The following is a 144,179-nucleotide window of genomic DNA, read 5'->3' as shown; positions in this document are numbered from 1 at the left end:
TTCCTTACTAATTTAGGAGCTGTTGAAAGACAATAGTTACTGAGTTTAGGTTTTATGAACTCAAGGTATATATCTAGGATTTTAAAAAGATGAGGCTGAGGAGCTCTTTCAATCATTAACAATGATGTATCTTAATCTACCAGGAAATTTTCAAAGGACTGCAAGATTTAAAATATTTTAAAATTATATTGAAGTAGCATTTTTCAGTGTCTAAAATTCTAGGTTACTTAATGCCTGAATTCAATACCAGATTATTTTGTTAGAGTGCATCAATTAGCAAATAGACAAGGGAAATAATGTAATTAATGTAGTCAACATGGATTGGCAGCCTAGAAATCCTCTCAAAATCATTTTTGTTTTTAATAGGATTACAATTCTGATTGATAGATTTCTGAAATGAATGCTGCTTAGTACTCGATGGCATTTTGATGAAGAAAAGAGAAAGGTACAAAATTATTATGCTTGAATACTATGTTTCAAATTATAACTGTAAGTGAGAAATCATTACCAGGCAAAGATGCTTGTTTTGGACTCCTGTGGGGATTAATTCCTGCCCCATTCTGTTCATGTTTTTTCATATATTCTGAAAGAAAAAAATAAATTATCATGAATAAAGTTTGCACATAGCTCAAAGACTGGGAAAATGCAAGTAAGGAACAGAAACAATACACACAGATCTCCAAAACTTGGAAACAGGCAACTTTATCATGGAAGAAAGAATAGAAGCCAAAGGTACCAGAGGAGAGATTGTCCCAGGAACACACGCTGATGACAACTCAGGAAGATTCTGGCTGATGATAAGCTGGATACTAACTCCTAGGCTAATTCCTTGGCAAATAGGGCTGACACGGTCTTCGCGTAAGCAGGAGAATAGACCCTGTATCTAGCATTTGCATGTTCATTTCAGGAATATTCAGTTGTTTTTGCAGTTCAGTGAGGCTAATGACAAACTGGGGAAGTTTTAGGAAAAAGAAAAAACAAGAATACTCAAATGCTGAAAGAATTGGAAACTTTACTTTTAACCCAAGGGGAATAATCTGGATTTCCTGTCTCCAGATATTCTGCTCAGTTTTGGGGCCGCTTGCGTGCTGATTATTCCATCTGTTTCAGGGTTTTTTAGTTGAATGTCTAATGCACCACAGCTTAAATTACTGTATTAGAAAATCCCCAAAATGGAGAGATGAAAGGAAAAACAATTTCCTTTAAACTTAGAGAAAATAAAATTATGGCAAGTAGGGAATCCTACCTTGGTCTCAGTCTCTGCTCCTGGCAATCCCTTGTTGTTCAGGAATTCCGCCCCGGCTGGTTACTTTGCTGGCAGAGGAATGTCAGTCAGTGTTGCAGGTACAATGTGCAGAATTAGTATATGCTTTTCTCTCATGTACAGATATCAAGGGAACAAATGTATTGCAGAGGGCAGTATGATATCCTCTTATACAACAGTTGTCAGGCATCTGAAACACAGCCTCAATGTTTTGGCAGTCTTTGAAGAAGAATAATGGCCTTGTAATATGGATACTTCAATAGATATTTGTGGATCTGGCTTTTGTACTTGGCTTTGCCCCAGACTTCTGGTGCTCTTTCTGTACAGGCCACCGTGGGTATGTTTGCAATTTTCAATGTAGTCTCAGCCCCAAAATGGAGTTCTGGAGTGTAAGGCAAGAATAATACAAGGACTCGGTCTCTCTATGCGATATTGTAATGTGAAGCAAGTAGTTGCTACAGGTGATAAGAACTAAGTGAATACTCACTTGAAAATTGCAGATTAAATGCTAAAATGAGATCTGTTTCAAACAACAGTCCAGGAAGCGGCTGGACCTGTGTGGGCTGTAACCTCCTTGCAAACATTCCCCATTTGAGCTTACTGTTCTTCACAGCTCCTCAATAGCTTCTGTCCTGCGTAGCACTGAATATCATTTGAAGTTACCCTAGAAAGTATGTTGCAGGCATACACATCTATTTATGAGCGACCTTTCCATCAGACATGTGTGGATGGAATTTTTTTCAAGAGCTGCAAGTGCACTTTAAAGCGCAATCATGTTCTTCACATCCAGCTGTGCTGTAATTCCATCACAGCTCCTGCAGCTGCTGTGTGGTCTGCAAGTGAAGCTTCACCAAAAGCACTGCTGGGGATGTCAGAAAAGATTCACCTTGTGCTTCAGATTTGGCTCAAAAGAACAACCAGCTTGCAGGTAACTAATAAAAAAGACTCTTTTGTCAGTAAAAAAAGCAGATTTTTTTCAGGCATACAGGAAATTAGTCTGATTGATGAAGAAGGAGGAATCATTTTTAACAGATCATTTTTTCTGACCATTAATAGACATTGACCCCTCCCCAAACACTGACTTTATATATCCTTTGTGGAAGAGAAATGTTCTTCATGATTGTAGGGATTTGTATGTACCAAGCAGCAGTTTTGCCAGAGGACTGGCAATTGTCATATAGCAAGTAGTTCAAACCAGGAATCCTCCTGGGCTGGTGGGTTTGTCTAGTGTGGAGCTCTTCTCTTTTCTTCATCCTTTCATTCTAAGCATACCCATAGGGCTCAAACATGGCTTTGATTCTGGTCTTGTTTGTGTTGGTGTAAAGCAGGAGTAACTCAGCTCCTATCAGTGCAGTTCAGGTAAATGAGATCAGGCTCCAGCCCATGGTATCCAACCACTCTAATTCTGTTAAAGGAGCTACAAATGGATGATCATCTAGCTAAGATTTGCATAGATCTTCTGTTTTGGAGTTTTCCTATGTATCGTTTAATCAGATGTTCTTCCATTTTCTACTCCTAAAAACTATTTCTTACTGAAACTGAAACAGCTTTCGTTTAAGATTCTGAAAAGCTTTTTACAAACTTCAATTAACTAAATTTCATAGTATTCTTGTAACAGTGAGCATCAGTTAATCAGTATGATTGTACAACTGCTGCATCCCATCAAATATAACTCCCAGACGAAAAGAAAAAAAACAAACCAAAAAGCACGTTAAGACAAGATTAAGTATGCAGTATTAATTTAAAATGCCTTCAGAATTCAAAGCAAGATGCCTTATCTGGTTTATGAGAAACTTTTGAGAGAAAATTAAAACAAACAAGCAAATATATTTCCTTGATATGGAACATACAGAAGAAATTTCATAGGAAGCAGACTTTGTGGACAGATTGGAGTGAGATTCAAAACTCAGCCTGTTTAGTTACAGTCCAGTTGTGGAGTTCCTGCATTTTACAGTGCTCCCTGAGGGATTTTCTAAGATATTTAGGAACCCGTCAGGAAATCACGAAGCTTAGCTTCCTAATTAGTGTTATGAAGCTGTGTTTAAAGCATACAATTCGGTTGCAAAGTGTGTAACACTCCTGAATTTCCTGCTTTCTCCTCTCCCACCTTTACTCCTGACAAGCAGCAAGTCTTAGCACGCCCTATACTCTGTGCTCCATTTGTGGGCTGCCGTGAGGGGTTCATTCTTCGTGGAAATACCTGTGTCTTCTTCCATGAGATAATTCCCACTTTTGGGTAGAGACTGCCTTGCTTGCAGAATGGGAATCCCTAGGCATAAGATATAGTGCAGGTAAATCTGTCTAGGGATTCTGGCCCAACGAAGCGGATGAGGTCATGACATGACCACAAGACAATGCCCAAGTGCATTGAAATGAAAATAACTCAATTTTCAGATGAAAAAAATGTAGCTTTCAGTCAAGCAGCTCTTGATGAAATCTATTTTTATTTTTCTGAGGGGAATCAGACACAGTTTAGCAATATATTTTTTTTTTGCTGTTAACTAAGTTTTATATTGCAAAAGTTAAAAGGGAAATATTTTCAGGAATACCTAATTGCTAGTCAATATATACCATTAATATGTTCTCTACTGCAGCAATAAGGAGACCTGGGGACCAAGCTCTTAATAATTGATTCTCGCTAGCCCAGCTGGTGGTCTTTGGACCTTATTAAACGCTCCTCATCTTGTTTTTGCACTCTTACTCCCTTGAGCTATAGCTTTACTGTGTAACTTCCCTCACTACTTGTCAATCCTTAATAAAATTTGTTGAACGATACGGTTCAAGGTTGGTTCATCCCTAAGATTAAGTCTTTTCAGCTTTCAGCACAGTCGGTCGTGTCCCATGTAGCTTGATTTGCTTTGCTTAAGGCTTTCTGAACAATTGGTTTGCACGGTGCTTTTGCTAACCCCGGTTCTAGCCCTGTGATGACCTTTTTCCAGCCCTGATTATTTATGTGTATCCTGCAGTTCACTGGGGAAGTGTGTGTTGGCTTCCAAACAAAGATTGTTGTCTATTATATATAACCTAAAAATACAACTGTGAACGCGTGTAGGAGCTGGGAGCGTGTTTTTTTTTTTTTTTTTTTTTTTTTTTTCCTGGGGTTTATTAACATCCTGTTGCATTTATTTCAAAAACTACAAGATGGATGTTTTTAGAGGTTTATGGTTCACAAGTTGCTGTAATTGTAACAAGTGGCAGACTGATAGATGCAAATTACAATTGATTATATTCATGGGCTGTATAAAGCAGTTTAGATCGTTGCATTTATATATCTCGCCATCTTCACTTGGAAATCTGGAGTTGATATGGGAAATTTCAAAGGTAGGTACCCAAGCTTTGGAACCTACCTACATATGCTGTAGAGCGGTAGGTAAAAATGAGTAAAGGTAAGGGTATTGAAAATGTCCTGCTGCCCAAAAGCAAGTAGAATGAGGTGTCCCAAACCTATTTGTTCATTCAAAAAAACCCAAATAGAAAAACTGTTTGACTGCTAAATATACCTCTCTGCTCCATCTTTTTGCTTTCATTAGTTTAGCCAGATTTCCTAAGAAGATGAGGTTTATGTACTCATCCTCTGTGTGTGTACACCACGTGTACTTATATCTATGTGTGCTCCTACAGTGGTGCCTGAAGGGGTAGCTGATCTCACCTGGGTTTGGCCACAGAGTAAAATTGTCAAAACCAAATAGTTTTCTACAAGTTTTGTGAAACTAAGTGGGTAGGAAGAGGAAAGGGACAGACTGTAGTTATGCCTTGGCACATTGCAAGATAACCTCACTCATGGAACACCAGGAAAATCAAAAAAGAGAAAACTTCTGATTTTCTCCATCATACGGAAAGCTTCAACTGCAACTCATGCATACCCCAACAGAAAATGTCTAGCACAGCTGTGGTGCTCTAATCCACGAGGCTGTATTAATGGGCACTCACAGAACTGCTTGATTTACCTTTTGGCTAATAAAGAGGCAATTCCACAAATTTGGTTTTGAGTAATCAGCCATAGTGTCTTTCTTTTTCTTTAAAAATCATAACAAAATCCTCAAACATAGCAACACTTGATTGTGTGTTAGAGGAGCATACAATACGGGAAAGATGAGAAAATCCTCATGCGTCAACGTCTGTCCCGCTGCAGCTTGCCGAAGGGAAAGTTTTCTTCATTCCTCTGCAAGACAAGATGCACCACTGCTGTTCGGTGCTGCCATGCGTCAGAGGAGGGGCTGCAGGGGGTCAGACTCAAAGAAAGGATTACGTGTTTGGAAATACAAATATATCTCCCTACTTCCTGGATTCTTGCCTGGTCCTGTGAATTCCTGCAGAGTTTGCACTCACCTAACCCCAGAGTGCTGTTATGAAGTTCCCTTTACCATAAGCTATAAATTTTATTCACCACACCCATTCCCATGAGTATCCAAGCACCTGGTCTGACACAACATCCAAAGAGACAACGCAAAACAATGCAGGAGGTGGTAACAGGAATGGTGGGAATGACAGACGACGTGAAATCCGTATAAATGGCGAATGTTCTCCCAGGCTGGCTATGCTGAGGAAGGAGTGGATGAAGTAGTAGCAGGGTGGAAAAGTGAACTGAGATTAGAGTCTTCCAGTTGCACAGGAAGGATGGAGTGAGGTGAGGGGGAGTTCAGAGGGCAGTCAGGCAATGTGAAGGAAAGAACAACTTCCAGCTGTAGAAAATTGCAGGGAGGAGACCAAAAGGAAGCAATTCTCACAGACAGTAAACACTTACGCTATTATGGTAACTCAAATTAATAAATATTTATCTTATAAAGCTGTCCAAAGGACTTGGACCTCACTGGGCTGTGCTCTGTGTAAATGTGAAGATCGTCTCATTGTGGCTTCCCAGAGAGATTCAGTGAGTTTATTGAACAAAGCTTGTGACAACAGGGCAGCATACAAGAACACAGGTCTCCTGGGAAAACTGCTTTGGTGTTCTGGCTTTCCTCCTTTGCACATAATAGACTTCTGGGCTCTACACAAACTCCAGCAATGTTCAGTGCTTTTCAGATACTGCAACAGAGAATGGATATATGGAAGTGCACCAGCCCAGCTAATCCTCCAAAAGAGTTGCTGCATGCTGCTGCACAAGGCAACCAGCAACCAGCTCTTGTGCTTTCATTTGACATGACAGAGGGACCACAGTCCATCTCTATCCTTCTGAGATTGCTGTGCCCATAAGGATGAATTTGGGTCAAAGAGACAAGTTGAAAGAAGCCTCCAGAGGTTATCTAGTCCAATCCAAAGTGAGAATAACTTTACATTTAAATCAGGTTACTCATGGCCTTGTCCAGTCACTTTTTGAAAATATCCCAAGACAAAGATTCCACCACGTCCCTGGACAACCTCTTTCAGTGTTTAATCACTCTCATTCTGAAATTTTTTTCTATTAGAGCTTGTCTTGCTGCAACTTGTTGTGACCGTTGCCTCTTGCTAAGCACCTCAGAAGTGTTTGTCTCCACCCTCATGAGAACTTCTCTTTCTGTAGCTGAAGGCTGCAATTAGGTTCCCCCATACTCTTCTCTTCTCCAGGCTGACCAAACATATTCCACTGGCCTCTCCTTTGATTTCCTCTGCTCCTGCCCCTGGCTAAAGGGACTTTCTCTGGTCACTTTCCAGTTTGCAAATATATCTCAAAACCCCAAACTGGACACAGATGCAACCTCACAAGTGTTGAGCAGGAGCAGCATTCCCCTTGTCTTTCTGGCCATGCTCTTCTGCCCATGCAGCACTGCGTGCCATTTTCCTGCACACCTTGCCCAGGCGCCTCTTGCAGATCTACAAGCCGGGTAGTTTGTCCCCAGCTTGTACTGCTGCAAGGGGCATTTCCATCCCCAGGGCAGGACTTGGCATTTGTCTTTGCTCAAAGTCCTGTGTTTCCTCTCTGCCCATCCCTGTGGCTTGTTGAAGTCCCCCTGCGTGGCGGTGCTTCTTCCCTGGGTAGAGACTCTTCCCCTTAGCTTGGCATTAGCCAGAAGCCTTCTCATTCCTTCATCCCTGCTCACTGATGAAGACGTTAAATAGTGTCAGCCCCCATATTGCCTCCTCAGGAACACCACCCCTAACTAGCCCCGATGTAGTCTTTGAACTGTTGACCACTACCCTCTGAGTCCAGACAAATTTTCATCTACCATGCTATAGGTCACCCACTCGTGCTAGAGTGTGTCATACTAGTCCTGTGGGGAAGCCCTATAACCAGCTAAAAGAAAAGAGAGCTGAAATTGAAAATATTTTAGCCAAAGTTTTCCTCTGTCATTGTGGAAAATTCCTGGAGAGTTGATAATGAATCAGTTTAGTAGTATCTCACCAAAATTGGTCTAATAGCTTAGAATAATAATAATAAAAAGCTTAGAATAAAAAAGTCTCCTCAAAAAAAAGTATCTTAGGAAAAGATGTGTATCCTTAGTGCTTCAGGGAATAGGAACCTTTTGCATGTGTATAATTCTGTCTTTCAGTCTACAGAATGCTTCAAAATAACTAAAGGTCAGTATACATTTAATAAGAAATTTCCTAGACTTTATCATAAGAAGTAACTTCCTTATGTGTGCATTTTTTTTTTAATGGAGGAAAATTAGCAAAGCACAAAGTCAGTTTTCATTGCTTTTGTCCTTCACCCCTGAAATCTCAAACAGCCAAAAACCTGTTGCCTTTCCACAGCCCCTGGGGTGCAGAGGGCATCAAACAGTTCATACTCTGAAAGTCTACCAAATTCACTTCATTTAAAATTCAGCACAGCGTTTTCCCTGTTGGGCAAAAGGAGCAGTTGAGTGCATTGGTCAGTGTGTAATTTAGTTTCTTTCTACCTGCGCAAAATGAATGTTTCATAGCCACAACAGAAGCTGAGGGCTTGGAGGGTCCTTGTGCAAGTGCAGCACAGGAGAGGGAAGTGCATCCTGGTTCTGTCCACTGTGAAATATACCTCAGACTTCCATTTCCAGCATTTGTCTCTCCTGTGCTTGTGAAAATAAATGAGATAAGACTCATACTTGTTTATGGAGATGTAATGCCCTCTGTTTGTGTAGCTGCAGGAATGCTCGGTTCATCAAAAACAAAAGATATACTAGATTCTCTTAAAAAAATTTCCGTTGGCAACAGCTACGTTCTTGGTTGACTCTTTTTTTATATAAATAAGATAAATGCATTAATTTCAGCAGCCACATAACAGAGAAATTTTGAACAGGAAAGTTCTGCAAGGACTCAAGGAAAACCAATTTACATGACCAGCTAAAGGTTTGAGGAGTGGGCTGTTGGAATGCAGTGCAGAAATGGTTACCAGTAACACCCTGGGTTATCGATCGATGTTTCACACCACAGCAGACATGTCTTATGGTCCTGTAAACTCTTTCACACAAACAGCTTTGCTAATCTGAGGATTTCCACTACTTTGCCAGAAAATGTGGGAGAATGGACTACGTTTGCAGGATTTGCAGTTAGCAGCAAGTAAAGCAGACCCATAAATTTTATGTTGAACCAAGTTCCGTTTTCAAATATACTTTGCAGGCTGATGAAGCAAATGACATTCTCATCTCGTTACTGTTCATTAACGCAAGGATGTGAAATCATTCTGCATATCTGGTCTCTCTTCTCTCACCAGACACCCCCCCCGCCCCTTCCTGTGTAAATAGTGCAAGTTCATCCATCACCAAGTAATCAGAAGATTGTCCAGATCTACTGGCTGCAAAATTTGGGAGTTCTTACAATTTTATTTGAAATATGGAAAGATGTATTTGAGAAACTGCTGGAAAGAGAAATAGAAAGAGATGTATTTCACAGAATAATTAGTTCTTGTTTTGCACTAGATTTTCCATTATTTTTTTCTTAATGATGTGGACTGTTTCTCTTTGGTGCTGTTCACATTTGGCCTGCTTTCAGTGAAACTTATAAACAGGGATGATTGCTGTAAATGAAATCTGGAAAACATACACAAATACATACAGGAAGAAAAAATAATCTTGGTACTATTAATCTCATGAAAATGAATTTAACAGAAGTGGGCCTTAAGTCATAGAGATTTCAGATGTGGGGGTTGATTTAATCTAGTTTCCAAGGAGAGTTTTGATAGCTTTAAATAATAAACATTTTGTCTAAGAGAAATCTCAGGAAAGCCCTCTGTCCATTTGAATGTATGTTAACATTCCTGTGCTTGAGACCTCCCTGAACTCTCTTATTCTGTGACTTTTATGCTGTTGACTTTGCCTTTTTTGCTGGTAATGTCAGGCTTACTTGTCCAATCTCAGCTGTGTGACTGAGGCACTCATCATTATCCATTGTTTGAACAAGGTCTTGTTGTGTGCTCTGACTGATTGATTGCTTATTCTCAATAAACAAAGACTTGCACTCAAGGTCTTTGAAGCATTTCTTGCTCAACTAGTCAACTTATACGCACGGAGGGCCAACTGTCCCTCTCCTATATTAGTTTATACAAATAGGTAACAACTTTTCTCAGACAGAATTACTGCCTTAGAAAGGAAGAGAGAGCGTTCAGGAGGAAGTATTATTTTTCTAGTCCTGTTTATCTTTCTGTTTAATCTGGATGCTTCTTTAATGCGGAGTTACAGCTCAATATATTACATTAATGAACTCCATTTATTCTGAAACAGGATAAAGTGAAATCCCAGTGATGCTAGAAGAGGAGGAGCCCTGAAAACCATTGTCTCCCTTTGAAAAGAGAGGGAACCCAGAGTTACGTTGTGAATATCAGTAAGGATGATGCTCAGCTCAGAGCATCATTTGGGATCGGTATCAGGTGTGAATATAAGCCCTTTGCAGGTGATTTTAGTTAATAGTCCTTTGCATATTTTTCCTTCTTCACTGACACAGCTGATTAACATAAGCAGTTTTTAAAATATCTTAATACTACAGTATCAGAATCATAGTTCATTCTGCCCTGCTGTCATTAAAAAAGTCCTATGTCATTAATTTTTTTTCCAGTCAGCCTTACCATTTAGTGTCTTGAATATGTGAAAGATAATAGCTGACTAAAACTTTCAGTGTCTCCTCCATGGAAAGATGTAATCTGGTGGTGCAAACCTGCTATCGTTTTACTGTGAGGGGGAAGAGAAATCCCTTGCAACTTGCTGACATCTTGCAAAGTGGTAATGACTCCACTGTGCTGTACAGACACAAAATAACACAACTGTCCCTGTCTTCTCCTATATGCACCGCTCATGTCTATCTACACCTATGCTAGAAGGAAAGCTCTCTTACAAAGGTGAGGTCAGCAAAATTCCTCCAAATAAAATTCATGATGTCACTATAAAGTTATCTTTATATAGCTAGTATATATGCAGCTGACATGTGTTATGACAATTCTATAGTAAGAGTCAACCATATTAAAAAAGTATGTATCCTGATGCGTGACTAACCTGATGTCCTTGTATCATAAGGTGACCTGTTAGTGGACAAGGCTGTGGATGTTGTTTACCTGGACTTTAGTAAAGCCTTTGACACTGTTTCCCACAGCATTCTCCTGGAGAAAATGGCTGCCCATGGCTTGGATGGGAGTACTCTTCGCTGGGTAAAAAACCGGCTGGAGTGCCAGGCCCAGACAGTGGTGGTGAATGGAGTTAAATCCAGTTGGTGGCCAGTCACAAGTGGTGTTCCCCAGGGCCTGGTACTGGGGCCAGATCTATTTATCAATGATCTGACAAGGGGATGGAGCGCACCCTCAGTCAGTTTGCAGATGACACCAAGTTGGACAGGAGTGTTGATCTGCTTGAGGGTAGGAAGGCTCTACAGAGGGATCTGGACAGGCTGGATGGATGGGACGAGCCCAATGGTATGAGGTTCAACAAAGCCAAGTGCTGGGTCCTGCACTTGGGTCACAACAACCCCGTGCAGCCCTACAGGCCTGGGGAGAAGTGGCTGGAGAGTTGCCTGGCAGAAAAGGACCTGGGGGTGTTGGTCGACAGCTGGCTGAATAGGTGACAGGTGGCCAAGAAGGTCAACAGCATCCTGGCTTGTATCAGAAATAGTGTGGCCAGCAGGACTAGGGAAGTGATCGTCCCCCTGTACTCGGCACTGGTGAGGCCGCACCTCAAATACTGTGTTCAGTTTTGGGCCCCTCGCTACAGGAAAGACACTGAGGTGCTGGAGCGTGTCCAGAGAAGGGCAACGAATCTGGTGAGGGGTCTGGAGAACAAGTCTGATGAGGAGCGGCTGAGGGAGCTGGCGTTGTTCAGCCTGGAGAAAAGGAGGCTGAGGGGAGACCTTATTGCTCTCTACAACTACTTGAAAGGAGGTTGTAGTGAAGTGGGGCTCACTCTTCTCCCAAGTATTAAGTGAAAAGATGAGAGGAAATGGCCTCAAGTTGCACTAGGGGAGGTTTAGATTTGATATTAGGAAAAATTTCTTCACTGGAAGGGTTGTCAAGCGTTGGACCAGGCTTCCCAGTGAAGTGGTTGAGTCACTATCCCTGGACTTATTTGAAAACCCTGTAGATGTATGTGGTGCTGAGGGACATGGTTTAGTGGTAACTTGGCAGTGTTAGATTAATGGTTGGACTAGATGTTCTTAAAGGTCCCAACCTAAACGATTCTATAATTCTATGATCTATTTGAATAAGATTCTCCACCCTGCCCCTCTTACTCTCTTTATTGGGATTGGATTAGGCTGTGAGGGATGAAAAATACTTTATTGACCTTTTTTTTTTTTTTCCTTTCTTGTCTATGGTCATAAGAAAAATTTTATTATTTAAAGAAATGTCAACGTCAGTGCACACCTGTAATATACATGAAAGTTCCGTCATATGCCTGCATTCATTTACAGTATAATGGTAAATAGGTAAAGCTTATTCTTATGCTTACTTTAGTTAAATAGTTAATTCTTGTGAAATACAGCATTATAAACATCACTTAGTAATTTTTTGGGTTCTGCATACCATTAATATTTGGAGGAAAATGTATATCTTGAAAAGTCAATTGAAACAGCAGATTGGAGTCTTCTCCCACTTGCAAAGGTAGATCACATGTAGGTGCAGTGAGATACTAGACTTACATCAATTCAAAATGGGTGTAAACATGAGGGAAGAGTCCAGATCCAGTTTTCCTGTATGAGCAGAGTGACTAATACACAAGAGGCTAATTTAGTAGGGACATTTAGTCACGGCTTCCTGTAACTGTGGCACTTTGTGAAACACGTAATTACACACCAGTAGCTGTAGATAACAGTGTGCTGGAAAACTTAGGACATTGTAATAGGAATGGACCTCCAACTTCGTAATTTTAAGAAGTGAAGAGCATTTGTTATGTAATCTCCTTTCTTTTTAAAGCTTGCCCCCCCAGCCTGTTAAACCTTAGTTTGATCAATAAAAAGGGGTTCTGACTGATCAGCTCTATTCCTACTGTCTGTAAGTCCAGAGATGGCAGCTATTGCTCCATCCCTGTCAGGAGGTTCCTCAGATTTCTACATGGGTCTGTCTGTCTTTCTGCATTATTATGCCCTGTGAATTTCCAGCAGATTTTCACCTCAGTAATTCTAAGCATCTGGTAAACAGGTAATTCCAATTTCTGTGACTGGTACTTTAGGCTCTACCCCCTTCCATGCCACTTGTTTATCAATATTTGAACAATGCACACTGTCTCCCTATGACCCTCATTCCATCTTTTTTGCCCTTGTCAGAGACTGCTCTTTTTGAATAATCATTTTGACTGAATAATCACTTTGTCTCTAGAGACAGACCCTGCTAATCTCATTTCCATTTAGTCTTTGCATCCTATGGGTTCTTATACCACACAGCAGCCTGCCTTCCAGGGCCACATTAACCGACATAACTAACATCTGCTGCATCTGGATTATTTTTTTTCAAAGTGGGGTAAGCACGTGCAATAAAGAGTTTTGAAATTCTTTCTGGGAGTATATGAGCAACCCTACGCATATCCACATATGTTGCAGACTAAGTGCGTGAGAAGACAAGGTAGCAGGAGGTAGTCAGGCTTGTGAGAGTTTTATCTTGCAGTCTTGTGTTAGCTCTCAAGATTTACCCTCAAGGTGGAAGTCCCAGCGTGCCAGGTGAGTGATAGTTTTGGCCATAATCTTTATCCAGCAGTTTTACTCCATCTTCTAGATATCAGCCTTAAGTTACCTCGAATATGACATCTGATATTTTTATCTGTATTCACTATTCCCTGGGATGCCATTGAAGAATCTGGCAAACATATCTGATATACGCGTAGCACTTCTTGTTATACAGTGCAAGATGTAGTGCAAGATTTTTAGACTCTGTGGGCATTTCTGATGCGGCAGGACAATACTGGCACATGAGCTTGAGGACAACTTGTTGTTGGTCAGGGTTAAGTACTCTTCTTACCTCGAAGTTGTTAAATGGGAGCTTAATGACACTAATGAACTCAGGACACACTTATTCAGCAGTAGAATAGGTCCTCTGTCCTCAGGAGAATGCACCAGGGCTAAAAATGTTTCAGGATGCTTTGTTTCTTGTTGTCACCAGAGTCTTCATTGGGATCAGCTTCATCTGGTTGGTCTTTAGATACAAGTTATTGAGAGTGGAAAAACTAAGGTAAGCAGGAACTGGCCACTGACTGGGGAAAAAAATGGGTCAATCTATGTCAGATTTTAGGGAGTATAAATCAAAGTGATTAAGAACCAACTTTCATACCAAATTTTTCCTAGTTTTATGATTTTGTTTACAAGCAGTGAAGTTAATTAAGAGGGGTTTCATTCTGAAGGACTTTTAACTTCAAGGGTTAATGAGTCTGAGCAGGTGCGAGAGATTAGATGTAGCTGAGAACAGCGAGCTGGTGGAAGAAAATACTGATGTTTATTTCGTTCAGTCTTTACTTGAGGGATAAGAAAAGAGAAGAAATCACCTCGCCCAGGAAAAAAGTTTAAAAATACGTTTTTTGCAGTATAATCTATTCTTTTCATAATTAGCAGTTCTTGGGTGATTACCTGAGGAGGCTGGTTGTGGCAGATAATTAACTGAGTACCTGTATATCATATGCCTAACTTGGGCATCCTCTGCTCTTTCTAGTGTCAGAGAAGGTTAAGAGCCAGTCTTTTTGGTCTGTGGTAAATGCTAATTGGCATCTTATTTTACTGGAACGGCATGTCCCCAGTCAAAACTGAAAACTGCATTTTTGTAATCAGCAGTTGTGTCTGTCCTTGGCAAGTCATAGCCTTGTCCAGGCAACTTTCTCTCTGTCCTGTAAGCTTTGGTGGTTTTTTACGCAGTAGATAGATACTAAAACAGACTGTAGTATTTTGTCAGTGGCTAGAAGTGGTGCATTTCCTTAATGCCTGGTAGTAAGAATCGATTCCAACCCAACCCGAAATTGTTTGAGTGTTCAGAACTGGGGAACTAGCATGATCAAGGATAAAAAGGGGTATGAATTCAGGTGAATAATTAATTAGCATGAGAAAAAAAACTTAAAAGAGGGCATCTTTCTAAATTGCAGAGAACAGCAGTTCAAATGAGTTTTCTGCGCTACATCTTTTTAGATTTGCTGCGAAAAGAGAAATGTGATATAAAGATCAATATTTCTCACAAATTGATAAGAATTTTGTTTACGCTGACAAGGTTTTTCAAGTCTCAATTGACTGATCTCTCTTTGACCTCGCAAAGCCCTTGATATGTGCACACACAAATAACTTTGGCAACTGGTGCCAGACTGACCAGGCCCAGCCCAGGTGTAAGTGAGTACATAGTTTTGCAAGTAAGCACGTAGAATTACAATCATATCTCTCAACCTTAATTGCCTCATAGAAAATAAACACTCCCAGTTACGTGATCTCCCCTATTGCCAGGACAATACAAACCACGAAGATCTGTGATAAGACCCTGCTTTTAATGAAAGAAGATTGTATTTCTCCTCAAATCCCTCTAAGTCTTTGACTTGGTTTGAGAGAGAAGGGCAACTAAATTAAATTAGGTTTGAGAAGTATGAAAATTGAAAAGTCTCCTAGGAGCTCTGTTAGGATCAGGGTTTGAAACGCTTTGACAATAAGATGTGAAAGCCTTCCCTCAGACTGTCAGTGTGGGCTGGGGGTGCTCGGTCCTGCTCATTCTCTGAGAGATGCTGAATGCCCGCTAGTGCCCTGCGCTCCAGGGTTGCAGAGTTTCACCTGGGGAAGCTGCATTCACTTGGGCACTGCATCAAGACTCTGCGCTTCTGTCCTTCTAATGGCACATTACTGGTTTTGATGCTGTATAGATTTAAATATTAATTTCTGCAGATTTCAATATTAATTTCTGCGGTACTCCTCTGAACAAGTACTTGTTATTTCCCCAGACAGGTAATGCATGAGAAAGGTTGCATTAATGAAGAGGTACAATGAAGAAAACTGTAATCCATGCCTAAGTGTTGTGAAAGATCCTCTTATTCAGCTACATCAAGGTGCCAACACTTACTGTGGTTTTATATACTTCATACTGGTTGCCATTTGCAAACGTTCAAAACTGGTTAGACTTCTTTTTCATCTCTATGAAAGGCTTATTTTAAATATCTAAAGGCTTAAAAGAAACGTATTGGTTTTGGGATGGCCATTTGCTTTTACGAAGTAGTGAGGGGAATGTCCCCTGCTCCTAGTTGTGAGGTGGCCGTGTCCTGCTGGACCTTCAGCTCTAAGGTCTGGGCAGTGCACATGCCATAGGACCGCACGGAGAGGACCCCGCTCTTCTTGTGTCCATCCACCTGCCGAGTGGCTTCCTGGCTCTTCCTGCCAGGAAAGACGGGATGGGTAGAAAGGCCTGCCAGGGTTTCTGGTACTTTTGCCATGGTCAGTCTGTGAGATAAGAAGACTTTTAGCTTTCCTTTTGCCTGTGAGTGAGCGGCCCCAGAAGGAAGAACAGTGAAGGTTACCTGTCCTCTGCGGGGATAGCTGTCATGGTGGATGGAGGAGGTGAGGGGTGGGGAACTTCCATGCAAAGAGTCTGGCCTCATTTAGCACACAAAAGTGAAGCACGATGAAAGATTAAGAACAAAATAACCTGCTCTTTACCTGCATACCTTCTTATGGTGTGCTATAGTTGTTGAGGGTTTTTATCAGATCCCTGGTAAGCAGGATATAACAGAAATTACCTTTCTAAATCCACATTTATTAATTGGTAATGCCATGGGCTTGTTATGGCCGTGGCCTTTGAAAGAACTTCCACCTGCTAATCATGTGTCTGCGACTCAAGTAAGAGCATTGATGTAGAATTCTTAAGTGATGGTTAAAGTACCGTGCAGAAGGCCTGAGTTTCAGACACTGAAGTAGGTAGCTGCTGTGCTTGCACAAATGAGTATTGAAATGCTGTCCGGCAGGCATTACCTTGCTTTGAGAGTTATTTTCAAAGACTAATTTCTAGTTATAATCATAGATTAATTTGCATCTTCACAACCATTGAATGCACATATCCATGTACAGGAATATTCAATCCTAATTTCCAAAGCTTGACGTGATTTTTAACATAAATTCTGAAGTCAAACATATTTAGAATATGGAAAAAAAAAAAAAAGAAAAAAAACGCCTCGCCTGCTGGAGATGCTACAGCAAGCTCAGCTCCTCCTTATAAATAATATATATATATAACTGTACAATCAGACACCTGTTTCAATATGTGCTTTCTAGTGATTTCTCTGTGCCTTTTGTTTGCTACTTGGAAATTCTGTGAACCTTCTTATGGGGCAGCATTGCTTTCCCTGCGGGTGCCCGAGAGATGTACAATGTTCCTTGCTGCCGCCTTTCAGTGGCTGTCAGCAGGCAGCTGACCAGAGAACCTTTATTTAGCAAATGCGAACAACTGGAGAATTTTTGTTTGCAAGACTAACGGGACCTGCCTCAATTTACTGAGAGCAATAACAATGTTTCTCCCCCACTGAACAGATCTAGCCTGAAGCTCCCTGACATTAATAAATGACTAGATCAACCTCTCTCACCTCACTATCTTTTTCCAGCTATATGTGTGAAGTATAGAAAGTGAGACATGACTAGTATTTGCTGTAATTTGATTTAAAAGTTGGAGAAGAGCAGGGAAAAAGAGAAACTCTTCCGTTAATTCTTGTAAAAGCTAAGAGTTAAAATGTAGTGAAAGACTTACCCATTAGCCAAATATGATTGTATTATGCTGTTTTTTTCCGGAAGGAAAGCATTAGCAATCCAGCTGTTCATTTGTATTCAAGGTGTTTGTAAGATAAAACTGTAATGAAATATATAATGTGAAAACAACATTGAGTAAAACTTTTTTCAGTGTGAGGATGGAAATTGGGAGCAAAACTCACTGGGAAGACCTTGTTTCCAAAATGTGTGGGGTGAATTTTATTTCAGCAAGTTTGCTAATAATTAGCGATGATGTGGGAGCAGAAATAGGATTCTAGCTGGGGCAGTGCTGAGCTTAGCTCAGGCTGCCAGCTGTTTTAGAAAGTCTTTTTCTTGATCATTTTAGGACATTTCTCTTTCTTCCACTTGAGCCACTTGGGGTTAAATACCAGTGCTGTGAAAAGACCAACTCTACTTTTGTACAGTTTATTTATAATGACTTTAGTCTTTTATTATTCATTTGGAAATTTTCAGTTTCTTGCTAGTTCACTGGCTGAAGAATCTTACTTTCCTTCTTTGTGCTTTCTAGATCTTCTGTGGTTAGGTCTTTCTCTCTCCCTCTGCAAGGCTGAGGTGCACCAAACAGCTGTGAGATATTAGATATTTTTTGCTTTTTTGGTTTAGAGGGAGCCTATGAAAACTTCATGTCTATTTTGTTTACATTTTCCTCCTGCAGTCCCTCTGGTATTCAATTGAATAAGAGGAAATGAAGTAAAAAAAAAAAAAGTTTAAATCTGGTTTGACTAAACGTGAAATGACTGACTTTGCATGATGACTTTGATGACTTTGCATGGTCTTCTCTGCAGGATGACCCTTGCCTTGAAACATTTGCAGTATTTATAGCATCTTTTGATGAATGTCAGATGCCTTTGTGGGTCATAAAGAAACTTGACACCAGGTGGGAAACATTTTTCACTATGAGCGTTTGAGGCTAGGAGCTGAACCCAAGGTTACTGGGCTCTGGACTAATACTATAATAACGGGGATGTTGCATCTTTTGTCTTGTATACTTGTTAGTAAAGCCTGTACCTTTGCTCTTTTTAGAATCATAGAATAAATATCCTGAGTTGGAAAGGACCCACGAGGATCATCGAGTCCAACTCCTGACTCCACACAGGACAAACTAATAGTTAAACCACACATCTAAGAGCATTGTCCAAACACTTCTTGAACACCAAGAGGCATGGGGCTATGACCACTTCCCTGGGGAACTTGTTCCAGTGCTTGACCACCCTGTCAGTGAAGACCTCTTTCCTAATATCCCAGATGAATATACTACCCTTGCAGCGAAGTACATATGTGATGTCACCTTCAATCACCTTGAAGTAACTGATGTGGGATGTGGAGACTCCTATTAGCTAGGGCAAGTTACAGGAGGCAGGATGCACAGATTATCTCTCTGTGGCATTAGCTGCTCCTTAGGGGAGCTGGAAACACTGGTCTAGGTTCACAAATCTCTTAGTGGTTTAAACCTAACTTCTTGAGAAATGGCATCTTCATCAGTCATATCAGGACTGCAAAGACTGGGGGATGTAACCAGGTACGTTTGGGATTCTCAGTAGGGAGGATGTTACCCTTCAGCACATCACCCTTGGGAACTTCTTGGTTTTGATACCAACCACCCTTGGGCTGAAAAAAAAAAAAGCTGATGTTTGGACCAAATGGCGGTTACCATCTACCTGGTGGGATGTGGGGAATCCCTGACAGACTGACGTGTATGAGGAAATAAAAGTGCTGTTGCACTGTCATTTCATTTCATTTGTAAGTCTGGGAGTGTCGAAATCCTGAATTCTGCTCTTATTGCCGTTCTTTTTCTAGCTTATATCACAAGAATGAGCAAGGTCGAAGTAGGACAGATGTGAAGAACCTCTACTAAAAATGGATTACTAAAATATTTCAGAACCGTGAATGAATTTACCCTCAGTCTTCTAAGAAAGAGAGAGGTGGTTGTCCTCTGGTAAGTGTAGGGAACTTTAAGGCATTTTCACATTTTCAGAGGTGAGTGTAGGTTGCCTCAGTAATTCAGTATCCAGACATTTTGATAGTTTCATTTTGATATTTCAGTAACCAGACATTTTGATAGTTTACAGTTTAGCATGTCCTTGGTTGGGTAATTACGAAGTGGTGCACAGCATTAGTCACTTTTGAAACATTTGCCCAGCCATGAAACAATCTTGAGACGGATGTGGAATGAGAATACAGATTTCACAGGTCCCAGTCACTGCGTTGACCAAGTTTATTGCTGTTAAATCTTAATTCCTTGTATATATGCATTACAAGAATGGATTACGATCTGAGATTTTAAATTTGTATGTGATATTCATACACAGGTTGTTGAAATTATCTGTTGACTAGACCTGGTGGGGAGGAAGAGGTCCAGCTCTAATGGCTTGTCAAATTTTACTATAAATTAAACTGAAGTTTCTAAACTGCATCTCATTTGGTTGTGTGTTTAAGCTGCATTCGTTGTCAGTGGAAGCAAACTTTTCATTTGTGTGTTGATTTTCATTCTGTGATACTTTTGCTTCAAATAGTGCCTTCTTTATTTCCAAATATAAACCTTCTTTTTCTCTAGTGAGTGAGTATGTCACATCCTGGTTATATACATTCAAAAGCAGGCTTCCTAGCATTTTCACTTCATATGAAGAGGGTTAATTATGAACTAGACTACAGATCTCAAATACATCAGCAAGCTAAGTAGCTGGTGACTGCTGCAATCAGTTAACTGCAAGGAAATGAAACAGGACTTATTTACATTTAGAGTGATGCCTGAGTTCTTAATCACCTCAAAGCATTTAAAAATTAACTTTACTACCAACAGCTCAAGAGGCATAATGAACCCCAGGAGGGAGTTTTCTTCTCTTTCATTTTCATTGAAGCCGTCTATTCATTTACATCAGACTACTCTCACTCCAGTCTGTTTTCCTGCTAAAACCTCAAAAGTTTCCTTATTTCATTTTCTGAAATAACTTGTGGTTCATTTGGTATGCTTCATCATAAATTAGTATTAAAACTGTGCAAGAACTCTTGGCAACTACTGAAGTACATGCAGCCGCAAATTCTTTAAGGACAAATAGAAGCAAACAGCTTAGTATTTCTGTGTTTTGTTGTACATGTATCCATGTATTAAAAAGAAATATCTTTAATTATCATCTTCATGCTTTCCTGAGCTTTTGCACCTGCACAAGCACTTTTTATGATTTTACACACGGACACACTCGTGCTCCAGAAAGGGGGCTACCACTGTAATCAAATAAGCAGCTAACAGCCTGACCAGTAATGACATTTGACAATTGACAATTTAGAAGATGGAAGCAAAGATATTGAAACTAGTACAAATTCTCCAAGCTTTCCACCATAACTTTGTTTTATCTTGACTCTTATTTGCCCTGAATCCCCTAATAGGAGCAATCCTTTCATAATATACTCAGCCAACCCATTATTTCTGTGTACTTTTTTTTCCATTGCTACAAACATGAAGCACTAACACCTCCAAAAGTGGCCTGTTCCCTTGGGAAAGGTCTCAGCTAGGAGGGGGGAAAGAAATATTTTCTTTGGAAGATTCCCTTTAAGGTTTGAACTATTTTCCTGGGCTATTTACAGCTGGACTGAAGGTGATTTTTTGTGAGACAACAGTAATGAAGAGTACAGCAATCCAGCAAAACTTAATAGGGGTAAAGCTTAATAGCAGAAGCTTGTTTTTCCTTTTTATCAGCGATTTAATGGACAAATTAAATGTAAGTGTTTATACATCTATTAAGATAAACTGAAGTGCTCGCAGTGCAGATTATTTTTTTATATATAAGAGACAACATAATAGTACCGTGGCAATTTTATTAAAAAGTAGATACATAGTTACAGTAGATATGTGCATGTTTGTTTAGTAAAGCTACAGGCATAGTTCTTTTAACGCTTTTCCCATTGTCTGCTCCTTCAATGAAATTTTAGCCATAAATCTAACAAACCTCGAAGTGAATTGTCGTGACAGCTTTTTTTACCTGTATTTTGACAAAGTGGTTAGTGTATGCCACTGTAAATCTCAGGTCTCTGATTATTTAGGCCTCTTATGGAATAGTGTCATCAACCCGAAGCAAGGCGTTAGGGCGAGCAGCTGCAGTCTGTGGGGCATTTGAACCACCACGGCTGCCAGAGAGAATAACCCTGCCCTGACTGCCTCCCTCCTCCTCCTCCTCTTCCCACTGACCTGCTGCGGCTGCTTGGTAAATTGGGGCGAAGAGCTGATAGTTTGGGAAAATAAGTGCAGCCTGGGGTAGTGTGGAGCTGGAAACAAGGTCTGAGGATGGGAAAGAGAAGAAAGGGTCTCTTTTTTTTCTGGTGACCATGTCACCTCAGTGCTGTCAGACTGTGTCCTCAGTAGAGAAAAAAAATATACTGGTTGCAGTTAAGGGGAAATTAATGTTTTCATTTAAGAAACCTAGACACCAGCACTACAGTTGTAAGGAATAGTGTCTATATTTATGAAAAAACTGTAGTTCAGTCTTGCAAATCGTTTTGCAGTCGGGAAGGTAACAATTTGGCAAACAAAATCTCTTTATCTTTTTACCAAAGTGATAAGTACTCTGATGGGGAGACAGATGGATTTTAGTGTGTGTCCTGGGGAAAGATGTGACTGCTGATAGCTGTCACCTTGGGGGAGGCTGGTACGGTATCTACCCACCTCGCTGGTGAAGCTTGAGGGATTGTTTCCTTTCTTAGCCTAAAGTTGCATAGCTAATATTACTCTTTATCTCTGCAGGAAATGGAATATGACACATGGCGAGGCTGGGGGCTAGTATTGCTCTAGCTATCCGGTTTGTAAAAGAGCCAGAAAGTTTCTTATAGTGACTTAAAACAAAAGCACGCTATTGTGTGTGTCAGTGCTTTAACATTTCAGATCTCTAAAGTAATTCTCATGTAACTTTCTCATGATGGACCATGTTGCTGGTTGGATTTGATGTTGTCTTTCAGAACTAGTAGCTCATTTCCTCTTTATATGTCAGATTTTCCTGAACTCTAGGGTTTCTGTAAATAACTTATTCACAGAAATAAAGAGCCAGAGTTTGTATTTTTTTAAAAAAATAAATCTGCTTACAGTTTAATAAAGATTCGAACCATTTTCTTTTTTACTTATTTTCCTATCCTATTTCTAAATGCCCCTTTAAATTTCTTTGTATTTTTAATATCTACCTATCCAAAGGTAGAAATGTCTAAAAATATGCTGTTTTCTTACCCGACAGTTTCAATGCATTTTGATGTAGATGGTTTTGCAGCAAGCCTGACAGGGGGAAGGAATGAGCAGGACCGGATCCTGCATTTAATAATATGTGAGCCCACTTTCCCCATAGCAAGTACCACTCACCTCTGCTATTGTTGAATAAAAGCTCTGAGGATTATTTCTCACCTTTTTTATTCTCCAACTGTTTGTTTAAGTATCTTTGTTTCCCCACCAGAAACCATAGTTGGCTCTGGAGTTTACCTCAATTTTCCTCTCTAAAACCATCTATAGTTTCATCTTGCTTTATATTTGCTGTGTGAGAGGAACAGATCGGTCTGTCAGTTCAGTCAAACTCTTTCCAGACATTTGCCCTGTGAAAGACTGTGATGCAAAACAACACATTTTCAAAAGTTTTTTCAGTATCGTTTCAGAGAGGTCAGTTTTTCTGGCTGGTATTACTTGTGCCTGAATCCCTTTTAATTTAGTTTTAAATGACTGCTGATATAAATGCCACCAGGACTCCTGCCAAGCAGTATACTGCCATTTCCCTGTCCTTCATGTCAGCCAAAACCTCGTAATGTATTTTTATTATTTTGACTGGTTGTGACATTGATTTTGAAGGATTTGTAATATACAATAAAACATTATACCCTTTCAAAACATGACAAACTTCTGCAGCAAGGGTTTCTTTATAAACATATCCTTTCCTTGGTATACAGGTATTATTTCACTCTGACTAACGATGGAGATGGTCTGTGTGACCATGTCTGATGTGATATATATAGTGTTAAGTCTTTTGTCTGAATTCCCTGGTAGTTTGTTAGAGACTTTATGCAAGCGCGCGACTCCACGCTTTTTATTTTCTTAGCTCTGTTTTTTTTTTCTTCTTTCTTCATGTTTTTGAAATGTGGGACAGAATTTAAGGTAGATTTCCAGCTGGGAGAATTAATATCTCCATTGCCTAATACAAAAGCAGACAAAATTACTTTGGGAGGATCTAGCAGGAGTTAGGGATGCAAAAATACTGAAAACTTTCATAAGTAGGGAAATTTCACTCATTCATTCACTTCCTATTAGCCCCTGACCTTCCTAAAAAAGATTTTACGTGGAGCACGTTCAGATATCATAGCTTTGTAGGAAATTAATGTCAGATAACAAATTGCTGGGAATGAATTATCCAGTGTGCTAACGAAATTGTTCAGATCCAGGTACTCCTCAGGCACTGTCAACAGCAACTGAGCTGGAACTCTGATTCCTGAGTGTTGCCTGCTACTGCAGATTTAGTGTCCTGCTTTACATTGTTTGTACTGAAGGAGCCAGAAAAAGGCTGCCTGGCAGCTGACTCCTTTGGGAATCCCTGCTAAAATGAAATGTATATTTCATAAGGCCATCCCAGGGAGCAAAATTTTAAGTAAACATACATTTTAAACGAGTAAGCAATTGTCTACTGGGAACCTGTGTATGGAGCTTTATTTTTAGATATATATACTCATCTTTCATTGTGGGGAATTACACACATAATCCACAAATAGAGAACATCTAGTTAATGCTTAACATTCCTCTAAACACAGCCTTGAAAGCTAAATTAGTAAACACTACAGAAAGAATATTCTCTGTTTAAGGCCCAGTTTCACCAAAGTCGAGTCAAAGCTCTGCTGACACCGGAGCGTGTTTTATTGGCATATAAACTCTGCAATGGGTCTGGTTGGGTATTCCTGGAGAGCACATTTTAACTGGAGTTACCTGCAGTGACTTGAAGGTAACAATATATTTGGAATACTTTTGGGTATTGATTGGTATTTGTGTGACACTGCTCCTGTAGTCATAATTAAACTTGCGGAGGTTGGTTTATTAAAGGTTTGTCAAAGAGTGGACACAGTGAATATTTAGTCTCTTGTGACTTTAAACATTGGTGGGGTAGATGTCTATACCTAAGCTGGTTATTCTGGGTTCCTCTTATTATCAGTGGGAGAAGTAGATACTTTTGTAATGTATTCAGATAGTTTGTTTTAGATCTCTCCTTAGGATGAGATGTCTTAGTGCCTGGACTCTGCCATCGACATTGGCTATGCAGAGACCAGGATGGCTGGTTCAGATCGAGATGTCCATCTCCAGCTGAAGAAACCCTACTGATGTTGCTAGCAAAACATTTTTTTTTTCCTTTGGGATAAAATCCTGCAGTTGCATCTTTAATATTAATAATTTGATAGAATTCATTTTGGTTTTATGTGTTTATGTGGGAAGATTGGACTTGAGTGATAAAGGAAGAAAATTTGATGAATTATTCAATGCTTTTCTTTTTATTCACTTCCATAGTTCAACAGAGTTATAAATAAAGGCATTTATGTATGTGTATATAGATATATATATTTGGAAAAAAATCTTTGGGACAAGGTGAACAGAGTGATTTCTTTGTTGCTTTTTTATACTGCAATTCAAGCTTGCTCCTATGATACCTTTTCTGAACTGATTGCATCAGTGTAAAAAAATAGATTGTCGAATATGCCAAAGAACAAAAATAAAATGAAGCAAAAAGAATATCTTCAGATCTGGACCTTTCATCCTTTTAAATCTTCTTGCATTTTCCGAAAGCACTCAGATCTTACCTGCTGCCTACAAAAAACAGCCACATTAAAATTAGCAGCGCTCAAAGGAAAGTTAGAGGATCATCTCAAAGATTTTAAGGTACACAGCACACCCTGCACTCATAGGTACATAAAAAATTATTAGCAAGTCACAGGGTGGGGTACTCTGATTCTGTGTTAATAAGACCTAGCAATTGTACCTCTTCTATGTGTATGAGTGGGCTCTTTTTAACAATAAGAGGCATATATGGTTTCAAATGTATTAATTCCCCTTTGTCCTTGCCTTGCACTGCTCTGTGAGCGGGAAAACAGGTCACCTGAGAATTAGAAGCAGTCAAGGGCGTGCTGTGACAGGGCTGCGTTTAGTCCATCTTTCAGCTGGCGACAGTCACTGCAAAGGGGTTCCTCTGCCCTGCGCCGGGGGCGTGTTGCACGCCCGCACCGCTGCCTTCTCTGCAAGGGAAAAACACACAGAAAAGATAAAGATTTCACAGTGCTTTGACCTTACAAGTTTTTCTTACCCTGTTCCTGGTACTTTTTACGTTGCTTATATCAATACCCAAAAAGACATCAATATCCAGGAAAGTATTAATCCCAAGTTCAACAAATCAGTATAAAACTAGACGATTCAGTATAAAACTAGATGTAATTTTTTTTTTTCTGTCCTGCGGCAGGATAAGTGAGTCAGTCTTTAAAGTCTGTGTAAATGGACAAAATGTCAGCTTACGCAGCCTGGCTAAAACTCAGCCCCTGCTCAGCGTGGGGCTGGAGGACGGGCCGTTCAGCTTTGGGGACACAAACACAGGAGCTGTGAAGGTAGAAGAAAACAGACGGTATAGGACTGACTGAGCACAAGCAAGAGGAAAAACTTGCTTCTTGGATAATTCCTATTTTCCTGACACTTGGTTTTGTTTTGATTTTGTCTTTTTTTTTTTTTCCCTTTGCAATGTGTCAGCTGCAGCTTAATGGGGTACTCAGGTGGACAAGGGATGCAGGTCCTTACAGTTCACTGGACTTAATTCTTAATAGTTTTCAGATTAAAAAAAAAAAAAGAGGTCACTCTTGCTCATAGACTGCTATTACAACTCTTTTTTTTTGTTTGTGGTTGTTGGCATATTTTTTCGAACATTTGTGTAATAGTGTATTAGAAAGGTACGAGGAGTAGCTGTAGGTAAACACTGATACATTAATTCTGACCACTGTGTAGTGTAAAATTCGCATTGCATTTGATGTATACAATACATTTTCTGTATACCAATCTATTTCATTTTTTTTTCCTATACAGGAACTACATAAATTTAGCATTTTTAACAATAAAGAACCCATGTAGGTCATCAGATGTTAGATCTCCTTCCTTCCCTTGCAACGTCTTTTATTTCTGAGCAACATGGCAGTAACATGAGACCATGACAGCCTTCATAAAATGTGTACTTTAGCGAACAAAAAAAGATCATGAAATTTCTGATCAATGCTCCGAGGGATTGTTTTTGCATTGATATTGTATTACAAACGATAGACTACATTGCAACTTAACAAAGGCATGTCTGCTCCCTTCCAGCTGATGGTGTCAGAAATAACTTTCAGTGGTAGCGTTTTGAATTGTTAATTGTACTGTTGTTCTATGCTGAAATCCTTGACTTAAATATTTATGAGGGAATCGGTTCTGCAGTGCACTACATTAGTGCCCTGCAATATGGCCATGTAAGCAAGAGTAACCTTGATTTTTCACGTGCTCCCAGAGACAGTGGCAGTGCTTGGGAGTGGGAAGCCTGAGCCCCCGGATCCTGGGCGTTTGTCTCTTGCTCATTTTCTGTGTCTCATTCTCTCTCAGCAGATCAAACATTCCCTGAAGTGTGGTAGAAGGCAAGAAGAATGACACTTGCTAATTTGAATTTCAGAAAGCGCCTAAACCACATTCTGATCTCCAGGTAAGTGTCTGTGAGCCACTTGGCTTTGACACTTGTTAAAACTTAATCACATATCTTTTTGGTGCCAAGCTACTGTATGCAGACCAAAGAGAGGAGTATGCGAGTGCATGGGCTTGTGTTTGTGGGGGAGGGAATACTTTATTTGTTTGTACAGAAGATGTGAAGTGAAAACAACATCACTCTGGAAAATATGAGATCAGCTTATGAAAAAGGAGGAAAGATTTAGTGACAACTGAAAACCTTAAACTACAGGTGTCCTGATGCAGTTGATCTATGCGAGATCTCAAGAAGGAAACATCTGGGGACGTGTAATTTACTAATTTAGATCAGGCATTATTTTTATGTATTTGTTCTCTTCCTCTTCCCCCAAACTGCTTTTTAAAAATACCCTCAGGCATGTCATAGACAGTATCAAAGTCCTTTATTAAGCAGTAACTGTCAAATGTAAAGGAGAAGGAAAACAAAGAATGTATTCTGTATGTCAATAGTAACTAAACAGCTTCTCTCTGTGAAGATCTGGATATCTCCAAAGAAGTTTGTAATGTGCTATCTATACTGTGAAACTCAATCACATTAAGGGTGTATATATTGACCAGCGACTCAAAATGAAGTCTTTTGCTTTAGATGCCTCATCATAATTACTAGACTGAAGACTGCAAAATATTTCCTGTGCTTTAACCTGCGTTTGCGAACTGGTGAATTTCAGTCCGGACTGGGCTGCTTCTTTTGGAGGTATTTGAGCTGTTGAGTTTTGCCTGTCTGAACGCTTATGGGAGGTTTGTGGTACATGGTCTCGCCCAAATGTTGCGTAGACCAAAAGGGCTGTGCTGAAATAACCACCTATGTTGCTGCTGATGCAAGGTTTTCTCACTGTCTACTTTGGATATCAGACTGAGACACAATCTGGTGCACCAAAATTTAGGAGGCTGCATTCCTCACGGAGGAAAGGGGTGGGCAGCACCTCTGAAGGATGACTTGTACAAACTGTCAGGGGGGATGGTATGAATATGTCTCATTGTGTTTGTTTGCAGCCTAAATATATCTGATAAACAATATTTCTATCTGTTTCATACTATGATTACTAATAGCAAAGTCAGCTGGCATATTTTATAGTTGTGTAAGTGTGGCTTAATGCACAAAATGGAAGGAATTCCCAGGCTCCCTGGCAGGGGTACTTCGTGGGACATGGGGCGCAGTTGCAGTTAGCGCTGTGCATGTGACTGGTGAAGGGGGAAAACAGACCATTAAATGCTGTGCGATGCAGGTCCTGGAGATGCTGCGTGACACCACTGAACAGAGCAGAGGTGTGTGATCCCTTAAACATACTTTCCATCAAATAGCACAGCAGTCCTGCTGCATCCCATGTCCTTCCTGGAACAGGATGATATATGAATACTTAACAGTCTTGAACTATGTCAAATATTGTTAGCAGGTATAGTGACCTTGTCTAGGATCTTCAAAAGTAAACCAAGAAGCGTGGAAAAGAGGAGAGTTTGTTCTCCGTATTCTTGTGGACAGTACAGCAAAACTGTAGCAGAGAAGACTCCGCTACAGAGATACAATAAAAGCCTTTCTAAGGGCCACTGAAAGAGGCTCCGTGGAGGCTGTGAAAATGTCATCCTCAAGAATCTCTAACTTGGTAAAACACGTCTGTTGTGTCTGCCATGCGGGGCTGAGCCGCCATAGAGCCTGTGGTGAGCGCTGGCAGGGAGGTGGTGCTATCAACAGCTGACATGGGAGCTGCCATGGACACCCCAGCCATACTCAGGAGACGGTTTGTTAAAGAGTACAGTTTTGGCCGGGTATTTTCTAAGGCCGGCACCAAGACTCCCCAGTTTCCGTCTTAGTGGTCTCAGCCTGCCCTGACACACAGCGTTGCTTTAGCAGCAGGGAGGAGCGAGGCAGTTTTTGTCAGCAGAGCGATCCAGGAGTTGCGCTTGCTGCCAATTATTCAGACAGCCTTCAGGAAGGGCTTGTTTACCAGAACAGTTTTCTTCAGCGATTTCCCACCTCGGAATGGAGCGTGATCTTTTTCACATGTGTTGTGAACGCTATTTATAGCTGAACAGCAAGAAATACGCTTGCAGCAGAACTGACACGGTCATTTGATGCAATGTATGATATCTCCCCAACCCCAGACATAATAAACACAAACTGTGATATACATTTTATCTATAAACACAATTAATCACAGTGATTAATTCTCCTGATGTCTTAGCCTGTTAAAAAAAGTGAAGAAATATTGCTTAACAGATACAATAATGGGCTGTGGAAGGACATTCCTGAATGACTGTTTTATGTACTGTGGACACATCACTTTGCCTCTTTGTGCTTGGTGAAGTCCCCAGAGATTACTCCATCTTCATGAAAGTACTGAATAAATATAGATTCAGGTCAAGATGTTCTGGAGTTAAGAATGTCATCTGTACTGTGCTATATTAGTGTCTTTTCACAATGGTTCCTAATGTGCATATTTAATATTTTTGAGAAGGCAATTTGCTACTGTTTTTCAATGTATTAATGCATACATAGCATTTTCTGGCATTCCTAAAAAGCCACAGTCTTGTTCTCAGTGCAAAACTGGGCTTTAAGGAACTTAGGGCGGAAAAGTTGCTTCTCACCCTGTGATTGTGAAACGCAAGGTGGCAATGGGTGGTGTGAAGCTACTTGAATGGAGCTTGGAAAAGACGTAATACCTCTCCTTTGATCTTCTGGATCGTGTCCTGTGTCCAAATAAAGGAGAATGTGGTCTGGTTCCTTAGCTCCATGGATCTCCCATCACATCATATTGTGATCCAAAGATCAAAACTGAGGCCAAGAGGGTAGGAAGCCAGGTTAGACCTTTTCCTTCCTCTCTCCCACCTATCTGGGGTTTCCTTCTCCCCCTTGGTACACAATACCTGTATTCCCAATAGGGCAGCAATAACCATTTTAACAAGGGGCTACGCAAGGAAAGAGGGAGAGGGAGGCCCTGCAGCTTGCTTGCAGCACACCATGCAAGTGCTAGCTGCAGCTTTGCCCTAAAGGATCTTATTCTTGCTGACAAGCCCTTATTTATGCAGGATGTTAACACTGGTTTGCAAATGGGGTGATTGAGATAGCTGGCAAGATATCTGAACCTCAAAACCCAGCGCCTCACAGCACTGTTGAAGGCATCATCAAGGCTAAATGCCCTGACTGTCCACCCTCCCACATATTGTGGCACCCTCTGATGGGGTGCTGGAAACCCCCTGTGAGGGGAGGCTGTGCCCCCAGGTGCATCTCAGTGGCATGCCCTGCAGCTACAAGGGCTGCTGCACTGCTGCTCCAGGGGCCCTCTGCTGTACTCAGGCCTGCGGACACTCCGTGGCTGGGCTGGCAGTGGTGGCATCTCCATGGTTTGCCTAGTAGGGGGTCCCATCACCAACAAGCATCTCTGTGCCACTTTGTCCTTCCTCCATGTGAAGGTGAAGCCCTCATACAATATCAGCACTTGGGAACCACTGGGGAGGGCTGACAACCATGGGACCTGCATCTGGCCATGACCTTGGTTTCTTGCCCTCCTCCCCTGCCATTTGCTCTGAAGCCCTGTGTCTTATGTAGGGTTGCATCATAGGCTCATAAAATCTACGTAGTTTGGAAAAATAGGAGGCTAAGTGATAGATGACTTATTGCATGCCACAAAACCTGCGGCCCAAGTTTTCCTTTGTGCATACCCATAGGAGGTACAGCTAGATATGTTGGGAGTGACCCAAACACCTTTGGTGTGGAGGCACACAGGATATTCTGGACACCCTGAGGAGCTTTCTGGCTAAGCAGTGTAGGTACAGGCACCTCCTGAAAAACCACAGTTCCATTTTTATCTCAGTGGCAGAATACAAATTCAAACCAAATCTAACTCTGGATATCCTGAAGTTGCTTCCAGACAGTAGTCTAAACTTTCCTGAGCTGTACACGACACATGAAATCCGAAGCTAACCCTGAGTTTTACAAATTGAGCCAGGATCTAGTTAGAAAAAAAAGAACACCTTATTTATGATAGGAAATGGGTACTTGACTAACAGGGTGTGATATGTATTTGCAAAGGCTTCAGACTGAAAACCAAGCAGGGTGGTTGTGCGCGGGTTACGTTTCAGCAGAAAGGCTCCAGGTTTGCATTTCCGAGGCCAGCAGGTATGTGCTTCTTAAATCCATCTGCCCACCGGAGCAGAACCTGCGCTCACAGCTTGAAGGTCTGCTACGTACACCTTGTGTATTGCAGGATGTATATAGGGTTTGAGTGGGGTGTTATTCATGAATGGATAAAATAGAGACAAATTATAGGAAAAAATGTTGAAAAGAAAGGAAAGCATTCAGGAGGACGAGGAAGACAAGCAGCACAGGGTCAGCCTAATGATGTGACAGACCCAGAGGCAGCTCTGAAGCTCCAAAACAACTATTCCTGGACCTTGTCATCTTAGCTGCTTTGGCATGTGGTCCAGTAACTGGGAACAGGGAATAATGATCAGAACATCAGTAGGCTGTGGTTTTGTAGAGCTCACCACAAGGTTTCTCTTTCCTGTCAGAAAGTATGTGTATTTGTTTTTAAAAATAACTTTAAAACCTCTCCCAAATATTATTTTTGATGACACTGATTTTGGAGAAATCGAATCAATGAAGTAAAGAACCTTTATGAAATATTCTTTTCTCATAGTACTACATTTTATGAGGAGAAAATGAGTCTCTAATAGCTCATTTATATTAGAGAAGGCGTATATGCATAGATTTGTTCTAAGTACAAGAATCCATACTGACAACTGTGATCTTGTGAATTCTTTTTCTAGTATAACTCTACCAATGTGAGTAAAGTTGTGTGAATGACTTGTGAGTTTTATGAGTGCATAGCAACAGGGGCAAGTAAAAAGTTATCTACTTTTAACAGCAGTTACGGTTTGTTATTCCCCATTGTTTTCAAGAATAGGAAAAGTTTTCTACGAAAGAGGAGGACTTTCAGACATAGTTCTGAGTAGAGTGGGTGAGCTCAGCACATTGCCTTCTTCCTGTTCTCGGACTTGGCCTTCCCCAGCTTTGTGTTCAGAACTTCTACTGATGTTGGTGGCACTTCCCCACCCAGACGGAGGGGTCTGTTTAACAGTGCATGTGTGCTATTAAGGCACTATGAAGAGCTGGAGATGAAGGGCATCACAGTCTTAAACATCCCTATGTTATTCCTCTCACAAACATTAAGGTAAGAAGTGACAAAGACTTGGAGGCTACAACAAAGTAGAGAATGTTTGGAGGCTGGGGACCACCTTGCCTCTTAATGGCCCAAGATATAATTTTCATTATTTCAGCCCTCTGAGAAACTTAGAGGAGTATCATCCAGACTGCTTAAAGGATTTGCCTTCATATGGCATGTTTGTCCATAATCATGCTGGTATGATGTGAATATCATCAACGGTACTACATAGATAATGACCTACTGAAAAACTCAGAGTGAGAAAGAAAGTGATAATAATTGATATTTCTGAAACAATGAACATGTCAGAGCTAAAAGCTGCAGGATACAGGAATTGATTTTGTTTTTACTTTTTAAGGTGAAGAAACAAAAAACTGTTGAGCATGCAGTAACCTTAGAAGCCAATGCATTATGGACTACTCACAAAGGCATTCACATTTTGTGGATATAATTCATAATTAAACTCTGATCTTTTTGGACAAATGAAATATTTGGACAGAAAGTAGAGGTCGACTGTGAAAAGTCTGTGAAGGGCATATATATGTCCAGTTTCCATTCTTCTGCTACAGTCACTAACATGCTGCCTAGTTAAAGGGACTTTGAATTCTTGTTTATGGCAATCATTTTACTTTCAGTTTTCTTTCAGATTTCATATTCCAATTCATTATAATGCCCTTAATAGAGATATATATTTAGCACCACAGTCTATATAATAAAACAAGGGTAGAAAGTTGCATACTATTTGATAATACTTTCTGTGCAATATTTATGAGATCATTCAAAAGTGTGCTCCGAAGCAGGATTGATACAGAAAACCAAACCCCACTATTGTTTGGCTTACTCCTCCTTAAAATTTCTAACAAGCATGAAAAATCTCTGTAGGTCTGTTACTCATTGCTTAGTTGGCCTTTCACACTGAAATATTTCTCTCACCTCTAACCTAATTCTCCCGTCTTGCAATCTTTTCTCTTTTTCAGAGGTTACGGAAAAAAATTAATTATCTTCTTTCACAAAGAATCTTTCTAAAAATTTGAAAACTGTTATCAAATCTCTTCCTAATCTTCCCCCTTCTGGATTAAGCAAGCCCAGTTCTTGCAAACTCTTGTGCTAGATCACTTTTTTTTTGGAAGCTAACTCTCTTTTCTGTTCTTGTGACTTTCTCCAGCTGGTCAATGTATTCCTTGACACTTGATAACCTGCAGCGGTCACAGGGATCCAGATGAAGGATTACCAACTCTGAGTGGAGCAGAAGGAATGTTTTGTGTGTTTAACATGAAATGTGCTCATTTCCTTTAACCCAGCATGATTTCTTCTTATGCAATGGTGTGATTTTATTGCTCGCTTGTGATCTATTCTAATTGTTAGGTTCTTTTCTACACTATGCTTGTCTTGCCAGTCATTCTACATCTTATATTTGTGCAGATAATTTTTCTTCTGCGTGTGCCTGTGAATTCATTTAATTGTTTAGCTGAATTCAGATTTCTGCTGTTCACCAAGATCACAGATTAACTTAAAAGGTACATTCTGCACTCTGAAGGGTTTGAAGCCTTTTCAGCATAGTGTCATTTTCAAATGCAAAAAGCATCTTAATCTACCTACCACTTCATTAATGAATATGTCATAAAGACAGATTCTTGCAGAACCTGACCTGATGAATCTTGTGCATTTGAAAATGAATCATTCATAACTATTCTTTGAATGGGATTTCCCAAGTAACTGTCTAACTACCTTAAATCGGCTTGTCTATTGGAATGTCCTGTGAGATGTCAAAAGCCAACATCCGGATGCGTGACAGTATCTATCCTTAAAGCTTGTTATCTGCCATAGAGAGAAATAGGTTTGTCTTGATATGATTTATTTATTAAAAGTTTATCTTGGCTCTTACTTACATCCTGGTTATATTCCGGTTTCTCACAAATAGGACTTTTCATTATTTGTTCTGATATTTTTCTGGTATTTGAACTTAAGCTCTCTTCTCCTGTTTGACGTTTTAAAAGTAAAAAAAAATATTTGCCCTTTCTGGTCTTCTGGAATCTGTATTCCTCAAGTTGCTAAATGTAATTGCTGATGGCTCTGAAAACAGTTTATCTGTGTTCTCAGTGCTGAATTACATCAAGCCTTGCCACTTGAAAACTACTACATTATCTATGTAGATTCTACCATTATTCTTTCCTTTTTCTAGCCTGATTTTCACCCTTCTATTTAGGATTTTAACAGGATTGGCTATGACTTTGAAACTGATCTTTTAAGCAGAGGCTGAAGCAAAAAGATCATTGAACACTCAAGATACAGTGATAATGCTGTAACCATGATAGCCTGAAAGTATAAGCAAGGAAAATTCGTGGGGAAAAGGCAATCTCTTTTATTAGACTAATGGATTTAGTCTGGAAAATAGACAAGCATCTGCCTCAGGAGCTGTGTTTGTGTTCCTGAAGGCATATCTATTTTTTTTACTACTAAATTAGTCAGTCTAATAAAAGATATCACTTCACTCTCCATATCCTGTCTGAGTCAACACTTTAGCCCACTTGCTGGTAATCAATTATATTTTTTTGTTCACTATTACCCTCATCAATTTTTCTGTTTTTAATAATGCAGTTAAGAGTCTTTTCTCATGATGCTTTATTTCCCTTTCAAATTCTGTCACAGTTAGGTTCCTTAGCCCATAGAAGTTTTTCTCCTATGGGTTTGCGCTATCCTTTAGTAATGTGTGCTAATTCACACAGTTACTTTGATTATGCATTTTTTTATGTGTCTTTCCTGGGTGTTGGATCATTGAGGAATGCACGCCAGACCAGTGTCCTAGAACACTTCGTACCTTTCCTTCAGATGGAGGTGGCCAGCATGGTACAGATGCCAGTGGCTACGCCTAGTACAGGAGGAGCTCCTGAACTGAAGCTAAGGGTAAAGACTTCAAGAAGTGCTTGCCGTTAAAAAAATGAAGTAAATGAGACATGAGGACTGATATTCTGGAAGGAGAAATGAGGATGCTGATGGTTTCTGTTTTAATACATCTACCTTTGGTTCCCTGTAGATTAATAAAAAAATAATAGAGAAAAATATTGCTAACTGACATTGCATTTGGGCAACTTATTGATTCAGTAGTTTGTGGGTTTTTGTTTGGTTTTTTTTTCCTTCCATGTTAAATATGAAGAAGAACTAAAAAAAAATAGCCTCAACGTATTGATGGCATCAAATGTAGTACATACACGGACTTTGAGGCATATATCTAGACGAGCCTGCTTGGTTTTTTGTCTATAGAGTTACAAATTTGATGATCATGAAAAAAAAAAGTGTGTTATAGCAATGGATCATTTGATAGCTATGTATCATAAAATTCTCATCTGTATACAAACTAAAATATGTTTGCCTAACTGCTCCATAAGTACAAAATTACTGAGGGTATCATAACCAAATGAAGAGAATAGCATGTAGAATCATAGTGTGCTTCAGTGCTGAAGTGGCAGTTTTTCAGCTGTGTGCGAGATACAGAGCTGTATTTCAAAGATGACATTTTATTACAGACTTGCTTTCCCAAGGGTATCTGGACACTTGAGTACACCAGGCTAGTTTCAAACACCCTTTTCATTTTTATCAGGGCTAATTGTGATGACACTCTAAATAGTCACGTGTACTGCTGGGAGTCTCAACAATTCAAACAGTAGTTTGTGAAAAAGACGACTGCATATCTGTACGTATGAATAAGGGTTTTAAAAATGTATATATAAACATGGAATCTCTAGAAATTCTCCTAAAGGTAGTGAAATATTCCACAAAGAGGAATCAAAGTGCAAAGTGTGTGTTGACAGTTATAATTCTTTATGAATCCTTGGATACTTACTACCAGTGATCTCTGTTTACTGAGTTGGTTCTCTCCTGCTACCCTTCCAAGCTTGGCCATCTCTCCTTACTTCTGTAGGCAAAAGGATAAAAAGAAAGAGGGTTACATTTCCATTGGTTTGTGTATCTGGCTCTGCTCTGCTTATCCCCGTTCTCTTTCCAAATTTCACCTCAAATACTCTTCTTGTCCTGAGTCGGTGATGGTTCCTTGGTGAAGCACTGGGGATCAAGATCACACATTATGCATGTGAGGGATTATATAAAGTGTAATGCATTTAAATGTTTATTGTAACACACTAAACCAACATATTCCTTGAGCTGGGGCTCAGAGTAGAATCACCTGTAACAGCTCAGAAAATGTTAACATGCTCACTGGGCTTTACAAAGTAAAGCCTGATGTGATTGGCTTTAAAGAAGCATCATACTTTGCCCATAACTTAAACTTGTTCATCCTTGACTTCACACTTGATAAACAAGGTATAAAATATATATTAGGAACAAGAACATGTTTCAATCCACTGCAAACATAGATCACTAGAGAGAATAAATCATAACCCAGCCAGCTATGTTTCTCTCCTCCTGCTTCCTCTCCAAGCTCAATTAAAACTCAACATGTTTTTTCTTCTCCCTGGTTCCCTTTTATCTGCTCTCCTTCTCGTGTTTCCACGTCCTTCCCCCTATCCTCTTCTTTATCTGATAAGGCTAGTGCTGTAGGATAATGAGGTAATTCCTGGTAGCGTTGGAAGTCCCAGACACCTGGATGATATATGTTTTTTCTATCCCAGACTGGGTCAGATAAGACCTGATTACCCTTGGGTATTTCAGTGGTATGTGTTCAGGTTAAGTTAGTCCTTCTGGGACCCAATAAAGTTTCTGTGCACTGCAAAATATGCAAATGTCCATCTTTAGATACAACGATTTTGGACTGGAAATTCAGATCTAGATGAATGGCTAGGAAATAGCCTAGATGTGCAATGAACAGAAGTGTTTTAGGTTTGTCTTCCATCCCAACCAACACTTTACAGATGTCTAACCCCCGGGTCTCTTTCCTGGCATGGATCCAGTTCGGATTTGGCATTGACTCACTCTCCATATGCAGCAAATACTCCCAATCTAGTGAATTTTTAAAATGGAACTGCTTTGCATACACTGTGTAAATAAAATATTAACACCCCCCCCCCAGCTCCAAAACTCAACCCTCCCCCAACAAAATTCTGCAAAAAAATACCATTCCCAAGACTAATTGTTTCAGCGAGTCTAATCTAAATTAGGTCTCAAACAAAGTAGTTTCCATATTTTTTTTAATTTTATGTAGCCATTAGAATTGCATGATTATTTCTTAAAACATTGGATTAATTTAGATTCAATAAAGCAATTATATCCAGCAAAGGGATTAACAATTTAAGAGACCTCCAAAAAGGCTAATTACTGGGCCAGTAATTTAGCTGACTGTGTGATGATTCAACTCAGATTCCCATTTCTTAAGCTTTTGTGGACTCACTCTTCTCCCTGGTGCTTTAATAGCAAGCTTGCATGCAAATACTTGCTTCTCTGTGACTGAGGCCTGTGCTGCTTTAGGCCAAAATTGATTGCTGAAGTTACATGACTGAAATGCCTCAGGTAAAAAAAAAAAAAAAATCACTAAAAAAAAAACCATTCAGTAGACAGCTATGTAGACTGTGCTGCCTGACAGTCACTAATGCTCCCAGGATGGAAGTTCTGCAAATAAGGTCAATAGAATTAACACTCAATTACCCCTTAAATATCAAAGAGGGTGCCAGGCATAGTTCTGACAACATTTGGGGATGATCATAATTGCAAGCCACCTGCTACATGAGCAAATGTGGTTGGATGCTTTCTCTTCCTTGGAGTAACTGCTCATCAGCTAAAATTATGAGCTTGCTCAGTCATATTTCAGACTATTTAAGAGCATGGATGGCCATATAATGTGTACAGTCCCTTCTTTTTGGTTCAGATCTTCCTGCTGACATAAACTGTCACTGCTCCACCGGAGTTGGAGGAGTCCTAAGGATTCACACCAGCTGAGGTCACACTGGTTTATGCAGTCAATCAATAAACATGGAGACAATGTAAATCTATTTGTGTGGTGATTAAATAGGTAGTTTAAATTCATTTTGTGCCTATCAAGATAGATACTGCCACTCTCATTTCTGTGAAACACTGTGGTTTAGGTTCTGACACAAAGCCTGTTGAAATCAAGGAGGTTTTCACTTAACCTCAGGGGGTTTTGGCTCAGAAACACAGTCCAACCGTTGTGAAATACACAATTTATTTCTAAACTTTTGTAAAATTGATTCCAGTGGTATTTTCCCTTATTTAGCCCCTAAATGTCTTTGGTATCCCATATTTTCTCTTTGAAGAAAAAAAAAATCAAACAAGAGAAAGCAGAATTGCAAAGTGTCTCTAAAGGAGATGTCACACAGTCAGTCATTCATCCATTTACTAGCTCAGCAGTACAAAAACTGACTCGTATGTTTCCCTTTTTCAATTTTCATTGTCCTCTCCCCACCCTCAGCTCTTGCTATCGGCCCCAGCAAGTAACTGGTATTAAAGACCTCCTCTTGCCTTTAAAAAGGAGAAGAAAAAATTAGCTTTTTTTCCTTTTTTTTTTTTTTTTTGTGATTGTCCCAGTTTAGTCCCTAAGTCTCAATGGGGTTGTGCAATCTGAAATTTGACCTTTTCAATTTGGGTTTGAAGAATGAAATCACAGCAGAAACCCCTTTCTTCACATTTTTGTTCATATGCTTTGTGGCTTGCAAGCGTACAGTATCCGAGAGTTCAATTAGGCAGCCTGTAATTGACAGGTTCCTGAGTTAAATAGCTGGGATGGGATCATATACTTAAAATAGCTTTAAAAGAAAACCTGTAGACAGACAATCAGTCAGACAATCTTTTCAGGCGCTTGGAAAGCCCCTATTTTCCTAAGCACTTGCCCTGTAAATGATCTGGAAGTCTTGCACGTAAAGTAGTTTAATATAAAAGATCGCTTGGAGGCAGTTAACATGCAAACATATTCCTTGATTTAATATCTAGGAGGCATTTTTTGAAGTTTTGGGTTTTTTTTTTTCAGAAGTATTGTTGTTGCTCATTATGAGCGTGACATCACTTCCCCTGACCTAGTGATGTGTGTACTCCCTGGGCTCTGATTTTTACCTTCTTTGAGATCAAAGCCTCATTTCTTCTGAATTCAAGCCCACCTTTCCTTTTGCTCGGTTCATTTCCAATATCTAGAGTAAAAATTTACCAACAAAGCAAAGCAAAAAGAAAGAAAAAAAATATTCCTGTCTTCCCCTGTTGCTAGACTCTGCGATTTGTCAGGTTGGATAAAACTCTCCTATTTTCTTGCTGCTATACTGTGGTAGAAATCTCAGTTCTGAAGCCCATGCATGCCAGGAAAAATAGGAAAGAATGTCTTGCTTTTCTGTTCTTGAAAGAGTATCACTGCATAGTGTACAATTGTCCATTTTTATTCACACATTTACAAAAAATTAGACTTTTAAGTTGAGAATTTCAGGAGTGAAGAATAACTTTTGAGTACTCCAACATTTCAGCTTAAGATGTCTTATAGATTCCCTGTTTTCATAAAGAGCCTGATAGATCAGGGGCTGTAAAAATGGAGCAACTGTTTTTACTTTGTTTTTTTTTCCACCCTTTTAACAAGGCTGGAAAGTATGAGCGCTCTTTTCCCTTTGTATAGCAGCTCACTAGTTGGAGCTTTTGACCAGCGTGCAGAAAACCAGTTCAGTTCCTTAGTTCCATGGATTTAAATCCATGTTTTTCAAATCCATGTTTTTCAAATCCATGTTTTTCAAATCCATCCTTTGAAGAAAGTGCCCTGGTACTGCTCTAGCCTGAAGAGAAGACAATCTCTATTCCTTCTTTTAAGGCTATTCTACCTAAAAAAACCCCTTCAGGACTCACTGAGAGAGAGGAAGGTTGGATGCTTCCCCCACCAGTCAAGGTGTCACGTGGGAGGAGACCCCCCTGTAAATTCACCTTTATGAGCGCTCCTCCGGAGCCGAGAAGGATGACTTTCAACCATCACCAACAAAAAGGGATAAACTGGACCAGAGCTCCCCCAGATCCAGTGAGTACTCTGCATAAAATGCGATGTATTGTATATGATGTCATGGAGTGCTCCTCATTAGAAGGTTTTGGTTTTTAATCCTGATGTGGAGTTCGTAAAACCACAGAGAAGGGTGGGATTTTGCAGTGGCATCTCCTTGCTCTGAGAATTTCCTATCAGCTAGCTCTGTGCAGCTGCTCCCCAGCGTGCTGTTTTTGTGATGACTTCCCACTGTTGGGGAGGAAGCAGAGACAAGAAGATCAGAACGCAGCCCTGTGGTGGTTTTTTTTTGTAAATCAGTGGTGAACCCACATCTTAAAAACTGACAACAATTTTGATGTCTCCTCAGAAAAAGCATATACAACAGCAAGAATATTTAGACAGAAGAGCAAGAAGTATGGTAATAAATGTGAAACACATCTCTATGTGAAGATGTACTAAATAGATTAAGAACTTTTATTTCAGAGAAGAGGCATTCAACTAGAGGCAGTAGGAATATGAGAGGGGGCTGGAAAGTCATGAACAGAGAAGGTTCATGATGATGGGCGATCATCTTCCATCGTTTTTCTCAATACAGGAACAAGTAAAAGTACTGAAATTATCATGTAGAAAGAAGCAGGCAAAACAATACATAGAATTTTTTAGCACAAAGTGCTACAGAGACCAAAAATATAAGTGGATTTTATATTTTTTATATATATATATGGGCACATACACAAACACACACATACCTAGGTAGGTATTAGATATTATTGTCTTGATGCAGTCTTCAGTAGAGGAAGATTCTAATATTTGCCAAATGCTGAGGGGACATATCAAAGGATTACTCTTTCCCTAAGTAGCTCATTTGCCCTTCGCAAGCCTCTGTTCTCCCCTAAGCGCAGTGAAGAAAACTGAGTCTTGTAAGAGCCAGTTCCAGGTGCAGCGCGGTGGGACACCGTGAGAAGCTACTGCAGACTGCACCTACCAGTATTGTGAACACCTATCTTTAGAAAGGGCCCAGAAAATCCACCAATTCAGCAGCCATTAAGGAGAGCTGAGTCTGCAGGGACTGGGGCTGAGCTGGAGAGCCATTCAAGCCGTTAAGTTGCAATAGCTGGAGAGCAATTCTGCTTTTAGCAAAACAACCATAGGACACTAAAATGCTTTTTTAGAGCAAAAGGCTAGGTTTCTAGCCCTCTATGGTAACTCATACAATATACAAACCGGGGAGGATGCTTCATATTACTTTTCTGTGGTAACTTTTTTTCCAACAGCATAATAATTTGCTTTAACACTTTAACTTGATAGGATAAAGAAGTCTTGTTCTTTTTTTTTTTTCAGTCTTACCCAGTAATCAGGCTGGTTTTTGAGTGAGCTGATAGCTGCAGGGAGTTACGTTCCTTGGGAGCTGTGAGCAGATGACCCGCGCAGTGTGAGGTACCCCTGAGCTGCCAGCTCTCAGGCATGTGCTGGCGTGAATGCTTTCCTCTGTGTTGTCAGAGAGGATCTGGGGATAAGTGACAGCCAGTGCAAAGTCTGGACTGCACAACCTCCTTTGGCACTTTGACTGTTTATTACTCTAGAGTATTCCTACATCTTAAAGGATTTTGGAAACTGAGCTCCTTTTGGAGGCACAGAGTTACTCTCCTGCTTGCAAGTCACCATATTCTCTAAACAACTGGTAGATTAATGAGGTAACATTTGTCTCCAACAAGTGTTTGGCTAAAGAGCTGGCTAGGTCTAAGTCTAACTTTCCTGATCAACACAGCAAGCATATCATGCTTGAGACTTTTTCTGACATTAAATTTTTTTTAAGTGATATTTTTGACACAAGAGGAGCAGGAATATAGGGTGAGTATCTATGATATCTCTTTGTATTTATCTCTTTGCAGTTTAATATGATATTATGATATTAACAGCCTCAGGCCTATGACAACTTTCTGTGTGGTACAGAATGAGTTAGGAAAATCCCAGTATGATATTACAAGGAGATCTACAAAGAGTTATAAACTATATCAGGCAAAACTTCCAAGAAACTCAATACAAATGTTTCTGTACTCTTCCTTATTCGATAGTACTAATTTCCAACAGACTTGCAGGAAAATATACATGTAGCTTCTTCTGTAACCTGAGGACTGGCATCATCTTAGTGAGAAATTATTCGGTTTCCTGTAGAGGATTACTTACATGAGGTTACAGAGCCCTTAGTGAGCGGGAAATTCCCAGCTGTCCAACGCAATGACTTGCCGTTTCAGGAAGGGTAAAGACAAAGAGCTGGGTGGGCAATTTTTAGTTGGCTTTAGTTGTATTTTTTGCTTGTTCTGCTTAGAAGAGAAGATGATGCTATTGAAGAAAAACATGAAGCATATAAAGATTATAAGTAGCTTGTTTTCCATAACTGGCAGGGTTTAAACTATGTCCTAAAATATCTCTCTCATTCTCTTAATGTGTTCCCTAGTGCATTCTTCACTTACTGGTGGTATTTTTCATCACATGGTGTTATTTATTCCAGAGGACTGTGCCCTAAACCATTTAGGCAACTAATATAACCTTGCCACAGTCAAGAAGGGGAACTAACCCCCCAATTTTTCAAGTCTTCCAGAAGTAATTGTCTGCTGTGTATTTTCCACTTTTGATCCACTTATGTCTGGCTTGCATTGGAGAAATCAAGTCAATGTAGTGCCCTGAAACAACCCCCCAGTCCCCCAAATTTCAGTCCCTGAAAAGTAATATCTTACTCATCTCAGCCTAAACCAAGCACCTAAAATTCGTTAAATGAATTTCACCCTAAGATGTCTGTTTCCTTCTAGCTGTTTATTAAGAAAACCTTTTGGTATCCAGCCCCTACCACTGCACTGCAGACATCTAACAGTGCAAGCATTGCATCCAGAGTTCATAGACAATGTGAAGTCCCAAGTGGGAATCCTGATGACAGGAAGAGTTTATCTTATTCCATATCAGGGACTCTGTTACAGCCACTTGATTTGTTTGTTCCAGTTTGTTGTGCACATCTTATGTATTATAGTAGCAAAAAGGAAAGCTACATTTTGTTATCCTGCCTGCAGCTGGAGCATTTGATAACAAATTAAAAATTATACTTTCCCCTAACAGAAAGGGATGAAACACAGGTGATAAGCAAGCAGGGAGTTGGGGCAGTAGTGCAGGGGTCTGATTTGCAACAAGGAGCAGGCCCAAAAACAGTGTTTAGAGGTGATGGAGAGAAGAATGATTGCTTGTGGACCAAGGGATGTAGAGTCAATGTAATGCAGGAAGTCACTGAAACTTACTGGCTTGCAAATCAGGACTATCCAAAAAAACCCACCACTCCACAAAAGCATCCCCTTCACACACTCCCGTGAAGGACAGAAATAGTATTCAAGGCTTTTTTTTTACCTATCTCACCCAGCAAATCTGAGTAGTCTCCATTTAAAGAATCTTGTTATATTTTGTTGTTAGAGGGGTAAATCAATCTTAGGGTTAGAGGCTGAAGTCCTGTTTGTTTCTCCTAGCAAGTTCCTTTACAACCCAAAGGCAGAAGACTCCCATAACACATCCCAACACCGATAATAATAGTCTATTTGTCAGCATTACCCAGAAGACTGCCTATGTCACTTTTCTACTGAAAGTTTTGATCCATCACCATTTACCAGGTTTTTGCATGTCTCATGCTCCTACTATGAGGCAAAAATTCTAGTTCTTTATTGCTCTTGTAGATGCTGAAGGTTAAATATATTTCAGCTGTATATTGTGCAGATAGGGCGTGAAGTTTTGTGGCATGTCATATTATGGACAGGTACTACATATAATAGGTGCCGAAATGTCTTTCTGTGTTTGAAAGCTTGAATGAATTCTGTAAAACTTAAGGTCATTTCTGAGCTCCCTAGAAACCTGAGCGGTGCTAAAGCTAAAGTCAGCAATAGAGCAGATGATCTGAAATGGTGGAGACCTCTGGATGTAAAAGATGCTCAGAGCTGGTAGTGAGGGAGGAAGAAGGAAAGCTCTCATGGGGCAGGTCAGAGGACTGGTTCACTGAGAGAGGAGTGAGATCACTGAATGACTTGGTGCAAATCTCACTTTTGTTCAGATACGTGTTTATACTCATCTTCACTTCTGTTATCTTCCTTCAATAAGTGAGTCACGTTTAAAACTCAGAAGCATGACCGACCAGCTGCTGAGAAATATTATCGCTGAAACTCAGCTCAGAGTCTACCTGTCTGTCTTTTGCTCACGTTTGTCTCATTAGAGCCACTTGAGTGCCCACCAGCCTGAACGAAACAGGAATAGGAGAATAGGATGTTTTATGGGGAAAGCTATTGCACAGTAGACCATACAGCTACACTTTCATACTTTCACACAAGTCTATCCCCTGCTCTCATGATTTTACAAAGGTTTCCCCAGGTTCCTCTCACAAATCATGTGAAACAAAGTTTTGAGAGAAGAAAAGGCTGTTTAACTGAAGACTTTCCTTGTGGTGAGGGTTGGCCAGTGTTTTAGTGGAGGCAATTTAATCTCTCCTCGACTGGTTATGGACTGACTGATCAAAGCCCCTCTTTGTGCTCTCCCGTGGCTGCTGACCCCATCAGTGAGGGACTGCCGCTGCTTCAGTGTGGCGGCGTGGAGCTCCCATCTGGATTTAGTGACATTCAACACAAATGAAGAGCTGGTGTGCAGGACTGCTGTGGAAAGAAGTGTGACTTTGTCTTAATTCTTTTTCTGAGAGAGGTATCACTGCCGGGCCCCTTCCATTGTACACGTTAGAGCACAGAGCAGCTGTTCAGGCTATTGATTAAACGAAGAAATGCTGTCAGCCCCTTGAAGTCTGAACCAGTAAAAGGTGTACGTATGGTAGGAGAATACAAGCCCAGCCATGGACATCTCTAGAAGTCAAAGGGAGACTCTTCTAACTGCACAGTCCCTTTGAATTAATTTAACTTTTAGACATCAAAAGGCAAACAAAATATATGAACAGCCAAAATATATGAAAAAAGTAATTGAATTATAAGAATGCATCATGTTACAGTATTTCAATCACATTCCTGCCACATAGGGAGCCAGTCAGAAAATTCCCTGTGTTTTACAACCCATTATATGCACTTTGCATTTCAAACTCTTCTATGACATCCTGAAAAACATTCTAAAAATGAGATAAGGAAGTGAGCTTACGTGGTGGGCTTTGTAGCTCAGCAGGGGGAAAACGTTTGTGTGGGATTGCCCTACCTCAGGTCAAATTTTTAGGAGTGGTGGAAATAGTTCCTGGAGCCGGACGGGCGTGATTTGTCTACACCTCGTATGCGATTTTTTTCTTACCTATCTTTGCAATACCATTCCCTCTCTCTTCCATCCTGCAGTCTCCGTGTACCTCCAGCAGGTTTTTGATCACACAAGTCATCTCCTTGTCCGTTGTCCCTGCTGCTATTTTTTGGCTCCGCTGTAGCTTGCTCTTCTCTTGTTGGGCTCTTTTACTTCCCCTGTCTATCATCTCCCAGGTCTCAACTGCTGGGATGTGCAGAAACCTGGTTTACTACCCTTATACGTGTACTATGAGTGAACTTATATCACAGCTTTTCCTCAGCCATCAGTTGTGTTTTGGGGTCTACTCTATTTTTAAAATCCTCTACAGTCTTTTGCTAGGCCTTATATATCACTACCATTCCGTAATTCCTTCCTGTCAATTTAACATAATCAATTTTTAGTTTGCCATGAGAATCTGTTGCCTTGTAGCTCCTGTTATCTAAAAAGAAAAGCATTTTCAGCTCATTGTCACACCTTTAAACCTGTTCTCTTTTCTAGCTATAATATCTTTGCTATCATCCAATTAAATAACTGCACTATTCAAGTTTGTACATCATTTGGGGTTATATTTTGCACAAAAAAGCACAAATCAGAATTCATTTACAAAGTCCAATATGGTATTCTCATCTTGAGGTTGGACTCTTTCAGACACAGTAACATACACCGAAGTGGCTCATGTTATCTTGTTACTATGGAAACAGTGATGCAGTACTCTTATGGGTGGAGATGTGTGACATTTGAAAGCACAGTATAAAACTGATATACTCCATAGCTCACATTTTTATTCATCCTTAGTGCTACATAATAGCATATCATCATAGTTGTGATAGTTATCTTGCTCGTGTGTGTGGGTAAGTAATATCATGTGGAACAGGCAATAATAAAAGAAAGGAAAGTTTGAGACCGAGTAGGGAATAAGGGATCAGACTTTCTGCCACTGATTTATTGTATGTCTTTGGGAAATACTTTTGAGGAAATCAGTCTATGTCTCAGTTCCCCATCCGTAACATGCCCTCTTTTTCTTTCTCTCTTTGTTTTCTTTACTTAGGTAACAAAGCTTTTAATATGAGAATGCTTCTCTCTGTGGTTTTAGAGTGCATGGCAAAATTTTGGGAAGGGTTTCATTAGGCAACAGCAGTACAAATAAGACATAATATGCCTACTGTAATAAGGCTGTTAAAAAGACTTTTGTGCTGTTAGAAGCAAAGCATATTCCATAAACAGCATTTTTTACATGGTAGATGGCATTCATTCTCAGGGAGCTGGAATGGTCAATGGGATAAATATTTATGCTCTGTGGAAGTAACTAAGAAAAACAGAAGGTGATAATGCAATATGATTTGTAATCACAAAGAATAGCACTTAGTTGTGAAGAACTTGAGGAAAGCTCTGTGTGCCGGAAAACTCATCTGTTTTTTTTTTTATAATTATAAAAGTTGGTCTGACAGAAGAATGTAATTTTTCCACTACACAACTTGCCATGCTTGTATCTGTAGACCATCCTAACTTCACTACCACAACTCCTCTAACTGCTTTTGTTTATTAACATGGGAAAGAAGTTTCTAATTTTGTGTGTTGCAAGTACAGATTTTCTGGACATAATCTTTAGATTGGAGCTGGTTGTTAATTGTTCTTCTTACTAAGTAAGATATTCAGAAGAGTAGTTGTTAATTTAGTAGTCCTCATAGATTTTGTATTTTTAGTTAAGTCCCTAGCTATCAGGTGTAGAAAAGTTTATTGAGAGAAAGATCTATTCCACAAGAAGAGATTTATGGAAGGATTACTCCCTTAATGAATAATTATATTTACTATTTACTCATTTGTATTGTAATGTCTAGGAAGTGTAACTCAGGCCAAGCTCTCATTTTGCTAGACACCAGACAAACATTGACTCTAAGGCAAGGGAGCAGCTTCTGTGTTCCAGTGATTCAAACTTAGGAACAATAATATCAAAGCAGGGTGCAGTGGCACTAAAAAAAAGGCATTTGAACTTCAGCCTCTCACTTTCCTTGCTACTGTTAGTTTACAGTAGTCTATGCCAGATTTGTGTTTTCCGTGCTGATAATGCAAAGCCTTCATCTCCAATTTCTGGCAGCAATTCTTAAACGACACTCTTTGAAATATTTCAGTTGCTTTCTGCTATGGCAACTATGAACGAACTGATGACTGATGGTTAAAAGGATTTCTGGTTCCCTACATAAAGGTGTTTTGTTACCTTGAATTCAGGGGAGACCTTACCATCTAAACTATTTTTTTTTAATTTAGGCTGCTTATTAGTTCTCATGGAGTGCTCCACAAGTAGCAGATCCTTGACCACGCCCAGACTCTTCATTTCTGGAACACAATCTGAACTTCTTTTTTTTTTTTCCCTACAAAATTCCTCTTCTGGTGAAACTTGCCCTTTAAAAATACATAAGATTTTCTGACAGTCTGCGTAAAAAACGTGCAGCTGTGCTGTTTTGTTTTTAGTAGCTGTCCCACCTGTTTAATTATTATCTGTGTTTCTTTCAATGGCAGCCTCCAAAAGGCTTAAAGAAAATCTCTCTCAGCCTTTTTAGTATCAAAAGTTTATAGATTTCTGATTTAATGCGCACAAATAAATCCTAACCAACAAAATGAGAGATACTGAGAAGGTCAGTGTGGTGAGGCTTGGGTGAAGGTATGATACGCAAAGGTGATTTTTATAAAGTTCTCAAGTTTGGGGGACGGGATCGATCTACTACTGAAAGTCTGCCGCTGCCCCGCATCCCTACATATTGCCCTCTGCACTGTGCTTTAGATGTAATAGAACCTAATTTCTAGGCTTCATACAGTAGCTTATCTGTCACAGGAGGAGGAATCACTGCACTGGAGTGTTATACAAGATCTCTCAAATTAATTACCTCATTTAGTGTACAACAATATCTTCTTCTGTTACAATTACCTTTCATCACCTATGATCGGAGAACTTCATTCTCCATGAATTACAGACAGAATTATATCTCCTCTGAGGTCTGTAACAGAAACTGGTTGGTACAGGTGGTTCCAGTGCTCCTACACCGGCACAAACCTTTGCTGCCTTGTTCTGCCCCACATCACTGCAGGGGGTCTTCATCTTCTCTTACTTCAGCCACCTTAACATTAGACATTTAGACTGAGACATCTCAGCTTCATTACACTTGTCTTAGACACACACAGGATGACGTGTGCTGTCTTTTGGACTATCTTGATTTCGGGGACTATGTTTTTAAATGCATGAGATGAATCCCCACAGTATGCTTCATAACAAAAATAGTCATGTTTTACAATTTCTTTGTATGTATATTTAAAGGCATCTGAAATGTGAGGGAAACCAAGTGAAATATATCCTTTGCTCACTCAGCTAGAATTTGTTAAATGATATCCTGTAATCATGCAGCGATGTTGTTCTGATATTGTTATAAATTATTGTTAAATGGCAAATCTCTGAAGGGATGTGTTTTGCTTAATGGCTCATATTATGGTCCTGAAAAAGGCCATGAACTCTAGGCAATTCTGCTGTGCTGAAAGAAAGGAAATACATTGCCTGGGGAGATAATGGAATGTCTTGATTTGGAAAAAGCTGAGGGGCAGAGATTGTCTTTCTATGTGTTTACATCCGATATGTGTTCAACACTTGGCATGCTTGGTGATGCTTTAATAGGAAATCTCACCATGCACTGTTCATTTTCTCACCTTCTTTATTGCTAGGAGGTGAATTTCCAGTAAAAGGTCAGGGGATGCATTTTTGCTCTTGATCTCCCAAGCTCCATGTGGGGACAATACTATCTATTTGGCATTGATTCTGCTTTCAGCTGCAGTAATTGCAATTTAAAGAAAAAGAGAGAAACTTCAGTGACTTCAGTGGATTCAGAGCAACATTGTCATGACTGAGCTCCTGTGGCGATGCCTACTCTGCAAGTAGTCAAGCTCTGGCTCAGTTTCAAAGTGTCCATTCTGCAAGCACTGAGCCGGTGTACTTGGTGGTGGATGGTTTCTTGTGCTTGATCCATCTCCATGGGAAAGAGCTTGGACCAACACAGTACATTGCTGAGGCGTTGCTGACTCTCCCTCTCCAAAGAGCTGTGGAGCTTGAGCGGAGGAGGTCTCTCAGCATAGCATTAAGAGACTGATTGATATAACAGGCTTGGATTGAGCTCTAGGTGTCAGAGGAGACATATGCTGAATGTTTCTGCAGGGACTCAGGAAATGCCGTATTTATGCATTTATAGTGTTTTCCCCATCCTCTTGTTATAGCTTAAAGCCAAAGACATCTGTCCATCCTGTCACCTGAGATGCTGTCTGTCTAATTTTACAGAACTGTCGTCAATGGCAAAATGCAAAATTGTTTTGAGATAAAGTAGAATGTAATCAACTTACCCGCTTGAATAACAGCATAAACATCACAATTGTTCCTTCAGAACATGATAAAAATTTTGATAGGCTTGGAAAAAGGGAGGATGAAAACAGGCTAAGGAGTAATTTATATTTGAATCTAAGTCTGCAAGTAATAACAAAGATCAGGCTGATGCAAGCCTTTGAGAATTGTTTGTTTCACCAAACCTGTGGCAAACAACAACCCCAGGTCCATGCAGCTCTGGTGCAAAATCTATCTTCTCTTTAGATTTCAAGCACAACTGTAGAGACGACTGTTTGGCCCCGGCCAAAAAAGAACCATCAGAGTTTTGGGACTTTACTAACTTCACTAGTAACTGCTCCGGAGGAAGACTGGCCTCTGACAGCGCTGCTGTGCTAATTTGCCTGTGCTGAGCACTCACCTCATTTTTCTTTCAGGTAATAGATGTAATGCCTTTCGAGCTTTTGCAAATCCATAGCACTTCATTACCAGACCAGGGCTTTGGTGATTAATTTGTTGCAGCAATGAGGTGCTGCCTGAAAAAGGGCTTCTGAGGAAAAAAGCAGCCCAAGCGAAAGGCGTTTGGCTGTGGAAGTTTGCTTTTGTCTCTGCAGTATTCTATGCACATAGCTGGTCTGGCAGGAAACTAAGAGAAATCCAGTGATAGACATGAAAGATATCAAGACTAAAAGACTTTAAAATAAATAAGGGACTGCTCTTTATAGCACCTAGAAAACTTTTGGACTTATGTTTTTATGAACATAATCAGATTCTTAGGACTGGAAATTTTAGCGCAGTGAGCTGGGAGAGGTGATGGTCTTACTTTTATTGTCTCTCCAAAAATCATTGCTTTATCTCCCGGTACTGTCTTTGAGATTCTTGTATACAAAATTACGTCAATTCTGAGGCACTTAATTTTGCAGGAACCCTTTGCAAGACACTAAGATCAGTGATATTCAGATCAACATACAGTAGCTATAGCCCAGTAAGGTATAGAGAAAATGAAAAGCTGAGGTAGTTCCTGGGCACTGACTCGTGCAAACCGATTGTATTAAGTTCCTCTGTTGACATAGGAAACAGTGTGGAAAAATAAGAGTTTTGACTACTTAAGCAACTACAAGTATTTCTGCATTTATATCAAAATATAGTCTATTTCTTTAGGATACAGAAAACTTCAGGTGTTTCACAGTGTCAGTCTGGTAGCAGCAACAAATTAAAGCAAAGATGACCTATCTGTCGAATAAAGAGGGAGTTTATGTTATATTTCAATAGACATGTAAAACAAATTGCACTGACCTTATGCAAGAGCAGCCTTTGAAGGGCAGACTTTGTTCTCGTCCCTCTCAGTGCTAACCTCTTGAATCAGTCATTAAATATTCATTTCAACAGTTATTCTGTCTCCAGTTTGGACTGTGTTGCCTTCTTGTGGGTGACAATTTCTAGTGCCAGGAGTAAATTTTTTGTTGTTTTTGTGTATGGCACTTCCACTGAATAGTAATGAATGCAGAACACACTGGCTAAAATTTATTCTGGACCATAGGTTCCTGGACCTTCAATTATTCTGTGCTATAATCACGTCCTGCAGTCTTTTTCACGCTGTGGCTTCATTTGTGTGCCATGTGCCACTAGTGTGGCACAGAAGCTGTGACTCAAAAGACTCCTGTTACTACGAAAGAAAATGATAAGCAGAGAATAAATAGAAACAGAAAAATGTGTTGCAGACCTGATTTAAAATATAGATTTTCAAGTATGGCTGCAAGCCTTGGTTTCCCCTGGATCTGGAAAAGGAATTACCAACACAGGATGAGAAAAATCTGGTGTAAACTAGAAGCAAATGGAAATAAAAAGGAAAACGTCTTATGGAGGTTCTCAGTCAGCCTTTTAAACTCAATATGTCTGCATATATAAGTTAACACTGAAATGCTTTCTGGACCAAACCTCGATGATTGCTTCTTAATTACTGTTGATGGATTATCTAGCAAACTGGACCAAAGCTCTAGTCTGTACATCACCTTGCACTTTTACTGATTATGACCTTTGTCATATAGTCAGCACAATTTTTTTCCCTGTGATGACGGTAAATGGACTTTGGAAAGTCTTTTACATTATAAAAGAAAACCATTCAGTATTCATTATATCACTCCTCAGGAGAAGTAACCTGAGAAACAGGGTCTGCTCTGAGACACTGCCACAGACTGCTCTCCAGAAGGAGATTGGGCAATGGTGGCTTTATGTCTTTATTTTAGGCTTATAGAACAAAAGAAAGAAGAAAATCACGTCGTCATAAGAGAGAGTCCATAAGAGAGACTTCGTGTTATTAAAGCCAGCTCCTATATCTATTGTTAGTTTCTACAAGTGCTTGGCAAATCAGGCCAGTCGTGCTCCCTCTTCATGCGAGAGACCTGCAGAAGATGACCCCAAACCCAAAGCACTGAGGTGGTTGTATATTTCTGAAGAAAAGGAAAGTGTCGTAGCCTCTTTTGGACACTGGTGGAAGTCAAAGAAGGCTTGTGCTTCAGTGTGTGTAAGAGTGAATGTGAAAGCGAAGGTGCAACTGTCCAGATAACTTCTTTTCAACGAAAGGTGGTGGTGAAATGGCACAAATACTTTTAAGCCGCACCTCAAAATCATATACTGAAAGTGTGAACAGCACAAATATGCCTTATCATAGGGACACTTTTGAACTTTATAGTAAATACTGGATGTGACCTAAGTCTTTCACAACGTGGGCTGCATCTCAGTACAGATCATGTCCCCCTCCCATCCATGGACACACAGCCTTCTTCCTTTCCTCCCAGAGATCAAATAGTGTCTGTATGGCAAGCTCAGCAGTTCTTGGCATGGAAAAGCACTATGTAATAAATAAGTAATAAATTAATATTTAATTAAAGGTTCTTTTAATGAAAGTTAGCACCTGAAAGGAGGTGGAGAGACAGACCTATGTGACCAGTCAGCTCTCTGCAGCACAGCAGTGACCACTTTGCAGAGACTTACGTAAAAAGCAGAAGCTTACATTATCAAAAAGAAGACCTATTGCATCTCTTAACTGATCTACATGGTCAATGCAGGGCTAACACTGCTTGGAATGTAATTACGTAGCCTGAAATCCTCGTGTGACAGTGCATACTGCAGTCCTGTGGTCCAGTGGCCAAAGGTGCAACTCTGAAATGACTATTTGACTTCAGTGGTTTTTAGTACAAGTGTGTAGCTTTTGTTAAACACAGGTCAGGAGATCATTATGTGAATGACTGCCTGTTGGGACTTGCCTTTTCTTTCGGCAGAAATTTTTTTGTTACGGTTGGTTTCTGTCTATTTACGTTTCCATCACATAAAGGCAGTTATGCTAAGGCAAGGGCAGCTGCAAACTGTTCAGCTTTTTGTGGCTACCCTCTGGTTTCTTAAAAGTTGTCGGAACAAAAATCAGCTATGTAAAGGTCCTTGCTTATTATTACCTAGTTTTGCTCAGGCTCTTCACTGGATGGAAGCAGTATGTAGATTTTTGGTAGCGGTTCAGGTGGTGTAAGCGGTTCAGTTAATTCAGGGTCATCCTTTCTGCTGGTTTGACTTGCTCTATGCAGAGAATGGGTTTAATGCACTTATAATGGCTATACCTTTGAATGGTTACAGAACGACCACCTTTTCACATTCAACCCAGTTCAGCCCATGTATTAATATTCCTTGCATTTTCTTGTGCACCTCCTCAGAGAGCAGATTAAAATTAAAATTCTGCCAAGGTTAGGAAGCAGAAAGGATTAGTGAGCTAGGTCTTCACCTCTGGAGAGAAAGGTGACATGCAAATGATTGGACTGGACACATCCTTATTCTGGCAACTATTTGTATGGATAAAAAAATCTCCATGCAACTGACAGTTTGTGCTGAAGAGATATCCAGGACCAAAACAGTTAAAAGGCTGAAGGTCAGGATTGAAGTACGGTACATTGAGAGGGTTATACAGACTTTGCCTGTTTATCTCAAGCTATTAGCATTTCATTTTCAAGATCAGCTCTTTACAGACAAAACTTTTAAAATTATCATGCCCAATCCTCCCCCACAAATATCCTGTCAGAAGCTCTGAACCAGACCAAAAAATAAAATTAAAAAAAAGACCAATAAAATAAAAAATCCCTGTCTCATAAATGCTTTGTAATTTAAAGGCCAAATGTAATATCTCATTTTTGAGGAAAAACTTCAATGGGATTTTCTCTTGGATGAGCAGAGAACTGTTTGAGCACTAAAAAATGAGCGCTGCACTACTCGATTTCATGCCTGTGTCAGGTTTAGGAATTGAACATTTGGCCTAAATTGTAAGGATGAAGATAACTATTGTAAGTACAGAAAGGGGACCAGTAAATGTAATTGAAGGAATGTCCTTGCCTGCATAATTCACCTTGCAAATCTTTCACAAAAATGGCAGAAAATAAGCTTTCAGAATTTGCTCTTGCTTTTTGTTGCCATATTGTTAATGTAAGAAAAAACTGGGACATACACACACATTATATACAGAGTCTGTTGAATATGTGGGTGTATAAATATATAGAAATGATACACAAACATACCCCCAGACCAGCATCACACTTAAATACAATATCTCCACTGTTTGATTGTTATTAGCAGGAAAACCCCACCAACCGTGCAGTCATCTGTGCTTCAGAAAAATGTAAATGTCAATTTTTGGTCTTTAAAAATTATTAAGCCTAGTAAAAGATAGCAATTTCCAGTGTTTGCTTGGTTGGTAAGATGCAGGAGAGTGAGCATTACTCCTGAGAGCTGCCATTGGTTAGCTGGAGGGAAAATGGATATCAATTATACATAATCTAAGAAGCCTCTGCATAATAATAAGGCCCAGTAGGGGCTTTGGGGCAGCTTCGTTATTCTCTTGTAAACACAAGAGCCCAGATAGACATGTCAGTCAGGAGTAGCGGCTGCAATTCTTCCTTTTTAACACCTTCACATTCTATTGCTTCAATATGCAAACAAGGCTGTTTAGCTGAGGGTTGAGGCTGTGCTAATGAGCTCCCTGCACTAACCCTGAAGTAAAAAGGTTCTGTTTCACAGCTGCTCAGAGACTAGCTCCTCTGGGCATGCTCAGGTATTGGAAAATAATTCCTTTTAAACACAGAAACGCCAATCAGGATTTCTTGCATACTCCTCTCTTTTCTCAGCGTGCTAATGTAATTACCTCATAACTTGTGAACTTTTTACGGTGGTGGAAAAATGTTTTGTTTTTGAATTATGGATTTTTGTCGCCAACAAGAAGAGACAACTTGGAAAACTCAGCAGATGTAAAAATCATACTCTCCCTTAATTCCTGGAGGACCATAACTCAAGGCTAATTTTCACATTTCCTTCTTAAAGGTGGACGGTCCTTTTATCCCTCCCCTCCCTGCGTTGCTCCACTTCTAGCATCATTTCCATTTCCTTTTAGCTGGTCAGTGTCATAAGTGACAGAGGAGGCTCCTAGCGCGGTGCTGCCAACTTCATTCCTGCTTAGCCCTGAAAAGGCCAACTTCTGTCGGTTTAGGACCTTGACTCTGTCCTAAAGCTAGGTTTCAGGGCATTGCTGAACTTAACCAACTGCATAGTTGCCTTGGTAAAGACACACAGACCCCATGATAATCCTTTGCAGATGAGCCGACATTTACAACTCACGATATGAAACATGACGATGTCTCAAATATCCAATTATTCTTATGAATAAAGTAGTTTTCTGCCTGGAACACTCAGAAATCCCCACTGGGTTAATTTAGTGTCTGATAGAAATCATTTGGGCTTTCTGTTTAAAATAGGGCAGCGTATGATTTCTTGCACAACTCTCTGAGATGCTCCCTGTCTTCATTCATTCATTCTTTCGCTCTTCCCCAGGACTGTGCCTTCTAGCAACATGACACAGGAGAGCAGACCTATAGGCAGAGCCACAGAAATGTCTGTCAAGTGCAAGTTACAACTATCTCAAACCGTAACGCATTCCTCTGAAGAGAGACAGCACATTTTTAACTATTTAGCAGTCAAATATTGTGATCTACTCTTTTTCACTTTGTTATCGGTTGGATTTCTAATGGCTGTCTCCATGCGTGACAATCTGTATTACTGAGTCAGTGGGAAAGTCTTAGCTCTGTAATATTTCAGCACTTAAATTATTTATTATGTTAGCTTTATGGCATATTAAAACCCTGCTTAGACAGGTAGAGCTAACTCCCTTCTGCCTTGCTGAAGCTCATTAAATGGCCATCATAACTGGACAGACTTAATTGTGTTACATCCAAATAATTCTGTCGTTTGGATTCAAATCCAAGGCAAACGGCCTACCCAGAAATCTCACTTATTTGACTGTGACTGGCAAATGATTAAAGTATCCTGCAAGCAGTTTACTTATGGCATGTTGGTGAAAATTTACAAGTAAAATGAAGAAACTGAAATAAGATGTGACTTTGCTTGTTTCAGAGTGTTTTTAAATTATACCATCCCATTTTAGTACTAGTATCCCCAGCCAGCAGAAAACTCATTTATTCATCTTTTTTTAAGGTGTTTTAAAAATAATAGTTGCCAGTGGTTACATTTATCCGTAGTTTGGAATTCAAATTTTCCAGTTCAGAGAATAAGTGACTGAAAAAAATATCTGCTTTCCATTCAGGTCAGCTTTCCACATGTCAGTTTACAATTCTTCAGTTCACTTTGCGTGGTCCACATGATGAGCTTTTAAGCACTGTTGTTATGAAATTATTCTATTGCCTTATAGCCCTTGGTGAGGAAGAACACTGAGGTAATTAAAACATTTTTGGGGGGTTCAGAGGACCCCCTCTTCTTCTGAAAAGTGCCTGTGTCATTTTAGACAAGACACTTGACACTAAGGTTTTAAGAAACACATTTAGGAATTTAGGTACTTTTGCAAAAACTCACTAATGCTTCCACTTTATGCAGCCATTATCCCCTATAGCTGCATGACAGGTGTCTCAAGGGTCTGTGACCCAGAGGAGTGCCCAGCTCCAGCATACATGGAAAATTTTGACACTGAAAACAACATTTTTCTTTCTTTCATTTTGTATTTTGCTTTATCTACTTATACTTCACGCAATTAGGACAAAAATACCTTGTGCTGTGGCTATGTGTTAAAAAACTCCCTCAGGAGTAAAAATTCCATTCTGACTATTAATTTTCTACCAGCCATCTATCAGGTAAGGACTTCTATACACAGTCGATAGCATCCAATAGAGGTGAGATTAATCTCATGTAAGTATGAAAAAAACCTATGAAACCCTTTCACTGCATAGTTATCAATTTGCCATTGACGTTTTAGTTCCTATAAGAGGTAACAACAGGGTTATGACACCAAAGCAGGGAAAAATACCTTAAAAATAATAAGTGAACCATGCTATATGATTGGGGGAATTGTGCAGTGATTTTTTTTGATACTTAAAAAAAAAGATTGAGCCATGCAAAGGTGCATCTGTAATACCAATTTTTTCATCAAGTATCACCAAAATACCGATACTTATTACTTCATTTTATTTAAAAATACCATGCTTTGTGATTCAAGGTAGTAATGTTCAACTGATAGATTTATAGAGTCCCAAAAAGCAGACCATTTTTATCGGCTCACAGAATAATTTCCTAATTCTTTAGGATTTTGCAGGAGGCTTGAAAGTTCTCATAATGCAAACTGCTTGTTTGAAAGACAACATAAAAAAGAAAGGACAATAGGATAGTTTAATCACTCTTGGTGTGCCTTTCCCTTCTTTCTAATCATATATGAAAACATTTCTATATGTTTATTCCTCTGATTTAAAGCATGTAGCTGCTAACATGTCACAGAAAATGATAACTAGCTGGATACTGTTTTTTGGTGTTTCATTTATCGTAGTTTGTATAAAATGATAAAAAATGATCTTACACAAATATTGCTATGGAAAAATATGCTGCTTCCAATGCAACTGGATTATTTGAGGCAAGAAATTCAAGCTAGGTGGACTAGTAGCTTGCTAGGAAATGGCAAGATCTATTGTACAATTCTGGGCTGTGGTAGAGATAATTAACTTGATACAACTTTGATTTAGAGCATACAGATTGTCACAATTCAGGGCTACTAGCCATAAGCTGATTTGGGAGGTGGGTGTATATGAAATGAGGATTTTCTTCTCTTCCTTTGAATATATCTGAAATAGTTGATCCTGTTCAGGTCTGCTTGAAAACCATACAAAGGGACCCTGGCTTTGGAAATAACATGGACGTGTGTTACGTATTTGAAAACAAAATATTCTGATAGTGGACTTATCAAATTTCACTAGGAAGATGAGCAGAACCCCCATCAGTAAGCCAGCAACAGGTGAAACAGAGTAGTGAAAAGGGCTTTGGAGCAAACACAGTGGCTGCCTGTGGTTGGGGTGGGGATGGAGATGGACTTGGCCACGGTACATACCAGTATGCATCATCCATTTCCCTGGTGGGAGGCAGATAGTGCCATGCTTTACCCTCTGCCTAGGTTCTTGATGAGTCTGATACTGGCTTTGCTGTAATATGTACTTTAAGATTACTTATTTATTAATATTGTTTTCCTTCTATGGAAAGGAAAGCAATTTGGTTTCTAGTTAGTTTCATTAAATATTTTCAGTGTATGAATGTTTTCAAATTAAACACTGACTCCATAAAATCATCCCAGGTACTGTCTTAGCTTCAGGTCATTAATTCTATTTTTTAGAGTATTAATACAGATGAAGGAACTTTGTTCTTTATCTCTGTCTACCAACGTGCCTGAAGTGAACTTTTTTCCCTCTACTTCTGCTAAGTTACTAATTAGTTCAATGTACCTCAGAGATGAGAGCCTTTGAGATTGGCAAAACTTGTGTTTTCGACAAAAGTTTATTAAGACACTAGTTGGAGATCTTGATGACAGATTTAAGAAGAAAATTATATTCCTTTTTTTTTTCTCCTTGAGCAATATCAAAGAGTGAAGCAGTTGATTAAAACAGAGTGTAATCAAAATTGTGCGATAGTCTAACTTTAAGACAATAATAGAGACCCCTCCCAAACCAAAGGAAAACATTATTTATCCTCTCACAGGAAAGTGTTATTGACATGTGCCTGTTGGAAGGTCTTAGTTTCAGGCTGGAGATGTTGTAGCTGTTGGTGCCAAACCCATGACAGGTGAAGTTGTGTAGGAAGGACAATCCCCCACCACTTTGGTTTCTTCCCTGACGAGCGAGGAGAAACAGGAAAGCCAGGACTGAGGCAGTTGCCTTGGACTGTTAATAGTGTCCCTGGAGTGATCAAGCTCAGCCTGTCTATCCTGGGGTAGATTTGCTGAGGAATTAAAGCAGTGATTCACAGCACACATCTTAAAAGAAGAAATACTTATTCATACATTTGAAAAAGGGGAAGGTGGGAATATTAGAAACATACTTTCCCTCTTCTCTCATGCTCCCCTTCGACCATGTTGTGGAGATCAAGCTGATATCCAGGGTATTTGAATGTCTAGTGACCTTAAGAGGGCAGTTGTAATGTAAAATGCTAGCTAACATATAGTGGCTACTGCATTCTCAGCCACAGAGAAGGCAGCAGAGAGGCAATTAAGGATGACATATTCATTTTTTAAAAAATCAGGTACTTTATATTTAGTAATATGATAAAGAGTGTGTCACCAAAAAAACCCTACAACCTAAAGAGACAAACTTATCAATCTTATGAGTAGTAACATACACAATATCTTTTTAATCATGTGCTTTCATTTGGGCTGAAAACATTAATGAGATATCTCATAAATTCACAATAGAATTGCAATTTGTACCTAAAACTGGAAATATCAAATAGCTGTTGCAAACACAATAAAAAAGCAAGTTGTTGGCTTTTATTGCGATAAATATTATAATATGTTGGCCTTTTTTTCTGAGTTGTATTTTTCTTCATGGATTTGATGATAATTCCTGACAAAATCAAAGAAGAAAGTTACATAAAATCAGAATGTAAACTACTGGGTATAATGATGACAAAATGCTTATAGGTGTTGATACATGGACCACCAGGAACACAGAAACACATAAGAACAAATATTATTACTGTCCCCATAATAAGGAGCTCTGACCAAGAAATTTAGTAATTTTTTTAGTGTTATTTGATAAATCATCATATATATTGAAGAAGGGCTAAAAGCTAGGGGAGGAAATGCTGTCTGTGCCGAGTATCAGAGATCTGTCAGTGTTTTCAGTCTTTAGCTGAAAAGACTTTTCCTACGCTGTGCTTTTAGATGGTCTGTCTTCTCCTTTAAATCTTCCTCATTTAGCTTAGTTTTGTCAACTATTTCCTTAATAAGCCAGGGGATTTGGGAAGAAGAAGTAGTAAATGCTAAGAAAACTATTTACTTCGTGAGCACAGACCTTATTTCAGATATTGAAACCTTCTCCTCGCATGCAATCACCATTGTTCTGAACACCCTGAGGAATGAAACAATAGTTGTGTTGGGGAGCGTTTTAAGGCCATCGTGAACCAGAATTTTCACACATGGAATGATAACATATATTCCCCAATGGCTCTACTCACTTTAGAAAGTCCTTTAGAAAAAATGTTGCTTTTGGGCAGTAAAACAGGTATATCTTTGGTATTGATATCTTTTGTAAGTAATTTATTTAAATAAATAGGTCTTTTCTTTAGTGCCCTTTTCATACTGGCACTTTTAAAAATGGGGACATGACGAGTTACACAAGCTCTCTCAGTTTTTATTATTCTAAGATTATTTTATTATTGCTAATCTGCCTCCAGCACTGGCCCTAGCCACTAGGAGACCTTATGTTAATATCTTCCAGGGCCTCTAGGGGAGGGTCTTGAGAAATCTCTTCATTTTTTTACAACTCTTACCTCCCCCTCCTTCCTCATTTTGCCTGCTTTCAAGCCACTGACAGGTTGCATCACTAAGTGAGATTGTGCTGTAGTCCTCCTGGGGATTAATACTGGCAAAGAAAAGAAAATAAACACAAGATGGTGGTTTCTCAGGCGATTTCACAATTCATGCTGTGTGATTTTTGATTAACTTTTCAGCGGTTTGACTGTATGCAGAAAGAAAATTATAGACAAGCAGCGAGCAGTGGGAAGAGAGGAAGGCCAAGGCCATGGCCACGGCTTCCTGAGCTCCTTCAAACTGCTGGATCCCCTCCCAGCCATTGGTTCCATTCTACCTCCTAAAATCACAGTGTTTCAGTTCAGAGGCTCCCACCAGAAATCTTCTGCTTCTCTGAGGGCCTCCCTAACACCGTAAAATCAAATTTGCCTACAAGGCTGGAGTGCTTTGCACTAAATCTAGGTCATAGTATCAGTTATTTCCAAAGTTCTCGTCCCAATCAGCAAACTTGTATGGGGTCCCAGAACGGTCCAATACTAGATCTAAAGATCAAAGATATGATGCAAAACAGATATGTCTCCAACTGTCCTCTTGCCCAATGCCATGAGCCATCGAGGACTGCTGATCCTGCAATTAACTGTGTTGTTAAAAACAGAAAAGAAAGTTGGGGGTTAATTTCTTACAAATTTCTTCAAGTAGGTTACTGGCATTAGATCATTCAAGTTAGATAATTTGAACTTTCTAGCCTTCATTTTACATTTCAAAACTATACCCTGTGGAGACCTATTTTTCTACACATGGGGATGTGGATACAGGCTAAGCGGGGAGACTGATTTACTTCCAAGTGCCAGGAGGGAAGGAGTTGGAAAACTAATAGATTGTGGAACTGAATTAAGAGCCGCATCTGCACTCTACACAGTGGGTGACTATAGTGAGGGGGTGGAAGAATGTCCCTTTAACCACCTGACAGATATGGGGCACAAGAGCTCTGTGATAATAGCTTTTTATCTCTGATGTTCCCCAAAATTTGCTAGAATCACCAGGATGATGCTGTCCACCTGCAGGGAGTCAGCCTGCTTGCCTAAAGAAAATATTTAGCATGAGCTTTGCAGGGAATTTTTCCTCTCCTTTGGCTCCATATACCAAGTTCCTGGAAAAAAGGATGAAGTAGGGTGATTTGGAGGTGAAGGGTAGTCAGGTAAGCAGAAGTTATGTAGAAATCAAAATTATCCATGCTGTGAACTGACTTTCTGATGTATCTCTCTCTGTTTGGCATTTTGCTTAATCTCCATGGCTATGCCAATAAGTAAGAGCTGTAGGGTCATGAGCTGAACTGTGCCCTCTGGTCTCAGGGCCACCAAGCTCTCCCTGGGCTGTTTCATTTATTAGTATTAACATCACATTTTTCGTTTAACTCACCTGGGTGGTTGTCTTCCTGTCTCTTGGAGGTGATGTGAGGGTCTTTGATCAGGTGTGGATTTAACGCTCCCTTAGCAGTGGTGTCAGCTCCAGTATAATGCTCTGTGGTTTTAGCTGTGCAGTTTAGAGCCATGTTTGAAAACTTTGACTGACACCTGAAACTGGGGATCCCTTGGGAAGTTTGTGCACGCATGTTAAAACATTTCTGCATGGAAAAGCTTATGAGCTGAAGCCTTTGTCTGCTTAAGGTCTTCAGCACATAATGCCTGCTCCTGTTGGTCAGCCCCTTAATCGTAAATGCCAAGATGACTTCCCCAAGGCCTCCTGATGAAGCAGGATGAGGGATCATTAATTGCTGCAATCCTGGACTTAATTACTAGGTTGTCTAAACTCAGATGCTCTTGAAGAAGCCAGGCACATACTTTATCCAAACTGAAATGCTGCCTTTAAGCAGCAGTGGGCTTGGAGAACATGACTCTGCCTGAGATCATAGGAAAACCAGGCAAGTGAAGAAGAAATGTGAGATCACCCTTCTTGTGGCTGAGCTGATTTGAAAATTAAAATCTATTTATGAATTGTACTGTTTCTTGTTTTGTTAAAGTAAACATAGTTAGAAATTTTGGAAGCACTGCAGAAAGTAATTAGAGTTTTTGTGTATAGAATATCAGTAACTTAATAAGTCATTTTCACAGATTCATGTAACTCTCACACCCGCCACTCACTTCTGCAGCCTTTGAGAAAAAACTCTGTTTCCTGAAAACACGAGAACAGCGCCGGGAGGGTGAAGGTAACTTTGTTTTTACTGATATCTTTGTTAAGGACAGCCTGTGTCTGGCAGGACCCTTTCCTTCCCCCACTCTCTTTGTGTTTCCTATGCAAAGGTCAAGTGCAATTGCAGATCATGGTGAAAGGCTTAGGAGGCTCAAAAGGCTTGGAAGAAGTTATACGAGCGGTGACTGGGCTACTGAATCTGGATGGAAGAGGACTGTGCTGGGCAAAGAGAGGGTCTGTCTGAACAAGGTAATTTTTTTTCCGAATGAATGACTTTGTCCTTGTGGGGTAGAGCTCCGACAATGACTGCAGCAGGAGCTGCTGCAGTTTGCTTAAATGGCAGCTGAAGCGTAACCAGGAGAGAAGTTACACTCCAGTGCGGCAATGAGAACACTTCCCTGGGTCTGTGAGCACTCTGAGAAGTACCCTGGAGGACCCTACAGCACTCTGGTGAGGTGCAGCGCTCTGCTGAGGGCTGTCAGAAAAGTCTGACTTCAAATCCCAGAAAGAGAGGCAAGAACTGTACTTTGGACATTCTAGGATGTGCTCCAGTGGTTCAACAAGTGGATAAGCCAGTGCAGCTGATCTCGCAACAGATTTGTGAACATAGTCCTTCATTTCTTTGGTCTTTCCTGACAAGTGCATTTAGATGTTTCATCTCCTGGGGAACATCTTGTACAAATGGGAAAAGATGTCTTAAGTTTTTGGTTTTGGTATGGAAAATAATTCAAAGTAGCTTCAATTCAGCCATTTTTTTTTCTGTTTTGTTGTTGTTTCCATGTGGATTTGGGTAGAAAGGGGAAAGAATGGGTTCAGCAGTCAAATGTAGGATTTAACGGTGTACAGAGCCTTACTCTCAACTCACATAAGCCCTTTTGAAATACCACGCTTTGTCCTCACTAAAAGGAAAAGCTGTTCCTTCATGTGTTAGTTAACAAAGGTTAAGTAAAGCATATTAAAATCTGAATTATACAGGGCTGTTGCAGCTTGCTTAAGTGTTAGCAGGTCAAAGAGAACACTGCATCCTTGATAATGTTTTAGTTTGACCTGCTAACAAATGTTAATACATCTGTCTTGTTCAATGCATTTTTGTGTGTGAATGTGCATGCATTTAAGGACTAGAAAAGAAATGCTATATGTCAGACGAAAGTCCTTCAGAATTCAGCAAAGTGTCATTTAAATGAACAGCAATCACTCACCGAGTACCAGAGTACACTACACATCCCCCATAGAGGACACAGTCTTATGCAAATAAAGACTTTATGGACAATATTTCTGTAAATATTCTTCCATTTTTTAAGCATTTCTGTACATAACTCCATTCGAAGCAAGACAGACCTATAAATTAACAATTGGCTGGATTCATCAAAGTGTTCATAACAAGCAGTAATCTTTGATTCAGGGGAATGTTAGCAAAAAACGACAGGCCTATCATTTTTTTAAATTCTTCTAGCAAATATTCAAAGTGAATCCTATTGTCTTAAGTACTTTTCATTATTTTTACAGAAGAGGATAGGCAATAAACATTACATTTATTGGCTTCTTGTGAGCACATATTTATCTACTACCCTCTGGTTGTGTGTTGCTATTACACTAACAGCAGTCCCTGACCCAACTGTACCGCACGCTCTGCAACCACGCAGAAGGAAGAAAATCCTTCATCGCACAACTCACAACTTTTATGTACAAGATGGCCATAACTAGTACGTCCATTGCAACCAGAGGAAGCACAAAGAAACAGCCAGGCAATGCAGGGCCGCATGTGTGGCCGTGATCTTGGGGCGCTGGCTGCCTAGCCGCTGTCAGGGACTTGAAATACGAAAATGCTTGTTTGTGAACTTAAGATGTGGGCAACATTTTGCTAGTCCTTGAGAGCTAGCAGGAGCAGGCTCTTGAAGGCAAAGGTGAGGAGTTCATGGCTGATGAGATAAAAAGTGGGAGTGCTGGAGGTACACACAGAAAGGAGCAAGGTGTTAAAAGCAAATAGTCCAGGAAATGGTTGCAAGGCTGGGTGCATATGAAATATCTTAAGCAGTTATAATGAGATGAGATTAATGAGTGTTCTAGCAGTATCCCAATATTGCGACTTTGCTCTGTGATGTCTTTTCCGTGCCAAATTCATCACCTCTCAATGCCCTTTTCTCCAGAGGGGTCTTCTTTACAATGCAGAAGATAACAAAGGTCCTCTGAAAGAGGGAAATACATTGCTCTAGCCACTATAGAAGGCAATCACTGCACACCAGCAGAACATACAGCAAAATGTAGGAGGGAAAAGGAAAATAAAAGGATTATAGCTGTAAACCGAAACAATTATTTTTGAGGCACCCTGCAGTTTTTTGTTTTGCATTTTTATTTTTCCTCTTTGCCGCTCTTATTTTACAGATTACAAAGCTTTTCAACTTGTTATTAGCAGGCAGAATATCTTACTGTGTTGTCTGCAAATTCTTACTTGTATAGGTTTGTAAGTAAAAAAAAAAGTCTGTTTGTTAAAGCATGTGCTATTCTCCACTTAACTAAGGAGATGAAAAGTCACAACTGTGCTATGATGTTTTATTAAAATATAAAAAATAGCAAGCTAACAGCACAAGCCAATTAAATAATACTTCTTGTCTCCAGATTAGCCTACAGATTTATATTTACATTTATATTTTTTTTGGAAAAAAAAAAAATCAGCCGGTACCCAATATAGTCAAGCTTGATATTGTAGAAAGATTATCCATCCACTGTTGCTGGAAGCAGAACAACAACAACAAAATATATTAAAATAAAGCCAAAAAAACAAAATCAAAAACCTCACAAACCAGTCCTACACAGTGGATATTTTAGAAACCTGCAACACATCAGCACAGTATGTACGCAGGATTTCACAGTCCGCAAAACAGCAAATATGTAAGAGTGTCCACTTACTAAGGCTGACATGTGGGGCGTGGAGGCGACAACTTCGGCTATTCTTGTGTCCCTTCGCTTCACTGATGCTGGACCTGTCATGCTCACATGAATCCTTTCTGAATGGGTGAATGGTCTAATAGTTCATTAATGCCCAAGGCCAGTTTAGTTTTTTAAAAATTGTTTTTATCTAAATAGGAATCATGTGCTGTGCAATATGACTTAGTCCTGTGTACGGCATTTACGGTGGGCCTATTTTGAGCAGAAATTAGACCAAATGGCTTTTGGAAGTTTTTTTACAACTTATTTGCGCTGTAATTCTATAGTGCCATGCAAATTTTTTTGAAAACAGCAATAGTCTGCCATTAGCCCTCCAAATGAACCACTATAATGTCATTGCTAGGAAGACGCTGAAATCTTTGGCGTATATTTTCTGAGTTAACCATCATAGGCTATGGCAGGAAAAAACATTCAAGGTATTCCAGAACAGTGGTTTGCTCTTGCAACAGGTTAAAAAACAGGTGAAGCATGCCCTTAATATATGAACGTATGTGTGTACCAATATAATAGTTGTAACTACAACACGTTCATACAATATGTGAACTAGTTATGTAAACGGTTGAATCTTTGTGCACGTGCTTTTTGTATTGTCATAGGTAAACTTGACTCTATGTTCAAGATGCCCTTCAGAACTGCACAGTATTACCTGTGCAGTTAATATAGGTGTTGGTTCTCTCTAGCAGGAAGATATAGGAACAGGTAAATCAGAAGCTGTGAATCCCATTGTCTTAAACCAATGTTTTTTCCCAACCACATTGGGTGTGTTTGATTTCATGGGAGGTTCACACCAGTAGCTGGAAGATTTTCCTGTGAGTTTCAAATTGCTCATCCATGAATGCAGCTCGCCTGAGAAGTGTGAGGAAACTTTGAGGCAGCAGGAGTAAATTGTCTGGTAGGAGCATCCTCCATCATATATCATGGTGCCTGATAGCGGGGACAAGCTGTTTGCGTTGGTCTCATGTGAACAGTTGGGTGCCACTGCATGGCGCTTTTTTTGTGAAGTGCTGTTTGCTTTTGTGCTTGCACACACAACAGGGCCACAATCAAATAATTCACTGTATCATTCAGATGTGATTCCCCCAACACATTGTTGCTTTTGTATATTCCTAGAGTGTCTGAAAATTCTGCCAGCATGTCCCTGAAAAATCGGCCTATATAGCAAATAGTTGGAACACGCCAGGGGCACTTCATATATTAATTTAATAGCCTGTCTGCAAGTATAAATGCAGAATAATGAGCAGTATAAAAGACTGGCTAAGCTATACTCAGTGGTGCACAAAATAAATTCCACTGGCAAGACTGTTAGTTGTCCTACAGTGAAAATAAAGCAAATATTGGACTTGAAATACTCCTGTTTGGGTGGGAATCTGAAAGACAAAGCCAAAAATTACTGAGCACAGGGTGGAAAGGACTAACTGATGCTCGGTGGCATCAGAAATATGCTCAGGAGAGCTAAGCGTATCCATAATTTAATACCGTTGCACATAAGGAGCAAAAAGGATTTGCAAAACGAAGATATGACCTGACTGGAGTAACTAGAGTGAGTAACTAGAGAGAGAGCATTGTCAAAGATAACACAGTTGATAGATCTAAAATACATGGTGAAAGGGTGTTCTGTTCCTAGTGACAGAAAAGGGGTAAAAATATGAAGTCTTTTCTAACTAAGTTGCATTTAATCTTGTAATTCTTTCACCTTGTGATTCTTTTCAGTTCGTATTACTTATCAGTAGGAAATAAAAATCCATGCGCTTAGGTTCTGTTTTCTAAAATCACACTGGTTTAATACAATACTTCTAATATATACTGAATTCTAGCACATGGCATTATAAATCTTTACATTCTTAATTTTATGACATCAATTCTGTATTGTTATATAGTAGCAAAGGAGACCAGAGGATGATATTAAAGCCTGTAGAGAGACACATCCTATGTTCTAATGAACTTCAATGTAGGTTTAGACAGCAGTGCATCAAAATACTTTCATAGCTGTGAACAGGGGTTTTGCGTAGGGAGGTTCTTTATGAAGGTTTTAAAATCATTATCACAAAGGCTTTGTATCCAGAGCAATGGAGATTTTTCTGCTTGTAGGTTGTTTTAATATACATGTATTTGTGGTTATTCTTATTGAAATGTGCCTAGAGGGCACCATGGAAGGATTGGTTCAGTATCTCCCACCTCAGCCCAGATCTAACAACCAGTCCCAAAGTTCTCCTGTAGTTTTATCCTATATTCAGAAATCTTCTTGTCAAGTTTCTGATATGGTGAAGGAGGAGTTTATAAAAATTTTCTTGTATCCTGGATAAATTGCCTGTCTCCAAATAGCTCACTCTTGGAGAATCATGTAATTTGAGAAACTGTCCTGGCATTAAGGTCTGATTTTTATTTTTATTTTTAAAGTTTTTAATTGACCTCCTTTTTAAAGCCTGATATTTAAGGATAAAAAAAGAAAAAATGTGACTAAAGTGGATTTTTTAAACACTTGTTTATATTCCCATTTAGATTTGATTCACAATGCCTTTGCTTGTGTAGTCGAAATCATCTTCTCTGAAGACAAAAAGTTACAGTGAATAATAAAGCATAGATTTGTTGATAGCTTGCATCATCTCATGAATTAATACCTCTGTGTTATGTTTATGGAGTACAGTAAAATGTGTTATCTGGATAGTTAATCAACCTAAGCCATTAGTGGTGAAACACTTTGAAATGTATACCAACTAATTATGTTGAGAACTATGTGTCTTAAGAAATACCGTATGCTGCAGTACATTTATGCATATGGAATAATGCATTTAAAAAAAAATCTCTTGGTGAATCAAGATTTTTTGTTTTGATTTTGATGTCTTTTATGTTATAGTGTATTTTATAAAGTATTAAAAAGAAAGTAAATTTAAAAATCATTTAACATTCTTACAATGTTGGTACAATTTGATATTACTTTGATATTACCATATTTGCTTGGATATTTTGCTGAAACGAAATGCTACCAAAATGAACACATTTCTGAGGGAAGTTTGGCTTTCAACAGTAGTATTTTCTGAGCATGTCAACATTCTCAGGAATCTTTTAAGTGAGTTAACTTGTAAATTGCTTATCTAGGAGCCCTTATATATGAAACTTTTTACAGTCTGAAAGGGAGTTAAATATTCTGCTGGTCATACGTGGTGAAACCAGTAGGAATGAAACGTTTGAAGCAAGGATGTAGTTCAGGGTTTTTAATCAATGTGTCTTCACCAGAAGAGAGTACTTTTGAATTTTTCCAATGTAGTATCATTTTGATTCACAGACTGATTCTCTTTTGGGAGATCTATACCCTGATTCTTAGCAAAAATAAATCAATATTGTCCAACTGACTTCTGTGAAATTGTGTTACTGCAAGCCAACTATGAATCTGGTCCATCTCTTCCATTAAAATTAATGGAAGAAAGATGTGTCCAAATGACCTAGAATACTTTGAATCTATATTTTCTTGAGTTGTGTCAAAACAATGCTTTTAATAGTATGTATCTTTTTATATGTTGTGTGTGTGAGTGACTATTAAATGTGCTGAATAGCCTAAATGTAAACCATGATTGATTATTCCCATATGAGCCCAGTCTACTTCCAGTCCATTGGTTAGGATATAATAAAAGACTGTTTTCATCAAGGACTTGGCATCCTCTTGGAAACTGGATTTGGATATGGCAGCAAGAATTAACATAGTAGAAATAGGAAAGTTAATCAACCTAAGCCAAAAGTCACAGCTCATATGAACCTAGGACTCCACACTCTTAAAGAAATAAAATAAAAATAGAGTATTAACATCTCCTGGTGTTAACTAACAATGTGAAACAAGCAAACAAACTAAAAGGTTCTTAAAATCTTTTCTTCTACTATTTACCATTTTTACATTTCACAAAGTGCAAATAAAATGACCCAATTTTCATTATCTTTATATAGGTAGAACCTGCAAACTATACTTTATTTATGTTAAGCAGTTTTTTTACCCCATGTGTGGCCTATGAGTAAGTCTGACAGATCTTGTCTTGTATCTCTGGGCATTTCTGGGGAATTTTCTGGGTTTTTAAAAATAGTTTTCAGAGAAGTTAGAAGGCAGCACAATATACTTCTACTCACATGCACTTTCAAAAAGTAGGTCTAAAAAATATATTTTCCCTGTTCCAAATTCTATTCAGGCACTAGAGAAAATTAAGAGTGTGGCTTATCTTGATATTAGAATAACATGTGGACTGAAGTGACTCTTTATCATGGGACAATCCAACAGATGTTGAATAAGGTAAGACCATTTTTAGACATTTTGCTGCAGATAATATTGGCTTACATGACAAAAAAATAAGGGAATTGGGATATTGCAAAAGAGTTTGTGGCTTTCACATTTTGGAACTTCTCTTCATAAATGTGGTCTGAACTCTTGCATGTGTCTTTTCTTCCTGTCCTTAGTTGTCAGACTTCTCGCACACCGTGTTGTGGATTATGTCCATACAGATACTCCTGTTGTCTCTCAAGAAAGCATTTTGTGCATTGTTTTGGATGTCTTTTAGACTAAGTTCATTCCCTTTGCTTTTGTACGTTGGTAAGATTTATTGCTCTTCATTCAATGTGAAACTGCTTTCTGGTGGAGGTGGATGGCAACTGTAAAAGGGTTGGGCCCTCTGGAAAGTTATCTGCTAACCTAAATATTGATTTTTTCTTTCAGACTTTATCACCCCCACATTTTGAGATGCCCATAGTTATAAAACTCTCTTAATTTCACTGGGAGCCAGACAAAAGGTCATAGTTTACCCCATGTGGAGCAATTTCTGGACTGATGTTTTTTATGGAATCCCTGTGCAGAGTTCATGAACTGAGATTCAAAAGAAGCATGAGTTTATGTTCGAAATGATGGCCCTCCTGCAAGAACAATTCCATGAAAAATACTGATGAAAGCATACATATTCTCCACCAAAAGCTTCTTGATTTCATATTCATGCTTCAGAGAGTATAACTATCACTATGGAGTACTTGCATGTGCGTGCAAAATGTGAATGTTAGTCTGAGTCTGTCCACCTTGTGGACCTGGGAGTGATCCCTTAGAGCATTCATTGGCTCTGTACATTGTACACTGTGCGTTACATTTTCTGTGGTTGCCTTTAGGTTTGTAGTATTTGCTAATCCTGCAGACTTCAAGAGGGGTGTGTGTTGCTGGGCCTTGAACCCAGGTAGAACCCGCTGACACACACGGCTTTTGTAGGTACCTGCATGGAGCTTACTGAGAGGAGCACGAGCTGCAGAGGGGTTTGGAGGCAGCATGAAAACATCAATCTGTGAGGATATGATAAATTTACAACATACCTGCACTTTAGTCTCTTAATTGAAAAGTCCTGTGTGTTTAGAAGTGGGGTGTTCACAACGGCTAATTTAGCCTTGGGCTTTTCTTGTCCTAAGCTGTCCCTGTGCTTGGTAGCAAGAGAGGCTCCAGCAGAGGCTATTTCAAAGCAGTAGCCAGGAGACATTGCACAAGGAGTTTAGCCCCTGAGGCCAAAGAGGGCCTTTGCAAATACCCTCCCTACAGCTTTCATATTTTTACTCAAACTTGTGGTACATGAAACTGCATTCATCTGCTTTGGGAGCTGACTAGGCACGTTGCACAAGCCAGAAGTGTGTACCCAATTAACATGTTTGTTTCTGAGAGACAGTGTATTATCGTGAAAGACGAAGAGACTGCCATGTATCGCATAATTAAAGAACTGCAAAAATGAGCAAACGAAAAGGCAGTCTAAAAGAATGTCATAATATTTGAATGCTGTTATATTTAAAAATTAAAAATGCAGAAAAATGTTAGGCCTTTTTATTTCTCAGAAAGCATTTTTAATTCAAAAGAAGACAATTTGGGGGACTAAATAAGTCAACTGTCATCTTGGTAGCTATGCATACTCGTTTCTGTTTTGACTGTAGTTTTAGCTGAGGAAATCTGGGAAGTTGAAGCATTTCCTCCTGAATCTGCCAGGAATGGTCTGACGCTTATCATTTCTCCATATCTCCAAGCAATTTGGAGCTTTGTCATTTGCAATCTATATGTAGTATAAGCAATTATATCCCAGTGTTTCAAGGAATTTTCAGGAACGTTACATCCCTGCGCTGTACTGAGGTTTGCGTGTCTGCCAGACACTCAGGCGGTCGCTTCCTTGGGAAAGAAGGAATCATAGTTTCTGGTCCTTGTTCCCAACACTGTGGGTTACTTTGTCTTTTCCTTTGTAGCTAGAAAACGATTTTTTCTTGGACCACTGCAAGTCACAAAGGGGAACCAGTGGACAGTTGTGAACCAGGAGGACTTGCTCCATCCTAGCTGCCACTCTTTGCAGAAGCAGCAGCAGAAGACTTCTGTTCACAGAGGAACCTCTCAGTGAGAGAGGTGAACCCACAGCATAGCACATGCTCCCAGCGAAAAATATAAAATAAGGGGTCAAGTTAAAGTTGCTTTTATATGTCAGATGATTCTAAAACTGTTATTTAATGACTAATAATGTACTTTATGGTCAATTTTTTACAGATAAGCAAGGGCTTCTTAAGTCTGATTCATTTGCTTAATGGTATGCATTTTTTTTCTTGAGTATAGTTTTTAATTTTGAGCACAAATGGATACTGGCCTTAGCTGTAATATATGTGCTGTTTTCCATCCCCGTGTATTGTCATTAGGGAGTTTTCTGGCTATCTGTACTTTCTCACATCTGTGTGCTAAATTAGAAATTCTTATATAAAATGTAGTGTGCAGGAGTATTCTTTGGATTTGTGGTTCTTTCTTGGGACAACTTGCGTCTGCAAAGCAACAGAATCTTCATTCCTGATTTTTTTTCCTTAGTTGCAGAGCATACATGAAATTTCTGGTGAAATCAGTCCTGTTTCATTGATATATCAAGGGACATAATTTTCTACTGGTTATTTTCATGCAAAATAGAGTTTAACCAGTTATTTTTGTGTGTGACAGCCTTGCAAATGTGCTTCACATTTATTTAGCCACATGTTGACAATTCTAAAGATGAGAAAATCTCTCTGAGCACAAACAGAATGTGAAATCTGACATCTCTGAAACTTCATACTTCAGGGCTGAGAAATATCAGTGTTTTTTTTTCCATTTTTTTCACAGCATTTTTAATTCTGTGTTTACAGTAGAATAGAAATGGCTTTTAAAAAGGAAAGCAGAACATCTGTAACTAGATCTATCATATATACTTGATGAAGAGAGATATCATGAGTATTTCGGCTATCTCAGTATATAACATTAATATGATATCAAAATTTTGCCATATTTCAGATGATAGTCTACGGCAAAATTTTAAACACCCATGAAACCACCCCCTGTAGTAAATAAATCCATTTCATAATATTATAATACAACTCAATGAAGCTATAAGTACACATGAAAGCTATTATGCAATCTTTAAATATAGCAAGTATATTCTGCATTTTAGAAAAGTGAGAGTCTACACTAAAAAGTCCACATGTATATTTTACCTCTTAGAAGAGGTGAAAAGAAATGTGTGGAGGTATATGAAATATTTAATCAACAAGAAAACATGAAAACAGTAATAAAAATGCTACGACAAATTTGTGATATAAATCAACACTGCCTACAGCTTTTTAGCACTGCCATTATGTTTCAGTTTAACTTCTGTAAGCAAACACCAAAGAATTTGTAATTTTAGGGGAGCATCTTTTACTAGTTCAGACAATGACTAGTTCAGACAATGACTATTTCAGACAATGTTTAAATAGAGTTGATCAGCTTTTTTCACTAGGAAACTAGGTTAAGGGAAAAGTAAAAGGTATTTTCCAAGTACATAAAAATATATTTTGCATATTATTACTTTGAAGTATATTTTAAATTCAAAAAAATCTAAAACCATTAAGCATTCCCCACTCAACCTTTGCAATAGCAGGGAAAAATGCAGAATGGTAGGAACGAAAATGAAACAGAAGGGGTTCCTTCATGTCTTATTTCCTGAAAAGAAATCAAAGGTCAAGTGCCTGATAAATTTTTTTCAATATTTTTCAGGAAACTTACATGTATTTCTTCCCAATGAATGTGCAATGTAGCAGTCACAGCTAACATAACACAAGCGCTAGGTGACATCCTGACAACAGAGAAGTCAATGGGATAATTGTCCAAATTTCCTTCATGCGTTCAAACTTCAGTTCTAATCCTATTTAAGTCAGCCTTGCCTCTCTAGAATTCCTTTCAAGTTGATGTTTTCCATGACTAGTGAGTCTGTTTTGAATTTTCATAAAGCATTATAGGGGCTACTTCCATTATGACAGTGTGAGAAAGATATGCTACTTTTGATATGATTTAAAAATAAATGTTCAAATGAATAAAAAATGTGACTGATGCTAACTTCAAGCTTGGCTTATTTCATTGTCCTTGCAGAAGGAAATAAAGTACCTCAAGCTGAAATTAAGTTATTCTTTATTAAATATACTAATATGGGAATGAATGAATATTACACGGAGATTTAGGTGATTTGCCAAAGGTCGCGTGGAAATTTATAGGAGAGAGAAGAAATTAACCTAACTCCTGAGCTGTCGAATATTTCATTGGTCTTTGGAGCACTTTGTCTTGACTTCAGGTTTCTCATGCAAAGATTATACACCCAGATTGGATTTAGCTCAGTTTTATCATGATCTTAACTTGTCCAGATAGAATCTCCTACTAGTCTCAGCCACAAATTAAGTAACACAAACATTAATAAATTAAAATGAATGGAAATGCTTCATCTGTTTTATGTCAGTGAGTTCTGGGAATGCAAAATAGCTTCGATGGAGTTATAGAAGAGAAGACCATGGACCATTAACTTTTGGAATTTCCTGATCTGAGTGCTTGATTGAGCAACCTCAATGCTGCATTTAACACTAGACTTTGCATTTGACCATGCATACATTTTATACACTTTCACATATTTTAATATAACCTGCATGGGGTATTTTTGTTTCTGAAATAGTTGGGAGGCATGATTTTGTTCAGCAGGAAAAAGTTCACAGAGTACATACCGAGTGTGTATCTAGTTTGCCAAAGTATATTCAACTCTGAAATTTTCAGCAACACTGCATCTTAAAGGATTTGCTTCTGGGATTCAATATGCATGTAAGGTATGTCTGGTTTTCCATCATATAAAAGAAAAAAAAAGTGTCCTGGTCAACCATGAGTTTTAAACCTTAACTCTGATACTATTGCATGTGTGTGGGTGGCCTCCCAGGTAAGGGCAGAGTTAGGTCGAAGTCAGTGGGGCATGTGTAACCCATCAATGGGCAAGTGTTAAATATCCCACTCTGACTGTACAGGGTGTGTAAGTTGATTATGGTCTCTACCTCATAATCTTGCCAATCCTTCTAACTGTATAGATGCATGCCTGCTGTTCTGGTGGCCTCAGGTTAAATTTAGGCTAAAGAGCCATCATATCTGTGGGTGCACGAGCATGTTCAGCTGCGTTGACCTGAGATCAAGCCTTTGAAATAATTTGTTGGAGATAGCATTAGGTAAAAATAACTCTTAGAAGGTTCACAGCTCACAAAGAGGACACTGGAATAACCCAAACACACCCTCTGAGGGCTGTAAAACCAGCGCCCAAGCAGAAAACATTGTTCTGCTTTCAACACTCTTCTAGAAGTTCCGTCCTCCTATACCAGCACTGATTATTTTTGTGACAACCAGGAGTCAATGTTAGCTTCAGAGCCCTGGCCTTCAGCTTTTCTTTTAGCCACACTTTCTTTATGTTTATTCATCTGATGAAATGCATTAATGTGCTGTTTTTCGGTAACCACTTGGAAAAAAGCAATTGATCTCATTTTTGGTTTTAAAGGCAGCAGGTTTATCATCTTGGCTCTGCTGAGAACAACTACTTCTATGCTATATTTACCTTTCTTGTATTAGGTTTTTGAGTCTGTGTACTGAGGACTGTATAGAAAAACATCTTATTTACTATAACAGATTAAGCCACTGATTTACGAAGTCCAGCCTCAGTAACAGCTATTACAGAGGAAGATGCCCTCTTGCACTCTCTGCTCTCTCTGCATCTGTAAAGTGCTTTACCCGCAGCAAAATGTGATAAGTTGGTGAGCACTTCAGATCACAAGCATGAAATCTGATTGCATATAATTTGTATAATCTAAACAAAAAGCAAAGAAAGAAATCAAACCTTCAAGCATGTCAGACCAGGGAACAAAAATACTCCTCATGGGCATGGAATGAAAGAGCTGTAGAGGAAGAATCTAGCTGCTGGAAATACATGATTTTGCCAACTTCACCCAAAAAATACATCGGCAGCGCCTTTTTGGATCTGCATCCAGTCAGGGTGGAAAAGAAAGAAAAAAGAGCTTTTGAAGAATGCTAAGGGTGCAGCCTATAAATTAGGACATTCCTTAGCAGCTTTAAGTAACCTAGCCTAAGGCGCTGTAGCACTTTGGCCATAGCAGCTACAAGAGCTCTGTTTGGGCTAATTGTTGAATATTTACTTTATTTCTTAGGGATTCTATTTCATGGGCTTTTTTAGCCCGTGCTGAGCTCTGTGCTACTATGCCTGTACTACTTGCACTACATGAACTTGCTAGCTTGAAGATAACTACACGCCCTGAGGTATAGACAACCCTCAGTAGCATGAAGGAAGTTCTTTTGTCATGTCATTCACATAGGACCGGAAAAAGCATCTTCTCCCTTATTTTTGTATCAGGAACGGCATATAACCGGCCCACTCCAGGAGGTGCCCCACTGGCAGTGAGTTAGGAGTTGGGAGACAGAAGGGTTTTTTTTTCTCTTTTTCCCAGACCATTGATCTAGTCTCACTATTGCTAAAGAATAACATAATAACTTGGACTGTATAATGCTAATAAATATCTTTTACTTGAGAAAGGTGGTTTGAGAATTTTTATATCTCACCAGAAGAGAGGAAGAATGGTGATTTGTTCAGGCACTCCTAGTCCAAAAAGAAGACTCTTCTGGGATCCTCAGGTGAATGTCTCTGAGCAACTTGGCTAGCACGCGCTCCAGCAGGCTGGGGAAGTGAGGAGAAAAGAAACCTTTAGGGAAGAATTTAGAACTGTTACTTTGCCACTACCTGTCTCTGATTTCTATAGATGCTGGAATAATTAGATGGTTAGGAGAGGGTGTTTCATTGTAATGTACTCCATGAAACTGCTTTTAATAAGAAAAAAAAGTTCTAGCAGTTTTTCTGCAAAGCAAAATTCTTCAAGGTAGAACCATATTCTACCCTGGGAAAATTACTTAGGGAAGGATGCAGCAAAAATGTGTTTTGCTCACAGCAAAATTTGTAAACCTGGAGTGGATGAGAATAACATATTTCTGTGCTGTTTGAAATTGGCAAAAAGCCAGATTTTTCTCCCTAACTTTATTTTAACATTTTTGCAGTTGTATAGAATACTGTTACATTTATCTTGGGAGAGGTACATCACTGGCATGAAGTTTCATGAAAGTGTGTAATACTACAGAATGAAGCACATCATGGACCTGATTTTTCTTGCACTAATTTATTTCACTGATCTAAGGTAAGTACCACTTATTTACTTCAGGCTCATAGAGTGGAGATTAAAGCAGGAGGCTTTAGCATGGCTGGAATGTGATGTCACAAGAGACTTTTTGACTTCATTAATTACTTTGAAAGTGCTAATAAAAATATTTTAGTGCTATAAGGGTTCCAAACAAAGGCAAAATATGTAGTTACATATAACCTTGCCTGAAGTTCTTTTTCAGGGAAGAAAGCTCTCAAATAAAATTAATTAGGAAACTGCCATATCTTAAAAATCAAAGTTAGATTCCTTCGTTGAAGAATTAAGGAATTAATGCAATTAATTTCTCCTTGCCAACATTAAAGAAGCAATGAAAATGAAGATTGGAAGTGTTCCATGGAAAATAGGGATGGAATGTATGAATATTTAAGTTTGTCTCTTTATTGTTCTGAAAAAAAATTAACGTAAACAATTCTCTAGTATTTATTTTTAAATGGTTAAACTTATAGGAAGTCAACGTATTGAATACACATTGACACATATTGTAGCTTTTCTGCATTTGCTGCCTAATTGTGTTTCAGCAACTTGGATTTCACTGGAGGGGAAGTGGAATTGAGTGGAATCTGTTTTAACCTTGCGGCTCCAAAGTAATTTTGAAGAACTGCAGTTGTGCAGTGCCACCTGTTTGAGCTGCTTGATAATCCAATTACTCTATATTTAATATCAAAGAGATACGAAATGTAAAGCCTGATAAAATTACTCTAAAATGTCGACACTAAGCTAAATCTGTAAGCTTGTGCATCCTGTAATGCGTCTGTTGCTGGGCTGTATGAATTCTAGCTTCTAATTAGGTGCCTCCACACCCCATACACATACCCATGTCTGTGCCAGTGGGAACATGTGGTTCAGTGTGGGACTTGAAGGAGCTGTGAGGTTGCCGAAGGCAGGCCCGTGAAAATGGCACACCGACGTAGCATGTGTATTTCAGCTAGCTTCTACCGAGCGGCCTGGCTAAGGGGCTGACGCGGCGCGGTCAGCGCTGGTGGGGCTGGAAGGGAGCAGGAACCGCAGCTGTGTCACACGGTGACGGAGCCCAGGAGCTCGGGGCAGGGCGGTGGGTGCCAGTGCAGGCTTCGCCGGGGTTAACCACGCAGACGCCCAGCCCTCCTGCAACCTAACCTAAATGCCACAGATCGGCTGTTCACCATTGCAGGGAGAAGCTTGGCACACGAGTGCTGGGTTCGGGCTGTGTTTGGTACATAAAGTCCATGAAATGTTTCTGCTGCTCATGTACAACTCACTGATTTTTGCTACTGAATCTGTCTCTGAAATAGTTCAGCACAGTGACTAGTAACACAAATTAAATGTCTGCAAAACTTCTGTCAAAACTTCCAGCAAGCCAGTATTTTGACAGTTGCAACTTATATAAACATGGCAATCTCAGAGCCGATCATCATTTGGAATAAGAACATTTCTGACTGTTATTCTTACACTCTACACTCAGGTAAATTGATAATGCTGATAAAAGTTTAGAAGCCTCAGCAACTAACCTCAGTAATTTTATTTATTTAATTAATATTTGAGAAAAAATAAATATTTTAGGTTTTGGGTGCAAAAGCTGATCGTTCGTCATCATTTCAGGTTCAGAAAGGCTGCTTTTTTTGCTGTCACACTCTTTCCTCTTTTGGACACAGCTGGGCTGGACTGGAAAGATAACTTATGCCATGTGGCTGTCTCAGAGATCATGGATGTAGAATTAGGTGATCTATATTTTTTTTTTCACAGCCAGCAGGTAAAGATGATAAAGCTAAACGCTGAGAACCATATTCTTAATGGTATAGTCCAAATTTATTTATCAAATTTATTTATCAATTTTGCAGCTCCTAATAGGGAATGGTTTGTACAGATCTTCATTCAGCTTAGATTTTGAGTGTTTGCCTGAAGCCTTTTTTTTTCTGTGATTTTTTTTAATATAGGGCAACCAATTGCCCAACAGTTTCAACCTGGCTTCTGAGCATAAGGAATCATTGACAAATGAACTGTACTTCTGTCGCCTTGCTTGCTGGTGAAATCTTTACCTAGGCAACCAGCAGTTGTAGAAATGATAGCTCCTAGATAATAATAATAATAATAATAATAATAATAATAATAATAATAATAATAATAATAATAATAATAATAATAATAATAATTTGTTACAATGTGTTAATTAGCTACCAGTTTTCTTTCAGAATCCATGGAGACTTTTGTGACCCTACCTCCATGTAAGATTGCAGTTTTAGCCATCCCCATCCCTCTGGTGAATTTAAGGACTTAGAGCAAACCAGATCCTTCTCAAGGAATAAAAAAAAGTCTCTTCTCTTGACCATCCGTGCCTACGCACTGCTATCATCCTCCGTTGTGAAGGGGCAGAGGTTTTTGAAGTTTTATCTAATTTAGAACAAGGACCAGACTGACGTTACAGATTTCGGCTGAATGCCCTAACAACACTGGTGGGGAATAGAAATTCAGAACTACCTATGGGTTTACTATACTAAGTCTGGATCTGATAGGTGCGATCCAAGACTGAGGACCTGGGTTAGAGGCTTTAGCTGAGCAAAACCCAGACCTTAGTTGCAAACTTAGACCTTGGTGTTGTGAGGACTGATGTAGTTTTCGGTATGCCTAGGGATCAAAAGTGATGAAGTACTGGGTTATCCACCTTGCTGACACTTTAATAAATAAGTGCGTGATTCCTATTTTCAACTTGTAGACTTCATAAATTCAATAGTTATTTCAGTACATTTCTCAGGCTCGTACATTTTGTAGTACATGTGAGATGTGGCACATAGGGATGTTTCTCTTCTAAATTTAAAGCTGGTCACAGCTGCCCGTTTCTGCCAAAAAGCTTCATTTGTTTTTCAGTTGTCAAAAATAATGATATGCTCCTTAAATCAAGAGTTTCAGCTGCTTCATATCTCTGCTGACTTTCTGAAACGTCCAGCTTTGCCTAGACAATTTCTGCATACAAACACGGTTTTCAATATGAAGATACATAGTAAGCTGAAAATATTAAATGATAGAGTAAGAATTTTAATGGGACTCACTGACATGCAGTTCTAGATAATAATTTATTTTCCTGTGCTGGTTGTAGGGTCATCCATGTGCATGAATTCAGTTTTGAAAATCTAACACATTAAAGTGAAGATTAAGCACCAGCTCACTAGTTATAGTGCAGTCTGTGTTGCTTGGTCTAGAAATGAAGGAGCCAAAGAAGACTGTAGGCAGAGCCTCTGCTCAGTAGTCTGAATAAAAAAAAAAATCCCCTTTATTTATTACACTCAAGTCTTGTGTCCCCTGCAAGAAATGCCAAAGGGAGTCCTTTCGTTTGCCAGATGCCATATTATGAGTGTCCAGAGGCTGTATCAGTGAAAAAGAGAGAATTTATAGTACTGTACAGACTGATCAGGCAGCAGAATTAAACAGGCCAGCCGTGCTCAAACCAAAGATGCTTTTACCCTCCAGCTGCTTTCGAACACCAAACAGTTGTGTAGGTATTTCTTGAATCAAATGGCTGGAGTCATTTTGCAATGTGAAGAGGGTATAAATAGCAGCTGCTAGTTTATGAAAGTTATTTGTAGCTTAGAGAAGTGACATCCCTGGTTTTTGATCCCCTAATTAGGCAGAATTTGAAAAAGTTGTGTTTAATTTGCAATTGACTTTAAAATCACAGAGTGTGTATTTCAGAATGACATTAAAAAACTTTTAAATACCCTTCAGAGCTTAGTGCTCCCAAATTGGTCCCCAGTGGTAACTTTGGAAGTGAGATAGATCGTAGAAGTCCACAGCACACAACCTAGTCACTGCTTTATTCTGCCTGGGGAAATCTTCAGGTGGAGGCATGTGGGACCTGCTCACTGTGGGACAGAGGGGAGCAGGACGCTGATCACATACAAGGCAGATCTTTTATGCAGGATGACGTGAAGGAAATTTCTGAAAATCGTGTATGTATTAACAGGAGATGTTTCACTGTGGAACAGTGCAAAGAGTAGTAGCAAATTGTCATAACCGCTCACCCACAGCCTCTAAAGGAACTCAGATAAGGAGTGCAAACATGGCAGCAGTATCTAAAATGGATTACAGAGAGTTATGAGTCATTGGGTCTGTTTTCCATACTAGGAAAATGTGTGTAAACAATAATAAAACCAAGAATGAGTACACACACAGATTTAATGGGAAAGAACCACCACAACTCTGGAAAAATAAACTGTCCCCTCAAAAATCCATTTGAGTTGTTTGAGGGAGTAAAGGATCATGTGGATAGGGTTGCCCCAGTTGATACTGTGTGCAAAGACTTCTAAAGAAACCTTGTCAGGAGTCCTTACTAAAGCTTCTTAAAGAAATAAAGCTATCATGGGATGAAAATTATCAAGCACACGAAGAATATGCATAAATGGTCATTTTTTAGAATGGCATGGGATTACTGGTTGAGTCTCACAGAGACTTGTTCGAGAACTCGTGCCACTTTAGGTCTCACTAAATAGTGCAGGAAAGGAATTAAGTGTGACTTGGCAAAGACTGACGATGGTACAAAATTGTTCGGTGTCATGAAAAAACAGAACAGAGTCTAAGGAACTGCAGAATGATCTGATAACGCTGAATGACTGGGCAGGCAAAATTCATGTTGATAGATGCAAAGTAATGCACTTGGGGAATATACCATCTAATTAGATATACAGAGTGGCGGGCTTTAAATTAGGCTCAGGAAGTCCCTAAACTGCTGACTGTCAGAAGCTGGGAGGTTTACAGGGGAATATCGCTGTGTGTATGCCCTATAATTTATATGCTCTCCCTAAACATCTGCTACTGGCCACTGCCAGAGAGGCAGGAAACTGAGCTAGATGGACCTTTAGTCTGATTTAGTGCAGCTGCTCTTATGTTCTGGGGAATACAAGGGAAAGAGAGGCAATGTGATTTTTAAATTTTTTTAACAGTTGAGATTGCAGCTAAAATTGAATGGAATTTCATAAGACAAAGGGGAAAGCACTTTTTTAGCTCAAGGGCTTTTTCTGCTGAATTTCAAAGGTCTGCAGCAGAGACTTCTATTGCAAAGGTATCTCAGGAAAAGGTCATGATCTTTCATAATTGAAGAGCAACATAAACGTTAGGGTTGTTTCTATTATTTAATGCTGTTTATCATGCCTTAGACATTACTTCTCATAATAGTGAAGACTGATTTTTTTTTTTATTATTATTTTTTTTCCTAAGGAAGGCGAACCTGTATTGACTGACCAGATGAAACAATCTGCTGTAAGAGCTGTATTGGTCGACAATGTTATCTTAGTGCACAGAGAAAAGCAGAGAACCACAGCTCTGCTCTGAGGTGAGGGACAATTACTGTTAATGCCTTGGAAGTTGAGGGAAACACAGAGGCAGAAGGTTGTATGATGTGGACAAAATCATTCTCTACTGATCTGCACAGCAGAAAAGACATGCTGTAAGGAGAAGTTTTGTAATATTTTAACATGAATTCAATGTAGACCAGTTTCATCCTCCTAGTTTCCAGATGCTTGATGCCTTTCCGAACACAAGATGCCTAAATTAGAGGTCTTGTTAGGGTAGAACACAGGTACCTCTAGAAGATGAAATCAGCTAACATAAGGTCAAAATTACTTTCTGGCGTTTTCCTTGCTTAGTAAAAGTTGTGGGCAATTGGGCTTTTAATTTAGATATTAAGAGTCTCAGATTAAGTGGTGTGAATCTACGCCTACGTACACTTCAGTCTTCTCCACAATAGGGTACTTCAAGAGATGAAACCTGCTCCTCAGACCCTGAGCACAAGGTGATCAATCCACTTCATTTGCTTCAAGCAAACATCCTATATGCAGATAGGAGAGAACTTTTGTTTTGATGTCAGCAGCTGTTATTTCAGAGTAAGTGTCATGCACCTCTCGTGCTGTTTTGATTTATATCTACGTGAATTAAATGATGGTGCTTTTCATAACCTTCAACAGGTGCATGCATTTTCTGTTATCTTGAAAATGAACACTTTATTGGAGCACACTGACTGGTTGATGAATTAAGTAACGTTGCTAGAGGAAAAAGGTAATCATCATGAAATAATAAACATATTCCTGGTATGTTTGTTCTGCTTCAGCATTTATCCAAATTCACGCCTGGTGAAAAGCCATGTGAAAACCAACTGCTTGGCTACTATGGCGTATAATCTGAAGCTTCACTGCAAATTCTTCTCTTCTGTCATGTCTGCCTGCTGGGGATGGAGTTGGGAAGACGATTCTGTATGGAAGTGTGCTCACCTGCTGTTTCAGACTTTGCCATGCAGACCATGCAGTACTGCCTAGAAACTTTTCTGGGGTCTTTCTCTATATACTGTGGACTTGAACTATCACAAGTCCCTTGATCTTAAGGGCAATGCTAAAAGGCTTCTTTGCATTTCTGGACGCTTGGCTAGGCTGCCCTGTATGACAGGGAATAGGTCAGTGGGGAAAGGCTGGGTAATGTATAGTCTGTCTTTGAGGTTCTCAGACACATGTGTTTACTGAGCTCTGTTTAGTTAGGTAGAATGATAAAACTTTAAGGTTGTAACTGCCTGATAGTCTGTTGTGAAATCCATTGTCTTCCAAATGGTGCTTGCATCTCTGTTTAATGAAGGGAAGTAGACATCTTTCAGATCAATCTAAACTGTAAAAAATGTATATACAAGTGCCTGTAGCTCAGAAAAAGGCTTTTTTCTTCTCTAAATCCTGTAAAATATGCAACTGGAGTGGTTTTGTTCTTTATATTTGCAGTGAGATCCAATAGGCTGAGGCATTAATTCTGGTAGTTGCATAAAGCTTTTTTTTTTTTTTTTCCTAGAAGCTTATTATTTTGCAAGGAAACTCAATTGGCAGACTATGTATAATTGTGGGCATGGCATGTATTTCTTCCTTGGTGGGTCTCACTGATGGCAGTATCAGATAAAAAGATGAGCAGGAACTGTGCCATGGCGATGCAGATCTCTCATTTACCTGGAGAAAGCCTTCTGCTGTCTTGACAGCTGTGTAAGACTGTCAGCCAGGGGCGAAGGATCCTAACTTGCTCTCTAATTTGGTTGAAACTTGAACGCATGGGAGAGTGCAGCTATTACCTCTAGCCAAACAGAAATGAGTCAACACATTGATAGCTTGAATGAATAAGCAACTTTTAAAGAAAGAGTGTTAACATAAGACTCAGATTACCATTCCCACTGCCGTCTTTTACAAACCCAAAACTCCCCTTCTCGCAGGAATGTTGTCTTCTCTGGGTCTACGTGGAACTGCATGTGCTTGTAAGGAAACTCTGTAACCGACATACCTTCTCCTTATATTCTTATTTATATATATTCTGAAATCCTTTCATAGTCTAGGCAGCACGAACAGCAATTACAAGGGGAAGATGAGCACGCTGTCTCTCACCCACAGATGAACACTGGGCTGGGAATGAGACATTGGCTAGCTGTCTGGGCACATGCTCAGCCCTAAATTTCTCTGCTTGACTGCCATTTTAAATGTTCAGCGCCCTGGTTTCTGTGACATTTGTCTCCTGCTTATTGGGAAAGAACCAACAACTTCGTTTGTGCAGCATTAGTAACTTGGGCTGTATTTGAATCAGCTGTCACAAGAAAGTGGTGTTAAGCTGCATAAATGTATGTGTGCGCAGGGGGAAGGGATTCTTTATCAGCTGGAAGAAAATAATAAAAATTTAAAAGAATCTTTGGAGGTAGCTTGACTGCGCTGGTGGCACATGCTTGGCATATGAAATGCTGGACACTTATGCCAGTGCATGTTCCTAATTACAATCTCCTTATCATAAACAATTACCATTAAACGCAGTGCATGGTGGAAGGGGGAGGAAGAAACCCAGGTAGGATTATTTGGAGCTGCATGAGTCTGTGTTTGCCTCAGGCTTAGTTAGCTGTCAAGAAAACCCCTGGAGCACCCAGAATTCACAGGCTTTACAGCTGATCATAATCAATAAAGGCAAAAGCCCAAGCCGGGGAAAGTGGGCAAACACGTGTTGTCCTCTTGACCATTGCAGGAGAAAACCATGTGCTGCTGAGTAATTGTGAAGAGCGATGGGGGTCAGAAACACACACTGGCTTTAGGCATCTGTAAGTGGTGCAAGAAACTGATCAAAGTGAGGTGATCACCGTGTGAGGTGGTTGTCTGCTCTTCCGTGGTCAATGAGGATGCTTTGTTATTTGTGTCCTTTGGGGTCCTGCCTTTCTTTGCGTGGGGGCACAGGATGCTCCCCAGGGGAGGGAAAAAGCACAAAAGGTCAGGCTGCTGCTTGATGAGTATCAGCTAACAGCCTGGATTGGCAGTGCTCTCAGCAGCTCCTGGTGAGAGGGAGTGCTATGGAAAGAGCAGTGGCTCATGTTCATGAGTGCAAAGGTATCATCCGCCATGCTGCAGCACATCCAGCTCTCGTCTTAAGATGGCTTTGGAGCAAACTTACAATGATGCTGTATTTGGTCATTTTATCTGTCAAAGTGAGATAGACTCTGCAGCACTTTTCTATCTGTAGTACCTTGCCCCATGCTTTCGCTTAATGAATCTTGGGGAATAATCACACAACAAAAATTTGATTGCCATTGTTAAATCATAGAATCATAGAATGTGTTGGGTTGGAAGGGACCTTTAAAGGCCATCTAGTCCAACCCCCCTGCAGTAAGCAGGGACATCTTTAACTAGATCAGGTTGCTCAGAGCCTCATCCAGCCTGGCTTTGAATGTCTCCAGGGATGGGGCCTCCACCACCTCTCTGGGCAATCTGTTCCAGTGTCTCACCACCCTCATTGTAAATAACTTCATCCTACTGTCTAATCTAAACCTACCCTGCTCTAGTTTAAAACCGTTGCCCCTCGTCCTATCGCTACATGCCCTCGCAAACAGCCCCTCCCCAGCTTTAAGTCCCCAGCTTTTTAAATATGCCACTACAAGGTCTTTATAAGTACAGTATTAAATACTTTAAGAGAACAGGTTTCTTCACAACATGATCTGGACCCTAGGTTTTAAGGCTCATGATGAAGCTAAAACGTCTTAACAAAACTCCAGTACATCAGGTGAGGATGCTGCAGCCTAAACACTCTGTACAGTCAAAACCTCCAGCATATGCCAGGTGATTTAGTTGAGCATAACTTGCTGGGACCTATGGTAAGCTTCATAATTTCTTCTGTTTTAAGAATACACGTAGGGCCAGTCACCACAGAACAGGTGATACAACTTTATCATGTATCCAAGACTTGCACATTAGAATCACTATATAAATATGTTCCTTGATACTAATGTCCTTTATGGTCTTGCTGTTTGGATACTCTTGTGTCTGCACTTCCACGCTATTGATAGAGGAGAATTACAAGGAGCCACGGTAGTATTGCAAGTTTGGGATAAAAAGCAGAGGATGCAGCCTCGGGCAACTGATGCTTTGTCATGCCAGAGGACGGGTGGCACTGTGAATCTCCAACAGCTACCGGAAGCATTATTTAAAATGGCTCTTTCTGTATGTGTGAAGAGGTGTTAGACCCCTTCAGAAAGGAAGGATTCTGATGTCTTGGCAGGTAATTGTGATAGTTCTGTTTTAATAAATGAGTTGTCTCTATGCCTATGAGAAATTCTGCGCTTTTGTATTCTTACGCAGACAGGTCACTCTCCGGTGCTCTTTATTAGTCTGTTCTCAGTGGATTGACATTTGAGTACTTTTGAACAAGGACAGGATTCTGACCCCAGCTGAACAAATCCTGCAACCCCAAGTGCCTGCATGCTTGGCTGGCTGAGCTTATCTTTGGATCGTGTATTCCTGTTCATCACACTGCAGGGCGTATGTTTGCTTAGCATTTCTCCCTCTCGCCACCCGGACAGGGTGGGCTTGCAGCCAACTCATTATCTACCCTCCTGTCACAGCGTCCGTCCTCAGAAAGATTGGCAGTATTAAACCCTTGTTGCTGTGGCAAGTTTGCTTAAAACCAGTTCCTTAGAAAAGATAAGCAGGCAAAAATACGAATTTAGGTGGGGCTTCATTGTCACAGATTTTTAAACAAGAATGAAAAGGGTGGCAGTGGAAATTGCAAGGAAAGGCCGATAAAATACGGAGAAGGTCCTAGCCAGCTCTCTCATGTAGCACTCAGTGGTTGTGATTTTGACTGATTTAATTGAACAGCAATTTACTGAGTCAGATTTCCTGGTTCCCTGAGAAAAGAACATGCAAAAAATAGGTGTTTCATCATTTGATACTATGTAGATAATGACTATAGGACATGTAGGTGGTTTTGAACATTCACTGTTCCTGGTGAGGGTAATAGGCAGTGTTTTGCCTATCTTAAGCCAGATCTTTGCTCCTGTCTGAAGGCAATAACAGTCGTCTTTTTTTTTTTTTTCTGGGAGAAGTTTGGGAAAGAAGAGATTTCTTGTTGTACCTTCTTTCCTGGAATAGTTATGGCCTGTCACAAACAGTTGGAGTGGTGGTCACCTGCCTTCCATTTGTTCCTGGAGGGATTTCCATTATATGGATCCCACAGAGACATCCATTACCTCCTTAACCTGTGACAAGTGCCTTTAGTGCTACGATAAAAAGTGTTTGCCATGGAGTTCAGATCTGTTGCATGAGCTGTTGATACACCTTCTCATGATAAATATGTATTTTAAATTAAGAAAAACAATGAGAAGAGAGGAAAGTGAAGCCTTGGAGAAAACTTGAGTGAGCATCTGTCATTTTCTTCAGGATTTATAAGAACAAAATGACTGCTCCAAAAGCTTTTTGGTATATACACTGGAAAATCACAGGAACGAAAGTACAAACTGAGTGAGTATGTGGAAAAAGCCCACGTCTCTCACGTGGTAGCCACTTCTGCAGTCTCTCACTCTTCAGTGGCGTTTCCTCCTGGGCTCTACAACCCTCACTGATAAACAGTTACTTGTAACCAAGATGTGCTCTTTAAAAGGGTTTCTTTTTAAAAGTTATCTTATTCGGTTAAAAAAACAAAGTGTTGGGGAAAAAAACCCACAACCCAACAACCCCCAAACCAAATGTTTCTCTCGCACCCGTACCACTGCAACCAGCTTAACTGTAGATGTGGCAACCAGGGGCTTTCTAGGCCCTCCAATACTCACTCCATTTCTTTTTTTAAAAAGGGGACTTTAAACTAATTTTCCTAGTCTAATCTCTAAGCATACAAATGACTAATACTGGAATATACTGTGAGCCTGTTCTGAACTTTCTTCTACTTGTTATCAATATCCTAGTGAGTGTTTTGCTCAGAGGAGTTGATTTAAATGGCAACAAAATTTAAATTTAGCCTAAATGTTTTTTCTTCTTGGTTTCTCCAGGGCTTTTTCTTCTGCATGATCCATCTCACCTAGCTTTATTTTTCCTCAATATTACTGTCTTATATCCCGCGATGGAGTTAATGGTAACACGAGCTGTAAGAAATAATTTCCTAGCCCTTTGTAAGCTCTTGGTAGTTATTAGGGGACCAGACAGCCTTAACCTGAGCCCGTAAGTAATCACTCAGAGTCAGGGAGTCTGGGAGTGCTGTCTTTTCATTCAAAATTGTGTAAAATAAGCCACTGCGTAGTGTTACGGCCTGTGCCAACTGGCTGATGTTTGAGGCTATTACAGGAACCGTTCCCTGCGAAGGGCACTGTTGTTAGATTTGAAATGTGACTTTGTGGCTTTTAAGTTTTTTTTGGCAGAGGCTGTATTTGTTGTCTGCTTGTAACCTGTTGAGATATTAGTGAAGTGAATATGTCACTGAAACTCTGTTTGCTTAAACTTTTAAATATTTCTGCAGAACTGACAAAAATTCTGTCTTCAATCTTATAATTAGAAAATAAATCCATAACTTTTATCTACACTGTAGCTGTCTTGAAGAGGCAGAACTATGTTAATTAAAATACAATTAATTTTCCTTGGATTTCTTTTGAATTTTTTTTAAACTTGTGTCCTAGTAAAAATGAGCTTTGAAAACTGTTGAGTAACTAAAAATGAACTTAAAATTTGACAGTTCCATTATTATCCTCTCTCTTAGATACAAATACGCTGAGGATTTCTTCATTGGAGAGACCAGGAACACCACCAGAAGATTTAAACTTCTTGAAACGTAAACCCCATTGTCTAGTTGGAATTTTTCCCTAATTGAAGGCTTTTCAAAATATACGTTTTACAATAGTTCTGGAGCAGTAAAACCAGCTGGGATTGTTTGGAATGAATAACTACTTCAGAAGTTAGCCAAGTTCAAGGGTATTCTTATCTGCTTTGCTGTTCCAGCCACAATTTCACATAATTCTGTTACTTCATAGACCTGACGTCTCAAAACATATTTCTGACCACTGTCAGGCAGCTTTTCAAGTCTGCACATGAAACCCCCTCAAGTGCAATGCACACTAAAGTAGTTTTCAGCTGATTTAGTTTTAGTGTAAAAGGAATGTAGCCTTTCCACCATAGTGGCATTTACCTTATTACTTTTTTTTTTTTTTTCTGCTGGGATCTAGTCAGGCCTCTTTTCTTAGGCAGAACTCCTATGGGGGGTAGAACAGAACATTTGCTTAAGTCAGGAGTGCTAAATTAGGCAAATATGGGATGGAAGAATTACTGCAGGATACCCAGGAGAGTCATAAATTAGCAATTGCAAAACATGAGAGTTTGCAGTGGAAGGAATCTTTCTTTCTCTTATAAAACTTGGAGCCATAACCTTGGCAAGGAGGTTAGTCTTTCTAGAGACTAGTTTACAGCTTGTAGAGTACTGAGGTAGCTGATGGAAGGAAACTTTACAGACCAGCCCCAGTGTGTTGCACGGCACAGATGGCTTTCTTTCTCCATAAATGAACCTTGTTTTTTTGAAGCTGGCAGAATCTGCGTTAGAAAAATTTCCAAGCTCAGTAGCAGCACTTCTGTGTACAGCTGTGGCTTGCATCTGTCAAAGCTTGTCTCAAAGCGGTGGAGGCAGCTCAAAAGTTCCATCAACAGCACAGGACATAAATACTTGGCTACCAATACAATGTACCTCATAGCTTTTGGCTCACTTCTATGCTGAAGGTAACATACAGGGCACTGAGTATTAAAGGAATCTGTCAACACGCTCAGTGCATTATTATTTATCATTTTATTACTATGGGTACAGGGCACTGAATATTACAGGAATCTGTCAACATGCTCAGTGCATTATTATTTATCATTTTATCACTATGGGTGTCAGTCAGGGAAGTTCGTTTCTGGTTTATCTTCCTACCATATCATATCTATTATTTTTTTGGATTGAAATGTGTGAAGAAAGCAATGACCTGTGATGCCAGTGCTGGAAATTTCAACTTCTTTCTAATGATAAAAGTTCTCCCGTTTCAAGCAGCTAGGTTGTTGTCTTTTTTCTTGCTTTGGATACTCAGCCCATGATTTGAGAAAACCAAACACTTGTACAAAGCTATAATGGATTGTAACCTACAAGTTTGTTCTCTGTGTTATAACTTCCTGAAGTAAGTAATAAATTACTTTGTTAGGCAGTCAAAAATGGTGCAAGAAGGCTATTAATGTTATCGCATTAAAGCTAGCCAAAATGTCTCCACCTGAAGCTGTATATAGAAATGAAAATCAAAGGCTCAGTAAAATATAGCAGACATCACTGAATGATAGATTTACAATGACTGTCTTGGATAGGTTTCTCTGAGATTTAAAGCCAATGAATATATTTTATCTGATTGTAACTTTTCCAGGAAAATAAAAGCTATGCATACAGTGTGTGCTCCTTCAGACTTTACAGTATCAACTGTTTTTGGCATAGTTACTAACACAAATGAATTCTTTTTCTCCCACCTGATGAATACCATAGTAATTTCTGTGACCAGAACACTAGGCGTTTTGATTATCTGCTATCAGCTAACAGTTATTTCCTGCTACTGAGAGATGCTTGCCAAATAAGTTTTTACAAAGTAGATACAGCAGTCCTTGTTTTGGAGTTTTCATGATGCTACTGAAAGCCTCCAGGAACTGAAAAGAAAGAGATTTTCTAAGTCCTTGGTGAGGGATCAGCATAGCTGTAGTAAAAGTTTATGTAAATCCATGGTGGAAGATTTGAATCTATTGACAATAGTGACCACTTGTTTTTATCCTTAATTCTTGTTCTTATCTGAAATTTATAAATCGATGAATTTAAAATATTTTACGTGAATTTCTGGTTGACAAGTCTCTATGTATTAAAACAATTACCACACATGGCGTACGGTACTTTGTGGTAGTCTTACTAGGGAAAAGATAAAATACTTTCATAGTTTTATAATAGACTGAACTCTTCACTTTTGAAAGGGGATATATCCTGTGAAGAATGAAATAAATTTTAAAAATAAATAGTTCAAGGATGGGTTAATCTTACACTGTATCTGTTTTGTGGCTGGCTGTAGAAATTCAGTCCTGCTTTCCCAAATTACCTTTTGAAAATATATGGAGTTTCCAGGTGCCAACGGCTTTGACTGGAGGCCTTTGGTCTGGAAATTCGGAGCAGTGGTGTTTAGAAATGTATCTCAGTGTATCTTTATTGCTAATCCCAGCCCATAAAAGAGTTAACTAAGTTTATATTTCTATAAATCAGAAGACTTTTCTACCACTGTATTCAAAGCCAGCTGTCAGGTGGCTGGGCTGTCTGCTGATGGTACAAGGTAAGGTCCCCAGCATCCCCAGCTGCAGGGGGTTGCACATCAGTGGGTCCTTGGGAGCTCAAGCCCTCACCCGTGCTCGAGGTCAGTTCCTGCTGGAGACTTCTGAGCTTGTTTTTTGGAAACTACTCAGGTCCTTGTGACAATAGATAGGAGGGAGGCACTGGGGGAGGAGGGAAGAAATAAAGAGGAAGAAGGTGGTAGGGAGCCTGTTTCTCTTGTACCTGCTGCTGATCAGGTGGTGAGAAAGTATTCGTTAACTGTAACCCAGCTCTATGGGCAAGCAGTGTGAGTTTTCCACCACAAGGAACAAAACATCAGTCTAATGGTACAGTAAACTAATTTTTGTGTGTGTCATTCTTCTGTGGCCAGGTTTAGGCAGGCATGTTTCTTACACAAGAAAGGTGTAGTAATTCGTGACAAAGAAGAGAGAGGACATTTGAAATTAGTATAGACTTTGTTTACCAATTAGTCAGCTGAGGACAGCTGAAATTCGGGAGTCCTCTTGCTTGCAGACAGTTAAACAAAATATGTTCTGGGTTGAAGTCACTTCCATAGCATTTTCTGCATGCTCTGCAGCCCCAAGTGTTCAGAAGTCAGAGGGCAGGTTCTCAAGAGATCATAGCATGGCTGAAGAATGACTCTTTCAATATAGCACGCTAATTGTTTAGGTATAGCAACTAATTACGTCATTTCAAAGACTACTTTCAACTAAGTAGGTGATTTTCATACGTTTTTCAACCTCTTGGAAACACATTTTCATGTTTTTCCTGCTAATTGTTCTTTGCATGAACACCAGAAACAGACAGGGTAAAGAAATAAAGAGAATGTCTTTTTTAACTGCCTGAATCCAGGAATGAGGGCTCTAAGTAAAAAGCTGATCATAATTAAGCTTGCCGTTAAAATTAATACTCTTGGCTAAACATTATGGGACAGATGAAGGGCAGTAGAAGGGCTTGCTGACAGTGGCAATCAACTTGGATTTATAGAAATCCAAGTGACTAAATATCCACAATATTCATTCTTGCACTGTAAAGTTCGGAATGGAAAGTGACATTGAAGTGCCTGAGTATGCACGCACATACACAGACACGTGTGGACATGCACTTAAACACAGACACACACACCCACCCGTTTGTCAGCAGAAGTGTCTGCAGGAGTTTGTACCGGTCATTCCAGTATCAGCTGGAGTGTTTTCATCGGGGAAGGAAGATGCTTGGGATAAAAGGAGTATTCTTTCAAAAGGAGTATTCTTTCAAAAGGAGCAGTACTTTGATCGGTGGATGAATTCTTTTTGTTTCTATATATTTTTCCCAGCGATGCTATCCTAATAAAAATACAGTGGTTTTTTTTTTTTGAGTATTTTTGAAAAACAGCAAGTGGGGGAAAGGTTTGCTTTTAGTATCTGAATCAGAGTGAGCAGTCTTGAACTACTAACCCCTTAGAATGACACAGACATGAAAGAGATGCGTGTACCCTTTCACTGTGCTGAGATATCAGGATAATTATCCAACATACAGTTCCCTCTCAGTGCTTTTCAGTGCATTTTGAATGAAGAGACTGTGAGGACAGCTGATTTTAATCTGAGAATCCACTTTAAAGGGGCTCAGGAGATGCAGTGCTAATAGAGGAGCTAAGCGATACAGAAGTATTACTTACCCCTCAAATGGGAAGATGAAAATGAGAATCCTTAGATAATACAAGGTAGAAATAGATACCTGCTGATCTTCCCCCAGGCTGAAAAAAAAGACTGAATGAAGAGTATGGAAGGAAGCTGATGCCGTATAGGACTGTCCTTTATCAGCTTTTTTTATTCATTCCACTGGACCTGAACTCCATATTCTAACTCCGAAAACATTGAAGGACTAGAAAATCTGGTATAAGGGGAAATTGGGGCTTCCTGTTGAAACAATTAATTTATTGGGCTGAATTGCAGAGTATGGCGCTCTATAAAGTGTGCAACAGGCTGGTAACGATGCACGCTTAGCCATAACTTGTATGTTTCCCAGTGTCTGTGGTTTCTACATCTGTATGTTTTACTGCACTGTTCTAGCCCTTTCTTTTGGGGTTTATGGCTTCACCTGTCTTAATGGTGCACCCAAGAGATAGGCCAGGTTCACAGTGGGACTCTTGGAAACTGGCATAATATGAAGAGCAACATAATGACAACTTAGCAGAAAGAATGATGCAAACAGAATAGCTTAGCTTTGCTCCTCTCTGCTCTCCTTTGTTGTTGCATTTGTGCAACAGGTTTACGACGTTGCTTTGTGACGTTCTTCATGTCACCTCATATGCATTTGCTGGTTCATACCAAGGGTACTGGAAAGTACCCGACAGAGTTCAGAAGTGCTCAGCGAGCTCTATATAAAATAAGATTTATGGAAGTGATATTGATGTCACATGGGAACTTAAAAAAAACATCTCCTGAAAGAAAGAAAAAAATAATATAAAAACCCCTCTGATGCTTTCTTCAGGAAAATTTGGCCTTAAGGATCCTGCATTCGGGAAATAACAAAATTGAAGCTGCTCTCTTAAAATAAATAATGTGGAATGTTGGATTCGGTCCTGTTTGTTATTTACAGTACTGCATCTCCAAGAACAGCACTGTCTCCAAATTGACTTTTATCAGATTGCCTATTGAGGAGCAGGGTCGTTGGCAACAACAACATTTACGCACACGGTAGAAGAGCACATCTGGATCACTTTGTGTAAAACGTGTCCTTGCTCTGAATCAGATGAGTTGTATGTTAAAAAATGGGGAGGTGTCATCAATTTCATATCTTCCCTGCTTTCCTCAGAAGAAAAGAATATTTGCATACCAGAAGCTATGCAGCAATCCTTTTCTTTTTCATGTTGAATGTGGTTGGGTTTTTTTTTCTCCTTTTCTCCTGTCTTTTAGCTCTTAATCACTGGTTTTACTGGCAGCCAGAAGAATGAATTTGAAGTGGAAGCAGGTTAGGGTGATTGAAAAGCTCTGATAAGTCCTGTGGAATGGTCAGAAATGCACATGAAAATGATGAATATCCACCTCACTCAGACATCTTTCTTTCCTTCATGTTCTTTCTGTGTCACAGCAAAGACACAAAGACACTGGAGACAGAAAATGGGGATCCAGACTTCCTCAGAGAAAGTAGGTGCTGACTTGATTTTTGTCTGAAATGCCTGGGTGCTGCCTAGCAACAAATTAAAAAGTACATATGGAAACAGAAATGCATATACTTGAAAATATAATTTTAAAAGCCTTAAAATCTGTTTCCAATAATGAAATGAATCTACTTTTTTTTCCCATAATTTCAGAGCAAAAGAGCGCATTTTCATGAGTTAATTCTGTCTGCTTGACCTCTCAGTCTTCAAGTTCTTTATTTCTTGAAGAGGAAGCTTTTAAAAGCCTTGTGTGCTAGAGTTAGCGGGGACCAAGATTTGATTAGAAGGATGATTTCAAAGAGAAAGTTGATATGGTCAGGTTGAAAATGATACTTGGGTGGATTTTTTCATAGTGAATTGGCATGAGCTGTGAGTCAAATACAGGGCTGATGGGAAGTTTGCAGGACAGCAAGTGTTCTTGAATCTGTGCTGATTTATACCAGCTCAGCTGTTGACTTTAAAGTACTACTTTCGTCTCAGCGAAATTTTGTACCAGCAACTATTTTGGCAAACTATTTTCCATGGCTCATACTGAACTGGATGGCTACTATGGTCACTTCCAGCTCAGATTTGCAAAGCCACAATCTTCATTTGAACTTTGATTTTAGACAGATGGATATACACGTATTCCTGTGACACTGTAGGCATATAGATGTATGCCCTCACCTTGCCAGTAGGACTTTCTCAGGCTTGAAGACTATTGTGCCCCTCCAACTGCCAGATATGAAAAATCCAGCTGCTGTTGAATGCTTGGAAAACATAAAGCCAGAGGAATGAAACAGCTGTGAGACTGCTTTTGTCTGTGTTGTTACTGGAGGTGAAGGAAAAGACAAGGAGAGATAGGGTTGTGTTTTTATAGAATAGAAAACTAAAGGTAGCTCTGAAAATCTAAAAATAACTGCTCAGTTAGAAGGAAGGGACATAATTTTTGTTTCCAACATGACTTCTAACATTTTTCCAAATTTTTCCATCGACTGTCTCCATCCCTCTCAACTCATGAATGAACAGCACCTGCATGCTGATACTCTGCTGTCCCACATACTGTGTGCTTCTTTAGCTTGGGTGCTCTGCTTTGGGAAATACATAATGCAAACAAGATCTGTACTCTTTTATTCAGACAGGAATACAACTGTTCAAGCTAATATACAAAGATAATAGAATGTGAGCTAGCTTTAGCTACCTAATAATGAAACCTTTAGCTATATAATAATAAAAGAATGAGAGAAGTTTTATGAGAGCAGAGGGAAGCAAACGAATAAAATTTTTTAGCAGAAAACAAATAAGACTCCTTGTGATGAACTAAAAATAGTTTTTCAGGAGGAGCAGTATTGAAGAGAATACTGGGATCAAATCTTCCTTTGTATTTCTCAGCCCATTTTAGTACAGGAACTAAGGAATTACCCTTATTTGCTGCCTCAGTTCCTATGTGGTACCAGTGGATAAGATTCTTTAGGCTCGGCAGGTCAGGAATATGACAGTATCAGGGATCATTAACAGAGTTTTGTTTTCCCTAAATTACATTTCTGGGACTGGAGTCCCCTATGGAGCAGGAATTCTGAGCTTCTGTCTTTATTTCCTGTCCTCCTGTGATGTAGGGAATAAAATGTTTCTTTGAATGTTTGTTCTTTGTTGAGTGCAGCATGGAGACGTTTGAGAATCAACAGTCCCTTGTGTTTACAGAAGCAGCCACTTCCCCACTGCATGCTGTCCAGGAATTACCACGCTAGTCAATTTAGGGTAAATTTGCAAAGTGGTGCACAGGGAGTCACACAGTTAAATCCCATTGATGTTAATGGGAGTCACGCAGCTAAATCCCTGCACATTGCTTTGTAATTTACCTCTTTGTGTTTCTCAAACCTGCTGGCTCATGACTAATTTGTGTCTCTAATAGAAAAGCTCTAACATGTTTTGGTAGCATACGGAATGGGCACGGTCTCTCTATTATTCGCACTATATCTGCCATACAAATACTAAATTCCGAAGTACAGACATTGTCTATAGTGATTGATGTCTTCATATATTTGCCTATATGGTTTTCTTATAAGTTATAGAGTAGTGATAGTCAAAGAAAGCACCAATTGCCACAGTCCTCAGAACCTCAATTTCTTTCAGAAAGGAAATATCACTAAAATTTTTGGAAGCTAAATTAATCTCACTTACAATAAGAAAATAAAAAGGAAGAAAAGATTTGTTTTAGTGACAGCATAATATCTTGAAAATTTGCTTGATCATTTCTGAAATTGTTTTTATCTTTTTAGTGTCCAGAGTGGCTTGGGCTTGACTTTCTAAATTAATTTAATTTTTCTGAAGAGAAGTGCTTTTAGGGTCATTTGTGGGAAGGAACAACTGCAAAGAATTAGCCAGTGTTTCTAAAAATGACGTTAAAAGAATGATGACATGGCAAGATGCAGACTTGAAAGTACTTCACCCCTGTGCATGTGTATATCTTACTTAGTGTTGTGGTGAAGAGTATCATTGGGCATATTTACACCACAACCGAGTATGGTGCAAAGCTGCTCCAGCTATCCATGAGATTGCCAAAATACCTATACCATGGATAGCCATGCATGTATCAAAAATAAAAAAAACCCCACATGTTGATACAATACTGCACCCATGCTAGGTAGCTCCGGCTCTGATGAAGATAATTATCTCGGTTGCAGCACCTTGCTCATGTGGCAACACAGCTTCTGGTTCAAGAGCTGGCTCAGGTAGCGTTCTCCAAAGAGTCTTAACACCACCCTTCATTGTATGGTTTAGGCATGCCCATAGAAATGTTCATAAGATAATGAGTGACTCTGTCTTTTGTGGAAGATTTGGTTGATTCCCAGTAAATGGGGCTTAAAACTGCACCGTGAATGCGGAGAGGAAAAAAAAAAATTGCCTCATTTATACTGCTGATTCATCTACAGAATAATTGTAAAAATATATTATGAAATCATATCATTCAAGACCCTGTCATCAGGCATACATGCAGAGCAGGTAATTGAGCTGGAGTAGGCAACCTGAAATAGAAATTCTGTAACTACTCTGTTGGTCACTGAAAGGTCTGAGACATACGGGTGGGCAATACAGGTCAAGCTGGTAAACCTACCATTACCAACAGGTCTACCAGGAGTTTGTTATCATTTGGTCCAGACACCAAATTATAGAATCACAGAATGGCTTGGGTTTTAAGGGACCTTTAGAAATCATCTAGTCTGACCCCACCACCACGGGCAGCAATATCTTTCACTAGATCAGGTGGCTCAAAGCCCCATCCAATCTAACCTAGAATATTTCCAATGATGAGGCATCCACAACTTGTCTGGGCAACCTGTCCCAGTGTCTCACCATCATAAAAGTGTGTCTCATATCATAAAAAATGTCTTAATTACATCCAATCTAATTCTACCGTCTTTCAGTTTAAAACAGTTTCCCCTTGCCTTGTCACTACAGGCCCTGGTAAAAAGTCTCTCTCCATCTTTCTTTAAGCCCCTTTCATATAGGGACCACAATAAGGTCTCCCCAGAAGTAGTGGAAGTAAGAAGTGCCTGTATCAGAAGGTTTCCATGTGATTACTACCAACAGTAGCAACATTTATAATTTCTCTTTTTTAAATAAATCTCCACCCAGTCCTAACGCAGTGCCCTCTTGTCTACTCCTATCACTCCATTGCTGCTTAATTAACAACAATCCTTCATCTTCAGCTCCACATTGCCTGGGTTTCAATGTGGGTATGATGGGTGAAGGGCAGGATTTTAGGCACAGCCCTACAGAGGCTCTCATCAATATCAGGAAATTGAATATTGTTTGCTGGACCATCCTTGCTTTTACCCGAAGCCCTAGAACATCTGCAGCAGCACACAGAGACTGGAGCAGGACCTTGCAATATTTTTTCTTCCATGTTTTTTAAAAAAATAGTGTGTGATTATTGACATTTTAGAAAGACTCAGCATTGTCATATTCTTACAGGGATGGCAGGTTCGTATACTTGACATTTTGGTCTTTCCTCTTGCAAACTTCCAGACACTGCTTCGAAGTACAGAACGACAAACCTTTATCAATTGTACAAGCATTTTGACCCGGGAAAAAAACCTTATTTTTCTCTTACTCTCATTCAAGGAAATTGATATGTAGCTCTGCCAGAGACTTCTTCCCTTTTCCGTCCCTCTTTCCTTCTTGCTCTCCCTCCATTCCACATGCATCTGAATGGATACTCCCAGCATGGAAAGTACTGGCTTGTGCGCTAAAGTTCAGGAAAGTCATAAACAGCAACAGAGGATTTTTGTAGGAGAAAGTGAGGCGATTTTAGCCAATATTAGGGCCAGCTCTCCTTCAGACACTTTTCTAATCAAATAACCAGCAAAATTAACAGTTAAAAAGAAGATTATTAAAAAAAGTAGGGATAACAGCTGGGGAAAAGTCCTTGGGAGTTTGTACCTGCATGCAACCTAGACAGCACCTGATCTAATATTTTAGAAAGACCTTTTTGGTTAGGGATTGGTTTCCATTTTTTCATGTTTTTGAGGCCAGAATGATGTGGAATGTGGACTTTTGCTAATTGGATGGAGAAATTATCTCTCTACCTCTTTGTTATTTAAAATAGTGTAAGAGTAGTCACTTGCAATTGCTAGAACTAATTGCTTGTACAGTAGGTTACAGTTCACACCACGGTTGTGATGTAGATGAGAAGAGAAGTATCTGTGCAACAGGAACCACTGCTAATAGGGTGGTTCCACCACTAAAGCAACATTTTAGGTGGGGGTTAGAAGTTGTTTATAAGTCAGTCCTATAAAAATACATGTGCATTTTCTTTGGAATACGCAAGTGAGACTCTTATGTAGTCCTAAGGAGTCTACAGCGAATGGCAGATTCATTTATATTTGAAAGTGGGCCTTAGGTCTGTGTATTCTTGGCATTATCTGGCTTCAGAAAGGTTACGGGCATATGTGACTAGCCTTTCTCATAGTGTTTTGATTTTTCCGTTTTGACAATGCAATACACCGAGATATAGAAGAGTCTGAGATATCTGGGTCTCCACAAACGTCTGGACAGAGTAGGCAGACCTATTATGCATCTGGATAGAATAGGCAAAGCTATTATCGTTCACCAAAACCTGGCTTCCATATGTTATATCCTTCCACTTGGGTCTCAGGATTACATCATGGGGTCTGGATTTGTTAATCTCTGCAGGCATCAAGTCTATTCATAACAAGTGGTTTTGATTGACACGTGAGCAGCTGTGGTAAACTGAAAGGAAAAAACTGAAATGCAGACTGCTGACACACTCTGTTTCTAAGCTTGTGATAACAGCAAAATCTGCTTTAAGAAAAATAAACAGTAGGAGCTTTACAAACTTCTAGTTCAGTGTTCTGAACAGAAAGCCAATGTTGCAGCCATGGCCAAAAGAAAGAAAAAAAGAAGGAAGGAAGGAAGGAAGGAAGGAAGGAAGGAAGGAAGGAAGGAAGGAAGGAAGGAAGGAAGGAAGGAAGGAAGGAAGGAAGGAGAGAAAGAGAAATAAAGAAATAAAGAAATAAAGAAATAAAGAAAGAACAAAAGAATGAAAGAACAAAAGAAAAAAGGAAGGGAGGAATGAATGAAGGAAGGAAGAAAGAAAGAGAAAGAAAGAAAACAAAGAAAGAAAAGCAGAAGAGCGGAAGTGGAAGGAAGGGCAGAAGTGAGGAAGGGTGGAAGAGCGGAAGGAAGGAAGGAATGAATGAATGAAGGAAGGAAAGAACCATTCTGGTTGAAAAATAAAAGGACAACAGGCTTTTAATATACAAGTGTGCGGGAAAGAGATGGTGTAAAGCAGCAGGAGGAAACTAAGGGAGGCTTGGTAGCAAGACTCATGTATTTTTGTCTGTATTTTTGTGCTACTTGTATTTTATAATTGCAATTAAAGTTCATCTGTAGTTATGTAACAAATGTGGATATGCTATAAATCCAGAGAGACAATCCTACCCAGAAGGGGTTACGTCCAAAGAATGACAGAGACCCCATCCAGTTGGGGTGTTAGGCAAAATTGCAGAGGAGTGGAGTTACAAGGCAGGTCCCTTCTTTCCCTCCTCTGTGTTTTGGCTGTTCTTTAACAGTTATATCTGTAGTTCCCAGGGGTTCCCCATATAACCATTTCTGTGCCCATGCAATAAGATATTAAGATCCAAAAGCTCAAAATATTCTAGCTTTGAGGGCAGGTTAAGAAAAGGTGTTTAATATTATATTAATAAAAGTTAATAAATATCGCTGGAACAAACAATCAGTAAAACTCAAGGTATCAATGAAGACCTGTGACCAGAAGGGTTAAAATCAGTAAAGAATTTCTTAAATGTTTCAGGAACAAACAATAGTTCAAGAATTGTATCAGTTTGACAGTAGATAAGGGTAGTAATCACAACATAGAAAAGGAAGTGTTCAACAAATATTTTTTGATCTGTTCCTGAAGAAAAGCAGGATGATGTATTCCAATGATAAAGTATTAAGGAAATACTTTCTACTGAGCCAGCAGATAGGGAGGACCATAATCATAAACAATGGAAGTTAAATATTTTTCTGAAATCAGCAGGACTGGCACCCTTGAGTGCCAAAGGAGTCAGAGTAAGGACAGTTTCACTTATCCGCAAATCTTGCAACACTGAAGAACTTCAAGAATCCTTCAGAAATCAGTAAAACATGCTGGTATTGATAGGTAATGAGAGACATGTCACTGAAAAAAACCAAAACTGGGGAAAGGCTGCTGTGGAAAATAATAAGTGTAGTAAAAGTAATGCAATTAGCAAGACTTTATGAAACATAGAACTTGTAAAACTTGAAATCTATTTAATCAGATTGCAGCAATACCTGATAAAAGTAAATGTCTTGTCTTGTCTAATGTAGGTGTTTCACTTGCACACAAATTCTAGTGAAGTGCTTGATGAAGACTGAGCACCTATCTGTCTTCTCCACGTAATAGTGGAAGGAGGTGGAATCATTTGTAAGGCCCTAGCAGGAATTGTCATCCATCAGAGCTTAAGCACCTACTTCTGTATTCATCTCAACTTTTATAAAAAATTAGCTGTTAAATACAAGCTAATTGTCTAGGCTTTACAGAGAGATATAGTTGCTTGCAGGAGACAAGTAATCCCGTTCTAAAATTGTTACCTGAATTAGGGAATCTAAAATGGTCTGAAGGTGCACATTTCTCCTTCCTTGCCTAGGGAGCCTGGACAACTCTTTTAGTCTAGATATCCAGTTTCAAGAGAGAAATCTAGCTCCTGACTTAGGCAGGATCTCCCTTCCTTCATCGGTGCTCTCTCTACAATGACTATGAAGGCACTCTAGAAGTAATGGTTACTAGACACAAACTGGAATCTTAAGTTAAGTAGATTGGACATTTGGATATTTCACAAATCCTTCAGGGCTTTCAGATCTCTTTTAAATCAGGAAGTTTTGAGAAAATGTTCAAATATATGTTAGACATGTGCTCCACCTCCCCGCTCATTTAGCAAATTAACAAGGGGCATTGTGTCCTAAAGTATTCAGCTACACCTCACTCTATTTTTAGACCCATGTCTTTCAAACAGCAGTTAGTTATAGGTTTATCCAGCCACAAAAGAAGGTGAAAGTGATGTAGACAGTACACAGAAGTATGGAAACTGTCAGAAAGAAAAGAATTATTAACATAATATAGTACTCTGTAAATGACATAAAAAACTGTTTTACTGATAGATCACCAAGCGTTATGTATGGGAATTCATCATGCTGGGATGTGTTTCTAGGCCAAATATTATTTAATACTTCTGTCAGCAATATGAAAGAAAGTATAAAATAAATGCTGGTAAGACATATATATCTCAAAGACTAGTAGAAAAGTTATTAATAAGATAAATAAATAATACGGATTAATGTGAATTATTTGGCTAAGAAACACTAAAATATTGCTTTTGATACTGCCAAATAAAAAGTCACACATCTGGGAAGAAAAAACACAGGTCAGCTTCACAGTGTGTCAGACAACAATCTGAAAGGTAAAAAAGGCCTTCCAGACTTGGGTAAAAACCTGTCTGGATATGATTTTACCGTTATGCTACAAGTAAAAAAAAAAATATCCTTGGATAAGACTAGAGAAAGTTAGGTAGGAACAGGGAATGATATACTGTAAATAAGTAACATCCCTGCCATAGTACTGAGTGCCGTTAGTGCATCTATGCTTTAGAAAGGAGATTAACAGGAAGGATGGAAATGGAAGAGATACAATGATGATCCTCTGCCTCATAAGGCCCATGAGATCTGCATGTACAAAAGAAGGGAAAAGATGATTTTATTGCATCAACCAGTATCTTCATGAGAAAATATGCAGGAACACAGAAGCTCCTAATGAGAAAAGAAGAAATTACGAAAACAAGTTTCTGCTCCAAGATATAACCTTAACGAACCTGCACAAACTTGGTTTCCTGTGACCAAGGTAAAATAGCATCTTTAAGGCTGATCCCCAAAAGGAAAACAAAGTGACTGCAAATATGATTAAATAAAGTTCTCATTGGTAACTAGAAAATAAAATTAACAGTAAATTCTTCAGCAGAAGAAGCTTTAAGAGTGACGACATAGACCATTTGATCAAAGATAGTAAATAAAATGACTATAATTTACAGGATGTTTGGCAGGACTTCTTTCTCCAGCATGAAGTGTCTTTTTAGATGAATCTTCAATAGAGCCCAATCTGTTTGCCTCTTCTTGGGTTTACTGCCAGCAAGTTCTGGAGTGATAGTGAAATATTAGTCCTTACACTAAGCCAAGAAGAAGTTTCTGTGATCGTTGGCATGAGCATCTCCAGCACAAAAGGGTCTTCAGATTGTCTACTCTGTCTTCTGTTCTACTCTGTTTACATCCTCTGCAACTCCAAGGTTAAATGACAATAAATACTGTCATTGTCCACCTTTAACACAGATTACCAGGTGGTCAAATTGAAAAAAGCTCCTGTCAAAGATGATAAGTCACATACTTAATTTGCTTGGGGTAAATCAAAGCAGAAAACCAGTAGTTGAATTCAATCAGTCTGGCTGTCTATGAAGGTCCATGCATTAATGCCACCTGGCACTGTGCGTAGTCTGTGCCATGAAACGGGGAATGGCTTTGCAGATGTGTGTTCACCTTTACAGCACAGACTGGGAATATGTTTGTCACCCTAGGTTTCCTCTACAACTATTAAATGATTAAAATTTGGTAATTGCTCTCAAAGAGTTTTACTGTGCTACTTTATGGAGTTGCTAAAACAGCAGTTGAAATAGAGCTGGCTACATACCTCCTGCTAGTCCTTAGGTTACGAGTTCTTGGGGTGAGGCATGTGAAAGTGTTCCTATGTTACCTAGCACAAAGGGGTGCTGGGTCAGGACTGTGGCTTCTAAGTACCGTTGTGCTGCAAATCTCATTGCTTCTGTTCTGTGGCATATCCTGGCAGAAAAACAAGCTAGCTCCCAGTAAAGAACTCTGTAACATTTTGAAAAGAAAGTAAAATGTGAGAACAAAGATTTTTTTTAAGATACAGAAAAGTAATCCTTCCTTCTCCCTAAACATGACATTTTTTCCGTTTTCTCATGCATTTCTGTTTTTCTGGGTTGCAGCCAAGACTGAAAGCAGGAAATACAAGTATATTTACAAGGAAGTCTTACTTGTAATTTTCTATTCAAGTGTGTAACCACAACAAGAAGAGTCAATTCAGCTCACCTTAACATCTTGGAGAGTGCTGGTACTAAGCCTCTACATGTTATGAGGGATGCAAAGTACCGGTAAGAAGTGGTGACAGGAGGAAAAGATATGCATGGTGCAAGGGGTAATGGCAATTCAATGTGGATGAAAAAGAAGAAAGGAGTGGATTTTCTCTGTCTCGCTTTTGCTTAGGCAAAACACCTATAGTCTTAACTGGGCTCGTGGAGCTGGACTGAAAAGAGGGACCCTGTTCAATGGCCTGTTTGCTTTTTACACAGTAAGATCTTTACTTTCTGTTATTGGACGCAAATGACAACAAGAGTGGACTTGGGTGTCTACCCCAGATTCCATTAGGGGAGACCTTTATGTAGGAATCTCCCCCATCATACTTGTGTCTGGCTCTGCTGCACCTTTGGGCTCCTCAGACAGAGTGGTGGGTGGTTGCTGGGCAGCAGGGAGCTGTGATGGAGAAGCACTGCCACCCTGGTGACCTGGCAGCTTCAGGGGCCTTTGGGGCAGCCACCATAGCCACGGCGCAAGCTCTTCCCCCCAGCCTTAGGGAGGGGTAAGGACCTCTGCATGGAGGAGCATTGGTACAGAGAAAAATAGGCAAAAAATTCCAAGAGGCTTAGCATCGTAAAACCAGAACCCAGTGCCACGACTGTGAGGGGAAGGATGAGTTTGTGTGGCAGTAATCAAGAGAAAGAAACTAAAACAAGCCTCAGACACCAGTCATCTGCAGTGATGAAAAACTATTAATAGTTTTGTGTCATTCGAATGCTGGTGTAAGCACAAGGGGTTGGGGAACTCCACCTTGCTGCGGCTAGAGCTGTGTGAGATGTACAGGCACTGCAAACATATGAATTTTACCTTTATGCCATTATTTGTGTAAAGGGGGAAGACACCTACACTTGGGTCCTATTAACCTTCAGTGTAAAACATATTTCTGCAGGTGGCGTTTGAAAAAAAAGAGGCTTCATTAGGTAGGATTTGGTTTGGGGGAAAATGAGGAAGGGGGATGAGGAAAGTGAACAGAATTCTGAAAAAAGCACAAAAGGAAAGGCAGCTGTGGAGGCCCTTTATTTTTAATACTAAAAGGTATTGTGATCCAAAACATTCAGACACAGTAAAGAATTTGATATCTCAGGAGAAAAAGAGCAGACAAATGGGATACTCAGTCACATCTAAGTGGAAACATATTTTTGTGAGCCATAGTGTTTGTGCGCTTCAGTCTTCCTTACTGACTTCCCCCTCACAGTATCAGCCCGTTACCTATGAAAATACGTTCTTTCTGTCTTGTGGATACTGGGAGAGTTGAAAGGCATGTGTCCACAAAAATGAAAGCTATTTCTAACATTTCTGGAGGTATATGTCCCTTATGAAAAGAAAATTGAAGACAAAACTGATCAAATAATGTATGGAACATTTAAGCATATTGCTTAAATGAATGCATGTTGGAAACGAATGCATTGAACATTTAGGATTGGAGCTCCATTTTGGAAAAGGCCTTGGGAATTAGAAATCTGGCTCCATCCTGAATTAGAAACAAAATGTTGATTTTTTTTTAATGAGTAGAACTTCCCATTAAAATGTTTCTGCTTGAAAAAAGTTCATTTTAATGCAGCTTTATGGTCTAAAGGAGATCAGATAGCTGCTATGTAGTAGTGCCTGTTTATCTCCATTAGCTATGGAGAATGACCTTGAAGATTCAGACACCTAAATTTAGGTGCATATGCGTGTTCACCTGTAAGATGGGTTTATAAACTTCTGTTACGGACAGTGGAATTTCAATCTGAAGTGCATGGAGCTTTGGAGTTGATTGGTCTCACTACAAGGCAGACGCCTACGTGCCGGCAGCTGAACCGCCCTAAAGTCTCTAGTGACTGCATGGGCCTGAGTTGGGATTCAGATACCCAGGACTAGCATCTCATGGCATTTATAAAAAAAAAAAATAAAAAAAGGATGTTTTGCCTGACTTCCAGGTGCTTCTCTAAGAATGAGGCTATTCTCCCTGAGGTCCTCGTCAAACCCGACATGCCTGTCTGGAAATCTTAGGGTATCCTATGCCATCTCAAACAGTATTAGGCACCTATCTTTAAGTATCAAATCCCAGCTGAGAGCATCCACCCATCCCCAGACTGTCATGATGGCTTAGCTGCACAACTCACTCACCCATCCCTAAATGTAGGGGTCTGAATCCTCAAGTTAAACCTGACCGTAGGAGAGAGTTTGCTAAACACAAGAGTCAGGTGCTGTTTCAGATGCCGTACGGTATGCAGGACATCCACACAAGGCTGGTTGATATTGCAAAGATTTCTGGAAGAACCATACTCTTCTGTGCTGACTGTGTCAGACTGAGTGGGACACTCATCATAGACTTTGAAAGTCAGGTGACATGAATCTCACCTTGATGAAAATCTTGCAATAAAGCAATTAAGTGAACGCATGATGTTTTGAAAATCGTTGTTGAGAAAAACATTCTGAAGAAGCCAGATGTCTTTCAAGCTTAGGAGATACTGTGTCTTGACAGTATTTGCATAAGTAGCTTAATAGAAAGGTTTATTTTTTCTTGTATTTTTAATTCTTCTGAACATTTGTTTGCATGTTCTGCAAGAGTGGATCCCAGAATTCCTGGGGGTCAGAAGTTTTCACACAGAATAGTAAAAAAATAGTTCCATGGATTCACCTGGGTGAATATCTTTGTATATTCAAGTGAAAGGACAAGATAACTTTAATCTAGTAGAAAATATTATCCACACCTCAGTAGCCAACATGAGAACCTGAATTCTGCCTAAAAGTCCTAGGTACAATATCTGTCTTCATAACATTCTACTCCTCCAGTTTGAAATAATTATGAATTGTCTGGGTTTATGTATCTCATATAGTATTTTTTAATTGCCTATCTTCAACTTTCAGACATCCCTGTATACAAAACTACATTCTCTTTCCTCCTTGCTCTTTTTGCCAGTTGCATGGTGGGTGTAATTTGATATCATTCCATTGATGTCAGCGTAACTTTGCTGATTTACACTGGCTGAGGCTTTCCCTCAGCTCGCCTGGTTTATTTTAACTTCCCATTTTTGTGATTATTAATGGATTATAGCTTTCACTAAACTTTTCAGTGTCATAATTTGGAAATACTGAAAAACAAGACTTTAGCTTTTAAAGAACAATAATCAGCACTTCTGGCTTCTTCTTTTCCCCAGTTTAAGCACTGGCCCATAAATATCCCATTAACAAGAATCTGTTGCAAGTGTTTTCATTGTTTTCTTTTTGCTTTGCGGTGAGCTAAGTGTTTCTGAATTTCCTGGGCGGATGCATCAGACTGTGACATGCTGAATCTGGTTTTATCAGTTCTATTCTGTTTAAGCTATTTTAAATGCAGCTTGAGGTATGTAGCTGTATCATTATTGTAATAATTATTATTATTACTATTGTGATTACTGTCACTCTTTTTATTACTGTTATTATCAGCGTTTGGGAATTACTTATTGCCAGTTCTATATTGAGAATAGCTTAGCGTAACTCCAACCAGTTTAGCCAGGAGGAGCCTTGGTTTTGCTTTGGTTGTGGTTTGTAGGGCTGGTGGTGACAGGAATACTGTGGCATTCCAGCTGTTGCAATGTTTGGAGTGCGCTATTTGTCCAGCCATGGGACAGAGATTTCAGTAAGAGGACACATTTCTTTGTTAGTTGAAGAAAACACAGAGAGACTTTCACAACACCTACATGTTCTTTCTTGTTCCAGAAACTCCTATGAGCCAGAAATATTTGTTGCAATGTGAAATGTTCTGTGAGATAATGATAGCTTTGCAGAAATCTGGAAATACGTAGTGGGGCAGCAGCTTCCCTTTTCATGAGCTTACATTTATAGATGTGTTCAGCATTACTTAACAAAGAATATAATAGACACCATGAATCCAAGGATACCGGTCCTGAGCCTGGCACAGTTCCTTAATGGTATGTTGCTTAACAAATGGGAGAGGGAAAGGTTTGAGGTGTAGAAAGCATTAATTAAAGGAACAAACTTTGGGTACGAAGTTTTAAAGGATGGTCCGGGGAGCACCGTCCCTGTGGTCAGCACCGTCTCGTGTGGTCGTCCAAAGCGGAGGTACCACACAGCTGTGCAGCTCGGGCAGCCCAGGACACAAGGCAGCACTGAACTAGAAACCCTGTGGTGAGGTTTGCAGGGTGCTGTGCCTGCTCCTGCAGGCATCCTGCGCTGGCAGGATGTGCAGGTTGGCTGGAGCGCGCCAACGCGGGTCTGCCTTCCGCCGGCCCGAGCTGCTGGCAGCTCGTCTGCCTGCAAACGACGACTTCGTCAAAGCTGTGTGAGACCGGAGAGATGTGCTGCAGTGTAGTGCTGGGCTGACATGGCCATATGGCTCCAGAGCACAGTTAAACACACAATCCTACCTTGTTGTTCCTGCAGTTTATGGTCAAAACCAGTGCTTTTAGAGACATTCTCAAACGTTGACCAACGGAAGGCCTAAATGAGTAGAAAGAGTTTTAGAATACAGCACAGTTTTAAAAGGAGTGTGTATTCACGTTTAGTTGCGGAAAAAGATCAACTTATATTAAAGTTCCATGCTTGAGTGTCATAAATGAGTTTTTTTTCAAGCTCTTCCGTATCTTGCAAAGTGTTTGGGGCAATCTTCTCAGTCTCTCGGTACTTGTATAGGCATAACAACTGCTCACTTTTCTGGGCTATTGGAAAGGCTAACTCATAATTACTTTGCAATCCTAAGCTATAGAACACTGCGTAAACATGTGCTATTAACTACACCTATTTGTTAAGCAAGGCAGGGCTGGGAACAGTTCCAGAACCAAATCAATTGCACTCTGCAGTTTTGATTTTGTGATATCCAGCAATTGGTTTCAGAGATACCTTGGGGCTTTCTAAATGGCCTTGGTCAAATATTTACATCAACTCCATTAATCTTTCTGTCTGGCTTTATAATTAATTGAAAAATTATTCCCCTATGCAGCAACCTATTCTTGTCCCCAGCAGTTTAGGTATTTGGGTGGAGAGAATGATAATAAAAATCATTTATTAGCAAAAGTTATTTCTGTCATCTTCTCGGTTTCCCAGGCTTACAGCACTCAGCAATTTTAAGTGTTATCTCAGCTGTGGGCTCCTGAGCCAGATTAACGTGTGCGTAGTGAATCAAAATGCATTCAAGATCCATGCGGTTGTTCATGTGTTAATTCTTCTTGGGTGTAACTTTGGGACAAGAGAGCATTGGTTTTCAAGGCTGACCTTGCACCCTTTTACATGGCATTTCCTATGGCTGCCGTTAGTTGCAAATCACTCTGTATCTTTTTTGTCTTTGTTGGTGTCTTTGTTGGTGTTATATCCAAAACACTGACATCAAAACAAATGTGAAGAAACACGGTTTAAGAAAAGACAAAAAAAGGGTTAGTTTCATTCTCCAGCTGTTCACCTTAGTCATAAATCATTTGCCTTCCCTTATAAAAGACATAGGCCTCATAGAAGTATGAGGTGATCACTGACAACTTGACTCTCACAGTAGTTACAGCTTTCAGTTAAGTAATCAAATACTTCTAGACATTGGATTATAATGTAAATTAATAGCCATTTCAAGGCACTTAAAAATCCCTAACACTGACCTTCTAAGGAAGCTTTAAAAATATTTATCATTGTTCTGATGAGGAATAATAGCTTCAAATTCAGCATACCAAGAACTTTGTAAATCATATTATGCATCTGAATAAACCTTACCACCTGTTCGGAAACTTGCCATGCTCTCTGTTCCTTCTTCGCCAGGTATCACACATGACTTACCATATCTGAAGTCTCGTATGGTTGAAGTGTGACTGAAAAAATGCATTATTAGAGAGGAATAAAAAGAAAAAAGTGGCGAATTGTTAGAAAAGTGTCTTCTCTTTGTATTCCTGATGGTAGTTGCCTGCGGTCCTGACTACATACTTGTAAACTACTTTCTATCATTTTGAGAGAGGACGATGAATTATCTTGTGAGCTGCAGAAGTTAATAATAAAACTCTAACTTTTTTTACTGGGGACACCAGAGTAAAGGGGAACCAAACATGACTTCAGACTGAGGTTTCAGAATTTCCTCCTGCTGTTGTTTCTCTTGAGGCAGTGCAGTCATAATGCACCCAGCACAGGTCAAGGTCTAAATGGCATATTGTTAGTCCAGGTGTTCTTCTTGTGTATTATAAGACTTAAAAAAGCAAAAATAAAAAGAAAATTACTACCACAGAGAATCTGACTAATCTGCATGTCATCGGGGTTTATTTTTTTCAAAAACGAAGTAATCTGATCAAAAGAAGAGTGAAAAATTACTTTGTATAGATTGCTGAATTCTACATAGATATACCAAATTATAAGGACATGAAGGGGAAAACAATTCTGCCATTACAGTAGGCAGAACAGATTTTGTCAAAAAGATAAGACCAAAATAAGCTAAATATTGTTTCTCTAAGATTCAAGAACAGGGTTTATAGCATTTTAATGTTTGTGATTAATGAGGTAGAAAGCAGATGCTCTATCAGTGAAGTAGAGATAATATCATCAATGTTCTGAGTAAGGAATAGTTTATTATTTTACAAAAGCTTCATGCCCTTCTGTCCTTGCTTAGGAACTTGGCAGGATATGAAATGAAGATGAATGATGGTATAAACAGAGTTCACCCTTCCTCACAAGACCTTATTAGTAAAATAGGAATACAAAACATTGGCTTGCAAGATTAGTAACATGTGCAGCACCTCCTGTAATGTAATTTTTTTTTTTTAAATAATTGATTAGTAACACGTAGGACAGATCTCATTATCAAGGTATATTGATTTTTTCTGCTCACAGACTGTTGCTATATCATTTTCCAATTATGTAATAATGTTGTAAGTATAGAGGACAGATCTGGATGGAAGTCTTAATAATTCAATGAGCACAGCAGTTTTTACTAAGCGGAGGAAGGCAGGGAGGTAATGCGGAACCCACACAGGATGGCTGACCTAAGTAGGACTATGAACACTCAGCATTTAAAAGGAAGCACCATGGAAAGGTTTATGTTTTAAGGTGGAGCACTAGGAGGCTATTTTTTGTGTATTTGTTTATCGTAAGAAGATGCAGCACACAGGTCCTGTCACTGAAAATTTGTAAGAACAGAAAAACTCTTTTATGTTTCTGCCAATATAGCATTACTTTTTGAATTCTTGGAGCTGTAGAAAAAAAACCCTTACAGGTAAGAGTCAAGTATAATAATAAAGGGAATAGTTCGGTCTGTATTTGCAGCCTAGAAAAATGGCCATTGACACTAACTGTGTATACAAAAAAGTCCATGAGCATCGCTGACAAATAGTTCTGTTAACTTTTGGCCACACTTTTTAGCCCAGGAACTCTAAAACTTCTGCAGAAAATGAAGGTATTTTGCTGCATAAATCTCATGCTTGTTTGCATGTTGCTGAAGGCAAACATTGCACAGCAAGAGAAGCAATTATTTTGATCTTTTGCTTTCATCAATTTGCTTTCCAAAAGTTCACAATGTACTATCTAGGCTGCCCTATAATGAATGGAGGGTAATTCAGATGACCTGCTTTGGATCCTTTACTTCAGATGGGTGAATCTCACTCCAGAGATGCTTATATTGGGATTGAGGGATCCTATTGAGTAGCTTTAGACTGAATGGTGAATTTTCAAGTGCCTGAAAAAAGGTGAAGCCCGGAGGAATGCTCTTCTCTGCTGGTGAGGAACTCCACCTTCTTTTTATCTCATACGTCATACATACCCCTACATGGTAGGAAGATAAGGATATTAAAGAAGCGGACTATCTGAAGTTGTAGATTGCAATAATCATGGAAAAACAATGAAAATACCCCAAACCCTGGGATGGGAAACTTTATTCATACCAGCTTCTAGGACTGCATAAAAGTAGATCAATAAAGGCAGTCTTCAGAGTCTTTATCTATCTAAATTTATGAAAGTTTATCTGCAGCTGTAGTTTTAACTGTAGATTATGTAACAAAATTTTGAAAAAAAATATTTTTATTTTATTCTTTAACTGAAAAATATGTTTGCATTTAGTTAATTCTAGCTCCATGTTTATTTATATTCATTAGTAACTGAATTTTTGTTTGGATAACTAATCTTTACAACTCTTCTTGATAAAAGGACATAACATCAAACCAGAGAAAAGTACTTTGGATTAAATGAAGCAATGACAATTTTTCCCCATGCTTTTTTAACCCCTTGAAAAATACGGCTTAATTACGATGTGGAAAACCATTTCAAATGCTGAAGATGAAGCATTTCATTTTCAAAATGTTGAAATGAAATGCAGAGTAAAACAACAGTAGAGAAGACAGGAATATGTCTCTAGTCTTCTAACTCTCAGACCTTTTTGCTATATAACTCCACAGCAACCTGAATCTTTCCATGATGGTTGTTCTACTACCAGAGCAGCCTGTGACAATGAGATGTCTCCTGTTCATTAGCATCTAAGCGCTCTAAGACGACTTCCACCAGCAAGTTTTAGTTCTGACGGGATTCCTGCCTGCCTTGAGATTCCACAGGTTCTCCCTCTTGTTCTCCCACAGTTCCAAAATCCACAAGCTGATGAAAGTACACACAGTGAAATGATTTTTGGAAGGCAGTTTAAAGTAACAGCCTAAATAAATAATACAAGAATCTATTAGGCAAGCAGTACCACATATTTAGATGAAGGATAGTCCAATTCTTCTCACACCACCCACTGTATCCTCACCATTCATTAGCCTTTCAAACTGTGTTATAAGCTCATTCATTGAAGAATTTTGGCTTTATACTGTGAAGAACAAACAGGCCTGCAGCCCTCAGCCTCAGACAAAAACTTGTTGTAAAACACGTGCATGAATAACTAATAGCAACACTATCTACCACTTGGGAAAACGCTCATAACTGAGAACATATTTCTGCACTTGAAACAACGTGATTTGCAAGTGACTCAACTTTAAAAATAACTCCATAGAAAAGACAGGGAAAATAACCGAAAAAAATCCCAGAAAAATACAACGTACCAAAGCAGGTGGGGAATTATTTACCCTGCATTATTTTTTAAGAAAAGACTACAGCTTCTTTCCTCACACGCCTTTCCTGTCTATGAAATGATACCGCACCTCTGTACTGCAGCTACATTTGAGCCTATTGATGAGTAACCTGAGATGTAGAATTTATAGCAAATACATTTAAAGCAGAGTTTTTGAAACTGCAAGATATGTAAGTCCCCTAGACTTGCAGAGAGACCAGTGCTACTTGTGATGATATATTTTTTTCTTATTGCACTCTTCCTAAAATTTTTTTTTCTTAAGAAATATTTTGTGGAATACAGCACGTCTCACTTTTTTCTGTTTTTCAGTAACCTTCCAAACTGTGCATCATGCAGGGTCTGTCTCACAGTGATTAGCTGACTGGAGTACTTGCAGCAGATGCAGTGATCTGGGACTCAGGTGAGGCAAATAGCTTGGATAGTTACCAGGTTCTCAGGTGGCTTTTAATACCCTGCTGAGCTCTGTAGTACCGTAATTAGTTTTGTGCCAAGAACAAAGATAATTTAAATATCTGTACAAATATATTGTTGTTCAGAATGCATTATGGCATACCTTAAGTGGTGTAACACAGAAATCGAAACTTGGACTGCAGGAGGATGAAGTGACTTAATGCCACCACTGTGTCTGCAAACCAGGTTTTGCAAAGCGTGTAACACTGCAAACGGGATATGATGCGGAATGTGTAGGAGCTAGCTTTCATAGCTTGCACAGGAGCTTGATCATTGAAACAAGGATGTTGTAGCTGCTGGCACTGTAGACCTTTAGTTGATGGCCAGCTTACGCTCAAATTTATGTCACCATACCATTACTACTAATACTAAAATAAGATTAAAGCTGTCTCAGATCTGCCACCTCCAGCACTGGAGAACTGTTGAAACAATGATGAACCATACGTGATTTGGGGACAGAAATCCATCCAAGTCTCCTCTGTTCTGCATGTTCAGTCTTATCAAAAATTTATCCTTCCTAGATGATGAAAACGGGGATTCTGTGGATGAGAATGAGTCCGTAGAGGAAAAAATTAGGATTGTAATGGGAAGCTAAACAACACAAGGTTGGGCACTGAAGTGTGGAAAGACTTTTGGGTAGAGGTTTTCTGTGGGGAAAATAGGAGACATATGGATAATGCACTAGACAAGGGAAGTAGTTACTTGAAATTGCAGATATAGGAATATGAGTGTGTGAAGGTAGGAGCCTTGGGGCTGACGATGTAAGGACAGAAGTACAACACCTGGCTGTAAGCTTGGAACCTCCCTTCCAGCATCTTGTGATGGCTGTAGTAGCCTACATGCCTACCATTATAAAAACACCTAGGAAATACTACATCTTAAAACCATGTGACTCTTTCAAATTGCATATTTTATTTTCTTACTGCTTGGTCTGTTGAAGCCCTCAAAGTGAAGGGTCAAAAATAAAGGATTGCACGGGCAACAAGACAGCCACAATAATTGTAATGACACTTATGAAAGTTTGCAAATACACAGGAATACTTATATGCTCATATTTGTACTCGGATTATAGTGGCATCTGATCTCAGGGATAAATTTGGATAAAAGTGAATGAATAGTATACCTGAATAAGACAAGCCAGATGGTGTGTGTGATCTTGGTCTATTTTGAAACTGAAATTTATTTAATTAAATAAACTGTTATTTTTCATTTTCCTTAAACAAATAATTAGCATTTCAGCAACACAGGATGTTTACTTAAAATAGCTGTAAAAATGTTTACTGACATTTAGATATTGTTCCTTTGTCTTTCTCTGATTTTTCAGGTAGTAGAATTTTCCCCATAAACACACATATACCGGAATCTTGGAGCACAAAATTAAATGTGTGTGTATGCATATATATATATGTGTCCTACATATATATATATAGAGGATATCCTATATATATGTGTGTGTATGCACATATATATCTATATATATATGTATATGGATATTGTTTAGAGGACTTCAATTTCTTTTCTTACAAAATGCTTTTTTGCTTGAATGAAATTCTTCACAAGAAAATATTTCCCATTGTAACTTAAATCAAACATTGCCATGAGGTTCATGCCTTGTCCTACCTAGCAACCAACTTATAAGCAATGATAGTTTGGTTTCTGGTCCAAAGCAAGAGCTGTCATTTTTGTTTTATTCTGTTTGTGCTTATAATACCTATTCTCCAAACTTACATTGCTTTGGTTGGCTTCAAGTGAGGCAGTATTATTTTTTCGTACGGGAATATGTTCTAAAAAGTTAAGAAATAGGATTCTTTATTATTGGTATTACGGTAGCTCTTAGAAACCTCCGTCAGGATTGATGCTATGTGAATCTTAGTGTTTCACAAGTACAGAGCAAAAGACAAGCCATTCTTTTAAGTTTATAATTTCAGCGGTATGTGGTCTCATCACCCCTATATGCCACTTCTCAATGAATGTAACCTCTCTCCTCCTGTGAACTTTAGCATCGTGTTCTCGCATATAATAGTGGAATTTGCTATGTGTTCATCATTTGGCTGCTCAACCCTGCTATTGTTCCAGATCCATTATATTTGTCCTATCATATCCTAAGCTCGCCAAGGAGCATGATTTCATCTCTGACAGGGCATGCTAACCGTTTCCACCATGGTCTCTACCAGACAATAAAAGACCTGTGGCAGGGCACAACACCATAAAAAATAAAGATGCGTGAGGCCCTTGGCTGTTTAGTCATTTCAGTGTAGAGCTGAACAGGCTGAGACACATCTAAGTGTTAGGTGGGAGGGAGCTTAATGGAGAGGTCGTGAGGAAAATTCTCTTTCTCTAAGGATAAAAAAGCGGACCTTCAACTTTTTATGATTTTTTTTTCTTTTCTGTGGGATGGTCACTTTAGGTGCTTTGTGTAATGAATGAGTTTGGTATCGGAAAAAAGGTGAAACTTGTATTGAGGTACAGGTACAGGAATATTTTCGTGAAACAGAGGGTAGGAAAAGCTGAATTTCTATGGTGATTCTCTGTCTCTCTTTTCCCCCCTTTCCTGACGCTCCCCCTAAGACTGCCTATTTCAGAAGGTCCAAGAATTTTATATATTTTTTCCAGTACTGCAGAAGTCTCTAGATGAAGAAAAACCTGGTTAATCCGTAATAATGGCAGGTCTGTTTATTGATCTCATAAATTGCACTTGACCTGTCAGAAAAGCAGGATTCCCAGCATGTGCTTTCCTGCTCCTCTAAGAGCCTCTCTTCACCTCGGGCAGATTGCTCCCCCCAGCCTCTCCCCATCTGCTGGCAGCTGTTGTAAACCCTCATCTAAATTCATTAACCTTGCTCCAAACAATCTATTTGAGTTCATCCTTGAGAAAGTACAGGAGGAACAATAAACACTCACTACTGATTTTTCTTGCCTGCCTTTTGTAACACACCCGTGCCCATGCTGCATACTCAGGTTTCTTCTAAAAAGGAGGGAAATTAAACACAAAATCAATAGGAATCGAAATCAGACCACGGACTAGGATTTCCCAATTAGTAATGCTCTCATTCCTAGGTGGCGTTAACACCTGTCTAATACCAAGAAAAATCTACACACAAATCTGAGTGGTGGCAGAGCAATCAATGGCATGTATCTATAAGAAACCATCAAAGAGGAAGCCAGTACTTAATAGAAAATACTATTCAGTGTGACTTGCACGTTACTTCTACTTGAACAATACCCTGAAGTGCAATACTATTGTTGCCATGTGAATGCTGTGAGTGGTTCTCAAGTGACTCTTGCGTAGATAAGAAGCTTTGTCTTGGTTGAAATGGGTTAAATTGCAGACAATTGCATGAGTTGGATGTTGGTGTTTCTACAGGATGTTATTGGGTTGTATCCAGAGCAAGGAGTTCTTGCACTCTGAAAGTGCGTTGCTGAGTATCTTTCAAAAGTACCTTTTAAGAGGATGATTTTTTCTTCAAAATAGATGTGGTTTTTAGCAGTGCAGTTTCTAATATCACACTGTGAAAACTACAGTAAACACAAGGGAACACTGGCCTTTTAAAATGCCTGATTCCCTTTACTAATAGAGCTTTACTAATAGAGCTGAGTCCCAGCTAACATTTAATTTTATTGGGATTTTGAATCATAAGTGCCTCACGATCCACTGGAAAGCTCCTTTGATGGTATTGTCAGTCTCAGGAAGAATACAAACCCTGGAATTCAATTGTAGGCCTAAGGTAGAGTGACTGTATCTTTTCAACGACGAAAAAAAGTGAGAAGAGATGCCTAGCTTAGGTGACGCATTCAGTTTCTGGCTGGCTACATATAGGTATGATGAATCCCAGCAAAAAGGTACTGAGAGGGATGAAATGCAAATTTTGAAAAGGTAGTTTTGCAAAACTTTTTGCAAGTTCTGCTCTCACCTGAACTAGCTTTAATGAGCCTTTTCCAAATATTATCTTTAATAAATAATAATTAAAAAAAAAGGTCATATGTGTGTTCTTCCAGCTGCATAGGGTTTCAGGATCATCCTAAGTGGTTAGAGTGCATTGTAAGCTTTGCAAAAAAAATATTTAAAAAGTGGACGAGGCTCCTCAGTACTCTTTCTGTATATCCAATAGTATTATTTTTAATGCAAAATTATGCAGGTCTACCAAAAAAAAAACCTAAAAGGATGTCTTGCATTTTGAGTGTAGGAGATCTTCTGGCACTTGACGTTTGTCTGGGCCATTAACATTTTTTAGCAGACTGATGAGCGGAGGCACTGGAAAACACAAAGCACAATAAAATTGCAGCTTATGTATTTTTTCCGCAGCCTTAGTAATGTTTTAATAATATATTCAAATTAGTGTCAAAACATTCCCTGTTTCTGGATCTGAGAAGGCACTCTAGGACACACTGTCTCAAAGGCTGTGAAAATTTAAAGGCATGCCATTTGGATGAATGCTATCTTACTATTTCGCTCTATCTAGAAGACGCTGGTGAGTTATGGCATTTTGCTGCGGTAGATGGTAGGAGATAGATTGGTTTTGAATTAGTTCAACATGTATTGTGAACAGAATAGGAATATTGTGATCTAGCAGCTCTGGCTTGCCCTCCTCTCCCCATTCAGGTGTCTCCCCATCTTCAGATGTCTGCCTCTGATGTCCCTTGGATCAGTGAGCAGTTTTGCGTGCCAGTAGTACAGGATGAGAGTGGAGATAGCGGAAAATGTGGTTTACTCAATTTTCAGTTTTCCTGGCTGGTCTGCACTGCCTTTATCTTCAGGGGCCTTTTTAAGACAGTCCAATCTGCAGTCTTGTGGACATGGATTCAATTCTTCCCGAGCCAAAGGGCAGTTGTGCTTGACCACTAACGAAAAAGCTGTTCATTGCCTGGCATTTCTCAGGAGAAGCCATGTGTACATTAAGGAAGTTGTAAGAAGCAGTATGGTTGCTGGAGGACACAGACTTACCTTTCCAAAAAGCAGTCTCGGGCAAAGTCAGTTGATGGGTTGTCTGAGTTTGCTAGAGAAGCGGGAGTTCATGGAATACAAGTTCAAAGATTGATTTGAGTGACCTGAGGTTAGAATAGTTCAGGAATTGTTTGTGCTATAGGAATTTACTGAATCTGTGCCTTGAAATTCCCCTATTTCCACTAAATTACTTGATAGCGGCTGAATGGTCAACTGGTATAAAACAACATTACAGCAGTAAAAGCAGTGTATTGCTTTTTCGTGTTAAATAAATAAGCCCACAATTCTTTCCTGGCTCATCTATAATCTTCGGCGAACAGCACCTGATTGATAGGAATGTAATGATAATCCGGCTCCTCCATTTAACGAACCAGAGAGAACATCCAGCTAAAACAGCCTGTGTTTCTGTCACCCAGAGAATGGACTGGAACGATTGCCAGAAGTTATTGAGCTGGAGAGAATTTTAAATGAATGAATTGGGCATGAGTCACGTCTTTCCATAGAACAACTGCGGGCGCTGGCTGCCGAAGTACTTGAGAAATCAACAAGGGCCCCTTTTGAGGGAGCTGGGGGAGAATTTCGTAACTGACTCCGATTTGTAGTTCTAAAATGCATCTGGGATAATAATACCCTACAACAGCAAAGATTATTTAAAGACAAGCAGCTTCAGTTTGTCAATAACTCAAATACCAGCAAACTTGGGTGGTGAAGGGTGGCAGAGTGTTAATTGGTCTGGAAGCAGTATAAATACTTTCTACATTTATCTCACTTACAAGTGTTCACTGATGATATGTTATCAGTAATTTATGATGTGCCATGACAAACGCTTACATTTCTGACAAAAATAGCAATTAGTTAGAAGAATAAGGATTCTCCTTGAATGTTTTCAGCAAGTTGTAGGGGGGGGCATCTTTCCTTCCATGCATAAACTGCCTGTAAAAATCCTTCAAATTTGGCAATTTTCTCTGTTGCCTGAATTTGGTCCAGTTTTTAAGTTCTTTTAAAGACATTGGAAAAGCTCTTATAAAATTATTGGTATGAATTATTTGCATATCCAGTGCATACATGCATGCAATCATCATGATAAGTAAAAGAGAAACTCATCAATTTACTCATGCACTTTCTTAATTCCTGATGCAGACATTGATGCTTACTTGATTTTGTTTTCTTCTTCACAGACACAGTAATTATTACCTGTCCTGGTTTGAGGTTTTCTTCTGAGTAAAGTGTGCACCAAAATTTTCAAGCATTGTCTCACATGCAGGGAGTGCTCTATTGCCCCAAAACTTCATGCAGGAAGCTTACCAGGCACAGGAAAATGAGTGGAGGAGTCCAATTTGTTCCAGTGAAGTTCCACACTGCAGGTGGGTGCTGTGCTGTGTGTTCATTTTCCTCCTCAGGGAAAGGGAATTGCATCCCTGTGAGAAAAGCCAAATGCTTTCTGAAGTGGGCGATTGCTTATGAATCCAGAAGGTCTCTGTGATCTCTGTGGTTTGGTAGCTGGAATCAAAATATCATAATATCCAGGCATCCCTGGTGCTTTTTAATTTTCGTGCCAGCATCATCTCTCTGTTGCATAAGTGGTGAAGTTTCAGAGTTGTGTCTCTAAGTGCATTTACTTGTGCCATTCAATGTACTCTAGTAGGGTTGGGTTTTTTTTTTGAAAAATAAGAGTTATTTAATTCTTGATGATTTAGAAGACTGTGGAAAAATAACAGCATCTGAATTCAGGGGGAACTTGAAAACAATGATGTAATATTATGGTTGTATTCACGGTCCACCAAAAGGTAGTGTTGGTGAAGATTCACGTCAAAAGCAGTTCACTTCTGGATGTTTCTCTTTGTAGGAGAGCTGGAGAATACTGTAATGAAACTCACTGTAATGAATTTTGTAAACAGATGTATCCAAAGCTTATTGAAGCCAGCAGAAAGGCACCTCTTAAGCTTGGGAGTTTTGGGTAAATCCTGCAATTTTTGGATTTTAGCTATAAATTTAGTTAGTTATATTTAGTTATGCTCATTCCCTTCCTTCTGGACCCACCTGTTTTATGACAGGTCAGCTTTCAGCTGTGGACGGAATCTGGGATTTGAGCACCAAGTGGGGGATGTTACAATAAGGCATAACCATTTGGAGTCTTCATACTCCAAATAAAAGGGCAAAATTTGGTCAATATGACCAGTCAATGGTAAAGGAATCTTCTGATCTGTCACAGAAAGAGTTCTGATTTTAGAAAGATACTATTTTCTAACAGGGATATATTTTTAGCTCTTAACTGAAACCCCTTATCCCTGAACTGCATAACGACGCAGTTGTTTGAGCTGCCATACTCAGTGACACACGCTTTCGGTTAGACCCAGAAGGAATAAATCAGAAATGCCTGCAGATCAGATCAGGAATAATAACTGCAATGGAAAAATACTATTTTTTTTTCTGGATTTTTCTCATTCCTAGGACTGAAGATGTTTCTTCAGTTCTTAGATGGTGGGTGACTGGCTTGCTTCAAGAGTGAAGAAGATATTGCAGGAATGCCGTGTGACAGCAGCGTGAATCACTGGACTTGCTGCTTCTGGAGCAACGATTGACTCAGGGGATTCTGCTTTTTGTGAGGCTGCTGTTATCTCCCAGCACCTGTCCTCAGACATTGAGCTGTTGTGTCAGTGGCACTGAATACAAATGATCCAGAGCTAACAGATAGAAAAAGAATCTTCAAACTGAGGAAAGGCAACTAGCAATTAAAAAAAAAAAAGCCAACAAAATGACAAACCACCCCTCAGTAAACTATCTAGTTTTTCAGTTAAACTCATGAGGAAAAGAAATTTATTTTGCTTCTGGAAAAAGCAATCCTCCCTCAGATCCTCTCTTTCTAAGATTTTGCGTGCAGCAGCACAGCCTATGCCAGAAGAGGCGACGGATTCTTTTAGACCACTTTGAGAGGAGCAGTAAATTTCGGTTCCCAAACCTGCTCCGATGTGGAAGTTCTGAGCCACAGAAAAACCTTACACAGTTCATGGACATGGGCTGTCTGCTGGAAGAACTGCCAGGAATGATAAAAATGATAATAAATTTGCTTTTACTGCTCCTCTCTGTTGTAATAAATTTGTCCTGTATCTTTACACAAAAATGTGTGCGGACCCTCTTTATAAACCCCTGGGGAGAAATTTGTGCACAAAAGTAACATTCTCTTTCTCTTCACTTCTGTTTGTGGTGTCTTTTTGTAATTTGTGGAAGATGTCCAACAGGTTGGAAAAACGCACTGAAAACCTAATCCAGACATGTCAATACAACACTGGGTTTAGTTTAAACAAAATCCAAGCAAGCTTTCCCCTTTCCAAAGTAGTGTCTCCAAAAATACTTCTCTGATTCAGAGAGTACATTTTTGTCCCAGCTTAACTCTTTTGGTACTGAATAACAAGCAAGGCTATTTTTACACAGCATATTTCTGTAGCACTAGGAGAAGGTTTGGTCAGAGCTATAAGAATTTCTAATGTGTCTGGCCAAAGTCTTTGCCAGTGTAAAATGAAGTTAGCACAATAGCACTTATGTCTAGTAGTGCAAAATTTGAAGCATAATGCATGAACCAAGGCCATGGCAAAGGAAATGTCATCAATTCTCTGCACTTTTTTGGGGGAAAAAAAAAAAAAAAGAAAGATATAGGAATATAGGGAAATTTTTGGTAAATTTCCCAATAATTATTATATTGGGGTGTGTGTGATATATTTACCTCAGAACTTCAGTGCCATTCCTTGCTTTTATAGAATTTGTCAATAATTTGACATGAATTGACATAATTTTTTTAAATGGATACAAGTTTCCCTCAAGATCAGTTAATATCGGACAACACCGAGATTTTTGGAAAGTTTAGTTTCCATGTTTGGTTTCAGCAGATGGAAGGTAGAATATGTCACCCACCAAAAATGCTGAATTTTGATTAAGAAAAATATCCGCAGTCCGTGACTTGCTTTTGTTTTCGAACCCATGTTCACGTGCATACAGTGTTATATTGACTAATTTCAGTTCGGGTGGTCCAGCATGAAAGTATATGATGAATATGCATACAAGGAATTTAACTGACTTGTTGAGAATGGATTTGACATTGAAGTTGAGAGGTTTGTGCCTCCTCACAAACTCTGACAGTGATGACATCATCTGTGTCATACAATGAACCTGAAGCCCAAACTGTTTTTCCCCAAAGCAACACCAACTTAATTTAAAATGGGGTCAATAACTTCATCCTTTACTTTTTATACTAAAAAATAGGCAATATGTTCAGAAATCTTTCCATTCAAAATGTATTCTTGTTTTATTTTCCCAGAATATATTCCTGCTAAAAGAAAATGCTGAGTGTGTTTTATTGATGAATAAAGAGAAGCAGGATTGGCAGGATGAAAATATAGGTCAAATGTCAGTCATTAAAAAAATTAGCACAGAATTTCCCAGCTAATGCACATAATTTCATTTGCAGATTTTTATTATTAAGGTGGGAAAAGGTATCATTTGCTGGCCACGGTCTTTGTCTTTGCTGCACTTGAGACTCCACAATGCACCTTCCCACTCAATCAAGGAAGGCAAATAGGCAACTAAAATCTTGTCTGGTTAGGGAATGAGAGAATATTTTGCAGTTAAAAATGTGTAAATTTTAACTAATGGGTCTTTTCAGCGAGGGTTTAATGACATTATCAAACCTTGGGAAGGAGCTTGTGCTAGAGTCAAACTTCAGAAGTGCCCTGTTTGCCCTCAGCTCCAACAGACACCTTTGCTTTTCAAACCTCTCTCTACTGGTGAGCAGCACAGTCCTTTCACACTGAGGCCAGGGACAACTGGAGCCGCACAGCCCTTCATGGGAAGTACTCACAGCACCAGCTCTTTATCAGTTACAAAGCCTTAAATCTCTTCTATTGGCATTTTATCTCACCACTGAGGAACAGCAATCTACTGCTTATGGTTCAGCTGAAGCTGGAGAAGTGAAGGAGGGTTTTGATCCATGCTTGCGTGTTACTTGAGTGAGTACACCCAAAGTATCGTCTTAGCAGAGAGGTCGTGGACTTAATGAGCACAGACACTGAATTGATGCCCTGTATCTAGAGGTGACCCTCTAAGGGCAGGGTTACAGAACACGGGTGGGAAGCCTTCAATCCCCTGTGCCTTCTTGACGGTAGGTAAGCAGAGAGCTTCCTCCTTTGGGTCATTCCTTCTGGCCTCTGCCATAGCACTCCACTGAAAAGATGAGTAGAAGTATCTTTAAAAACCAGCCGTGCTCCTGGCACTGCTACAGTCACAAGGTCAGGCAGCTTAGTCATTAGAGAAGATTATTTTGTTTTGTGATATTCTTCTAGCCAGGAAGAAATGCTGTTAGCTTGCATGCACCCACTCATATAATAGGGAAAACTCCAAAGATAAACTTTCAATGGAAAATGTGAATAAGCAAAATATTTGTAATGAGGTGGTTTTAGTAATCCTGCCAAGACGAATCGGAGAAGGGAAGAAACACATGTCTTGAGAATATTTCCTCTCATGACAAAGATGTGACCATATAAGTGTATGGTTTGAAACAGGAACAGCACAACGTTTGAGTAAATGGTGAATACCATGCAACTTCAGCTGCACTGACTGTTCAGGAGATACCAGTACAGCAGGAGTCTTCTGCTATATTTACCCCTGAAATCTGCTCAAATACAACCCTAGATTATCTATCCCTTTTCCTTTGTTCTCTCTTCCTGCAGCCACCTGAGGTGGGTGCTCTTTCAAGTTTGTGAAGCAAGGTATTGTATGAACCTTTACTCGGGCATACCTAAATGTGGGAAATGAAGGTTCAAGCTCCTTGTGATACGGTGCGTATCAGGATCCAAAGGACTTGTTTTAAGCAGTCAGGCAAGAACTGAGTCTGGATGAGTGAAATGAGTGGTCATTTGTCTTAACCAACAACCTATTAAGATTTTTCTCTTTTTCATCTTGGAAATGCCCCCTTTTCAATATTCAGTGCTGCTGCAGAAAGACTCTGTTCTGATGAATCACCATTATTTGAAAAAAGCAATTTCCCTGCAAAATACCCAACCAGCAGTACTAACATTACCACAAATTACTTTCTTTTAGGGTCCAATCTGGTTCCTGTAGAAGCCAGTGGAAAAACATCTGATTTCAATGAGCTTTGGTCAGGATTAGGCAGCTACTCCTGTACCCTGCCTGTTAGGACTATTCTTCTGAAATTGATGTAGTAGTTGGACCCCAAAAGTCACTAATAGGAAGAAAACTGTCCCTTTTTTTAGAATCATGGCTGACAAATTCAATATCTGACGTCCCATAAGATGAGTCCTAAGCCCAGGTCTTGGTACACTTTTCTTTCTGTCTTCTTACTTGCATTCAATAATTTTTATCCGTCTTTCCCCCATCTCCATCTGATCTGATCCTCTGTGCCAAGGGTTTCCAGCTTTTTTTGTTGGCCCTGTCACTGTGACACAGGTACTGCTGTCTCCGTACCAGATTTCTTCCTTTGAGGAGGCTGAGTATTTAAAAACTATTATAGTGATGTTATGGGGAACCCTTTCTTGAGACTCCTCTCTTTTGTTGGTTTTTCTCTTCTGAAAAAAAATTGTTTGCCAGTATTACTTTTTTTTCTCTTTGTTTCTTCCTCTTTGCCTCTTTTTTTTGCCATCTTTTTGACGCTGTTTAAAGACAGTCTTATAAAATCTATTTTTATTTTCCTTTCTGATGTCCAGGTATTTTATTTCCATCTGTCCCTTCCACACTTTTTCTTCATCTCACATCTAATTGTTTCCTTGACACATTATAATTACTCCTTTTTAACTTATTTTCCATTTACAGTATACCAGAAAAAAAAGTGTGCATGAACAGTTCAAGCCTGTTCCTATAGCTGAGGTCCTGGGGTCTCTGTGATATACCGTGCAATACTCACTGTGAAATATAATTCAGCATTAGCTAATATTCCAATCCAGCAGGTGAAACTGATGTGGAGTGAGGAAACACAGGTGAGCTACGCGGAAAAGAATGGAGAAGGCAGGAAAGGGGAGAGACAAATGATGCAAATATGAAGGGTTGAGAGGAACAGAGGGCAGCGGACAGGGTGAAAGTGGCTGGGGAGGAGAGGGGAGCTGCAAGGGGAGAGCAAGGACAAGTGGATGAAAAAACCCAAAGAGAAATAATAGCGAGGGAAGGATAATAAACCTGAAGGCAGCGAGGGTGGAGAAGTAGAGCAGCTTCCATCTTTGCAACGCTTCATAGAGATTTAAGAACAAAGAGCCATGACAGCAGCTAATGTGAATTCAGGGCAGGGTGCACAGCCAAGAATGAAAGTGGCACTGATTTTAAATGACCCAAGACACAAAGTGCTGTCTGGATTTTTATTTTAGTTTATTTTAAGAGTCATGAAGGCCATACATTGCATTTACTGAATCTCTGACATTCTGTGTTTCTTTTTTCTGACAAGAAGTAACTTTTTTCTTGCATAAAATCATGATTCATTTTGTATAACTCAGGAAGGAGCCTTAAGGCACAAATCTTTCTCCTTCATTTGGAGAATCTGTAAAATGCAAGATAGAGACAAGGTGCCCTGGTTCATCAGGAGAAAAACTTGGGTAAGGAAGAGCATCCAGATCCTTGCTGTCTTTCACCTAACCAAAGTAAAAGGATGTCCTGGCTTTAGGAATTTGAAGCCCTCTTCTCTCCCCTGCCTGCAAGGGGGTTCACCGCACCGGCTGCAGCAGTGCCCTTTGGCTGCCAGGGCAGCTGGCCCTCATCCTAATTCCAACCCAATTAGTATCGATATAGATGTACTTATTTATCCTCCCTCACTTTCAGTTCTAAGTCCAGGCAAAGTCCCCTCTGCTTTTCAACAGGAAGACTTTGCCAACAGTAGCCAATGACCTAAACTCGGCCTCTCTGATCCTTCTCATCCCCAAAAACCCAGAGGCCTGGAACTGTGCCAAGGCAAGTTCTGACTGCTCCCAGTGATTAAAAAACAACCCCAAAAGATGAAGATTAAGGGAGAAAAAAAGCTGCACTGAAGGCAGATGACAGAACTTGGTTACACCTCTGTGAGTTCCAGCAGTTAGTTTCTTCTCAGGAGAAACAAGAGATGTTTGCCTGGCAGATTGATACTTTTCTTCTCCCTTCCTCTAGAGTGGCATGTGAGACCAAGTAAAACTGATGGCTACAGTCTGCACTAATTGGGGAGCAGGCAGGCTGCACATTATGTTTTGTCCACTTTGGTCATGCGAAGCAGGCTACTATTACAAAGAGTATTTACCCAGCTGGGTCCAGTTGCTGCTCGGTTCTCTGGTAGCAATGAATTGTGACTCAAGGGAGTCACAGGTACCTGTGGACAGCCAGAAGAAAGCTGCTTATGTACCTTGTAGTTTTTTTGAAGGTAATTTTAGCTGCTCAGATAAGATTTCCTCACTTATGTCTGCCTGGAAATCTTTCAGGATAAAGACTGCTGTGAAGATTATTCTAAAAATACGTTGTTGAGTTTGCCTATAGAGTCATTTTGCAGAAAGTTATTTGAGAGCTGACATTCAGAATTCCCATGTCTATCGTACGGCTTCATTGCTTAGTGGTGCAAACCTGAGGTGGGGCTTCCTCTCTATCCTGAGGGCTGAGGAGAGAAGGCAGAGAGGCACCTTGAGAGAAAGGGGGCTGTTTTCAGGGATATATGCAGAACTCTAATTTCATTTTACAGAGCTAATTATTTCACTAAGGAAATCACTGAAATAATCTGCCACATGATCTGACAAATTTGGCGACCTTCCATGATGGAGTTAGAGTGTTCGTGGATAAGGGAAGAGCAACTGACATCATCTACCTGGACTTGTGCAGAGCATTTGACACTATCCTGCATGACATCCTTGTCTCTAAATTGGAGAGACATGGATTTGATGGATGGACCACTTGGTGGATAAAGAATTGGATGAGTGGTCGCACTCAAAGAGTCAATGGCTCGGTGTCCAAGTGGCGACCGCATTCTTCAGGGGTCGGTATTGGGACCAGGGCTGTTTAGCATCTTAGTCAGTGCCATAGACAGTGGGATCGAGTGCACTCTCAGCAAGTTTGCTGACGATGTGCAGTTGACACATTGAAGGGAAGGGATGCCATCCAGGGGGACCCTGAAGGCTTGAGAGGTGGGCCCATGTTAACCTCATGATGTTCAACAATGACAAGTACAAGGTCCTGCATGTGGGTCAGGGCAATCCCAAGCACAAATACAGGGTGGGCAAGGAATGGATTGAAAGCAGCCCTGAGGAGAAGACTTGGGAGTGTTAGTTGATGAGAAGCTCAACATGAGCCAGCAATTTGCACTTGCAGCCCACAAAGCCAACTGTATTCTGGGCTGCACCAAAAGCAGCATGGCCAGCAGGTCGAGGGAGGTGATTCTGGCACTCCACTCTGGTGAGATCCTACCTGGAGTACTACATAGAGGTCTGAGGCCCCCAGTGTAAGAAGGACGTGGGACTGTTGGAGCAGGTCCAGGGGAGAGCCTCTCCTGTGAAGACAGGCTGAAAGAGTTGTGCTGTTCAGGCTGGAGAAGAGAAGGCTCCGGGGAGACCTTATCGCAGCCTTCCAGTACTTAAAGGAAGCCTACAGGAAAGATGGGGAGGGACTCTTTATCAGGGAGTGTAGTGATAGGATGAGGGGTAACAGTTTTAAACTGAAAGATTAGATATTAGGAAGAAATCATTTACTGTGAGGATGGTAAGACACAGGAACAGGTTGCCCAGAGAAGTTGTGGATGCTCCATCCCTGGAAGTGTTCAAGGCCAGGTTGGATGGGAGGGACTTTGAGCAACCTGGTCTAGTGGGAGGTGTCCCTGCCCATGGTAGGGGGGTTGGAATGATGATCTGTAAGGTCCCTTCCAACCCAAACCATTCTATGATTCTGTGACATAACTGTGTTTGGTACATGTAAAAGGTGATGTATGGGACATTTTATTTTGCAGCAGCAAATTTCTTCTTCCCCTACTTTTTCATTGATAATCAAGGTTAGTAAAGGTTTGTTTGTGCTTATGGGGTCATCCTCTATTTTCAGCTTGTACTAAGCACCAGGAAACTCTCACTGAAGCATTTTTATTTTTCCCAGTGAACTTAGTATTTTCTAAAGTGCTAAGGAAAATAAAAACTTTTTTTTTCATAATTTTTTTGAGGAATGCCCCTTCAGAGTGTTTCCACCCGTGGACTGTCATATAAGTGCCTGGTCTGCAGTTCTGATGGGGAAAGAAATGGTAAAGAACCACCCGCTTCATTCTTGGCAAGCCAGATGAATCTGGTGCTGTTTAGACCATATGAGGCATTGAGATCTGGCTGTTACAGAATGGACTGGGACGTCATCATAGCTCACCTAAATGAGACAGAAGCTGGTGATTTAAAAAAGGAGAGAGAAGAATGGACTATTTATGAATTCTTTTAGCTCTCCACTCCTTCAGCTGAAGCTTTCCTTCAGCTGAAAAAATGGGGAGGCTTGTTAGGTAAATATGAGCTGGAGGAGGGGAGAGAGGAGAGGAGAGGGGAGGAGAGGACTGATGACTACTGACTACTAATAGTAAGCAACAGAAGACAGAAAGAATTCCTCTGTGTGGTGATGCTCCTGAAATGCATAAAAGACATATATATATATATATATATATTTTGAGAAAGAGCAAAAACCAATCTATGCTTTTATAGCTAGGGAAAGCCTTTCCAGTGATCTTCCTGAAACAACATAGAAATCTCCTGGTTTAGGTTACTCATCTATCATCATTTGCTGCTCTATGGAGATTACTCCCATTGTAGTCTGAGAAACTGAAAGAATGGCAACGTCCCTGTGACCTGTGTAACACAACCTGTTAATAATGCCTTATAAAGAAATGAATAATTGGCACTGAATACTTGTGCATTGGGAGAGTAGCACAGTTTTGTTGCATGCAGGATGATCTTACCTGAGAGGGTTTTGGTAATCTCAAGTTATTTCTGGGTACATTGCCTCGCTCTCTGCTAGGGCTGAGCAATTGTGGCCATAAAGAGGGAATCTCTCCTGAAGCGGGGGTTACAATGCACATACGAGTAAAACAGTGCGCAGAGACCTGGCTGCAAGTTTGTACTGCAGGATCAGCCTGTGTGGGGAGAAGGGGGGTGCTAAATCCTAGCAGTTGTCTCATGTCTGTCAGTGGGGGCTGCCACGGCAGCTGCAACGCCTCCCGCTCTGCACTCTGCTCGTTCCTGCTGGGGATGACATGGGCAGTCTGTAAAACAAATAACAATTTGTTAGAGCCTGATGACAAATTCACACATTGGCTACGAGTGCACATGTAAGAGTCAGAAAAGGCAACTTCCAGCTGGAAAATCTCACCACACCTTGTATTGGTTTAAGCTGGCAAAAGCTTCTTTATATCTCATCTCATAGAGTTGTTTCCTAAGACCCTCCGTGTATTTGTTCTGTCCCCAGATAGGGAAAAAGTTAAATGCCATCAGTTGGGCGAAGAGATCTATTGCACAGGTGATTTCTACTTTATACCTTCATCTAACGGCATATCTAATGGCCTCACAACAAACACGTAGCTTTGTGCAGACTCTGACAATGGGTATAGGTGTAATAAATCCCACAAACAGAGCTAGTTTTAATAAGGAGCTTCTTGGAGGCAAAAAGAAAATAAACTTTTCTCTCGTTGAATGTATTTGAAGTTTGACCTGTAAAGCCCTTCCAGGTGGTATATAGCTTGGCGAATCTGTGTTTTCTCTCTTTGGGAGCAAAGTCAGATTGTTCTCACTGTGATGAGCTTTTACTGCTTTCCCAGATCAGATCTGGAGAGTGTCTGCTTCTGCAGTGGTAGATGTGTGTCCCAAAGGGACAAGCAACAGTCTTAGAATTGAACTTCTGCCAACCATTTTCACTCTTTAGCAGAACCGTTCTGGAAACACTCATTCTTCCCATTTTATTTTTCAAGTCAAACTCAAACACAGTAAAAAATCCCATGTATTTTGCTGAAATTTCAGCATTTAGTGAGGGAAAAAGTTCTGACATTGCTGAAACGGGAAGTTTCACCCTTCTACCAAATTTTATGTCAGTACATATAGGAAACACTGCCTCATGGTATCAGTAATTCCTGAAGATGTTTAACTAGGAATTTGCTTTTCCACTGCATTTCCCCTCTACATCAAGAAAGCACTGCTAGTCACTACTGAGAGCTACTAAAATGAACAAATAATTCATGGCACCGTTTCTTGCAATTTATGTCATCTTTTTAGAGAATCTGGATAGCTTCTTGAGCTTAATCGAAGTTGACCAGAGATTTTCTGTGGCAGTGACCGTCTGAAAGAGAATGCTTTTTTCAAAATCAATATTTTTTCACAGGAAAAAATATTTCAGAATTCTGTAACTTCCCACAAGAACAGGCTTTGCCATTTTCGTTTGCAATGGAAAACTTTTATCAACCAGGAAGCAGAGACACATTTTTTTCCTTATTTAATGAAAATATTTCAATTTTTAATTTTGCTCTAAATCAGGTTTATACTTTTTTTTTTCAGAATGTGAAGTTTTGTGTGGGAGAGATGTATCTTTTGAAGACTGCTGTGTCCTTTAATTGTGCTAAGGGTAGGAGAAAGAATGATTAATATGAATACGAAAGGCATCTGCAGTCTCTAATGAGGCTACAGTTATCCATACCCCTGGGATTTCCAAACTGCATCACGTGATTCGCTTCATACCTGGAAGTTGGTGCAAAATGTGTTACAGAAATTGTTTAAGAGTGGCAGCTGAATGAAGCGAGTACGTTAATTGACTGATGAGTGTCTGGTTCTCTATCAGCTTCTGGATGATTGCTGTTGATTCATGATTTTGTGTATGATTTGGAGCCTTCCTAATTAAGAGACTGCTTCTCTTTTTCATTCATTCTTGACAGTCGAGGTCAGCTGACTTGACATTATTTCATTTGAGTGATTTGCTTTACAAATGACTGTGCTAGGGGTTTTCCAGGAGAGGATCTGAATGTTGTCCTCCAGCAGGTCTGAGAGTGCTCCCGTTCAGGAAATCTCTATTTTCAAGCACTTTCTTCCGAAAAGATGTACACAAAATTTGTAGAGGATGGAAAGTTAAGTGAATATTGATTCCTGACTAATACAAAGTATGTTGGACATAACAGAGGAGTTCAGTGAACTTGTAGTTTAGAAATTTTATAAAACTAGTAAACTCAGTAATGTTGCAGAGTGTCCCATTCACGCTAAAACCACACTTTTATCCCAAACAATTCCATTCAGGAAGGAAAAAGAAGAAAAAATAATTTTTTTGAATAGAGTTTTGTTTTCTTTTTCAAATAACCTTTTGACTTCCCAAAGTGCCTTTGGTGACAGCTCTACTGGCTTTGCATAAGGAATACAATGAAGTCAGAAGTCCCCTCAAAGCAAGAAAAACACGTACATTGAGAAGTCAGAGCTGTGAAAGTCAATATCGGTGTACTATGCGGTCTGTCTTCTGCACAGGAAAAGACATCAGTAAAGTCCCTACTAGTAGTCAGTAGTCTTATGGCCCAATTTTGAAGCCATAAGTACGGTAAATCTCTAAAGGGTTATTACATCTGAAGTATAAATCTGTTAAATATGTATCCACATTGCACCAAAATACTTTAGCAGTTCTCTTGAGTGAGTGATATTCATTTAAGCAGGCCATCACATTATATGAAATATATTTTGGTTTCAATTGCTGAAAATAGATTAATTTAACAGTGTTCTTTTATGCATTGTGCTGGATGCACTAGAGACCGACTTCCTTAGGTATTCATTTAATGGGTCTCCGTTGCATAGGATTTTGTTCTCATAGAAGGAAAATCAGTTGCTTTAAGAGGCCGGCTTGATTTCTTTAACAGCTATTCAGTTTGCTGGTCTCCAACAGCTAGAGTTAAGTTTTCTATTCCATCTTGCACAGGACTGAATAGAAAAGGGTGATAAACAGGGAGAGTCAAACTCCATCACTTAATTAGAACAGGCGGATTTTGCATTTGACTATGAATCAGCTTTACTGAGAGATGACTAACAATTAGAATTTATGGTTCAGGGGATGCTTCAATATTTAGAAATCTTATTCCAGGCCTGTTTGGAAGACAATTACAAAAGAGATTCTTGTGCAGGAGGCACTTTCAACAACAGTGACAGCAACATTGTTTGAAGTTGCTTCTTTAAGCTGCATATGATTGTAGCAATTGTTGAATGAAATATTGCCCTTTTCGTTTCTCCTCTAAAGGGTGCTAGAAATTGAGCAGGATGGAGAGTCAGATGGCCAGGGAACAGGAAAGCTCTTTCTTGAGGCTGAATGTGCCTGCTTGAACACTGCAACCTGCGAGTCTCAGCAGAGCCCCACGAAGCCTTAAGCCTTCCAGGAGTGTGCTCATAGTCAGACTGAATTTTGTCCATGGAGAGTTCCTTCTGTGACACATTTTGGGTCAGTGAGTAATCACTTCCCTAATAAATCCTATTTCTGTGGAAAATTCCTTTCCCCTTGTTCTACCTCTAAGAAAATCATTTGCGAGTTGGGTAGAAATGAAGGGCAGGTGGAGAGAGGCAAAGCAGAAACTTATAAAAATGTGCCACTCGTGTCTCTGCCGTCCCCTTGTTGGGGATGGATAGTTTTATTGTTTTCTGGGTATTTTTTGTGGGTTCTTTTATATTTCCAAATTACTGCTTTAAAGTCTCATTATTCAAGTTTTTCAGTCCTTTTAATTTTAATTTTTTTTTTCCAGACAGAGAGACAGAAAAGTAGTCTGGATAAGGATCTAATTTTTGAGCTGTTTATCTGAAGCAAGACTGGGTGCCTGCCCATCACTGGCTGCAAAGTGTGTAAGTGGCAAGTCTGTTCTCTGCCTTTGCCTCCTTGCTGCTTCTGTTTGATTAACTCAGCAGCAGTTGGGTATTAGCTGGATAAAACTGGTACTCCAAATGAACATAATTATTGAGGAACATAGGGTGAATAAAGAATTAAATTCTGAGTCTAAATGGAATTGGCGTTTTCCTGCAATGATGGCTAGTCATTGAGTGAAAAATACCCCAAGCAACCCAACGAAAAAAGCAGACTTCTGTGGTATCTGCTCTATATTAACACTTTTGGGACAGAGGTTCTGATAGGCTGTCATTATTTTCGTCTCTGAGTAAAGAAACAATTATAAAGAACATTTAGATGTGCAGTGGACTTCTCAAACCAGGCACAGTAGGTTGGTTGGACCAGGTGACCTGGACTGGTACTGCTACCTCTGCCATGTCAGAAATGGAAAACTCTCCCAGAGGAGCAGAATTCTTATTTAGGTTGCACTTTGTCCATCGCTTTCCAGTAGCAGCACTTGCAGCTTTCCTTTCTGCTGTTATGCTGTCAATGATCCACCAGTACAGTCCCTTCCAGAGAAGGATTCCACCATGCATGACTACTGTAAAAGCCAGGCACTTTTAAAGCAAGAAATAGCAAAAGGTGGACCTCATAGAGGGTGGAAGAGAACAGCATGAATTCAACAAAGTCTGTTCAAGAAGAGGCGAGAGCTATGAGTGAATCTGATGCATGCAAGGTTTGTGTGTAGGAAGGAAGGTAGGCGTGGATCAAGCATGTGAGAAGGAATGTAAGGAAGATACAGCAGTCTTGTGAATGGGGATTCAATCTAGAAAACAGGGTACTCAGCAGAGGGTACTCTGTTCTGTAGACTTCGTTTGGGGTGGCACTGACACAACTGTTTGCTTCAGTGAGGCTTGCTGCAGAAACCACTGTTTTTGTGAGCAAAAGTAAAAGACTGCAGGCTTTATATGCTATAAGGGCAGGCTAAGAAAGTTGGGGTTGTCCAGCCTGGAGAAGAGAAGGCTCCGAGGACACCTTATCGCAGCCTTCCAGTACCTAAAGGGGGCCTACAGGAAGGATGGGGAGGGACTCTTGATCAGGGAGTGGAGCAATAGGACGAGGGGTAATGGTTTTAAACTGGAAGAGGGGAGATTTAGATTAGTTATTGGGAAAAAATTCTTTACTGTGAGGATGGTGAGACACAGGAACAGGTTGCCCAGAGAAGCTGTGGATGCCCCATCCCTGGAAGTGTTCAAGGCCAGGCTGGATGGGGCTTTGAGCAGCCTGGTCTAGTGGGAGGTGTCCCTGCCCAGGGCAGGGGGGTTGGAACTAGATGATCTTTAAAGTCCCTTCTAACCCGAACCATTCTATGATTCATTATGAAATAATGAACATATTGCCTACATCTACTAATGAAGGAAAAAGGTATATATATAAAAATCAACAAGCATTCATACATAAGCATAAGCTTATTCCATAGTCTTATAAAATTAGATAAGACACTTATATGTGAAGGCTAATGAAGAACCCGAAAAGTAATGGAATAGAGAGAGAAAAGCAGACTGTTTTCCGAAAAAGGGAAGACATATATAAATAAATGAGTCTAAAAGCACCTTCAGGATTATGTAAAAGTGGGGCACTATGAGATTAAGATACAAAAGGAAGTATATTTATATGTCGTGTGTCATAGCAAATGCAGGATTCCTTCTCCCATTCTGCAAGTGGCTCCAAACTCAAACAGGAAAACTGGGAACTCACAGGAAAATGCAAGTCTAAAAGGGTTTGAAAACTCAGCAGAAACTCTTTGGAAACATGAATCAATCTGTTTAATATACTAAATCATCAAGTTCTTGATATAGTTTTCTTAGGAGCTAGTGCAATATTTGTCCTTAAACTTAATGGGGAAATACAGTGACTTTTAACTTAAAAGGATAGATGAAGCTAGTTGTATGATAGGCTTCTTTTCAGGAGAACAAGTGATCATTTCACAAAGAAAACAGTTGTCGCAACTCATATCATTTTAGTTGATTTTCATTTTTATTAATAGACAGATATTTTTTTTTCATTTGTATGGAGTACCTAGTACATAGTAACTGTATAGTAAAATATGTACTATAGTATATGGTAACTCAGGCTTTGCCCCCATTTGAAATCACAAGGAATGTTCCCGTTGATTTCAGTGGCTGCGTGATTTGACCCAGCAAGGCAGACATCATTGCCTGGAGGCTGAGTCAGATAAGGGCTCTTACAAACCTCATTTGAGCAAATAACTCACATAAAGAGGAAATTATTTCTGAGTAAGCAGCAAGCAAGCAGGACATCAAGCTATCTTGACCCTAATTTGATCTTCCTGACATTCATTATAGTCATCTTTTGGTTAATGCTTTGGCCTGTGTGGTGAGACTGGTATGTGTCTCCCCATATTCATCGTGGCTGTGGCAGAAATAAGGGCTCGTTTCTGACCCCCTGAGGTGGTGAGCAGCTGCAGCCCAGCAAGAGTAACTGCTGCTGCCCGTGTTTTTCAGGACACTCATTTTCCCCATTACCAGTAAATGTAAGTATTACACCATACAGCTAAAAATTGGAGCAGGTCACAGATCTCCAAAACTACGCCCTTCCTCCATGTTATGTGTGAACTTCTGCTAGACTCATAGGTGGTCTTGGACCTTGGCTAAATGACTGTTTGATAATTCAGACAGTTTCAGCTTGGCTAACCAAGGAGTTATTGCCTTCTATTTTCAGTTCTTTGAGCGAAAACAATCTGCATTAAAGTCAGTAAAAGAAGAGGCTACTTAGAGAAGAGTCTGCAGATTCGGCCAGTAATGACACTTTGCATACTAAAGGCTGAGCAATAAAATTTTCTCTGAGATCTGTTGAACCCATCCTCCAACCTCCAGTTACACGGGAGATTGAGCTTTGTGGAACAGGCCTTCAGTGCTAACCTGGATCCAAGACTGTGAATAAAGACATTTTTATTTGGACTAACTAATCCAAACAGCAGAAAATTATTGCAAACTTCCGTTGAATTATTCCTTGTGGATCTTATTTGTATATTCATCTTGCTCACATGGAAGATTTGTTTCTCTTTCATTATTTTGTTAAAAACCCAGCAGATTAACAATTGTTGATGCTATTTGGATCCTGCCAGACTTGCACTATTCTCATGTTGTGTGCTTGTGTATCATCTCACCATCAGGCTGGGGCTATGGTGGGGTATAAGGGGCTTGCTCTCAAGGACCAGGGATATCCAGGATCTATTGTTTTAATTTGGCTTTAAATCCCTGAAAGTCACAATGTCACCAAACAGAAACTTTCCATGCAGGCAGACAAAAGAAATTTCCTACCAAAATGGTGACAAATTTAGCTTTGTCATCTCCAGAAGTGATTTACTCCCTGTTTAACACATGTATATCCATAAGACTAACTTTGGTTTACTTGGATGTAACGGATCAGACTACATTCACAAGCACTTGACACTACGTGATATATTGAGACAAATTATGGCCTGGGTGGTGCTGAGGGTACATGAGGGTTATGAGAGCAGCAGTGAGTCACTGGAAAGGGAAGCTGTCCGCTGAGCAATGGGAATAATGCTTTTTTAATTCACAATCTAATAAAGTAAACTAAGCTGAGGTGAGCGTGCTGTGCAGCCTAGTAGGCTGGCAGGAAAGCAGCGCCTAACACACATCATGAGGTATTGAACAGCTGCCTGTGAGAGATAATATTTCATGGAGACTTTTGGAAGCATTTTTGTTAGTGGCTGGCCCGCCCGGCTGCCCCTGCTCTCACTCCTCTCTCCTTTTGGACCTAAGACACACTTGCACAAGCTGCTGCTCCAGCCTGGTAGTGGAAGGAAGGCAAAAATCCTAAAAATGGCTGCAATGCAGATGATTTACATTCTCGGGATTACACTGAGGCAAGCCAGGGCACAGGTACTTATTTTTGTCCTCGTCTTTCTGCTTTCGCCTTCCCTCGCTGTGCTCAGCTCATCGCAGAAGTGACACAGCCTGTTCCCGCCGAGCGCTGTACACCATCCCACACACTTTGGAGATATCTCCCAGCACATTGCTGAGAAAAGCTGTTGTTCTGGCTCAAAATCACAGCTGGCAGCTGTTATTTGACTACAGAATTTTCCTCTGTGTAATGTGAGGTTTGGGACCAGTCATTACTTCGTACTAAACTTGATTTTGTGTGATTTTTTTTCCAGTGCTAAAATAAAAAGGATGACTGTTTTAAAACTGGTGCTATTTAAAACCCAAACACTAATAAAAAGGAACAGTATTCTTAAAAAAGTAGACTTTTTGTCTCATTTGAGATGAACATAAAAGCCCGGACCATTGGAATTTCTCAGCAGTAGTATGGTCCCTCTGCTCCAGCACCAATTACCCCCCACACCACAGTACTAACCCACCAGAGCACCCATTTTGTAAAGATCTTTTCATAACATAATTAGTGGAGCTAGAAACGTATGAAGAATGAAACCGCCAGTTACTCAAATATCTTGGAGAAAGATAGACAGGACCGTACAATTTTGGAAAGGAAACCCATTTACCATGATTAGATTTAATAATATGTTCAGCAATATTCCATAATGCTGTATTTCTGCAGTAACATTCCTTATTATGAAAGATAATAAATTAAGAGCCATGTAAAATATCCCTGTCCAGTCAACTTAAGAAAATAAGGGAATAATTTGAAACACTCGTTGCCTAGTCTAAGGTTCTTGACTTGCTATGATTCTTGGCATCGTACAAGGAAGCTTCCAGACCTGGAGTATGAGCTCGAAAATGTGACACTATTATTTTCATTTGCATTGTTTGCACAGAATGATAGGTGGGTAAGGTAATTCCCAGGACCTTTCCTCTCCCCAGATAACGTGCGCTTTTTCTTGGGAATACGCAGTCTCAGGCCATGAGACACTCACACTCAAACGCTCGCACTCATGTTTAGTTTAACCACTGTGAGGAGTCCTATTGATTTCAGTGGGACCACACACAGTAGGAAAGTTGAGCATGGGTAAAAACATTTGCAGCTTCAGACCAAGGAATCTAGACTATCTGGGCAGGCCCCATAAAACCAGATAGTTCACTGTAGCTAAGGACCTAAATTGCATATTACTAGAAGTATGAGGAAAGCTGACATTCCATTCAACAAAATATTTTGAGTTTTTAAAATTTGGCGTTGTTCCAAGTGGGGCCAAACTCTCACAGTTTTACGGTTTTCTGGGGGGAAAAGAAATCACTTCACTGTTGGTGTTTTTATTATTATGTTTTTAGCCATTAAAATAGTAAATAATAATTAGAATTTTGTTTGAAATAAGATATTGCAACACTGAGAATTTTCCCATTTTCGCCGAATGTTTTGTTTGCAAGAGAATTGCATGTTTCTCCAAATTTCCTACTATAGTTACTCAGTCTAGCTGTGTGTACCACTCCAGATGATGATAAACAACTTACAGGGAAGATGGGTGTGAAAGACTTAAGAAGGACTGTGGTTTCAATAGGGATGTACACACTGTACTGCAAAGTACAATTAAGAGGTGCCTGAGGGCTAGATTTTAGATATAGGCATAAAAAATAGTAAGTATCATAAACAGAAAACAGAATTTGAGCCATGTTGGCCCAAGTTGTGGCATCCACCAAGTCCAGTGCTCTTGGAGACAAAGACGCTTGGTCCCACTTAGCACAGTGGTAGCGCTTCCAGGTCTGCACAATACTTTACTGCACAGTGAAGGCAAGTTCAGAAGCATCCATGTCCCACTTCAGAAAGAACCTGGGTTCTTGGAGGCTCATTTTCCAAAACGGACCCTATCAAAACCCTTGTGATTAAAGTATAGATCCACATAACCAGCTTGTTTCTTCTAAATCCAGAGACTAAGAACCATCTTAGATGTCTGTGCATCACTGTCAAAATCCCCTCTGGCTTTGCTTCTGGTGTATAGACCTGTTTAAAATCCTTGCAGTTGTAGTACTCTGGTCCACATAGCTCATCCTTAAATGTATCTTATTTTTCCTGCTGGATAGACGCACTCAGTCCAGTCTCAAATCTCCTACATGTTTTCTAGCATCTCTCAGCTGCAGGAAAATGGCCTTGTTAGAGAACGTAGCCCTGGAGAGTGGGGTGCATCCAACTTTGTTTCAGCTCCAGGTGTCCTACTTCTCAGGAAAATGTTCTGTTTGGCAAGTTAGGGATGTTTTTTCCTTCAGCTTTTTCCTTCATTTAATTTCTTGCTTTTCTCTCTCTACCCTAAAGTGCAGACTACCTAATTAACGGAAAGGGAAAGATCTGAGGAATTGAGAAACATTGTCCCCAGATACCCAAAAGCATATGCATAGAGAAGCTTGGGCTCAGATTCAATTACCCAAAGAGGGATATGAATGTGTATGTTTGAAATAAATGCCCTAACCATAACACTATAAGGGACTTTTTTTGCTTGTACCTTTCACTTCTTTCCCTCCATTTTTCTGTGGAAGCCCTAGCTCCCTAGCTCTGTGAAACACAAGTGGAGCCAGGAGCTTTGATAACCTGGTGAGTTAGAGCTAAACCCACAAAATGTCCTCTGGCTCAGCCTTGCGGAGCATTTCTCTTCTACATGGCTCCTGACTTACTGGGGAGGTGTTTGTCTTATGCGCTATTCCATGAATTATACAAAGGAATTTCACAAGCCAAGCATCTATTTCAGATCTGTGAAAGTCAAGAAATTCGAACTTGGAAAGCCAGGTATAACTTACAGTATTGACGTATCTGCAACCGAATGTTATCACACTAACCAAACAAATGCAGCAGGTTGCAGATAGACAAACCAAGCTAACTGTAAAAGAGGGAACAAGCTATGGCATTTCCATCTTTAGCATCAAGTTCCTTCTCAGGGCTTCTGCTGGTCTTGTGCTTCCTGCGCTCTGGAGAACCGTGGCCTCCAGGGCCACCACCAACTGTGACAGAGCAGCGGGAACTCTGACTCTCAGAATAGAAATTCTCTAAACCAACTTGTTAATCTTGTCCCAGGAGCCCAAACCTCACTGAAAATCAGTAGTATTGGCTCCTAAATCCCTTAGAGGCTTTAAAAAATATTCTTAAATCATGAGATGTGAGATTCTGTAAGGATTAACTGCTACGTAACTGCTATGTTAACATCTGCTGTAGAATAAAGGCTAAAGCAGATGTGAGAAGTGAGAGGGTAATGAATAAGGAAGTTTTAAAAGGGTTTAAAAGCAGCTGAAGTAGCCTGCAGTTTTATGGACCCAGAGTTTCTATTGTACCAACAGGAAACTGCTGAGCCACCTTCCCAGGTAAACTTGTTTTATCCAACTGCAGTGGTAATCATCTCCCTGAATATGGTCTGTCCAGTATTTGCTTTTCTCAGCACTTCTAGTGTTTTTCTGTCCTTTGAGGAAAAAAAAAATGTCTTTAATAATTGGAAGCTTCACTGTTGTGGAAAAGCAATTCACAGTAGCTATTTTTCTCAGATGGAACAAATACTCCTTAAAAAAAAGGGATGAATTTTTTCTTTTACAATTGCTCCTTTAATCAACTATTTGTTTAAACCGTATTTTTGCCCTCCACAGTGATGAAGCTTGTTCCTTATTTAAAGCAGGATGACAGGACTCTTCCACTGTCTGGAAAGACACTCCAGAACAGAGCCACCCATTCTTCTGGGAGCTAATTGATTAGCCTCAGAGCTACAGATCTGTACTGAGGGACTCAAATAAGAAGACTTCGTTTTTCTTTTTGAATGACCTATTTACCCAGGCTGTCTCTATTAGGCATGTCCAGGTGGTCTCATATTATTTACAACTGCAGGAACCTCTGTGGTCACAGGATTATCTGCATGGGGAAGCACATTTTAAAGTCAGTATTTCCCTTCTCAGAAAACAGGACAATCTTTGTTAGTGCATATTCTCATTTAGAATACTTTTATACTGAGCTAAGGGAAACTAAATATATAAATCTCACTTTGCAGTCTTTTGAGAGTAGTGATTTCCTTTAAAAGAAGATAATTAAAAAAAAAAAAAAAGAGAGAGAAGGGCCTTGGGTATATTCCATATTTTGTTAATTTTTTGATGACGTGCATCTATCCAGTAAAGGAATCGAATGGTCTGTCTTCCGAACCTCCTACTCATTAATTGTCAATTCAGGTGTTGAAGTTCATTTGTAAAAGTTTGAGACGTGTTTTTACAAACAATGAACTATAGTGACTTTCCTATAACACTTAAACACTGCTCCTGTTTCCCACAGAGGAGAAGCACAACCTTTTAAAGTACGTAAGAGCATCCATTCTCCAACAGAGATACTCATATTGAGGGCCCAGCTTTCCTGCTCTTCCTGTGTTTTTTGGTCTTTGTCTTCATTTTCACAATGAAACCAGAGTTTTAGCCTGTAGTGATGAACATAATTGACTTCTTCAGTTTAAGCTATTATTTCTTTTCAGAGTGTCTTCAGGGTTATTCTTAGGTCTGTTTTTTAGGTTGCTGGCATCTGTTTAGCCTGGCAGCCAGATGAATGTTTTAAGAGGAAATCTGACAGTCTGCATATATCTCCTGTACTACTAGTGCCAAGAGAGTCACTATTTTAAATACCTATAGAAATGTGTATATATACATTTATAAAATATGGTAGCCAGGTTATAGACTTACTTCAGTCTTTAGTTTCACAGTCTGTTTTTGTTGAATCATAGAATCGTATAAATTAGGGATGGAAAAGTTGTATTAGGTCATTTAGTCTATCCCGCTGCCAAAGTGGGATTGTTCCCTGCAGTATATTTTCCAATGTTTTATCCAGTACTTTTCCATTCTCTGGGTTGGGCTTACACTTCAGCTTTTTATTCAGTTAAGCTTATGTTTTGACATTTTAAGTATTTTTCTCTGGAATTCACTGAATTCTGTTACCCTCCTGTGGTGATAACAACGATGCCTGTTGCTGCTTTTCAGTTGTATGAGAAGCTAACTAAAGTTATTAACCTATGACTATGTTAGAAATGAGCCCTCCTCTCCCATGAGAGACGTTGTAAATTTACTCTTCAATGGGTAAAGTGGTGGAAAGTATTTTTTAATTGCTAACAACACATAAGCTGTTTGTTTGCTATTTTCTTCTAGCTGGCATAGGTTCTTGCTCTTCTTTGTCTATGAGTCATATATGAGATGCAAATTTCCTTGGGTCTCTCTTTAACTGATTACTGTTTCTTATTCAGTCACTCATTGCCTAAATAGCACTTCATTAATATAAATCAATAATCTTTCCAAGAGTAGGCAAAGTTTTACTATCTCCACGTATACCAAGCGCAAGAAAACTTTTTTCCCTGCAGCAATGATAAATGGAAATCATAGTCAGGAGAGGTCCTATGATGGTAGGACCAATACAAAGAAGTTTATGCTCAGTAAAAAGAAGAGATTGCTGCTACGTGCCAGATCCACACTTCGCACCCCTTGTGAGCAAGGCTCAGGCTGCGCTGGCACTGTGGTATCTGCGCCCCATGCAGTTGAGGAATTTCCATGGTATTTATCCCCGCTGGCGCTCAGGATCTGTGCCTGCAGTCCTGCAGCAGGACAGAGAATTGGGTCCACGGGAGACTGACCGGTGAGGAGCTTCTGTGTAGCGCATCACCACGTCCACCGCAAGCAGGCTGGATGTTTCCCTCTTGGTGCCAGCGCGTGCAATAGCTCTGTCCTCAGACAAGTGACTTGATGACATGCGTCCTCCCTCCTGTCATGTCACACAGCGTGCAGGGTCTCATGCATGGATGCGCAGAAAATTAAAAGTCTGCAGAGCCACATTAATTTACGTCAAAATGAGAGTGGAGCTGCGGTGGTTAGCAGCTATTTAGCCTTTCTGACAAAGATATATGAATATAACATTCCTCCACACTGATTTCCAGCAGAAATAAGCATCAAAAATCTTCATATAGCAGCCTTATAGCTAACAACCTCCTCGTTAATGAGATGTTAACCCTCATTCCTTTTAAAATGTGGTGGTTTCTGAACAGAGAGGCTCTGTGGGATTTAATTAGAGTGAGTTAACCTTTTCCCACTGAAATGGTGGCCCTACATGCTTTTCATTTTGAGCTTGCTTGTTGCATCTCCATCTCAAACAAACCTCACTGATGCATTAGTTAATGGTTGAAAAATGCTGTGAGGATGTAAGGGACTAGGAAGCAGAGTATTGTCATTAATACACAGAATTGCTAGTCAGGAGACCTGGGTTCCCTCCCAGCTGTATTGCTGATTTCCTGTAGCTG

At 39.6% G+C, this 144,179-nt stretch overlaps 2 long non-coding RNA genes across 3 annotated transcripts; both read left to right on the top strand.

Moving 5' to 3' along the window:
* Positions 1–24,152: 24,152 nt before the first annotated feature.
* LOC134511084 (uncharacterized) lies at positions 24,153–73,450 on the top strand. 2 transcript variants are annotated; one of them, XR_010069790.1, is made up of 6 exons: positions 24,153–24,288; positions 26,949–27,042; positions 62,766–62,822; positions 62,917–63,055; positions 69,925–70,025; positions 71,987–73,450. It is a non-coding gene; the product is annotated as an uncharacterized LOC134511084 (long non-coding RNA). The 2 variants fall into 2 exon arrangements; XR_010069789.1 differs by having other exon boundaries at positions 26,946–27,042.
* A 40,672-nt stretch (positions 73,451–114,122) lies between these two features.
* Positions 114,123–122,235, top strand: LOC134511086 (uncharacterized). Its single transcript, XR_010069791.1, has 3 exons — positions 114,123–114,169; positions 120,340–120,525; positions 121,613–122,235. It is a non-coding gene; the product is annotated as an uncharacterized LOC134511086 (long non-coding RNA).
* Positions 122,236–144,179: the final 21,944 nt, after the last annotated feature.

This window comes from Chroicocephalus ridibundus, chromosome 2 (assembly GCF_963924245.1).
Source record: "Chroicocephalus ridibundus chromosome 2, bChrRid1.1, whole genome shotgun sequence".
Taxonomy (NCBI): Eukaryota; Metazoa; Chordata; class Aves; order Charadriiformes; family Laridae; genus Chroicocephalus; species Chroicocephalus ridibundus.
This window is presented reverse-complemented; position numbering and strand designations above follow the sequence as displayed.